Source organism: Typha angustifolia, chromosome 7 (assembly GCF_048772165.1).
Source record: "Typha angustifolia cultivar Huaian chromosome 7, ASM4877216v1, whole genome shotgun sequence".
Classification (NCBI taxonomy): Eukaryota; Viridiplantae; Streptophyta; class Magnoliopsida; order Poales; family Typhaceae; genus Typha; species Typha angustifolia.
The window spans coordinates 5,314,352-5,458,530 of record NC_133245.1 but is presented as its reverse complement, the minus strand read 5'-3'; the positions used below and the strand labels follow the sequence as shown (position 1 = coordinate 5,458,530).

At 37.1% G+C, this 144,179-nt stretch overlaps 12 protein-coding genes, 2 long non-coding RNA genes and 3 pseudogenes across 19 annotated transcripts; 4 read left to right on the top strand and 13 right to left on the bottom strand.

Annotated features, from left to right (window-relative positions):
* The first annotated feature begins 10,273 nt into the window (after positions 1-10,273).
* LOC140762836 (fatty acid amide hydrolase) lies at positions 10,274-37,614 on the top strand. Its single transcript, XM_073100793.1, has 20 exons — positions 10,274-10,460; positions 10,542-10,651; positions 10,734-10,794; positions 10,930-11,117; positions 11,203-11,332; positions 11,440-11,517; positions 11,603-11,750; positions 17,823-17,935; positions 18,014-18,089; positions 21,001-21,072; positions 21,377-21,428; positions 25,400-25,480; positions 25,552-25,635; positions 26,556-26,659; positions 26,897-26,989; positions 27,666-27,734; positions 28,953-29,017; positions 31,145-31,206; positions 31,826-31,921; positions 37,258-37,614. The coding sequence occupies exons 1-20, from the start codon at positions 10,379-10,381 to the stop codon at positions 37,318-37,320; spliced, it is 1,827 nt and encodes a 608-aa protein (XP_072956894.1). The 5' UTR covers positions 10,274-10,378; the 3' UTR covers positions 37,321-37,614.
* Positions 37,615-38,587: 973 nt separating this feature from the next.
* LOC140762823 (phosphoglycerate mutase-like protein 1) lies at positions 38,588-50,169 on the bottom strand. Its single transcript, XM_073100778.1, has 10 exons — positions 49,947-50,169; positions 45,882-45,943; positions 45,643-45,750; positions 44,425-44,504; positions 41,940-42,102; positions 41,443-41,517; positions 41,253-41,341; positions 39,701-39,820; positions 38,936-38,980; positions 38,588-38,852 (listed from the first exon to the last, which is right to left on the bottom strand). Exons 1-10 carry the CDS (start codon positions 50,071-50,073, stop codon positions 38,738-38,740), a joined length of 984 nt encoding a protein of 327 aa, XP_072956879.1. The 5' UTR covers positions 50,074-50,169; the 3' UTR covers positions 38,588-38,737.
* An 18,082-nt stretch (positions 50,170-68,251) lies between these two features.
* On the top strand, positions 68,252-71,368 carry LOC140763155 (E3 ubiquitin-protein ligase WAV3-like). Its single transcript, XM_073101220.1, has 2 exons — positions 68,252-68,839; positions 69,263-71,368. Exons 1-2 carry the CDS (start codon positions 68,456-68,458, stop codon positions 71,192-71,194), a joined length of 2,316 nt encoding a protein of 771 aa, XP_072957321.1. The 5' UTR covers positions 68,252-68,455; the 3' UTR covers positions 71,195-71,368.
* Positions 71,369-71,846: 478 nt separating this feature from the next.
* Positions 71,847-75,161, top strand: LOC140762861 (uncharacterized). Its single transcript, XM_073100833.1, has one exon. It carries the CDS (start codon positions 72,435-72,437, stop codon positions 74,943-74,945), a length of 2,511 nt encoding a protein of 836 aa, XP_072956934.1. The 5' UTR covers positions 71,847-72,434; the 3' UTR covers positions 74,946-75,161.
* A 5,800-nt stretch (positions 75,162-80,961) lies between these two features.
* Positions 80,962-82,431, top strand: LOC140763840 (putative F-box protein At5g55150). The gene has a single exon (XM_073102205.1). It carries the CDS (start codon positions 81,208-81,210, stop codon positions 82,291-82,293), a length of 1,086 nt encoding a protein of 361 aa, XP_072958306.1. The 5' UTR covers positions 80,962-81,207; the 3' UTR covers positions 82,294-82,431.
* A 3,095-nt stretch (positions 82,432-85,526) lies between these two features.
* Positions 85,527-86,554, bottom strand: LOC140763669 (protein GOS9-like). Its single transcript, XM_073101956.1, has 3 exons — positions 86,390-86,554; positions 86,088-86,279; positions 85,527-85,963 (listed from the first exon to the last, which is right to left on the bottom strand). The coding sequence occupies exons 1-3, from the start codon at positions 86,390-86,392 to the stop codon at positions 85,727-85,729; spliced, it is 432 nt and encodes a 143-aa protein (XP_072958057.1). The 5' UTR covers positions 86,393-86,554; the 3' UTR covers positions 85,527-85,726.
* A 1,321-nt stretch (positions 86,555-87,875) lies between these two features.
* Positions 87,876-88,962, bottom strand: LOC140763565 (protein GOS9-like). The gene is made up of 3 exons (XM_073101812.1): positions 88,901-88,962; positions 88,601-88,792; positions 87,876-88,302 (listed from the first exon to the last, which is right to left on the bottom strand). Exons 1-3 carry the CDS (start codon positions 88,901-88,903, stop codon positions 88,060-88,062), a joined length of 438 nt encoding a protein of 145 aa, XP_072957913.1. The 5' UTR covers positions 88,904-88,962; the 3' UTR covers positions 87,876-88,059.
* A 2,418-nt stretch (positions 88,963-91,380) lies between these two features.
* Positions 91,381-107,130, bottom strand: LOC140762177 (ferredoxin C 2, chloroplastic-like; annotated as a pseudogene).
* On the bottom strand, positions 96,671-97,853 carry LOC140763489 (protein GOS9-like). Of its 2 annotated transcripts, none has more exons than XM_073101698.1 (3): positions 97,699-97,853; positions 97,397-97,588; positions 96,671-97,101 (listed from the first exon to the last, which is right to left on the bottom strand). In XM_073101698.1, exons 1-3 carry the CDS (start codon positions 97,699-97,701, stop codon positions 96,859-96,861), a joined length of 438 nt encoding a protein of 145 aa, XP_072957799.1. In that variant the 5' UTR covers positions 97,702-97,853; the 3' UTR covers positions 96,671-96,858. The 2 variants fall into 2 exon arrangements, with proteins under 2 accessions (XP_072957799.1, XP_072957800.1); XM_073101699.1 differs by having other exon boundaries at positions 97,654-97,729.
* Positions 107,131-107,613: 483 nt separating the features above from the next.
* Positions 107,614-108,768, bottom strand: LOC140763557 (protein GOS9-like). Of its 2 annotated transcripts, none has more exons than XM_073101802.1 (3): positions 108,651-108,768; positions 108,343-108,534; positions 107,614-108,044 (listed from the first exon to the last, which is right to left on the bottom strand). In XM_073101802.1, the coding sequence occupies exons 1-3, from the start codon at positions 108,651-108,653 to the stop codon at positions 107,802-107,804; spliced, it is 438 nt and encodes a 145-aa protein (XP_072957903.1). In that variant the 5' UTR covers positions 108,654-108,768; the 3' UTR covers positions 107,614-107,801. The 2 variants fall into 2 exon arrangements, with proteins under 2 accessions (XP_072957903.1, XP_072957904.1); XM_073101803.1 differs by having other exon boundaries at positions 108,606-108,688.
* A 2,303-nt stretch (positions 108,769-111,071) lies between these two features.
* Positions 111,072-118,085, bottom strand: LOC140762176 (ferredoxin C 2, chloroplastic-like; annotated as a pseudogene).
* A 483-nt stretch (positions 118,086-118,568) lies between these two features.
* On the bottom strand, positions 118,569-119,723 carry LOC140763549 (protein GOS9-like). 2 transcript variants are annotated; one of them, XM_073101791.1, is made up of 3 exons: positions 119,606-119,723; positions 119,298-119,489; positions 118,569-118,999 (listed from the first exon to the last, which is right to left on the bottom strand). In XM_073101791.1, exons 1-3 carry the CDS (start codon positions 119,606-119,608, stop codon positions 118,757-118,759), a joined length of 438 nt encoding a protein of 145 aa, XP_072957892.1. In that variant the 5' UTR covers positions 119,609-119,723; the 3' UTR covers positions 118,569-118,756. The 2 variants fall into 2 exon arrangements, with proteins under 2 accessions (XP_072957892.1, XP_072957894.1); XM_073101793.1 differs by having other exon boundaries at positions 119,561-119,643.
* A 2,286-nt stretch (positions 119,724-122,009) lies between these two features.
* Positions 122,010-122,646, bottom strand: LOC140763606 (uncharacterized). The gene is made up of 2 exons (XR_012104851.1): positions 122,600-122,646; positions 122,010-122,220 (listed from the first exon to the last, which is right to left on the bottom strand). It is a non-coding gene; the product is annotated as an uncharacterized lncRNA (long non-coding RNA).
* Positions 122,647-124,943: 2,297 nt separating this feature from the next.
* On the bottom strand, positions 124,944-128,155 carry LOC140763607 (uncharacterized). Its single transcript, XR_012104852.1, has 4 exons — positions 127,869-128,155; positions 127,714-127,773; positions 127,052-127,140; positions 124,944-125,260 (listed from the first exon to the last, which is right to left on the bottom strand). It is a non-coding gene; the product is annotated as an uncharacterized lncRNA (long non-coding RNA).
* A 1,349-nt stretch (positions 128,156-129,504) lies between these two features.
* LOC140763545 (protein GOS9-like) lies at positions 129,505-130,659 on the bottom strand. 2 transcript variants are annotated; one of them, XM_073101775.1, is made up of 3 exons: positions 130,542-130,659; positions 130,234-130,425; positions 129,505-129,935 (listed from the first exon to the last, which is right to left on the bottom strand). In XM_073101775.1, exons 1-3 carry the CDS (start codon positions 130,542-130,544, stop codon positions 129,693-129,695), a joined length of 438 nt encoding a protein of 145 aa, XP_072957876.1. In that variant the 5' UTR covers positions 130,545-130,659; the 3' UTR covers positions 129,505-129,692. The 2 variants fall into 2 exon arrangements, with proteins under 2 accessions (XP_072957876.1, XP_072957877.1); XM_073101776.1 differs by having other exon boundaries at positions 130,497-130,579.
* A 2,303-nt stretch (positions 130,660-132,962) lies between these two features.
* On the bottom strand, positions 132,963-139,144 carry LOC140762175 (ferredoxin C 2, chloroplastic-like; annotated as a pseudogene).
* A 1,120-nt stretch (positions 139,145-140,264) lies between these two features.
* On the bottom strand, positions 140,265-141,427 carry LOC140762437 (protein GOS9-like). 2 transcript variants are annotated; one of them, XM_073100237.1, is made up of 3 exons: positions 141,310-141,427; positions 140,994-141,185; positions 140,265-140,695 (listed from the first exon to the last, which is right to left on the bottom strand). In XM_073100237.1, the coding sequence occupies exons 1-3, from the start codon at positions 141,310-141,312 to the stop codon at positions 140,453-140,455; spliced, it is 438 nt and encodes a 145-aa protein (XP_072956338.1). In that variant the 5' UTR covers positions 141,313-141,427; the 3' UTR covers positions 140,265-140,452. The 2 variants fall into 2 exon arrangements, with proteins under 2 accessions (XP_072956338.1, XP_072956339.1); XM_073100238.1 differs by having other exon boundaries at positions 141,265-141,347.
* Positions 141,428-144,179: the final 2,752 nt, after the last annotated feature.

Here is a 144,179-nt window from a genome sequence, read left to right as displayed (position 1 = left end):
TTAGTTTGGGATTTTTCCTGCACATGCCTATAAAACCCATGGGCCAAAACCCAAATGGGGCTTATTTTCAAAACGTAACGCCCCACAAGACCTTTGAAATCCCCGGGTTGCAGAATTGGGGATGCTCATACTTAGTAGTATAGGAGAACTATCGAGAAGTATTAAGTGAGCCAGCTTCGCAACCGAAGTGCCACTAGTTCAATGGTGTTCATTTTTCCCTCGATGGTTATCCTGCCCCTTTAAATTTCTTGTCATTGGCATGTCTTATAACTTCTTTTCCAATCAATAGAGAATCGCAAACTTGTTTGCCAAACTTTGTATTTTGCTTGTCTTTGCTTTGTCGCAATCCAAAAATAGGTGCATCGCTTGTGAAGTGAATGACTGACTTAACTTTGCTACTTAAAAGTTGAGTGCCGCGCGGTCTTTGTCTATCTCAAAGACTTAGTCTGTGACAAGTGGTATCAGAGCGGATCGATAAGAGAAATATCCTTGCGAAATGAGGCGCCACAAGTAAGGCGGAGAGACAAGTCAAGCAACAAATACAGCAGATTTGGGCAAAGGACCAGCAGTGCCAGTGCTGATTACAGAACCATATCTGAGCGATTCTAAAAGGCATCGAAGTAACAAGGAGCGGCTTGAGGACATGGAGGCACACATCTCGCAATTGAGTGCTAGTGTTGCTCAAATATACACTCTCGGCGATAGGGTGGATAGCTTGGAGGTGTATTAGCAACACGTCGACGATGAGGTCGAGACGTTGCGAGACAATACCAAGGAAGCTATCCAACATCTCAAAGAGCAGCTAGCGGACCTCTCCGCAAGGGTGACGGTACTCACGAGAGCCATGAGCACCGTGCAATCCGCCGCACAAGCAAAAGGACATTCTGGAAGGGTCAGAGTGCCGGAACCGCGCTGCTGCAAGGGCACAAGGGATGCCAAAGAGTTGGAGAACTTTCTTTTCGATGTTGAGCAATACTTTTGGGTGGTGCGACCGGATTCGGAAGAAACAAAAGTCACCTTCGCAATGATGTACCTCGATGGGGATGCCAAGCTATGGTGGCGGACTCGTTATGAGGACATCCAAGGTGGCCGCTGCAACATCAATACTTGGGAGGATTTGAAACGGGAGCTGAAGGTGTAGTTCCTTCCTGAAAATGTGGAGTTTATCGCAAGACGGAGTTTGCGGCATCTCACATAAACGGGGTCGATTCGAGAATATGTCAAGCAATTCTCGACACTCATGTTGGACAATCGGGACATGTCGGAGAAGGACAAACTTTTTCACTTCTTGGAAGGCTTGAAGCCTTGGGCACAAATAGAGTTGCAACGTCAGGACATTCCTAACTTAGCGACGACTCAAGCTGCGGCGGAGCGCTTGACGGATTATTCAGCCCCTGAAAACCCAAAGAAGAAACCTTCGATGAGCAATGCAAAGCCCCAAAGGCTGAAAGGCAAATAGGTGATGTAAAGCGAAAAGAAGGGATCTTGGCAAAAGGGTGCGAAACCGAGCAAGAGTCCCGAGGAGGGGTGTTTCATATGCGGAGGGCGACATTTTGTGAAGAATTTCCCTCAAAGGAAGTCGCTTAATGCAGTGCAAGCCCAAGAGCAAAGTTCGGAGAGCGACGATGAGAAGTCGACGGAGGGCCCTCGCATGGGGCCATTGCGGCTTCTAAATGCACTCAAGGCTCAAGTGGGGGAGAAGCGAAAGTCTTTGCCTACAAAGAACCGAAAGCCAAATGAGCTAATGTTCGTCGACATTGAGATCAATGGAAAGTCGACGAAGGCATTGGTTGACACTGGTGCCACTCATAACTTCATAGTGGACCATGAAGTACAACGACTTGGGTTGCTCATTTCAAAGGACTCAAGTCGAATGAAGACGGTGAATTCGAAGTCTCAACCAATCGCCGAGCAAGCGAAGGACATGCATGTTGCGGTTGGGTCTTGGAGGGGCAAGGCCAACTTCATGGCGGTTCCTTTGGATGACTTCCAAGTCATTCTTATGATGGAATTTCTGCAAACGGCGAGAGGAGTGCCAATGTCATTTTTTAATGCTCTTTGCATGATGGGGGATGAGTCCCCTTGTGTCGTCCCGGTGGCAAAGACGACGACAAAGGAGACAAAGTAACTTTCAGCACTTCAGCTGAAGAAGGGTGTGAAGAAGGGTGAGCAAACATTCTTGGCGGCCTTGAAGCTTGAGGCGGATCCTTTGGAGAATGGCCCAATTTCTCTTGGGGTCGCAAGGGTTTTGAAGGAGTTTGGGGATGTGATGCCGCCCGAATTGCCAAAGACCTTGCCTCCTCGATGAGCGATGGATCACAAGATCGAATTGGAGCCAGGGACAAAGCCTCCAGCCCATGCACCATACCGCATGTCTCCTCCGGAGTTGGTGGAACTTCGGAAGCAACTTGATGAGTTGCTTAAAGGTGGGTTGATCCGCAGCTCAAAGGCACTGTTTGGGACGCCGGTGCTATTTCAAAAGAAGCATGATGGAAATCTACGACTATGTGTAGACTATCGCGCCTTGAACAAAGTGACGATAAAAAACAAGTACCTAATCCCTCTCATTACGAATTTGTTTGATCAACTTGGAGGAGCACGATACTTCTCCAAATTGGACTTGCGGTCAGGGTATTGGCAAGTCAGAGTTGCGAAAGGCGATGAAGCAAAGACAACGTGTATGACACGTTATGACGCATTGGAATTCTTCGTGATGCCTTTTGCAACCTTTTGCACACTCATGAACTAGCTGTTCCAAGAATATCTTAACAAGTTCATGGTGGTCTAACTCGACGACATTGTGGTGTACAGCAAGACGTTGGGAGAGCACATCCAACATCTCAAAGCCATCTTCAAAGTGCTAAGAGAACACTCCCTCTTTGTGAAGAAGGAGAAGTGCTATTTTGCACAAGAGGAAATCGTGTTCCTTGGACACCAAGTTTGCGGAGGACACATTCGCATGGACAAGGAGAAAGTTCGTGCCATTAAGGATTGGCAAGCCCCTTCGAAGGTAATAGAACTTCGTTCATTTTTGGGGCTTGTCAACTATTATGGGCGGTTCATTGCAAGCTACTCGTGGAGGGCTGCGCCGCTGACTGATTTGCTGAAGAAGGACCGCTCATGGGAGTGATCTAGCAAATGTCAAGAGGCCTTTGCTGATTTGAAGAGAGTGGTGATGGAGGAACCTGTATTGCAGTTGTCAAACTACCTTCCGTTTGAAGTTCACACGGATGCTTCAGATTATGCCATCGGAGTTCTTGTGCAAGAAGGACATCCGGTTGCCTATGAAAGTCGCAAGTTGAATGATACGGAGCAGAGGTATACGGTGCATGAAAAGGAGATGACCGTGGTCGTACATTGCCTTCATGTTTGGAGGCATTATCTCCTTGGGTATCGCTTTATTGTGAAGACCGACAATGTTGCCTTGAGTTATTTCCAAACTCAAAAGAAGCTCTCTCCAAAGCAAGCAAATGGCATAACTTCTTGGCTGAATTTGACATGGTTTTGGAATACAAACCAGGTCGAACAAATCAAGTTGCGGATGCCTTAAGCCGTAAGGCGGAATTGGCTATTCTCAAAGCGGTGGCAAACGAGAGTATAAGCTAAGTGCAAGCGTCGCTTCTAAAGAAGATTTGCGAGGGGATGCAAAGTGATCCGATGGCCGAGACCCTCAAGAAGTTTGTAGATAGAAGCAAGACGCGACGATTTTAGGTCCAGGAGGGACTCATTATGACAAAAGGAAACCGCGTGTACGTGCCACGGGCGAACAACTTGCGAAGAGAACTGCTCAAGAAGTGTCATGACACCTTGTGGGCAGGTCATCCGGGCGTACATCGGACCTTGGCTCTTGTGGAAAGAGCTTATTATTGGCCAAAGATGGGGGAAGATGTCGAAGAGTACGTGCGTACTTGTCTCATTTGCCAACAAGACAAGGTGGAGTGCGCGAAGCCTTGTGGCTTGTTGGAACCGCTCCCCATTCCTGAGCAGCCATGGGAAAGTGTCTCTTTAGACTTCATTTCGAGCTTGCCAAAGGTCGGGGACATTGGCTCAGTGTTGGTTGTGGTGGATCGGTTCTCAAAGTACGTGACTTTCATACCGGCTCCGCTGCATTGCACAGTTGATGAAGCAGCTCGTTTGTTCCTAAGGTATATGGCTAAGTATTGGGGAGTTTCACAAAACATCGTGAGTGATAGGGATCCTCAGTTCTTGGGTCAGTTTTGGACGAAGTTGTTTAAACTCTTGGGGTCAAAACTCTTCTTCTCCACAAGCCTTCATCCCCAAACTGATGGCCAAACCGAAAGAATAAATGCTCTTTTTGAGCAATACTTGCGGCACTTTGTTAGTGTCAATCAGTGAGATTGGGTCAAGCTACTTGATGTTGCCCAATTCTCGTACAACTTGCAGCGGAGCTCTGCATCCACCAAAAGCCCCTTCGAAGTTATCATGGGACAACAACCTTCCACACCGCATACTCTGGTGGTGGGTTACACAGGCAACAGCCCTTCGGCATATCACCTTGCCAAAAAGTGGCATCGGAATGTGGAGATTGTCAAAGCCTATCTTGAGAAGGTAGCACAAAAGATGAAGAAGTGGGCAGACAAGAAAAGAAAGCCGCGAGACTTTAAGAAAGGTGATTTGGTGCTGCTCAAGCTTCAACCGGCATCGCTCAAGTTCTTTCGCAAGGTGTACAAAGGACTTGCTCGCAAATATGAAGGCCCCTTTCCTGTCATCAACAAAGTAGGCAATGTGTCCTACCGAGTGCAACTCCCCACTTGTCTTAAAATCCATCCGATTTTCCATGTGAGTTGCCTCAAACTGTATCATGCTGATCGCAAAGACCCTTCTCGTAATGTGTCAAGCCGGCCAAACCCCACAACGGCGTCGCTTGAAAGGCATGTTGACACCATCTTAGCGGACAGAGTGCAGACTCTACCCAATGGAGCTACAGAGACCGAATACTTGGTCAAATGGAAGAATCTTCCAATGTCAGAAGCTAGTTGGGAACTTGAACAAACTCTATGGCATGAAGAAGACAAAGTTCAAGCCTACCGGAAGAAGAACTTGGCGAGCATGTCAAGATGAAGTCAAGCATCACTTGGTAGCAGCCGAATCGACGAGGACGCTGAGAGTCTAAGTGGGGGAGTCTGTTAGGACCGTTTTGTTCGCAATGTCGGTCCTATTGTATTTTTTACTTTTTGAGTATATAAATGGGATGCCAACCCCATGTCTTTTGCATATTTTTTAGTGTCTTTTGGTTTCCTTCAAGAGCTTTTTGCGAAGCAGCCTTGGGATCGTAATATTAGTGTCGTCGCAACACTAGTTTGGGATTTTCCCCACACATGCCTATAAAACTCATGGGCCAAAATCCAAATGGGGCTTATTTTCAAAACGTAACGCCCCACAAGACCTTTGAACCCCCCGGGTTGCAGAATTGGGGATGCTCATACTTAGTAGTATAGGAGAACTATCGAGAAGCATTAAGTGAGCCAGCTTCGCAACCGAAGTGCCATTGGTTCAATGGTGTTCATTTTTCCCTCGATGACTATCTTGCCCCTTTAAATTTCTTATCGTTGGCATGTCTTGTAACTTCTTTTCCAATCAATAGAGAATCGCAAACTTGTTTGCCAAACTTTATATTTTGCTTGTCTTTGCTTTGTCGCAATTCAAAAACAGGTGCATCGCTTGTAAAGTGAACGACTGACTTAACTTTGCTACTTAAAAGTTGAGTGCCCCGCGGTCTTTGTTTATCTCAAAGACTTAGTCCATGATAGGGCGGCAATGGGCTAGACATGGCGAGATTTCCTCCACCAAGTTGCGAATCAATAATAGGTATGGAGATTATTGATGAACAATGTGGTTGAGGGAGAGTCTATCTCAATAATCACCGTAGAGAGATTCAAGTAGCTAATAGCAAGCGTATTCATGAGTCTCTAGTTGATGATGGGAGAAGGAATAACAGTTTTCATATCTAGATCTCACTTATAAGTCAAAAAAGAAGGGCTCGTAAGGCGCCTATGGTTTGACAGGCTCACAACTAAAAAAAATACTCATTAGTAGGCTTACTTTTTATTATGATTTCGATGTCAATTCAAGCTTCTTTGATTCTAGCCATAGAAACTACTCTTTCACCATCACATGCACCTACAAGACGACTATTGCTATTTGCCTAGTTACAACTTCTACTAGCACCTGACTTACTTAATCTAGCTATCGTTTTGATGGAGTTGTACCAGCTTTGGCCTAGGAGAAGATACTAGTGAAAGCTTAGTCTCTTTCCTCGATTCTCACTTGAAGGAGCATTTGACTAAAAAGCAAAGAGTATAGTCTTTTCTTCCCGTAACCGACTTGGCCCTAAAATGAACGAGATAAGTAATTTTTCATCTTCTTTCGTAAAATGAAACTCCTACATGAAAGATCAAATTTGACGCAAGATGAATGATGACTTTTCGACGACAATACTCCTATTTCATAGACAGCGCACCTTGCGGAAGATGATCGTCGGGGAAAGGGTATCCTATCAGAAGCAGCAACAAGTATGTCGACTTCGCTATATATGTCATGAAGAGTTGAAAATCAAGTAAAAAAATAAAATACTTTGCTCCTTAGGTGGTCATAAGGTGGTCATATGCTTCCTTATGCATGAGAAGCCCTCACTTATTGACAAGATAGATCACAGAGTCATAGTTATGGGATTAGGATCTGCAGGATTATCTGAGTCAACAAATGCCTAAACCAAACATTAATGCATCCTAAATCCAATGCCTATTAGAAATAAGGCGAGCCACTAATTTAGAACCAGACCTAATCTCCATATCAATAAAGATGGGCTTGCGGCACAATGAGAGGGTGAAGGTCCATGGATCATCAAGGATGGTAGTCTACTTACCTTCATTAATACACTTAGAGAGCTAGTCCTTAAGACCCACAAGCACAAGCACAGAGAATATATACTTATTAGTAAGAGAGGTCCAGCCCTTTTGGGCCTCCAAGGGTGAATTGGCCTATACTTTTCATTCATAAACTTAGCCCCTGGTCCCTATTAAGCAAGCTAAGAATCTTTGCATTACGATTTACGAGAGTATGTCTTGCTGGCCTCAGCTCCTTCAAGCCAAAACCTCAAAAAGCCTTATGCAGCATGGCCTTGTGCCAGCCAATTAGGTGTGGAGACCTTTAGACAAAAGAAAAAGAAAAGGCATCAATGGTTTACACAGAGAACGACATCAAGATTGCCCTACTTGCTTGCAAAACCATACACCACTTTCACCTAGCTATCTTAGCAGCAACCTACCAAGATAATATAGTGGTGCAATCCTTAATTATGAGCCTTAATTTTTAAGCAAATAATTCAATAAAAACTATTAATTTTTTTCTCATAATTGAACGATTGAGATTAAATAATACTAAATAAAATTCGAAAGTATTGGTCATATAAACTGAAAGTATTAATCACTTTTCTAAATTGTAAGAGTAAATTAGTCATAAAAATAATAATAAATTTTAAGAAATTAACAGTCTTATTATTAAGAAAATAGTTATAAGGATAAGTAACAAAAAAAAATACTTAAATTCTAATTGCTTTATTGATCAATCTAGTTACATAAGTAAAATATCTTATATACCCTTTAATTTATCAACAGATAAAAATTATTTTTAATAAATAATTTGTTAGTATCGAATCATTGCTCTCAATTTTAAGGGTTGTATGGGTTTAGAGCCATTAAACGGGGTCTAAAGAATATAATGAAATAATTCAAGAAGTATATGCCTCCATTTTTTTTTTTCTTAAGAAGTGAAAATAATATGGAGTGGTAGTTAAGGTTTCACAGAGTAATTAAAGTTGGAAGAAAAGATGAAATAACAAGTCTAATTACAAAGTTTTATCTACTGTCACAAAGGAACAATTTAGGCACCCCCTGTTTCCCCAAGACTTACCAACTGCAATCCCTCTGGCATATCCTAACTTGCAAAACATGGCAGATTAATGGGTTAGTGGCCAATCCAATCCACTAGCACTAAAATATGAAACATCATAACAAATGGGTGGTTGCCAAACCCAGCTCACTCTTTTAACTTCTCTCCAATTATTGTGTATGAATATGTCTAACAACCAGAAGATATAAGGGACCCCAAAAGTAATCACTCACTCATTTTAATGTTTTGGATGTAGTTTGTAGAGGAGAAGATTGTTAAATAGATGAATTAATGTGAAAGGACGATAATGAACGGTATTAAGCTTATATAGTTAGAAGAGGTAATGTTTTCGAGTTTAAATTTCAAAAGCATTAATTTAATTAAGATACTATTAAGTTCTCACTTCACATTGAACAAAGAATGATAGAAAGTATTGGTAAGCTATTTTGATACTGGGCTCACTTTTGAATAGGCTATGAGTTTATGATCTATAAATAAAATAATAAAAAATAAAAATGAGAGACAATTTGATATTTGTTTATCTAGAGAAGTAGGATTTTAGTGACTTCCAGTTTAATTAGTGCCGTTGAAATTCAAACCAAAAAAATACTCATATATATATATATATATAATGTATAGTCGTTCTCTAAAAGTTCTTTTTTTATAGTTAGTATAAGGACATCAAGATTAATTAGAGTGATGGATATGATTATTTGGAAGCAAGATTTGCTTGCTTGTACACTGCAGAGGTAATTAAAAATATGCATTTCTTTCTCTCTCTAAAAAAATATTTACTTGGAAACAAAAGGATAAATGGAAAAAAGACCATAAAGAGGAACTAATATCCATAAATATGAACAAAAAAATATGAATTATTTAAAAATATACGGGTAAAAAGATATTTGATATCCGTATCTGTATCCGAAATATTATAATCTATTCATATCTGTATATGTATTCAAGTTCTTTTTTATCCAAATTTAATCTGATTGAATTAGAGTTAAAGTTTGTTTTCACCCCTAATCTCTAGTCATATTAGCTATAATGCCTCACCTGAAACCATTAATCATCTTCTCCTTGGGTGCCACTTCACTGGTGCCTCTTGGTTTGCGTTGCTTACCCAAGTCTACTGCTGTTCTTCTGGGCATCAAGGAGCTCATGTCTGGTTATGGTTAGGAAATAGGTCAGGTTTCCAGTTACTGTTTGGATGTTGTGAGTACTGTGTGAACGAGACAACCGACCAAGTTAATTGGAGCATTTACTCTGTTGTGCAAGATTGTATTAGGTGGATGGCACTTTACCCCTCAATCAGGGTATCCTATGAACTAATCCACCGTCGGATTTGAATACTACTCTTTGTGATTACAATCAATGAACTGTCTACAGACATCTTTCCTCCCACACAAATACAAATAAATTTGGTAAATACTTCCGTACCCTCTAAAATTTATAATGATAATCTAACGGTTATAATAGTTAGTTTTCATACTCGAGTACTAATTCCAAAATTATGTTACATAAGTAAAAAAATATATATCAGTCAAGAAGACCATCGCGCCTAACTTTCGGATTATATGTCATTATTTTCATCAAATTAATTAAAAAATATATTAATATCCTTATTATGATATATATACACACGTATAATATTACTCTAAGTTAGTGACATATATGCCTTTTATTTGATATTATTAAGATAATATAATTATCAAAAAAAATATGTAGGGTAATATATTTTGAAAATAAATAGTTATCTATTGAACTGGAAATATTTTTAATTTTTTTTTACATTTTTATATTACCCTTAAGAATCTTAGATTCCTATTAAACATATTATTTAAGACTTGGCTCTACCGCAGGGAGGAAGAATTAGTTAAACAAGTACGCACTCGATCTCCCTTTCTTTATTGACTGGTTTGTTAACACACATCATACAACCTTCCAGAGAAGGCCAAAAAGGCCAAATTGAAGCATCGTCTGGTCCACCAGTATAAATCCCAGGACATTTTATTACGTATTCCTGATCGAAGTTTTTTTGTTCAGATGCAGTTGTCTAATTTGACGATCAATTCTTCTAGACAGCTCCTAGATCTCAACGATCTAAGCTGCGGCGCAGACAGTGTTAAAAGTCTCAATTATTGCTGGTCCGTATGTGATGTGTTTAAGAGTTTATATGGTAGGCCCCAGTCCAGCCATTCCGTTGCTGGCCGGTGTTCGCACGGCAGCTTTTCAACTTCCAAGCCGATTGATCTCCTTGTCAATTTGCCTTCACGTCGCTATCGCCAATTCGTCAAGGGAACAACGGAGTGGGTGTTGTTTGACTGACGTCTTTAGTAATTTATCCGAACCCGAAGAATTACTGCTATTCCCATCGTTTTATTTGCCTCTCCTCCCCACTCTTATCGAATTCGGGAAGACAAGTGAAAGGGAGAGAGAGAGAGAGAGAGAGAGAGAGAAAGAGAGAGAGATGGGAAAGATGAAGCGGGAGCTGCTGCCGGCCGAGTGCGTCGACCTGTCGACGGTCAAGTACCAGCCCAAGCATATCGAAGGTCTCTCCTCGTCTGGATATGTTAGTGAGATGAAGGGATCTCTGCTGATCTTGATTTGTTTTTTTGGTTTTTATCCGTCAGCGCCCCACCTGACTGGAATCTCGCTGAAGCTGTTCGTTTGGCTGATGGAGGCACCGGTCGTCGGCCCCGTCGTCACATCCCTTTTGAAGAAGAAGAATGGATTGAATCAGGTCTTGCTTTTACGATCCAAGACTTGATACTTTTTGTTTTTTTTTTTTTCTCTTGTCTTGGATCTCTTTTCTCCTTTAGCAGATTCTGCAGCATACGGTTATTCCGGAAAAGCCAATGTACCGCCCCGAATACCCGCCTCAAGGTACCATTTTTCTAGCAATTCCTTTTGAGTCTTCTTCCTAAATTGGGTTATCTTTGCTGGTCAGCGTAAGTAGTCAGCGTAATATTGATAATGGTTGTTGCTGGTGTATCTAACAACATGGAATGTAAATTGCAGAGGAAGAGCCAGGAGTAATTGAAGTAAATGAAGAGAGAGACCCTATAGATCGCCTTGAGACGGCTGTAGGGTGCCTACCTCCTTATGATCCCTCTCTACATTGGAATCAGGACTCTCCTCCATTTCTTTACTGGACAATCCGTGACTATGCACACGCTTATCGGTCTAAGATCACCACCCCATCAATTGTAAGATACTAGAGTTTTCTGAGATTTTGACTCTTTTATTGATGTATGGCTATGGATGAGAAGGGACTTAATTTGGAGAGTCTAGATTGTAGAGCATATTTTATCAGCTGTGGAAGAATGGAACAATAAGAAGCCTCCCATGCCAATGCTGATTACTTTTAGCAAAGATGAAGTAAGAAAGCAGGCTGAAGCTTCCACAAAAAGGTTTCAGGAAGGTATGGAAAGGAAAAAAAGAAGTTAATTTACATTATAATCTTACATTTATTGTCCATGATTTTGAAGTCATTATTTTTACTATTTTAGTCATCTTCTGCATTCACAGGAAAGCCGTTATCCATCTTGGATGGAATTTTTATTGCAGTTAAGGATGATATAGATTGCTATCCTTATCCAACAAAAGGTAGGACAATGCAATTTTTGTACACTTTCCTTCTAGATGATTTTGGCATTTATGCGTATTAAATGTCAAAATGCTGCGGTTTCAGGTGGGACTGCATGGCTCGATGGAATCAGTGGTGTGGAGGAGGATGCAGTTTGTGTAGCTAGATTGCGCAGATGTGGAGTAATTCTTGTTGGGAAAGCAAATATGCATGAACTAGGACTTGGGACGACTGGAAACAATCCAACTTACGGGTACGACGATTGCAATCTTTGTTCTAGAAATGTAATGATATATAACATTTCTCTGTTAACATTCTCATACTCAAATGTGGTCCAAACGCTCTTGCTCTTGCTCTTGCTCTTGCTAGTTTTATAAGAATAAGAGAGGATCTCTTATGCAAATTATGAGAACTTGCTCACTTGGGTTACTCTGGAACTAGGAAGTGAAAGTTGACTTGTGGATGTTCCAAAAATAACCAGATTTCTCTAATTATTTGATAGTGTCACAAATGTTAGTGACTAATAAAATAAGATACCTGCACATTATAGTTTCATGAATTCTTTCGAGCACATAACTTAGCAATAGAAATCCACTGATAAGAGATGTCATCAAAATTTGAAAGAGGCTATATGGTTCACTTTGTCTCTCCAGTACGCAAAGAGTATCGGTTTGCAAGGCCAAATCAACCAATTCTTCCATTTCAAGGCATGATTATTTATGTCCTGAATAAGAAAAAGACAAACCAATCACAATGCTAAATCAATCTGTATTTTTGTAAATATCATTTTATAGGACACTGAAGATGCACGTAAGCTAGATACTGTTACATATTAAGAGTAATGGATTGCCATGTCAGTAAACATGTTCGGGATTGGTTGACATATATTGCCCTATGCCGACCAATGCTGGCCCATGCAACTCCCCATGCCACCAGAAAGGCAATTCTTCGTTTGAGATGTTGATATCGTTCAAAACTCTTAATGTAATTCTTTTTGGTCCAAAATCGGTAATTGTTATCAAATCTCTTTTAAACATATTCAATGAATGATTCAAATATTTATCATTGGTTATTTTAATGATCTTTCAACTTGCTTCTTGTCCCTTAGGCTCATTTTACCATGTAAATTGAGCTTTATGCTGAGCTACTCTAGATTTATTTTGATAATAATTTATGCTTCTCCAAGTGCTCATCTCATCCCCTGTCCATACTCCTGTCCACTCCCAATTTACCAACCACCCCTTCTCTATTTCTTTCAAGTGCCGATCCATAGAACTCGAATGTGATTGTTTCTAGCAAGATGTTACTTTCAATCATGGATGGCCGTGCCGGCGGCGTATCGGCACATGGCTCGAGGGGTGCCGCACGGCACCCCTCCTAATAGTTCCGCTGCTCGTCGTCAAGCTACCCGTTGTCGATCATTGTCGTCGTCACCATCGCCGATCGCCGTTGCCTGAGCGCGTCGGTGCCCTAGCCCGAGGGAGAGATGAGATCGAGATCGAGAGAGAGAGAGAGAGAGAGAGAGACGACGCGTTGGTGCCATCGCCGATCTCATCTCTCCCTCAAGCTAGGGCATCGATGCGCTCGGGCGACGGCAAGTGAGCGACGAGCAGCGATTGGCGACGACGAAGGTGAGTTTCTCGTTTTTCTTTCTTCTCCTCTTACGGCACGGTCGGCAAGTGTCGCGGTATGTGTCGTGCAGTGCTGGCCATCGGCCGGCACGGTCCGTGCCTGTGGCATGGCCATCGTTGCTTTCAATTATATTCTTTAGACTTGCAAATTGTCAATATTTATGGTTTTAATAATTTATATCAATGATGGCTGTGCTAGTGGCATGTGCCATGCCACCATCAAGAGGGCACATGCCAGTTGGTATAGGGCGTGCCGAAAGGCACACTCTGCTGTGCTAGTGGCACACCCGAGCACGTCACTAGCACGTATTTATAATATTTTTAATAAACTTTTTAAGATATTTAAAAATATTTTTGGGTTTTTCATATGTCAATCATTGGTTTTTAGTTTAAACATATGTATTAAAAGTTTAAAACCTATTTATAATGCTTTATCTTTAGATTATATAAATGGCGTGCTAGTGGCATGCCCCTACGTGTCACTGGCACGCATTTATAATTTTTTTAATAAACTTTTTAGGATATTTAAAAATACTTTTGAGTTTTCCATATATCAATCTTTAGTTTTTGGTTTAAATATATGTATTAAAAGTATAAAACCTACATTATAATGCTTTATCTTTAGATTAATTTTGTAAATGACCTATTTTAGAAAAAAATCAGAGGTTATTTGTATTCCTCGGAAACCTCTGCCCGCGTCACTGTTCAATATTTTTTTATCTATTATTGGCCAAACTACCTGAGCACCAAATCCAATATGAGTAGGATCAGAGGTAGATCTTTGCCTACTAGGCAAGAGGATAACAAGTTACAAATTCTATCTTAGTAGGACATGTATTTTTATTACTATGAAATTAATAAATAAAAATGAACTAGTTAATGGTAGGGTTACCATATCCTTAAAGATAAGCAACAGTTAAATATAAATATTATTCAACACATATTATGATTGAAGATATTTATTAAAACTAATACTAATGATTGAACACTTCATAATATAATGGAAGACATAATATTAAATGATAATAGTTTAATAATTAAAAATAATATCTAGTTGAATGTAAAATGATGAAAATGATCAAATACTTCATTTGCTAGTATAAGAATAATACGAGAATGTTGCATTAAATACTGTTGATATTTTTCAAAACCCATTCACTAATAGTATTGTTTGTTGTAATGTCTTACATAGTCTTCATACAAATAAAAATTTTATAATTCTCCTATGAAATGATATGAATATTGAACATGCATGAAAATGAACGGCACCAAATATGCACAGACACATCATAAGTATATGTAGATTGTGGATATAAAATATAATAAGGGTGTTCTGGCTTTGATGGGTGTAATTGATATGACGACAATTATGATGAACTCATATTATTCTGTGAGTGCACCTCTCATAATGTTCTGCTACGTACATACTCAAGTCTTTTATAAAAATAATACTTCTCTGAGAAGGTTGTGTAACAGGAACGTATGTTTTGTCTCCATCATCACCACCACTAGACTGAGTTGTTATTATCATCATCACTATTTCCATCATAATTATCATCTCTAGTCTTATTATCATCAATTTTATATAAGTCTTCTAAATGATCAACTGATTAATTGATTTGATAATGATTGATGAAAATAAGTAAAATTAAAAAAAAGAGTTTCATATGGCACAATGATCGGCACACAACGGTGCCGGACCGGCATGGCTCGACACGGCTCGCATGGCAGTCAGTATGCACCATTGCTGATCGGCATGAGGCGACACGGAGGTGTGCCACTGACACACCTTGTGCCAAGTGCATTACTGCATGACCATTTTATGATTTATATTACCAATGTGGAACCATAAAAAATCCCTTCTCTTATTAACTATAATGCGCATACCGGGTCATTTCAATTGCTAATGGTTGAATCTTTGTTTCTTGTTTGGTTCTTTTGTCTTTTGAGTCATTAATTCCTTTTCCTATTGGACTAATTGTGTTTATACTTAAGGTTTCGAAACTAGGTATCGAGATCAGATTGGAATTGGTAGCTAAGAAACATAATACGTATCAGTTGTATCTATCATCAATATTGGATTAGACTATTTTCTAATTATGTAAAATTCTAAATATTATTTAAAAATACAAGAAAATTTCTAAAAATTTAGAAAAGTAGAAATTAGTCACATGTGAAGCTTAAAAACTAAATAAAAAACTCACCTAAAATCATAATAAATTCTGAACTAAAATTGGTAAATTTCTAATTTTCTATGCTCGTAAATTACTGTTACAGAAGTGAGGCAAAGAGAAAGAAAGAGAATGTTAAAGAGTGAGTGAGAAGAGAGAGAAAGAGTGTTAAAGAATGAGTGAGAAGAGAGAAGATAAATGAAAAAAAAACACACAAAGAGATAAAAATGCTCATCTGAGTTCACTAGAGTGCGGAGTAGTTAAAGGGGTTCACTGAATGAGCTCAGTAAAGTATGAGGTGAAAGGAGAGAGAGTGAGAGATAGAAGATAAAAATTAAAAATTTGAAAAGAATGCAGTTGAGAACATTAACTACTGATGTCTCATAGAGTCCTAGTTCAGATTCATTTTAGAAAAAAGTTAATTTTGATAGGTCCAACCAATTCTAGATGGATACTGGTCACTAGACTGATTTCAAGTCGGAATTAGCTGATTTTTGGAACCAAGCTCATATCGATCACTATGGGCTACACCTTTTATTCTTTTCGCTTGCCATTTTAAGGTAGTACTCTAATTATTTGGAAGCTAATAGAACTGTGGTTTGCCATTTGACTAAGGAGCTAGAGTGCGAGAACACATTGGTCATGTTAATTATCATCAAGTGCTTACATGATCAAAATCTTGAATATCGGGCTAAACCAGGTTGAGATCTGGTCAAAGTCTAGTTAGGAACCAGGAATGAGGCTTTATTAATCAAAGTTGAACCAGATCGTGTTTAATCTTTACCCAAAGTTGGTTAGTTTCCCGTGTCTCAGACCTGGAAGCTAAGGGGCTCTCAATTGCTACAAACAAGGTTGCAAGTTGGTGGGAGATGAGAGATGAGGGTGTTGAGGAGAGGCTGATCTTAGTTAATGAGAAGATGCGGGTCACAGTGATCCTGCAGTTCGCTGATATGAGGGAGAGTGAGAGAGAGCTACAGAATTGGACTGAGCTATTCATCTGCTCCGTGGTGGAGGGGAAAACAGGTATATGGGAGACATTAGGGATGGTAGCAATCTTCATCTCCTAACTAAAGAGATGAAGAATGGGGTTAAAGAGATGAGTTCCAGGACCGACTTTTATCTGGTTGGACAAAAGGCCAATGGCTATAATTATTCATGCTTTTGGGCCTGCAAGGTAACTGCAGTGAAGCTCGGGTCATACAATAAATCCAGAAAAATTATGGCTTAGCTTGTTAAACCTTGAAAATCTTCCAACGCAAACTCTAGTCTTGATGGTACAAATCTCAACCAGAGAGCTAGTCTTTGGAGGACCAAAGATGGCGGCTTGATCTTGACAAGATCCATGTAGTCAATTAGATGGAAATAAAGATTTTCATTCACTTTAGAGGTAGATTTTGATAGGAATGCCTTGATACATATCTTCAACTCAAAGCTAGTTCTTAGAAAAATGACACAGAACCCATGGAATCTGACCACCCTTCACACAAACATTGGTGTTTGAAGGCTAATCAAGGATTATATATGTCTGGCACTTTATCTGGTCGATATGTGTTTTATACTGTTAATGCATGATATGGTTGTATGACAACTGTTAAGTATAGCTGGAGCACTGGTAGTTATTGGCACATATTAGCATACTATGAAGCTTGTCCAAAAGACCAAAAGTACTCTTATGTTTTCAGGCTTTAAAGTTTATATTAGGTTGAAAGTTGATTAAGAATGTTTTTCTTAAGTACCTGTTAAATTGTCTGCTGTTTTCCCAGTTTTGATAGTATAACACAACAAGAAGCCATTAGCCGTGACTCCCATCTATTTGGAGCCTTGTGTAGTGTGCACTAGCCATCCTTTTCAATAGCATGAGGCTAGATAAATCAAGTGTTGAAACAGAATATTCGTGAAAGTATGATTTGAAGTTCATAATTTAGAAGTTTATTCCGAAGGACGATTAAAGTTGTGCACGAAAACTGAGGGGACTATTTCCACTTAGAGTACTTCTTTATTATATATAGTTTCTTTATTTGCTGTATTTTTGTATGAATATAATATATTATAAGTGTTTTACGGTAATATTACTGGAGTTAGTATGTGATTGATTAAAAGTATTCTCCTAACAACAGCAATTACCTTTACTTACTGCTCTTTTTTTTTCTTTTTCTTTTACCCTTGGATTTTTGAGTTAATGGCCTGATAAAACAGATTTCAACATATTAACTAGTTGGTTATGAGCATCTGAATGTTATAACATTGTAAATATATGCCCTTTTCAAGTCTTTATTCTTCAATTTGCGAAAACACTCCACATGATAGAGTAATTCTTTCCCTTGTTTTTTTGGATATTTGTGCTGTGCAGGACTTACTCTTTCTTATGGGACAGTTGGCCCCCTAGAACAATTTTGTTTGCATTTTTTTTTGTTTGCTGCTTCTGTTCAGATTGTCAAGGGTGTTTCTTCTTAATTGTCTGATTCTGTAACTTCTATCATTATGTCTAACCAGTACGCCCGTATTGTAATTCCTCACTTTCAGAACAACAAGAAATCCACATTCAATTGAAAGGTACACTGGTGGATCTTCCTCTGGTCCAGCAGCAGTTGTAGCATCTGGCTTATGTTCAGCAGCAATTGGAACAGATGGTGGAGGTTGGTAAACATGAAATTCCAATTTGACTGTCATCTTTATATGGAGTTCAATGATATCATGCTTTTAGTCAAAGGCAGGTTCAGTTAGGATCCCATCTTCGCTTTGTGGTGTTGTGGGTTTGAAGACAACATATGGACGAACTAACATGAAAGGGTAAAATACTCTGAAGTTCTTTTTATTCATTGTTTTCTCCAACTGTTTGTCTGTTCATTGTGTTGACGGCATATAAGATCCAGTTCTTATTGCCAATGTTATTCATTGACCATGAGTACCTTCTACCTCACTAGTCACTACAATCATCTTTACAATGTGTTACGAAAAGAGCTAGGCTTCATGTGGCAGAATGTAGCCAGCTGTGGTCAAATATTTATTATATCCAAAAGGAAAAACAAGCAGGAAGAGTGGGTGCTATTATTAGCATAGATTGAATGGCAAATTATTTTGGCCATGATAAGTTGGGAATAAAACTGAGAATAAGATATGAAAAAAATATAAAATTGTTTGGATCAACAATGGCCGTGCCAAAGACACATGTCATGCCATGCCACTATTGGCATGCCCTTGCATGCCAGTGGCATTCATTTAACTATTTTTAATAAAAACTTTATAATATTTAAAGAAATTTTTAGGGTTTAGGTATGTCAATCTTTGGGCTTTAGTTTGAATAAATATATTAAAATCTACATTATAGTCTTTTATCTTTAGAATATTTTTGTAAATGACCTATTTTATTAAAAATATAGCAATAATTAAATATAAATATTATCAACACATGATATAATTGAATACATTATTCAAAACTTATATTTTATTGTGTTCACTTCTAGAATAAGGCTAGAATAGACAATATTATTATAATTTTTTCATACCAAAAGAAGAGAGCTAATACTAATAATAAGTTATTCTAATTTTTAATACTAGAAGAAGAGAGCTAATACTAGTATAAGCTATTATAATATTTAATTCAATATTAGTAAAAAAGTAATATTTACATTTAATGTGATATAAAGTTGATATTAAAATATTAAAGAATAATAAAATTGTATTATGAATTGATGATGTTTTAAATCAAATTACGAAAATACTCTTGAGTATATGTTAAATAGTGGTAGTAAATAGTATTGTTTTTAAATGATATTATTTATTATCACAACTTTGGACTTAACAAACTCCATAAACCCGCATTATATTGTATTTAATGCATACTTCTTTGTATTGTCGGCATGAAATAATATTTATAAATTTTCTCACATTATGTGGGTTTGAGAGGGTTATAACCCCATGAGATGACGATACATAATTACTAGTCATATTAACTACAATTGTTATATTCTTTCTTTTCTCTCTTGAGGCGGGCTCATATATTCGCGTAATGAGAGGTATTACCCACACACTCAAGTGCGGGATTATAACCCTGTTTACCTGTGCTGCGGGGTATTACCCCGCATACCTGAGTACGGAGCTATAACCCTACACTATGCGAGTATGTAGGGTGATAACCCCGCACAAACTCTGCATCTTTCTACATCCTCGTGCAGTATAGTGTATTACCCTACATACTTGAGTGCGGGGTTATAGCCCCACATACCCGCTATAACCCTCTCATACCCATATAATGTGGGATTAAACCTGGTAAATTATTGTTTAGTTACTACACCAGGATAAGCATATTCCTACTCTACAAGTGAAGGGGGCTTAATGATTGGACACTTTATAATATGATTGAATACTCTATAATATAATTGAACACATAATAATATTCAACACATAATATTAATCAATAATAATTCAATAATTAAAACTAATATCTAGTTAAAGGGGAAGATCAAAGACTTAATTTCTCAGTATAAGAATAACACAAAAATGCTGGATTAAATATTATTGATAATCTTTAATCATATTGATAATGAATTCATTTGCCAGCACAAGAATAACACTAAAGCTATTTGATGATGATTGAAAATAAGAAAAAGTAAAAAAAATGGGCTCTACATCAGCACAGGTCGGCACACACTCGTGTCAGTCGGCACGGTTATCCTTGGTTTAGACATCACAATTCACAATTAAGACAATGTATAATTAATTTTAGTGACTCTCTCTCTCTCTCTCTCTCTCTCTCTCTCTCTCTCTCTGGAAAGAAGGCTAGTTAGTGGCTACAAGAGGGAGTAATTCTTCATCTATAATGGGCTACAAGCCTCAACTAAGTCAACAACCCAATTTTTTTTCATAATGAGGCAGAATTGTGATTTGATATTTTTCTAATTTGAACTTGGAGGATTCAATGTACATATCAAACAAGGGAAAGTAGTTACCAGTTCAGGTATCTTGACTGGTTATTAGTGAGTTGATTCAAGTTGGAGGTTATATGTGGGAAATAAGAGATAAATCTGAATGGCAGAAATGGATTTGTATAGATGGTCAGATAGTTGGTATACAAGTCTTTTCTCAATGGCTATTGCATGATCTGGAAGAATCAGAAGTTACATGTAATGAAGTACCAATCGTAATGGAGGACAGCCTTGGCTAGTTAGAAAACCAAAACTGCAAAGCGTCACCAAGGGAACATCAGGACTTCTCCGTAACGAGAGTCACTATGATCTTGTTACCATGGTTCTAAATAATATTAACCATTTAAATATGAAATAATAACTCAACTCAGAAATTAGTATCTGAAGAAAGAACAAAATAGTTACATGGTATCATCATATAAAACATATATGATACTCAATATATCTGGAGTTTCATGAAAGAGTAATAAGGATAGGGCATACTTTTCAGCAAAGACATCAAATATTCCTAAGGAAGTTAAATAATAAAGTAAAAGCAAGACCAAATGCACTTTTGGCATACTTGATTATTAACATCAATGATTACTTGGCAAGCGTGACAAATCAATCTTGAACTCACGCTTCAATCCTGAGGAGGTAGATGTTGTTTGTAAATAATTACTGTTTGGTTCTTTTTCACTGTAATTGTTTGTTGTTTTCCTATATTATTTTCATTTTATTTTAATTTGGGAATGCTCTATCTAAAAGTTATTTACCAATCTTGAGATTGGTTGTAGGTCAATATGTGAATGCGGGACTGTTGAAGTTGCTTCTCCACTTGCAGCCACAGTTGAGGATGCTATGCTAGTGTAAGAAGTTCTGCACACAAAATGATAGTTCAGTGTAATTGATTCCTTAAGTTATTTTCACCGGTCATAACTACTGCCGAACCAAATATTGAACTTTCTGAATGCAATTTCTTTGTCATATGTCTAGCTGTCGGGATGAACGTTTTGGAAACATTTCCTTTTAAAATATTAATCATGTTGATTGTACCTTGATTTTGCAATCTAAACTTCATTAATTGGGTAAAGACAATCTTTGAAGAAATTGTATGGTTTTTTTGTCTCAAATTGGTGAGTTGTCAGTTTGATATTGTTCATCTATTTTCAGCTATTCAGCACTGGCGGGCTCTTCTCAAGCTGATAAAATCAGCTTGAAGCCGGTAAGATGATTTAGTTTCTTGTTTGACTGCTTAATTAAATTGTTAATATTTTTTCTTAAATCTATCTTAAGTTCTATTTGGCATAGGTAGGTCACATATCCCTAGTGGGCAGAAACATCTTCTACACGACTATACTACTCTTTCCCGTTCTGCAAAGTCCTAAAGTGTTGTAGACATAAAGTTGATAAATAAATCAATTATACAACTCGATAATCCTGTGCAAGTACGGAAAGAAATTAGCTAAAAGTTAATGAGATAATTGTTCTGTAATAGTTCTGTTTGCAGAGTCACTTACTGCATAAATTGTTCCTAGGATGTGAAACAAATCATTTGTGTGGTAAAGACTGTTAACTCAGCATCTGCCTGTGAATATTTACTGGCGGTTAATCCCTAATACACTGAAAGGTGGATACAAGTTGATTGCCCTTGATGTTTTCCTATCTTTAGTATTTAATATTGGTAGATGGGGAAATTCAAAGGTAAATTCAAAATTACTAGAATAAGTGAATTCTAAATTTGGAACATTAGAATGTAAATTGATAAGAGCATCCTTTGCAATGACAAGCTAGTTCCTCACTGTTAAACATTTTGATGTTCATGGACTCCATTATTATTCTAACATGCAGATATGTGCGTTGCACTGTTGCATTTTGGATTTTATCAATTTTCATTATCTGGCACATATTACTGTACTTAAAAAGCTGTAAAGACAATAAGGATGTGGTAGAAACATGAAAATTAATGTTGTGAAGGACTTTAAACATTATTCACTCTTGTTTTGGGTGGCCCATGATATATTAGAAATTGTGTGACACCTTGAGACATGCAAGTATGATCTTGCACATAGAATCTCCTTGTAAGAAATGAGACATGGTGAGAAGATGAGGATACTTCTAGCGGACATGGTAGATTCTACATGACTCCATAAAGATTTGTGATCTTAATAACCAAGTTGCAATCTGTAGCTGAGAGATGCTTGGAGCTTTTCCAGCAGCATTTATACCTCTCCTGAATGATATGGGGTCTATCCCACCAGAACAAAACAAAATTGAAAAGGAACCATGAAATACATGAACAAAATAATGGTTGAGTGAATATTTAGGCTTTTGTAGTGGTTGCATTTTAGGTTTGTGCATCACCAAGAGGGATCTCCAAAAGTTTTCTTAGACATAAGTCTAGAAGAACAAAAAAATGATAATAATCTATAATTGGTTGTAGGGTAAAAATAAATATCTTTTGATAACTTGTAGTCTGCATAGGGAGAATCTCTAATGTCAGTTTTGCATAACGGCAATCCTAGCCTCCAACATCAGAAGAAACCATAATTAATTAGGGAATCTTTATGATTTCTATCATGAGAACCTCCAAAATGATGTTATTCAATGTTCTAAGAGAAATTCATGGGGGATGAAACTAAATGAGTTCTTTCGTTGTACCCCAAAAGAGGCATATATAGAAGAATCACTTGTTCAGTGTGATAGGTATACTACCTCAAATTAATCTTGAATACCAAGATGTACGGAAATTTTTGGATGCTGAAGTTCAGAAACAACAGGCCTTCTTTGCTGAACTCAGCTTTGAGTTGGTTATTTTGGTTTTTAGGAGTTGCTAACAAGCAATGCTATATATGGCACAGGTTTTTATATCTTGTGAATTTTGATTGGAACTGGGTCCAGATGAGGCAGTACTGCACCATTTTTTTTTTACTGGAACTGGGTCTCATAATTTAGGGAGCTAGTCTCTTATTTTTTATTGTAACTGTGAATTTTGATTGGAAGGGAGCTGGTCTCTTTAAAAGGGGAAAGCTATTTGTTTAGGGTATCTAATATAGGAATTGCTAGTATTAGCCATTAAGTACTGTGTTATTTCTTGAAAAACACATTGGATTTACTGATTTTTTGTTTTATTCTGTTATCACGGAGTTAGTCTTTCTGTTTCTCTTATGCTTTACCTTTGTATTTGGACAATGACACTCAGACGCTTTGAACTATCACTCATTTCCATATAGGCCTCCTTAATTTTTTTTACTACAAATTGACCTCCTCAACTATTAAAAACCTCCCAAACGCCCCTTTTGTTAATTATCCGTTTAGTTTTCTGTTAATAAAGTGTAATGTGTCTGTCATGTGACCAATTTTATTGATGATTATTACTGTTTATACCATTATTTTGAATAGAAGAAAGGGAGGAAATTTATGTCCAATATTGTCCTTACTTTCGCATCAAATTTAAATTTGTTGCCTCCTTCCCTTCTCTATAACCTAGCTTGTTGTAGCACCCACACTTCCTCCAAATCCCTTTCCTTTCTCTCCCTCACCTCAAAAATCCTCTCGATAGCCTCTCTACTTCCACACTCCCTCTCTTTCCCCAAAGACAAGATATCTTGGAATGGGAGTAAAAACAACAAAAGGATTAGCAGTGCAGCACAATTATCCTTCCTTTTCTCAATTTGATGCCCAATTGCACTCATGGGACACCAATTGCATTTGGAGTAGAGGAGAGCAAAGGATAGCAAGGTTCCAAAAGTCGATACCTAGATTGAGATCGACCATTAGAAAAAACGATATGTATCAACTATATCAGTTGTATTGATTGTATCGACTGTATCAGCTGTATCAATCGTATCAGCTGTATCAGTTGTATCGATCGTATCGACCACCTGTATCCGATCAGACTATTTTTCATTAGATTCTAAATATTATTTAAAATACAGAATTTTTTTTTAAAATTTATAAAAAATAACAGAAAAAGAAGAAATAAAAATTAGTCATAGATAAACTTTAGAAAAAACTCATTCAAAACTACAATGAATTTCGGCTTGAATTAGACAAATTTTTATACTCATAAATTATTACTACATAACAATACGAAGAGAGATATATTTTCACTGTTATTCTATAGCAGTAAGAAAATAGAAGTTAAAAAGTGGGCGAGAAAAAAAACTCATCTGAGTTCATCAAAGTGTGGACTAGCCAGAGGAGCTCATTGGAACGACCGCCAAATAAACTCGGTGAAGCATGAGAGTGAGAGGAGAATGTGCGTGAGAGATAGAGAGTAAAAACTAAAAATTTAAAAAAAAATTATGATGACATCAATTATTAATATCTCCTAGGTTAAATACATTTTAGATTCAATATAAATCTTAAAAAAAATTAAGTTTTTAGCTGATATGGCTGAAACTGGCCAAAACCAATTAACACTGGCCAAAACCGATCTAATTGGGATCAATTATGGCCGATCATGATCTAGATCAGCTGATCCGACTCAGGATCGACCGATTTTGGGATCCATGGAGGATAGAAGATGAGAGTAGAGAATATGAGAAAGAGAATTAGGGTTGTTTTGAGGAACTATGGCATAGAAAGGCAAAGATGTAACGAAAACAAAATGGAAGGTGGCTATTCCTTAAGAATTCTCACCTATCACTCCCACCTTTTTAAGCTTAGGTAAATTTGTCTTCTCACATTTTCTTGTTATACCATCAAGAGTTTGGAAGGTTTTACATAGTTAAGAGTGTCAATGTGTCATAAAAAATAAATAAAGGGGTCTCTATGAAAATAGACAATAGTTCAAGGGGTCTAAATGTAATTATCCCTTTGTATTTTCAGCATGTTTATCTCTTCTGTTCCATCTTTATCACAAAGGAATTATACTATCTATGCATATTGTCACGAAAATTTGGTTTCTTAGTTTTCTGTTGCTCTTTATCATTGTGATGTATCCACATTTTGCTAATACACAGAAAAGTAATCTCATTTCTGAAATCAAACAGTTGCATTTCTGTGTTTTCAGTGTCTCAACACATAGTTACATCACGTGTGATATGACTTCTTTACTTCTTCTATATGTCAATAAGCATATTTACCCCTTTAGAAATTTTATTTTCTATAATTTTGCTTTATTTGTTTGAAAAGAGGATATTTATTTGATATGCATATTGTACTTACTTTCCTTTCCTTTTTTCATTACAGTCTCCCCTTTGTTTGCCTAATTTGTCATCCTCCGATAATTTAAACATCTTGCGAAAAGTGAGACTCGGAAAATATTCACAGGTATGAAATGGTGCATTGTGAATTTTCAGTAACTATCTGTTAGAGTTGTACTGAAAACTTGTTCTTTGTAGTGGTTCCATGATGTTTCCAACAAGGATATCTCCAACAAGTGCGAGGATGCCCTTAATCTGCTTTCCAATACCTTTGGAAGTGAAGTGAGTAAATATCTTTTTATATGTATCCACAGGGATAACTGGATAGGGTCATCAGATTTCCAAAACACACACGAAGCGCACACACACACACATATAAAGACTATAAAGACTATATATATATATATACATTCACAGAAGGGTGCATCATAAGGAGTTTATGCCAACTGTTAATTTAGGAATTGATGTTATAATGTTAAGCCTTCACAACTGGATGCCATCTGCAAGGTTCGAATTGCTGCATGATAAAAGAAAAATTTGAGTCCTGCTGGTGCATAAAACACTGGAAATTAAACCTTTTTTTTTTAATATTATAGTGGTTTTGGAGATTTTAACCATTGTTCATGCAAAGTAGGGAATCATGTAAAAATGAAAGTATTGAGATATTCATTATACGACCTCTAATTTTTTAGTTCATTATATATCCATCCTCTGTACTATATCCACAAGCTATGCCCCTCTCTACACTTGTGTCTAATATTCATATATATGTATCCATGTTTACAACATTTTTTCAGTCAGACTTGATAACCTTTTACTAAATTAAAAGTTATTGCTTTTTCTTATAAAGGGAAGCTCTATATAGATAACAATATTTCAATTAAAATGTGATTAATTTCAAGCAAACTTCATCCAGTTTTATTTTCATACTTCCATAATTATTTAACTCCGCCTGTGCACATTTAGTTTGATATTACAGCCGGTCCCAAGCCCGAGTAGGGTAGGAGGGGTGGTTAGGTTGCTTGACAGCCAGCATAAAGCTTTCGTCAAGAAAACTATGAAAATGAACTCTAATCTTAAGTTCTTAACTGTGAACTTTTGATTAGAAGACCGTCAGTATAATCTTTACACTTGATTTATAACTAAAATGCATTTATACTTGTAATTTCTGTCTAACCTGCTCTGTTTTGTTTGCTTTTAAGATAATGGAGATAATATTGCCAGATCTGGAGGAAATGCAAGTTGCTCACGTTGTTTCAATTGGTTCTGAGTCCCTTTGTGATCTAAACCCTGATTATAAGGATGGGTACTGGAACTTATCTCATGAGTCCATTTTCTGAATTTTATAGCTATTAAGTTTCCATTTTTCTGATGCAGACTATAATAGATTGGCAATGTATTCTTTCTAAAAATTGAATCAACAACTTGGACTTGCTGCTCTGAGTGATTGATGCTGATTATTTGTGTGACTAGAAGTTGTGGTCTCCTTATTGGTCAAGAATAACTGATCAGTGTGAAGAATTTCATTTTCTTTGTTTTCTAGGAACTGTTCTGATTTGACACTTGATACACGAACTAGTTTGGCGCTCTTCAAATCATTTTCTGCAACTGATTATGTTGCCTCCCAACGCCTTAGGTGAGTAAATTTAATTACATGAACTATCTTGTAAATGAAGTTTATCTTATTTGGAGCAAAAACTACATTAGCTACCACAGGGATGTAATAATCCTATAACCAGGTGAAAAATTCGACATACAGAGTGGTACAAGTACATCTTTTCTTGCATTCAGTCTACTAGCATTTTGGAAATTTTGTTCTACTAAACCTCATCTTAAGCAACTATAAAGTCACAAGTTATTATTTAACATAATTGAACCTTCGTGATATACTAGTCTTACTCATAGTTTACTAGCCCAGTTACTTGTTCATCTCTAAGATGAAACACCAAATTCATTATGATTAACATTTTAGCATGCTTCTATTAGTGAGGGATTGTCCATAAAGCATAACTTGAAGCTGACAATACTCTGTCTTTTCCCATAGTTTGGTTTGTATTTTATCTTATTACTGCATTCTACCTTGTAAGAGAAGTATTTGTGAGCATTTTTCTGCTCTGATGAACAAGTAGACATTTCAAATAATAGTCACAGCTTCCTGCTGTTACTGATAATTGCTGATTTCAGCATATGGGGACATGCCTCGTATCCCTTTTTAATATCTTATTCAGAGTTTTTGATTTGTATGTGTTGATTACAACTATAGTAGAATTACTACATATTTACTCATAAGAGATGTTTACTTTGCCTGGCAGGAGAAGGATAATGTACTATCACATGGAAGCTTTTAAGAAGGTCGATATCATAGTAACGCCTACAACAGGGTAACTTCTCTGCTGATGATCATGTGATATCTTAATTATACCAATATATGTATATGTATACATATGCACATTTGTATATACATACATATAGGTGATACATATTTCTTAATTATCTAACAAAACTACAGATTTATTGTTTTAACAAGATATTACTCTTTTCTAGCCTTTCACTCATCAATGTATCTACAAACATGTGCACCTCAAAATATTATATAGTTGAAGTTCCAATAGTTATTTATTTATTTTGGAGCAATGAGCATGTTTACCAACAAGCCAACAAATTGCAGTAGCTATGGTCATTCAACTTGATAACAATGCCTAAAATGACAAGGTTAGCACAGAAAATTCAATGAGAAAAGAATGATTATATGAAACTTTTCACCAATCTGATATATACCTGTCATCTGTTATCTCTTGACTCTTTTCTTTTACTTTTCTTTTTCTTTTTCTTTTTCTTTTTTGCATTGCTTTCTCCAGATCAAATGATAGTGCAGTGAACATACACATATCTATCTCTTATATCTTTTTTGTTTTTAACTTAATCTAACAATGTTATTGTTTCCTTGTGAAGTGATCAGTACTTTTTGAAGGAGAAATCAAAATTGTGAATATCTTTCTTGCCATAGTAAAAAAGTATATCCCTTTTTTTGAAGTATGGTTAGAAGGTCCACAAACTTCACGAGAGAAGTATGAGCGTTAATAAAGAAATGAAGATACAATTATTAATTTGTTGATGAAGGCAATGAGGCATTTGATTGTCTTTCAATTTTGTTATTATCTTTAAATTAGTTCTTACAGCTTGATGTGTACTTCTTTTTGAATGATACTTCTTAGTTCTTATAGCTTGATGTATGTTTAACACTATTAGATTGCAAATTTTTATTTTAGATGTATCAATTTTTTATTTTATTTATTTATTTATTTATTTCGCCGTGTCCTATGTCGTGTCCGTGTCCTATATTTTCAAAATTTGCCGTGTCGCCGTGTCCGTATCGTGTCGTGTCCGTGTCCGTGCTTTATTGACAATTAATGATTAGCTATCTACCCTAGCTTATTCACAAGCATAAGAAAACTTATATACTGTTGGAGATCAGAGATTTCCAGTAACTTTAGTTGAATAACATCAATGGTTTTCATTTGTTTAACTATAAATTTAAACATTGTTTTGGTAAAGCTAATCTACCTTTTTTATTGACTATCATCTTTTTTCGTTTGCAGCATTACTGCACCAAAAATACCTCCAAGTGCTCTCAAATATGGAGAGTCCAATTATGAGGTGTCAAGTGAGTTTAGTGTCTCATAACTTTTCTGCTTTATATAGTTATATGCTAATGAAGTACTTTGTGATCCAGTTTTGTTAAATCCATATACGTTGGATAGTTTTCTTTTTGGGCATGTAAGTCAGTATGATCTTGCAATGTGCTTGAAATAAAAATCAGTATTAGTAGGGAAATATATTTTATTAGGGAAATATATTAGTAGGGAAATATACATGATGCTTTCCTTTGTACAGACAGATGAGACCTTCCTATAATATGTTAGTTGCTCTGTTCCTCTGCCACATTATACATGATGTTATCCCACACATTTCATGAGGTCTTTATTGTATGTGCTTTAGTGATTTCAAATACTGGATCAATATTCTAGTAGTCTAGAACTCTAGATAGTTTAATGCAGTTAATCGAGAGCTGAGATTGGGAAAGCTTCAGGAATAAGCAGTATAACTGAAAATTTTCTTGATGTGTAGGAATGTTGGACACCTTGAAATTAGGGACATTTCAAGATGCCTAGCTATTTCGATTCATCAAATTCATATTATACCATTGGTGTAGGCCTGTGCATAAATATAGGATTGAAACTATTTGAATTAACAGAATAACAAAATAGATACTTTCCATTGTTCAACGAGGTCCAGGCCTGCTTGTCATCAAATTTTTTATCCACAAGTTCATCTGAGGTCATGAACAATGAGTGTTCCCATTGACAGTCCACTCTCTTAATCACTAAAGATCGAAGGATGGCTAGACATGCTAGATATCTCAATGAATTTGGTTTAGAATTTCTAGTTATCTTTATAGTGATAACAGCAATCTTCCTCTTTTCCCTCCCAAGCCAGGTGGATATTTAGGTGTTCCCTTTCTTGTTTCTTTCTTCCTGCCACTTGCGACTGTTCTTATCACCTAATATATTAGGTCTCTTTCTGAAATCCTAATTTGATCCAAAAATATGATCAACAGACATGCTCCTATTTAGCTAGCCAAACTGTTCAGATCTTGGAAGCACACCAGTATAAACATCTTAGGTCTTTGCCAAAGCTTCTTGCTCTTACAATGAATTATTCTAGTTCCAATAACACAGAACAGTAAGGAACTATTTTGTCCTTTTCTTTATGCAGCTTCCTATTTTCAGAAATCTCATGAACCATCTCTGGAATTTTCCAAGTCAATTTCTTCCTGATATAGCATGAAGATTGAAGAGTATTATCAAAGTGGTCCTTATAAAATTTTGATCTTTTAAAATACACCTATGTGAACTTTCGTGTAAACATTACTAATGTCAGTTTAACATCTAATGAACTAGTGCCAAGTTCTTAGAAGGTCTACCAGTGGAAAATAATGATACAATCCGACCACATGGGTTGAGTCAGTTGAGTCGAGTCGAATTTAGTTAGTTGAATTTGTTTATTGTTTTCAATTTCAAATAAAGCGGATGTAAGTCCAATAGGGCGAATCGGATCCTACCCGCTATGACTCTATTTTTATAAATATGAGCGGTCATGGGTTAGTTATCATTGTGAAATAAAAATTGGTTTTCGTTATTTTTTATTTATGCATTTACCGTTTTATCGTAGCTAATAAATCACCTTTATTTTTTTAGAAGTGGATTTTAACTTTAGAACTTTTCCAAGTTCCGTACACTAACCACCACCTTCCTCCACGAGTCATCTTACCTTACAGCCGTCCCCTAACATCCTTGGAGCCACTTTCCGATGGCCGCTACAATATTGGATATTTAAAAATATGTCCAGTTTCGACCTTTCTTTACTATTTCAATTTTAATTTTTCACCTCGACCTTGCAATCAAATGAACTAGAGCCAAAAGATTCTTAACTCACTAAGCTATCACCAATAAAAATATCATAATTTTTCTACGAATAGATCAGTTCAAATCTAGTTCATATCAAATAATAAAAGCATACCAGAGATAAATTTGTTGAAAGAATTCTCCTATGAGTAATGAAAAATGTATATTCTCCATCATCTCAAAATATGCAGATTGAACTATGGAAGTTCTGTTTTAAATATTGTTCCAATATTAAGGTGAATCCACAAGGTTTCAGTACAAAGAATCAAACATTTTCAGGTTAACGGATTATTCTACATGTTCGTGATACATTTCTTTTATTGCAGGTTATCTCATGCGATTTATAATAGCAGGAAACCTTCTTGGTCTCCCAGCTATATCTGTTCCTGTGAGTAAAGAATGTATTTCTGCAGACAATTTTGCTTTCACTGACTTCATTGTGCTCTGTGATTTATTTGTATCCTCCATTGAAGATAAAGATGAATCTTTATTATGTAGAGCAGTTCCACAATTATCCTGTTATCGGATGGATATAGAGCACATGAAAAGCTGAACTGAAGAGAAGTCAAATAATCTATATGCTAGAAAATTCATGTCCTTTATAGCAAATACATGAGAAATATCTCAGAATTTGAATAAATGCTGTGAAGAAACCAAATAGTATGAAATTGAGATACCTTTAGAAGCTGCCATGTCTTGTGCTTTAGTTAGATCATCAAGAAAAAAAATAGAAAACCATCCAATAGTATTTTCTTTATTCACCGAATCTTATGAGTAAATACCATTAGTAGAAAAAGAAAATTAGGATAATTACTTATCCGAACTTAAATATATGTTATTCATAAACCTGAAATTGAGAAACTCTAGTAGTGTTCAAGGCTTAAGCCTTTATAGAATTGTTAACAAGCCTCTCCCATAGTCAAAATATAATGCTATACAGTCTAATTGTGCATGTGAATTACATAAACAAAACTCCATGTTCATGTTTAGCCTGTTCTTTTATCCAGATTGGTCATGATAATGAAGGACTTCCAATAGGCTTGCAGCTGATAGGCCGTCCATGGGGTGAGGCTACCTTGCTGAGGGTTGCTTCTGCAGTGGAGGTATTATTTGCTCTTACAAATTCTAAATATATTTTGTAACTTTACTAATTTATCTACCGGCTAAATAAACTACAATAGAGGCTTGTGACTTTGTGTTTTCCTTTGTCTTTACATGAAAGCGAATAGAAAAACCTGAATAAGATTCTCTCGTTCACTTGGAATAAAGCCAATATTAGTATAGTTATTTTAATTTTTTAAACTTGCATAAGAGAGCTTATACTAATATAAACTATTATAGTATTTAGTTGTATTCTAATATAGTGTGTAATAGTTACACTTGATGTGGCGTAAAATTGGAAAAATAGTTTGATAAATGACTATCATATCTTTTATAATGAATGAATGAGGAGAAGAGAGAGAAAAGAAAGAGGAAAGAGAATGAGTGACTGAAATAATAGTTGATTGATGTTTTTTCAAAGGTACATAGTGATTAGTAAATATAAAAATAAAGAAGAGGGAAGAGTAGGTATTATTATACTAGTATAGATCTAAGTGATTGTTTACTTGCTATACCATTATATAGAGGTTAGGATAAACTTGTTCTTATTCCACAAGTGAATTAGTGTTTTATAATATTCACCTAGTGCCTAATGCCTTCCAATTCAAATTTGGAGAGGCAAAAAATGAGTGGCATTATCATAATTACTAATGAATATATTTTTTATAACCCAAACCTACTTGGTGCATGAGGCTCATCTCATTTCATCTAGCCCTCTCTCACCCAGGCCCAACCCAACTATTAGCCCATCTAGGCGAATGGATAGTCGCCTAGGGCTTAATTCTATGAAACTTAGAACCATTAGATTTAGGGTGTCCAAATTTGTCAAGTTGGGGCCCTTAACTTTAGCTTGGTCGACTATTCACTGTATGCATATAGATAATTGTTATGCTTGTGGGCCCAAAGACCAAAAGGCCCAGATGTAGTACTGCTTGCTTGTTGGAAGAAAACAAAAACTAATTGACTGAAGTAAAGCTATGAACCTTGGCTAACCTCTATAAAAATGAGAATTTTACCATCTACACGACAGATAACTAATAACAAATTAATATATATACTATTATGTATATACAAATATGTTTGTTCATCAATATCTGAATTCGTGCCAGTAGCACGGGTCATGTCGTGCCATCATCGGCATGGGGTGTGCCAAGCGGCACACATCGGCACGCTCTATGTGTCACTAGCACACATTTATAATATTTTTAATAAACTTTTTAGAGTATTTAATGATATTTTTCGGTTTTTGATATATCAATTTTTTATTTTTAGTTTAAATATATATATTAAAAATTTAAAACCTGTATTATAATGTTCTATCTTTATATTATTTTTGTAAATGACATATTTTATTAAGGATAAAGCAATAGTTAAATATAAATATCATTCAACACATACTATGATTGAAGACATTCATTAAAACTAAGTATTAATGAGTGAATACTCAATATAATTGAACACATAATATTAATTAATTATAATTTAATAATTAAAATTAATATCTAGTTTGATGTAAAATAACGAGAAGGATCAAAGACTTTATTTGCTGGCACAAGAATAACACGAGAATATTGCATTAAATAGTATCGATATTCTTCAAAACTCATTTACTGATAGTATTACTCATTGTATCACTTCACATAGTTTTCATATAAATAAGAATTTTGTAATTCTCTTATGATATGATACGAATATTGAATATGCATGTGAATAAAGGTTACCGACATAGGCACAGGCACAAACACAGACACACCATAAGCATATGCAAATTATAATTATAAAATATAATACTTGTGTTCTGGCTCTGATAGGTGTGACTGATATGATAGTAATTACGATGAATTTATATTATTCTGTAGGTGCATCTCTCTTAATGTTTTGCTACTTATAGGCTCAAGTCCTTTGTAAAAAGAATACATCTCTGAGAATGTTGTGTAATAGGACGCATATTTTATCTCTATCATCATTACTACTAGATTGAGTCTTGTTAATATCACCATTACCATCATCATTATCATTTCTAATTTCATTATCATTAATTTTATTTAAGTCTTCTAAATACTTAATTGATCAGTTGATATGATAATGATTAATGAAAAAATAAAAAAATAAAAAAAATGGCTCCACATGGCACAATGACCGGGATGTGGCCATGTCGGACGGCACAACACGCGTGCCTCAGCACGAATCGGCACGGGGGTGTGCCACTGGCGCACCACCCCATGCCAAGTGCCATGCCATTACTGGCATAATAAGTGCCAGTCAGCATAGGGTGTGTCGACTTGCACGGCCATCCATGACCTTGATATAATATATATTAAATATTATTTTATTTTTTAGTTTTCAAAAAAGGCCCTTTTAGTTAAATATGCCTATTAGTGCTGAGAGAGCCTTGCTTTCACCTTTACTAGACAACTATCTTCCCTCCCTTGATCTCTGTCTCCATCAGCATCTTAGACATTCTTTCTCAACCATACCAACCACCTGGATACTTCCATAGTGCCCCTTTGTCCAGTGGTGGGGTGGACTACGGTGACTATAGGCATGCTTGCACAAGTCAAACAGGAGGGTTCGTGGAGGTGACAAAAGGGCACTCTTAGCTGCCTCTATTAACTCTAGCCACCTAAACAAACCATCTTCTCTATACCATCTCTATTTAAGTACGAAGGAGTGAAATGGTACAATCACCATTGTGCACTTTTCAGTGCATTACAGTACATTAGTAGAGCAAAATTTCTATTAGATGGTTGTCACGGTTGCTGAATAGTGTAAATAAATGAGCCAATAGGTAAGAGGATATCAGCTATTCTTCTGAAATCCTACAGAGACCACCCTCTATCTTTGTATTTTTTTTTTATACTAGTACATATTTGACACCATAAGACTATAGGGCTTTCTCTTTGCCTTTATTTGTAGTTTCCTTTGGTTTCATAACATTCCATAGATCAGTTTTAAATATCCACTAAACAAAAAAATGCCAATAAGATAAAGTTACATTTAACGTCTCTCTAATCTATATTACTACAATATGAGTGGATATTTCTAACTAATTAGCGAAACATCAACATAAAAGCATTATTAATAAGCTTGAAACAAAATGCTATATTATGTAAAATAATATTAACCTTAATTAAGATTTGCAAGTGGCTACTTGACTATATAGAGAATGCTGGGTTAGTCGGACTGGCTATCTCATAAACATAAGGTAGATAAACTGAATGCAGGAATCCTTTGAATAATTTGAGTTTTATTTGGTCCACATATTGCCACTATCTAGACAACTTCCCTCAACAAGTTATTATGTCTTTTATCAAATAAATATTGATGAATTCAATTTGGATTAGGACTATTGGAAAATTTTACATTTTTTGTTCCTATTATTATAATATTTTTATCTGCAGGTCTTATTCTCTTAAGAGATTTTCTAACAAACATGAAAGATAATCTAGAATATCGGAATTTATGTAGAATAAGATGGAAAGTTAACTAAAACTATTAAGAAAAATTTTGCAATTTACTACCCTTTCACCAACAAGAGCTCATTTTGTAATAGAGGACCAGATGTCGAATATCAGTATCTTGACAAGTCGAAAACATAAACTGGATCAGAATGCATTGTAGAATATTATTCATGATGCTGATTCAATAAGTCTACTTGGGGACATTTGTTAAGGAGCTGTGGTGCCGGCTACAGTGTGGTCAAAAATGTTGATAGGTAAAAAGTGTTACCTCAGCTGAAACAGCTCACAGTTATCTTCGAATATAATCAGTAATTCATATCCTTCCGCTATGATCATATTGAAATATGAAGTGTTTCTTTATCGACATATAGTAATTAAAATTAAGTTCTTTAAATGGAACTGCCTATAGGTATTGTTACATACTTGGATATCCATCTTACACCAATGCTGTGCCTGATACTTTGCTCCATGAGTTCTATGTATTCATATACAAGAGTGGCATGAACTGCAACAGATACTCTTGACTCTTGAGACACTCAAGTAGTTGGAGCTCACGTGTAGTATAAAGTATAAACGAGCTGAGCTTGAGATCTACTTGAATTGGTTTGCTTATATGGTTCTTGATAAATAGATATCCTTAGAAACTCAAGAGTTTAAAGCATAAAAACCACTTATATCTAACAGTCTAAGTTGTTAGAACAACTGGTGAGATGACATGGTATCAGAGTAGAAGTGCGAGTTCAAATCCTATCAAGTTCATCTGTTATTTAAAAATATAAAAACCTCTACTCATTTAGATCAAATCTATTTTTTGAGTCTATCAAAATGTCTAAGTCTAGAAATGAGGAATATTAGAACATAAAACATAAAAATCACTATTCTCTAACAACCAGTTGATAAAGATAACAATTTGATTACATATAACAGACATATTTATTGACCAGTTGTTAGCTCAAATGGTTGTGATATATTTCACTACTAGTTCTTGGTGGTTCAAACACCCATAGATAGATTAGTGAATCATTCTTTTTCTTTTTGATACTGAGCCAGCTCCTATGTCCTAACTAAGCTTGGGTTGGCCTTTATAAGTTCATCTCATGCTCAAGTTGAGCCCAGGTCGGTTCTAACAAATTCATAGCTTAGTTCCGCTCATTTACACCCATACTTTGATGAGACATTCTAAAAGCTTTCTACATATAAGGACTCAGCACTTCAACAACAATTGATAATGGATTTGTTCTAAGCAGGAGAAAATATGATTACATGCTATAATTACTAAATATAGATACTTGTTCAGAAGAACAAAAGAGTAAAAATTGTGTTACAAGCATAATTAAGGAAATTAATAGTGAAAGAAAATGAAAAAAAAAAAGATTTTGAGTATACATCAAAAATTAATCACATAATCTGAGTTTAAATGCAGATTATCATCAAGGTAGATAGACATGATCTTAAGACTTATTTTTTAAATGAACATCCTGATACATCCATGTCCACTAGCTTGCTATATATAGTATAAATATATAATGTCCATATGAATCAACTTTTGGATAATCAATGTAGTTAAGTATCCAATCTGCCCATTATTGGATTTGTGCTCCATCATAGAAAGACAATGATCTAGTTCATGTTATTTTATATTTGGAAAAAAATGTTACTGCTGGAGTATTTGTCCAAATAGTGTAATTATGAAAAAGATAGAAATCTAACAGCTTATATTAAACTTGAATATTTGTTGTGGATCTTTGTACCCATCTTAAGACTTCAGTATCACACTTTCAATTCCCATGGACATGGATTATTTGGTCAATACATTGCGTAGCTTTGGTTGCTTAAAGTGGCATGGCTTACAGTGACTTGTTTTATTATTCTTTCAGGAACTCCTTTTAAAATCTAGGAGGCGGCCTTCAACATTTTACGATATTCTCAAGGGCATATGATCATGTGGAATAAAGTTTTAGTTATTCAGAGGAAACCACTGACGAAGTCCAGGCCGTCCGCATTTTCTGCGGTCACAGAAATTGTATCGACAATTCCAGTTGATTTCTCGTTGGCATTAGTAAAAGTTAGTTATTGGACATACAGCAGAGTGGAATTCCTGTTCTATTGCAGATCACACCTTGTGAAATTTTATTGCTAATTAATTTTTTGACGAAAAATATGAACAACAGCTATAAGCTTGGTGCAAGTTTACACGAACTATCTTATTGTCTAAAATAGTTATCCTTCTTTCAGTTGATGTCTCAATTATATATATAACTTAATGGTTTTTTGGCACAATTTAGTTTTTCCTAGTAAGCAAACATATGATCAGACAGTAGCTGTAACCATTCTCACCGAGTTTACACCACTTCTTAAGAAAGAGATTATTCCAGTGGCCTGCACTAGTAGTTTTTCATCGATAACAGCAAAGATTTTAAAAAGAAACAAGAAGAAAAAAAAAAATCTCCCACTTTGCAGATTAACTTGAATCTTTATTTACAGTTGAATTGTTTTGCAAAATATTGAGAAATTGATGGATCCTAAATTTAGATGTTTCAGCATATGGTTTATCTGCTAGTAAGGATGTTGGTTCTCCTTAGGAGTAAGCCTAGTTTGTAGTATGTTGTCTATAAATCTGCAATTTTTATATTTACTCGTGTAATTTGTCCAACAACACTTTTGATAGGCGCAGCTTCACAAGAGTATGATATCATCAGCAAAATACCAAATAACAAATAATATGACTTTTATTAATAGGGATGTCCTTAATCCCTCCCTCTATATGCATATTCTCGTTGAGAGAAGCCCAGAGAATTTGCAGGCTAAAAAGATATGAGAGAGAGAGAGAGAGGTTGATCAGGAAGGCAAATTTAGGAGAGAAGATAACGAATCCAAATCCACCTACACTTGGACGGAAATTTCATATTCATATACTAAATGTCCAGAGAGTTGGCATTGACTTATATATAGCTGCACTGCATTGACAAGTGTATCCCAAGTAAGAAGTATTGACACGGAGTAAGAGCTAAAAAAAACTAAGATCGCAAAGCTCTGCTCCATAATCAAACTTAATGCTGCTCAATTTCCATTGGCAACGTTTTTCTGAGAAAATTTTCCATCGGCTAAGTTGCCATAACATCTTATATCATTCATTAGTGTAGCTCTTAGGTTTGGCTTGGCACAAGTTTCTGCAGATTGATGTATAACACCAGCTAGGGAAAGCAATTCTCAGCAGTAAGACATTGGAGATATATTTGAGATCAATTGATTCACTTGAAGAATGATCCTTAGATGTACTTATTGATGCTCTCTTTGAAGAAAATTGTTAACAAATACCCAACTTGCTAATGTCAATATAAATATTCTAGGATCTAATTAGGTGTGTAACTTTTTCTCCGGGTGCTTTTCATTTGCAACATCACTCGGACGATCAAGGCCTTGTGGAATCTTTCCAGGATAATTGCTACTTGAGGGATCCGAACCCAGCATACTGCAAAACAATCATTTGACATCCTTAGCAAAAGCATCATAAAACAGACAAAGGAACCCCTAATGAATCTAGAAAAGTGTCACCTTCTGTCAACCAACACCATAGATCGGAGCTCACAGTTGGCAAAGCTGCAGAGAACCATAAATATATAAATTTCTGGTACCAATAGCTCGAGAAAATACTCTATCTCTTTATTTCTTCAGAAAATAGATGCATGAGAAAAAGAATAAAGAAAATAAACTTCACTCTTTGCTGTAAAGCACTGTCACTCACTTGTTTTTGATGAAGTCGAAAAATTGTATTTAGTTTTTTTAGCTATTTGTAATTGCATTGGTGTTTACTTCATGATATATAGTATATGCCTCTCCTTGTCTAATTTATCTTAGTGAATGATCACTTCTCCAAGTATATTATCACTAAAAGGGAAGAATGTTAAGATGAACACACATATTATTGAAAAAAATGAGTGGGTTGCTGAAAAAGCAGCAGATAATTGTTGTGCCCCAGAAGATTTCCAACTGTAAGTCATCAGGTCTGCAGGGACTAACTCTACTAACAGAGTAATCAAATTAGATCTGAAAAAGTGGGCCAAAAGTTTAGATATAAAAATTCTTCTGTCAATGCATACAAGCTAAATTGAGTTGCTCGGTCTCAGAAAAACAACACAGAAAGTTAGGCTCTCTTTTGGTCATTTACTAAAATGAGTGAGCTCGCGTCATACGACTCGCAGCTTGCAATCAGTTGAGGTTATTTGACCACTCTACTTGCTCATAAATAAAATATCTCCTGAATTACAAGATTTATAATAATAGAAGGAAAGAGCTGACATCAAGTCTTGAGACACTTACTGCTTGCAGATTTCGTCCTTAATGGATGGATGACAATTCTTCCCGTACATGCTTAAGGTGTGATACAAAAATCCACTATGGGTGACAATAGCTATCTCTTTCTCTTTCCTTGTCCACAACCTGGAAATATATACAGCATATATGACCAATCAAGGTTGCCTTCGGAAGGTTCTCTTACTTTAGAAGTTCATTGGAGCATCAATAATTACTTGAGAATTGAGATGAATATATATTCCAAAGCAAACTCCAAAATTTGACTTCATATGGTTATGTTTGTCTTCACAAGTTGCAGAGTTGTATAGATATATTAAACTTCGCTCAAAACTTTTTTTGGAAATTAAAAATGGATATTGGATACAATTGAAAAGGTGCAAAAATGGACATATTAAACTCCTAAATTTGTGTATGTTCTACAATAACTTGAATAAATGATACTAGATAGAAAAAAAAGGAAGCAAGAAATACATATAATGGGTTCAAAGTTTGTCTCAATTACAACGTTTGCATAAGCTAACATGTAAACTAACTATTCACCAAATAAATTGCTAAAGAGAAAAGGAAAAAGAGTAGACTAGTTGTCAACTAATTAAAGTACCTGATTTTTCTCAAAACAAAAATAGTAAAAGTTAATACACTTATACTTATGGAGATTTCCTATTAGGTGGGAATGTTCTATTTGTAACCATACTTAACCTTAAATGTTATTCTATTGGAGCAAGCTATGACTTTGAAACAAATTCATATTAGGACTTTATGACACAATCAACTCATGAGGTATAGATAATTCATTATAATGGTAAGCTTGGTTGATGAATAAGCTAGAGATGTGCTAAATATATAATATCACATGTTATACCAATAACTTCTTAATAAATAAAAACACAAGTATGCACAAGTACATATTTAATTGTGGATGCTTATATATAACAGATACATACTGTCTATTTTATACATAGTACATATGCTTAGGATATCCTTATCCATTTTACCATACAGCAACTGAACAAGATATTGACATCAAACCAAGTTTCCATGAAGAAATAGTAAATCTAGCTTCTAGATGAATTCAGCACATATAAGAGAAATACAGTCCCAAACAAATAAGTATTAGTACTATCTTGATAAATGGGGTGAGGTCCTTGCAGAAATTAAAATATGCTTCTTGGTCAGGACAACTTAATATGCATAGGCAATGAGCCAAACTTGAAATAATATTATCAGATCATTATAGTATCCGCAAGTAAAAGAGGAGGATCAGGACTCTAAATAAGAAAAGATGATATAAAGTGAGGTTTGAGCTTTACAATATATAATATAATTGTCTACATAAAGAACATAAAAGGCAATTGTGAAAATGACTGCAAATGAAATACATCAATGTACGACAGATCAGAACGAAAGTATGAAACCGCTATTTTCTATTGGTGTCACAGTTCTAAAAGTACAAAGAAGTTTCTCTATGAGCAATGCCATAACTGATAAGGATCTCATAAAATTTCTCTTTGCTTACAACATATTGTTAACAGAACTACATTTAGGGAAAACCATTTACCAGTTGATAAACTTCATTCCCCTAGCTGCAAGATCTTCATTCCTCTCTCTTATGTCTGCTTCCCAGAGCACGTCTTCGTCATTTTCTATCTGAAAAGAAAGTCAAAGCTTATCCCTGATGCTTCAGTAGTAGTGAAATATATGGAAATAGTTATTTGATAAACTATCAGTTAACAGCTCAAGGTACTTGCCAAAGAAAAATCAATTGCAGGAAAAAGAGAACGGTATTCTGTTATACTTCTCCTCTTGTCACATGGATGAACTCCCTGCAGTTCACAATAAATTCTACATAAGAATATGAAAATATAACTTGAACAAGATACATATTGCTTTCAGTACAATATTACATTCTCTTGCCAAGTAGAAGATGCTCTACTTTTGTAAATGCCAAGTTAATTCGGAATAAGAAAAGTATATTAAACATAGAAATCTGTAGTCTGAACTTTCCAGTTCATAACTTCATATAGAAAGAAGATTTAGATTTAGAAAAAGATCCATCTACTTACTTAATAATTTACTGATACTCACATGTTTGAACAAAAGAACAAAGAATGACAAATAAGAAAGATACCAAACTAGCAAATGAACTGTTCTTGTAAAGTAATATTATAAGATGGTGATCTGCCTTGAGTGAAGAATTCTGTATTCAGTATGAGTTCTTACTCATGTGGAAAGAAACTAAGCATACCAAGTGTTCTCGACAATACTCCACCGCGATGAAAGGTGGGCAATTCAGACTTGAAATAGCAGGACGAAAACTATTCCCTGCATTTTCCACCATTAATGGTGGCACATTTATGCCATCAATGTAACTCTCACCACCAAACACCCCAACTGCAGTTTGCATTGTCCTGTAACATGAATCAACTATCATTAGATTGAGATTTAGAACAATTATTTAGATCATGCATCCTTGGAGATAATAAATCAGAACAACAGAGAAATCCAAGGTGATCTAATAATGCCAGCAAGTGCCAAAGTTTGTAGACCATATGAAGTTCATTTTTAATCAAGCTCATTCATAATGTACACTGTCTCCAACCTTCAAGAAAGGGCAAAAACCATATATAGATAATATTGGTGATGAAATCTGTGAAATAACTAGTTAACCCAAAAGCCAAAGTTGTTAGTAACGGGCCAACAATGCTAAATGATGATAGAGTTGGGGGGCCTCCACATTATACAAGAATAAATAATAGAAAATAGAAGATAAAATGGAGCACACTTAAACTTAAGACCTTGAAAAATCAAACCAACTATGTATATCAAACCTTCAAGAATATCTAGACAAATTCACCAACATATATATGAGCATGCAACCAGTTCAGTCATTTAAAATATACAAGTCATCCTCAAATGACCATCCAATCACCCTAATACCCTTATTTATACCTAGATGCCAAATCCTTAGTTAAGAGATTGGATGTGTTTAATTTTACAGAACAAGCTTCTTAAGATATAAATGTACTTGTGTTTATCATTATAAATTTTAGTCCACAAAATGAGTTGGTTGAATAGGTTTTGATGCCAAACTAAACCTAAGGTCAGAGGCACTAATTGATTTTATGTAAAAGCTAGATTTTGGAATCAAATGCTCGACCTCCTACCAATCCCCCAAAATGAAAAGCCAAGACAAAAGGTTAAGATCTAAAAAAGGAAATTTTGGATTTTCCCAAACTTTTTCTAAAATTGCAAAAAAAATCTGAAATTAATGTATCAATTTCATTCAAATTGAATCAAAATCGGTATAAGAACATGTTAGATTAACTCTATATGAGTTGATTTGAACTTAAGTTTTATAGTTTTTACCTAAAATTTCAGCATATAGAAATATTACTTTTCCCCAAAAATTCACTCACAAAATATGAAATTCATTTAACTATTAACTATTGCTTAGTCAATATTGACCATTTAAAATTCATTTAACTATTAACTATTCATTTAATAAAATAGATGACTCATAACATTATCTAAGGATAAAAGACTCTAATGTAGGCTTTAATATGTATATTCAAATTAAAAACTCGTATTAAAAATCTCTTTTTAGGGATAAAAGATCCTAAAACATATATTCGAGGCATGTCAGTGCATGCCTTAAACATAGCAACTGTTGGTCAATTTTAGCTTCTTGAAAGTTGTAACGACAGTAGGATTATATCATACAAGCTTCCCTTCCTCATGCAACCATCTTACTTTAAATATAAGCCATGCATACCTGTACAGATGGTCAATTGGAGTTCATACCTGGAGATGCGAGAGTTTTGTGGATAATCAGATTAACATCACAAAACAAAATACTTCAACTGAAAAACTGAACCCTAATATTAGATACACTTGTTTCAATAGCATGTAATTTGTCCTCTAAGATATTGTTTCATAAAGCATAACTGACCATATTAATAGTCGTGAAAAAAAGTTAATTAGACCATGACTAGCGATGCTTAATAGTGGCCCAAAGCAAAAATTTTAAAAAGGTAAGTAGCCATAGTATCATGTAGAAGTGCTCATAAACAATAGAAGAGCTATTATGGGATGCCACAAAGAAAAAAAAAACAGACTTGCATTATACTCTTGTGAAATAATTGTTCTAACAAATGTGCACCATATGATGAATTAAATAAATGAGGTAGACATGCAGTTCTTACATCCATATTAAATAGATGGTACTCCCGTCTAGTGTACAGAAGTAATCTGTTAAATAAATATAAATGTGTAGAATCAATATTTTCCCAATATGATTAAAACTCCTTAATGCAGTAGTATAACTAACTAAAATGGCCCAACTCAAATCACATATTCGCACTAGACCACATTTTAAGAAAGTAGTAAATACTAAAAAAAATCTAAAAAAATAGTTTCTAGCTCAGAGCATGCCTTCACAGCAAGTTCCTTAAACCTTCCAAATGTTAGATATATGAAGCTCAACTTGCTTTAATAAGCTTTCATCTCTTAGTCTTAAAGGACTTTATAAAAGCAGAACCAACAATTAAATGCAAAAAGAGTCAATCAAGTCTCCCATGATAATCATAGAAATCGTAGGAATCCTCTCAGCCAGACAAATATCTTTTAGCTGACCAGCAATGATTTATAGGAGTAAAAATTCCAAGAAGAATCTTTGCAGAGCAACAAGATAAAAATATACATGAGAAAGCATCTTAACATAAGATCAGCACCTTAGCAATGGGGAAGTAATAACCAAATCAATCTTCTTGGTAAGTCCACATCTATTAACGTGCTGCCGCAAATTGTTAACCTATAGCATGCCACATCATAATAACAAATTATATTGTATACCAGAAAAGAATTAGATAATTACACTTATAAGAATCTAATAATGTACTAAAAAAATAAAAATTAAGGAAGCAAAAAAAAAAAAAAAAAAGACTTGGTTTATGATTCACAAAGCATATGTTAGAATAAAGGGCTTTGAATGAAATTTTCCAGCTTATAACCATTACAACATATATTAATGATCCTCCAAATAATGATCCTGATGGATATAAGAGAAAAGAAATCCCCTGCCAAATGGAAGAGGATGATGATAAGGAAAAAAAGAAAAAAAATCCATGCATCAGATCTGGAAAGTGGAAAAATTGACTATTATGCCAATGACAAGGTCTTCTATTAGCTTCCAATGTGACACTAGCTTTAAATTGGAGGAAAAAAGTGATAAGCACAAAAAAGCAGCCTAGGCACAAAGTTCTGCAATTTGATGGCAACAATATATATTGGTTTTAGGTTAATAATGGAGTTATTAAGAAAGCCATCGAATAGGTTTTAAAATTTTAACTGTCGACCATTACATTTCTTCCCTCTTTGGTAGGTCAAGATGATGAGACTTCCAAGTTCCAATATCATTAAATTATCATTACTATGCTCCCAAACGATACCATGAAGCAGAAACTAGTTAGAAGGATCCAGCATATCTATATATTTTCCACTGTCCCACCATAAGCTTCAATTTGCATGTCTAGATATGGTTTGACATTTGAGAGTTGTATGCTTTCTTATTAGTTATAAATATGTAACTTTGGAATATCTATTAACTTGTAAAAGAAAAGTCTGTGTTGAGGAGGGATTTATCAGGTTTAAACTCTCATTAAGCAAAAACATTTTGGACTCTGAATAAACTCCATGCATGCCATGCAGGCAGTCAATTCCTTCACTTCCACCAGAAATGTTGTCAGGAAGGACAACTTAAACAAGCAATAAGAGCTGTAGAAAAAAGATCAAGAGGAGATTTTAGAACTTCGTAGTTCCTACACGTTGGCACTGAATTCTTAGAGTAGATACTGTCCTCAACAAGCAATAGAGCAATAGTAGGGAATAAAGTGCAACAAGAATAGTGCAGATGAAAATACACTTTTCAAGGAAAGGCAATGAAACAGTACCTGATCCCACCCAAGAGGCGTAAGGTGAGCATCAAACAGTTCCGGGGACATGTACGCTTTGAAGTCCTTCTCACCTTCCACATTATGAATTCCCTGAGCATGCCTAACCTGAACATATTGATGACACAAAAATGACATGAATATACTGTAAAGTCCTGCATTATTTTGATATGTGACCCAAGTGATGAATTCGGTCATCATGAATAAGATTACTATGTACATATTTGATCATCACGAACCAGGTGTACGGTTTTACAGCGATGCAAAGGATAAAGAGTTGAACCAGCACTAACATCCATATCTGCCGAGAAATTAAAAAAAACACAGTAACAGCATTAGTTATTACAAAATTACATTTCAGATCTTCTAATAAAACTAATTGTTACATGACAAATTGATCTTGTAGTTGAACTTAACTAGAGACACAATTAACTCATAATAAATTGCAGATAGATGAGTTGGCAGCCTCTTAATGTGTGACTATATCTGAAAAGGTTAATTATCCATGTCATAAGGGTAATCAAATTGCTTGTTTGGTAATAGTATTTTATATTCAATTTACAAATCATTTGTCTAGCTCTCCTTGCGAGAAAGGACCATCCGCACCTAGATTAGTCAATAGGAGGCTCTAGAAACTATAAAGTGGAACAACGACAGGTTAATACTTAATACCCCAACAATAGAAGAATCTATAGCTTTGACACTAGACCAATAAAAATCTTCTGGGCAATCCTGAGCCAAATCCTTATATTTTGAGAATAAGAGCACCTGGTCAATTCTTATAATCTGCATTGACCTATCAATGGTCTCTCCACTTGTCTCATGCATCCATTACCCATATGAAAAAAATTGGCTCCAAGGGAAATAAGCTTCATTATTGTACTAATTACTCTGTAATCTTAATCATTTGCGCATGCACATGTTAGGAAATATTGAAATATTCATTTGCAATTACTTATAAAAATAAAATGCAGTATTCTGATCAGAATTCATTAGGTAGAACCACAGAGGTAAAAAAAGAGAAGGATGTTAAAACACAAACTAACCACACCCTTGAAAAACTAATAAGAGAGGTCAAAATAAAAATTATAAGGAGAAATTTTTTAACAATTAACTTATGTAACAAGAATTTGGGATAAGATACAACAGGAATACCATGATACAGCAAATCCCCCAAAAAAAAAAGATATGACACACCTAGGATACAGTGATAAACAAATTAAATGAAAATTATTTGTATCATACTAAACTATAGCTAATCATATACTATTGTCTATGTTGTTAGCAGAGAAAAAGTAGCACTCTGCACTCTATGAAAATGAAGAAAAAAAGTGAAAAGAATATAGTGATAATGCAGAGTAAGTAAAAAAGGAAAAAAGAATGGTGCGAATTAGGTATATACCCGACTGTTTATAAGTTATAACTAACACCTACATAAGAGAGAGGGTGATTATTTTTTTTATTTTTATTTTGGTGAAACTTATCAAACTTATGATTACTAGAGAGTAGCGTGCCTTTTCTGGATAGGATATTATGGCAATGATTCTTTATCAATGTTCTACGAAATTGTAGGCAGTAGGTTGGCAGCCAGGGGATCATTGTTGTTGTTCCTCGCATAAAAGTAATGGTCATTATTGACACCGTAAGAGTAGTCCAGTGTATTAGCAATAGCCTTTTGGTAGTTGCTCTTCCCTATAATAGTTGTCGTTATTCATCCTTAACAAAAAAAGAAGAAAGAGGGAGAGAGGATGAGAATATTAAAAACTATGGCAAAAACAGACTTAATAGGAACTAGAAACCCCTTGAAATATGAATGGTATGTAGGTTTCGGGATCAAGTAGGAATAGTATTTTATGCTTAATAGTTAATACTTGTTATAGAGTTCACCTGTGTCGACTGACCACTCAGGCATCCATTTGATAGCCTTTTCAAGTGCCTAGACTCAAATAGCCTCAAGGACACGCGCCTTAACCTTTTCTTAAAACAATATTCTCCATATATTGCATTGCACCTTTTACCTATTTATTAGTTAATTATGCTAAAATATTTTAACACTTCAGATAGGTAAATTATATATGTTCTTTTTAATATTTTTATTGCTAGACCGCATATGCACCTACATATGCGTATGCACTATACGGTGGCTTGACCACCCACATGCTGCAGACACTTTTCACAAGATTGATATAAGCTTGTTGCTTCTAATTATGCTGGCCTTCAGCAAGCACAGAATATGGAATATTTTGCTACCAGACAAATGATTAAGAGGTATACCAAGGTAATCTTAATATTTGACAAAAATAACCTCTTATTTTCCATCGCTTTTTTTCATCAAGATATAAAATCACAGACTAGTTAAATTTATGTATGATCACTGAAAAGTTAAAAAATGTTTCTTTTTGTGTAAGTTTTAGTCATCATCACCTCAATTCACTCTCTCTCAATAAACTGATAAAGTACTTGTAATGTTAAACACAAATAAGAATCTCTCTTAAAGGATAAAGAAATCATGATCTACTTCACATATCTATTATAGATCACCAAAAAAGAGTCAATATAATGGATAGTGGCCATAATCTGAACAATGAAGTACAATTGTCTTCTCCTGTTCAACATTGATGACAGAAAGAATTGAGTCCCAACATATTAAGTAAAAGACATAAAGGTATGGTCTGGAATGACAAATAATCCTCGGCAAGTGCCAGTCCCGTTGTACCGACACAAATCACTTTGCTAACTACCAATCTAGGCTAGTAGGTCAGTTAAATGTCAGCAGAGATGAAAAGTTTAATGTATCACTCAAAATCGATGAGATTTCGCAATAAAAGTGATTAGTACAATGACTGAAAATATTTTATGTGTAATTGAAGCAATAAAGAGAAAAGTCAGAAAGGGAAAAGGAGTAAAAAGAAAGAATCAGAGAGAGATAAGTGAAAGGATAGAAAAGAATGGAGGGAAGGTAGAAAAGGAGGAAGGGAGCAAATTTCTAATGTACTGCATAACGTAGTTCCTCCTTGGATATCCTCCTTTTTGTTTGTGATGGAGCCAACATCAATTCATTAGGCTTAGTAGTGTTCAACAAAAGGTGAAAGCTAAAGTAGGTCCTTCAGTCAAGTCTCAATCAGTTTCTTTTGGCTTTAGACAGTTCTTACTTCTTAGTCAATCTCCACTCAGCTTTGGGTAATTAGAAACACTCCAGAACAGTTATGGCTAGTTATGTAATGCAACTTCCTAGTCAGCCAAAACTCAAATTAAGGTTGTTTCGATCACTTTCAACGAATAGTTAACATCATGTGTACACAGTAGCTGGAGAACAAGAACACTATTTAAATCTTGATGTAATCCTTAGTATTAACTAAGCTACTTGATTTTATATAACAAACCATGAGGTCAAGGAAATGACTTGAGGTCATGGGTTCTCAATACCTCCTTGTTGTTACCATGCGGAAAACTTTATGGCATGGCACATCATGCAGCGCTATAGCAGCCCATACCACATTTATCCGTCATAGAAGAAACTTGTGTCATCCATCATGTGGGCAAATTAGCAATGATTTGCACCTTACGAGCACGAGATTAGGTCTGTACCTATCCATACTACACTATATTTTAGCTGTGTGCCCAAACGAAATTCCCATTCCAGATTGTGTAATAACAAGCAAAAGAGATAGAAGAGAAAACTGAAAAAGGTTACTTTGCCTGGAAACCAAAATCCCATTTTAATTGTTGTAGAAAGTGAACAGATAAGAAGAAAAAGAAAACGAAAAGAGAGCATAAAAGCCTGAACTTTAGTGCCTCTGCACAATGATTATCTTCTGAGATACTCAAGCTAGATAGACATCCTTTCAATTAGTAAAAGCTCCTCCTCCCTTATTACCAATGCTGTCTAGAATATCCAAATTAACAATATAACAAACATCTTGCACATCATTACATATCAAACATATACAAAATAGAAACTTTTGGATTTCCTTTTCGCACAAGTCGAACCGTCAATTTAAACAAATTATAACGTCACAAAAAAAAACCCAATAGTTTCCACCAATCTGTCTGCCTGCAACTCAGCCTTCGGAAAAAGATGCTACGCTACTAAAGGGAGCACAGTTCCAAATCAGAAAAAAAAAACTCGTCAACGGCAATGTCGAAGACAAGGGTCAGATCCGAGAGCGCAATGCTCACGTAGACGCACGTCAAGAAGAGAAAGCATCACAGGGACAAATAACGAACCCATCGGTACAAAAATTCTAACAACAAAGAAAGAAATAAAGAAAGACGACATCAAGAAGAAGGAGCGAGTCTCTAACCTGAGAAGCCGGAGGCGCAGCGAAGGGTGGGGAGCGAGCGGCGAGGATGATTATGGGGGGAATTGGAGCGGGGAGGTGATCTGACGAAGGGAATGGATGGAGGAGAGGAAGGCGAACAAAGGGTCATGGTATATTTCCCGGATCTTTATGTTAACGGATCGTGGAGGAGTTTCCCCTTTCCCTCCCTCTGCCTGAATGACCTCGAAATTAGCGAACACCTAATTTACTAATAATAATAATTATTATTATTATTATTATTTATACTAGTGGGTGTGGTGCATGTCACATGTCACATGTGTGATGACTCTGGTTTGCTTTGACTCAGAATGAGAATGGCCGGTTGGATAAGCCGTGTGGAAGGTGTGAACGTTACGGACACCTAAAGTGATACAAAGTCGCCACCAGATGGGAACTTCACCGTACGACTGCCTGACATGTGGTAGGCGCCTCTACGAGTGATGACTACCACGCGGAGGTGTTCGGTTGGAGAGGATAAGATTTTTATTTTATTTTTTATTTTATTCTTTATTCTTTTTAATAATGGATGATACTTTCAAATAGTAGTAGTATTACGTGCAAAATTACAAATTTGCCCCCCTATGTTTTGCCTACAATTAAATCACCCCTTTTTTTATTTAATTTATATTTGTATTGTGAACTTTATCGGAGCAAGTATAAATATACACATCTTGAGGTACATCAAGACTCTACTCTTGCTTCGTATCAAGTGTAACTGAACTTGAACACTAATCATAAAAAAACTCTTTAAAATAATCAAACCATCAACTTTGGTATCACTTGCTATGATTCAACGTACTCTTACCCTTTTATGAGCATATTATAGGACATCTCATTAGTATTTTTGAGCTCATATTGCACCAACCATATAGTCCTCAGACTAGGAGACCTAATCCAACAAACCACTATAATGAATATTAAAGTGTCCTTCTCCTTCCGTTAAATTTACTCACTATAACCTATTTTTTAAATTTAACACACAATGCATTTTCAACATGTTCTGCTATCTAAAATTACAAAGCTCAAATTTTTTATTATCTAACTATCATAATGTACCTCCGTTTAAATATATGATTGTATCAAAATATGGGTAGAAGATTAATATTTACTCAAAAATAATAAGATTATTCATATCATACGAGTATTATGATAATATATACTTTCTGTATAAAATTTGGACAAAAGAGTTAACCAAAAAAGATTAAATCAATGACATCATAATCTATTCTTGTTCTATTTAAGTTTTTTTCATATAGACTCTACCTGGGACAGAAACGTAATATAATATGAAAGAAGTATAAAAACTAGTTTAGATAAACATTTCAGTTTTAGTTATCTCCAGACTCTTTAATTTAATTTTAATAAATAAAGACTTATGACTTGTATCTTGTGTATGCATTGATTTATTGAATAGATTATTTTTCTTTGGTCACTCTATCTTTCTCTTTGTGCCCTTATCTCTTTGGTCTCTATGGGTAAATAATAAACAAATAAGATAAATAACAACAATCTAAACAAAATATATGAATGCATTCTTGTTAAGAACTACAATTAGCTATTAGAATCCACTAATTCATTAATATGTACAATAGTTTTAATTTTTGCAGTCAATCTATATATCTAAATATGATATAAGATAAGATAGGAGCGTGGGTGTGCATGTGTGTTAACGCAAAAGTTTTTTAAAACAATGCTCCATGATGTCGATGCCCATGCCGAAATATAGTATGAGTGGCCGTGATGGACCTACATCCGAGGATTTTTCTCCTTTTTTTTCACTGTCTTTTAGGTAATCAGGGAATTGAGGTCCTTCGTATGTAGTGGCAAATGATCAATCAATCGGGCGTCAAAGTGATAAGCAAATAATTCTACCGCTAGAATTTGCACTCCCTATTAGGGCATTTATCTTTGGATGAAGACGGGTGACAACCAGTAGGACTAGTGTCCAGTGAGATGGGAAGACATGTGGGTGTCGAGAGAGTTGTATATGGTTAAACCATACTAGCTAATGAGAGATAATAAAGGAAACGAAAAGGATAAAGAGAGGTGAATTAAATATTTGAGAGGAGGAGATGGAGACCAGGAGTAAAATAAAATGTAAAAATTCTTGAAGTGGGTTTTAGCTATAGACCAAAGAAAAGTGAGAGGAGGGAAGGGTCATTCATAAAAAAAAATATCTAATGAATATAAACAAGCAAATTTGTGTTCAAGCTCAACTATAAAAGAATTTTGAGCCGGATATTTTATTTAGGCTCAGCTCATTACATTTGAGTCGAGCTTGAGCTAGCCTAAGTAAATTTGCATTCTAAAGGTAAAGTAAATTCTCAAGTATATTCATTTTCTGTAATGAATATTACAGATAAAAAGATGAAAGTATTCCACTCCTCAATTTATTCTAAGTTATCCTTGGTGATTTCCTTCATTTGACCAATCAAATGAATCCGCTCGGGATAAAACAATTTGGCTTCCAAACGCAACCTAAAGATACAGATACAAAAGAAAATGATTGATTGAAAACAAACTCTCTCTCTCTCTCTCTCTCTCTCTCTCTCTCGTGTGTGTGTAGGTTGGAAAGAGGAGGTAGAAGTTGATTAGGAAATAGCTTTAGCAAGAAAGCTAATTATAATTTGACCAACATCTAAGAATATGTTCTGGAATATATTCTGGTTCATCCCCCTCGATCCATAAAAGCAAGCCAAGTTGGTGGCAAACAAAGTCGGCAAAGCAGCAGCCCTTTAATAAAAGTTCATGCCTGTGGCCAAGTTGAGAGAGTTATATCATGTGTTAATCCCTACCGAGTTCTCTTTGTTAGTTATGTATATTTGTTTCCTTCTTCATGCTCTAATACAAATAAAAGTTGAGAGGATGTGTTCTATTTAAGTGAATATTAAGATGCTGTAGGTAAGTTTATCTCAACCAAAATGAGATTTATACATCCAAAAATTAAAAACTAACTTTTATATTATCTTTGTATATATACATACATATAGTATTTCTAAATACATAAAGCCAAACAGCACCTAAGTAAGTTCTTCTCTAAATCGAATTCATCTGATATAGAAATGCTTGACTTCTCAAACAATACAATTTCCCAGATACCTGAAGCATGCATGCAATCCAAATACTTGAAGAAATATGAAAGATATAAAGATATGAAGTGTATTGAATTACCTCCCAATGCTCTTCTTCTCCTCTCTTCTCTTCTCTCTTCTCCTCTCTTCTCCTCTCTCCCTCTCTCTCTGTCAGCTTTATGTTTCTTGATATGGTTTACTATATTCTCTAGTGGAGTTGGGATGCTTATTTTTTAGTTCAAGTGGAAGGTAGAGTGGGTTTCTTCTAAGGATTAATAAGATGATATTAGTGACTTGGCAAGTCTTTCTTTGCTATAAATGAGTGCCATATGATTCACAAGTTAGGAAAAGACATGGGCCAAAATTGCTACAAAATCTATCAAACCCACATATAACTGGCTATCTATTTGTGTCCCTAACTCCCTGTATATATATATGCAAGTTACTTGTTTTAGAACAAGAGTAGGTCACAACTTGGTTATAATGTTTACAACCTCTTTGCCCAAGGAATGAAGGCTATGTTCCAGTTGCTGACATTGAAATCACCTGATGTAAGTTATTATATTAAGATTGTTGAATATATCATGACCTATGATGCATATCAAACAATAGCTTTAATAACCTATCACTAATTCGAGGATTCTAATTGGCAGTCAGTTTTTAAGTTCAACACTAACCTTGATTTAGGTCTTGTAGGAAAGGTATAGTTTATTAAATATCAAATACTATGATGAAAGTTGACTCAACCTGATTACTTAATATATTAATCCAGCTTCTAAACTGTGTTTGAGTTTAGTCTAATTGGATTTGGGTTTTATAAAGAAATTATAATCGGATTAATGTGTCATTAATGTGTTAGCGGGTCGAGTTATAAATGGGTTGAGATAACTAGTAAACAAATCATAATCAGCTTTTGTATGGGTGAATGTTTTCTAGTGTGTGTTCGAAAGGCGAAAGGCAACGTAGACAATTAGATGTTGAGAGATAGCTTATGTGTCTTTGTGTATTTTTTTTCATACTATTTCAACTTTCATAACACCATTTGAACACTTCAATGATACTTTGACTTCAAAATTAATTTTTTATTTTAATATTATTTATCAAATATTTTATAACATGTGCATATAACTTATACATAAAATCTAGACATATTATAAAAATATAAATTATATTTTAAAATACAATTTGCCACTTACATAACTACAAATAAAACCTAACAACTTATAATATAAAAAGAAAGTCGTTTATAATACACACAAACCTGTTTATAATCTAAATAAATATATTTATAATCCGAATAATTTATATAAATTTATATAACTTGTGTCACTCAATAATCTATATATAACCCATATAACTTATTTAATAAAAGAGTCGTATATTAAAAAAAATTTGACCCGTTTATTAAATGGGTGGTGTTCATTGACCCAATCTGACCCAAGCCTAATAAACCCAAACCCATTTGCCACTCTACTTACAAAATCAGATATCAATCCAGTGGTTACAGTAGCACTGCTTAGAAAGCATATCTGAACTAGATTTTACCAGATTTAAAAGTTATGCTGATAGATCGATTAAACTAATGGAATTCAAGGGAAAATCATTTAAACCATTGGATTGGTTGAGATGAGAGGGTATGGAAGAAGAACTTTAATTATATATATATATATATTGGTCAAGATTAAATACTATATATCGAATATTAGGAGAGTACTTTAAAAGGCCGGTCATCCTGTTAAATGGGCTTGATCCAAAAAGCCCGCCCAATCTAATCTAGGTCAGATTTCATCCAAAATTTAATTAAAAAAACCCATCCAAATCATTCAATAAATTTAGCTTTTCACACTCAAATTGCATTTATATTGAACTTGTTGGCGTCTTGTTGTGTTTCTTATAAGAAGTGTGATCTTCATATTAGAAAAGAACGTTGAATTACTTAAGATTTGAAAATATTATGAATACCAAATTTTGGAAAGAATGTGCTATTGAATACAGTCCAGGCAATTCCTTCAACAGGCCTTAAATGGGCCATATATATATATATATATATATATATATATATATATATAGGGATTTAGATCTTGTTTGGTTTGAGGCTAAGCTCAGAACTCGATTAATTTGTCTCATTTCTTAGTTTTAATTTTTTTTTTAAAGTAAACTTGATTAGATATGAAAAGGATATTTAGTTACTAAATCAATTTAGGGGTTCCTAAACTCAAAGCAAACATGACCTTAAATACTGTTAGGAAGAAAATATTAAAGATGTTCTTGGAGGAGAAGAGAAAAAAAGCCTGGTATTAAATTCTAGTAGGTGTGTAATTGGATCAAGAAGAAATTATAATTTCTAAAACGGCACTAAGTCTTTTGCATATAGATCGTTTATTTACATATATATATCTTTTAAATTTCATATTTATATGTATGCCCTTCACATTATTTTTTGATAATTACATTATCTTAGTAATTTATCAAGTTATCAAGTAAAAGATATATATACTTTTAAGTGAAAGTAATGTATACATATTAGAAAATGGGTATTGATATCTTTTTATAGTTAACTTGATGAAAGTTTAATTAAATTCTATCTTTTCTATTATTTTTCAATTACTTACATATATCTCTTATTAGTTTAAGATTGATTCAAACTAAAATTTGATAACAAATAGGATAGTGAATCAAATTTAAATTAAAGTCTATCTCCTATAAAGGTAAATAATCAAATTCAAATTATATACTATTAAATAATATATTATTTAATTAAAGTATAATCATATCTAAGAGAAAAATATCTTAACTAAATAAAAAAAAACATGTAATAAAAATTAGACGCACATAATCTAATCTTATTGATTAATATACTCATTTTTTTACTTAATGTGGTGTTGGAACGAGTAAGTATAAAAATTGGTTATTATGGTCGTTAGATTAGGATTATAAATTTTAAAGGGGCATTGAAGAATTTGCTATATGAATTCTATTTATTGTCTAGTTTGGGTTTAGAATTTCAAAGTGATTTGATCATGATTCATGTATGGATCTTATGTTTTGTCAAGAAAATTAGATAAATGTTAACATATCTGACAGGAATCGATCAACTTAAATACTAAATATCAAGATGCTGCTAGATGACTTTTGAAATGTTGATCCTGTTGGTGTGATGAGTTATTAGGATTTCCATCAAGAACTCGTCGGTTACAACATTCAAATCAATCAACTTAGGTCCTAGCCCTACATTCCTTCTAAAACCTTTCGTTGTCTGAAGGAATAATCTTGAATGTGATTTACATTAAGATGATGATAGAGACGCGATAATAGCAATTAAGATGGTGAATGTGAGCATAGAGAGCTGGATAAGAATTACAAATATAATTAGAACAGTTGAGGAGACGCGAATCTAATGTGACAGGAGCTTTTTGGAATACCTTTGATAGTGAAAGAAGGAATATTAACAAAACTAATGATCCAGAGAGTTAAATGATGGATTGCCTTGCATGGAATAGGAGCAATGTATTATTATTCGATAGGATGATGTTGAAAGGACTTGGATTATTTATCTCTACAAAACTTATAAATCCTGGTCTTTCTAGACATTTAACTTGTGTTTTAAGTTTTCCAAGTGCTGCCTTTATCGAATGATTTGATAGTTAATCGAGATTGATTTAGTTTCACACTCAATTCAACTCCTCATGCTTTACAGGTTAAGAGAACTTTCTCCTAGTAAATTGTTCTTTAATTCTTTAAGCATAAACAAACTTTTCCTCAAGTTTCACAAAGATCTTTCTTGATTGCATGCATCTTCATTTATCAGCATTGGGAAAGTGCATGTCATTAAAATAAATACTTTGCCAGCACTTGCTAATTACTATCAGAAAATGTCAAAATTGTTCTCGATCACTAGCACATAAGCAGAAAATTTGTTTTGTTATAATGGGTACTAAGAAATATTCAGGAAATCAAAGTCCACTTGGGTTCTTATGTTTTCACTTACTTCGCCTTTATAGTTTTCTATCTAAGATTCGTCATTGTTAGATAATAAGTTGACCCAAAAAGTTAATTTTATAGAGGATGGACTAATATCATCTCTTTTAATATACCTTCTCACATGCTGCCTCTAATATTGCATGTGAATAGATAATACATAATAAGATTAAGTTATTAAAGTCGTGAACTCATGAATTTTAAAACAATAGTTTTGGTGTAATGTAAGATAATTCGACTCAAAATTTTAAGTTATTAGACGACATGCCAATTATATATATATATAGAGAGAGAGAGAGAGAGATTGTCTTTGAACAGTTTTGATATATTCACAGAATTAAACAATAAATTGTCATTGAACTACTACCAGTTTTTGTTTATCAGTAGATTGATCGCATATATACATTAGTTTTGTTCGTCTGATCCTAATTATAAGAATTTTGTGTTAGCAAATATGTGTAAAATATTATAAGTATTTTTATATATCTATATAAGCATATTGACAAGCTTGATAAGATTTAGTTTGAAGATTTTTGAGATTTGAAGCATTTAACAAATCAACGTGTTCGTAGCGCATTCACATCTTATTCATAAGCATTCACACATACACATATTTTTGTGGTGTGAACGCACTTAGAGGTCATTTAAACGTGATCGTGAAACTTTACAAAATTTGGGATTTCGTGAGACCTAATTTAAAGAGATATTTACTTTAACTCTAAGAGAAATCATGAAGAATCTTTAATGATAAAATAAATATCTGAGGTTTGGTGAGAATCGACAGGTGATCTGTAAGCTTCTTATTAACTGATGTATGTAGGTTAATTTAAGTTTGGATCTGTGATTTTTTTTTTTACCCATTTAGAGTTTTTCTACGTAAAAAGTTTTATATTTGAGATTAATTTTTTTACGTTTTATTTTTCACATATTATTATCGATAGTACATGATAAATCTAATCTATAATATGCATATTATATTTTTCAATTAATATTTTATCATACATAAGAATTCAGATAAATTCAATTTTTCCCCTAACCTTGTGCATACTTCACTCAAACGATTGCATGAGAACCCGGGGAATATGTGGGTACACCAGCAGCACGTCCACCCAAGAGCTATAATCCACACAAATCCATAACAAATAGTCTGAACGTACATCGTAGCACTATACAACTCTTCCAATATAACATTAATTGCCTCCATATGCATGCAGTCTCTCTCTCTCTCTCTCTCTATCTCTATCTTACTATATCTCTCTCTCTCTCTCTCTCTCATGATTGGGGTCGTTGTAACATTGATTAGCCCAAACAGTAGTTCAAGGGCTGCTCTTCGAATCATTGTGGTGGTCGTTGATGATATTAACAGTTAATAGTTGATTGGCATGTGACACAATAATAATGCACCATTTTGCATCTCAACCTCCTCCTTGAGACCCACTTCGTCTCTTCTCATGGGGATGATCCATGTGACCACACCTACTCTTAATAATGCCGCACTAAATTAACTCCATCTCATATGATTACTTTCTGTTTCCGACCTTAGTCTTATAAGAATGTCAATGCATATCCATTATTATTCTTCTTATTATTATTATTTTTACGATGGAGGGCAGAGCATGACATGGCATGCATGCATGCATGCAGATAGATAGATAGATAGATAGGTTGTTGTTTACGAATCTCAGTAAATAATTAGAGATGCCGAGGGATCTCCGTACCAAGTATTCAGCAGCAACAACGTGGTGGAAACGTGCATCTCACTAGATCTAATGATACAGTTTAGAGGGAAGGGGAGGGGGGTGGGGAAGGAGGTTAATTAGAGGATCAAAGAGGTAGCTAGAGATGCCTCTCAGATGGTCAAAGGAGGAGCAAACTTTAGTTTTGTCTCCCATGTATGCCATATGGGTGTTGTCTACTACTGCTTACTTATATAGTTTATATTCCATGTGCCTGCACTAGCAAGTGTTTCTCTTCTCAAGTGCACCTTGCTCTTGCTGTCCTTGAAAGTTACATCGATCACACGCTGGGTTTCTCCAACATTGGACAAGCCCTCGTGGCATCTAAATATTGCAGACGCCTTCAGTCTATCTCCCATGGTTTTTCGAGGAAGTACGACTCTTAATCTCAAGCTTTCAAATGGTTGCAAAGTGGGCCACAACGTACAACTGCACATGGTGGGGAATATTGTATTGCTGGATCTTAAACTAGTATCAGTTTGATTTCTGTAAGTGTGTGCCATTAAATTTGGTTTCTAGTCCACCCCCAACCCCAGCCGGGCACCAAATTGAGTTGCAGTAGAGACCTGACATTGGAGATTTCAACGTGTATAATTCACTACGTGCCTCTGGGATTTTACTGTTAGGTGGGGGTTTGGAGGCCCCGCGATAATTCTTAATTTTAGAAGCATCTGCTATCACCTTACTCTGGCCAATGTTACTTTTCTTTTAGAAATCAAGTGTGAGAATAATAATAAATCTCTTTGGATCATCTCATCTCTATTTCCCTCTCTCTCAAGAATCACTATGTGGCCAACTCCTGAGGCTTGGCGAGCATGCAACCATATAGGATGAGAGTACCAGATTTGAGATCTTGAGAGTGAGTCATTGGTTTGATCATTTGTATATATCCTTATCCATGGTAAACCTCCAATGATCGTGATTAGGTCATTAGGCGGTGCACCCCCACTATGATGATAACTCATTTCTTTGGTCATGTGTCTCCTTCTACACTAATAGTGCCTCGTCGGCCCCTTTATTGTATTGGAGATTTTAACTTCGTTTAATTGTTATATTGGCCGAGAAGGAGAGTAGCCTCTCATCTAGCCCCTACAGGATTAGAGTACATAGAGAATATTAACATGCTTGGTCATATAGATCTAGGGTTTGCAGCTGAAAAACCTAATACTTAGGTGAGGTCTTAGGTATACTATTATACTAATTGAAAAATGTAAGAAACACCCTACGAGATAGAGATCTATCACATGCTATCGATAATAATGTGCGAAAAATAAAGTATGAAAAAGATAATCACAAACACAAATTTTTTTACCTAGAAAAATTTTAAACTGGGTAAAAAAAACTACATATCTAAACTCAAATCAAAACAAATTATTAAATTTTGTAGCTAATTAACAAGAAGTTTACAAATCACCGATTCTCACGACTAAATTTACACCAACCTTGCTTGTTAAACTCCGAGGAACACTGCTTTTCGTGATAGGTTTGCAAACCTCAATAGTCCTCGAGATTGATCATTTCGTCTCATTAACCCTCAAACTTAGCGGGTACAAAAGGTCAGTATATCATTTAGGCCCCGTAAGAATATAGGTGCAAAAGAGCTCAACATCTAATGGCACCGGCATGGCCTCCATTGATTCAAGCACGAACAACCCTACAATACCATACTATAATAGAGTAGAACAACAAACGTGCCATGGAGAGAATAAATAGATAATAGCTAACCACAGAAGTATGATCATGAGGAGGAGACAAGTTCCCTAACCCTAACGAAACAATAAAAAAAAATGTCATGAAAGAAACCCCGAACCTTTTAAATATCTGAAAACCTAAGCTAGAGCCAACAAAAGAGGCAATAGAGCTTAAACACACCCTCTTACCTTTTCCATTGCTCTAGTTGAAGACTAGTATGGACTGAGAAAAGGTAGAGGTGGAGAATCCCAAAGCTTCTCCCGCACCTCATCACTGACGACATGTGACAATGAGGAAAGGCCAAGGACATGTTAGGTAAGGATGAGAAAGGAGAAGAAAAGGAAAAGAAAAAAAAAGATCGACAAGAAGGCTAAGGGGAGGTGTGCAAGCACCCACCCTAGCCGAAATTAATAGGCAACACATGGAAGAGGAAGACCTCTCCGTTCCTCCTAGCCAAATGGGCTAGGGTAGCGAAGAGGTAGATGTCAAATGAAAGCTCTCATAGGAGAGGAGAAAAGGAAATTCTAGCAATAGCTCGGTTGTGATGGTCTTAAAGAAAGGAAAAAAGAGTAAAAAAAAACTTAAATCTAGCTTTTATTAGTAATCGTTCTTGTTCTATTGATATTAGGAAAGAGGAAGATTTGAAATCTATACAGCGCCCTTATTATCAAGGGCTATTATATAGACAAACATATAAGCTCCTATTTTCATTGGTGACAGATAGTAGGTTGCTTCCAAGCTCAAACCATGATCAACTAAATTTCTTCACCACAATAGAAATGATCTAGGAGGAGGACTAAGCGGCTCACTTTGACGCTAATGTAGCTGAATGATAAAGCCTCTCTGTTAGGGCTCACTCGGACGAAAGATCGAACGAGAAGTAGTGTTCATGTGTTTTGTTGGGGGCTATCTATCTCCAAATTTAAAGATTTGCATTATTTACATAGATAAGATTTGCACGACAGATTTGATTTATGTATGTGCAAATGGATTTCTACTCAAAGATTCTATTTTTTTTTAAAAAAAAATTCTACTTTGCATACTTGCATTTAATTTAAGAGCAAGCTGCATATTTGATTATACTCTATTCTGTATTCAGAATTGGTCCTTCTGATTCCCTAATTTTTCCCTGTTTAAGGTTTCCAATATAAACTATGTCTCTTCTTATTTTAGTTTTAATCTCTTCTTCTGTAGTTCCAATCCATTGTGTTACATCCCACTACACACAAATCCCAATCACGTAGTACTAAAGAACTGATCCACTTTGTTGATAATTTGATTGAGAATCCTGGTTCCAATCATCACAGAGATTAGAAAAATAATAAGTTGTTATTGGAAATAACACGAAGCAAGTTCCACTCCAATGATCAAATAATTAGTATGCTAACTTCGACCTCTGGGCAGCTTCCTCTGTATCTCTACGTCCAATAATGTTTGCTACCTCAACTCTTCCATTGAGGCTCTCACGAAATGACGTTACTGAAGTGATCGATTCGCCATAGCATATAGAAATTCATTAATATCTAAAAAGAATCACTACTTCCATGCTGTGTTTTAAGAAATTATCACTCATGATATTATCACCGGAATATATTTTTCAATTCTAATTTATTTGTTTTCTCTAACGGTCAAAATTATAATTAATCGAAACCAAAACTTTATACAAAGCAATTGTTAATTTACACTATAAATTTTTATTATTTATAAATCGAGTCCTATAATTTAACGAATATATACAAAAAATATCCTGGGTTTTAAATAGAGATGTTTTATTTCTAAATGACTAAAATGCCCTTAGTTTAACTAACTGATCTAATAATAGAGTGTTTTCTATACATACTTCTTAAATTGTAGAGCTCGATTTTTTAACAGTAAAAATATAGTGTAAATTATAATTTCATTAAAAGACAAGGTGTTATATGGAAATTTTACTATAATTTTAAGAATCTAAGAGAACTCGTCTGTTATCCACTAGAGAAGTAATTAATTATTAATTAGCAATACACCTATAATTTAGCAAATATATGTGAAAAATATCCTGGGTTATAAGTAGAGATATTTTATTTCTAAATAACTAAAATACCCTTAGGATGACTTAGTTCAGAATATTTTTATAATTTTTTAGTATAGTTAACTTAACTCAGAGATTCTCTAAATTATTGTACTCGAATTTTAAATAGTAAAAATATAGAGTATAAATTATAATTTTATTAAAAGATAAGGTGTTATATATAAATTTCGCTGTAATTTTAAGAATCTAAGAGAACTCGTCTGTTATCCACTGGAGAAATAATTAATCATTAATTAGCAATACACCTATAAACAATTAAGGTTAATCTCCCAGCTTTACTTTGTTCAAACTCCTCGGCTGGAATTCCCAGTACTACTCCGGACACCAAAGTCAAAAGATTTTACTATTTGGAAGATTGGAGTGCGCATCCCAACAGAGGTTAGGTTTAATGGGACGTATAATATATCATTAACTCCGTCATTAGCTAATTAATTACCAATAAACGACGATGATTGATGTCAGATCGGGTCCATTTGTAGCTCGTCTTTCTATGCGCGGCTTATTTGGCAATCAACGGCTGCAAATTGATTAATAACAGTGTAATGATGATGATGATGATGATGATGATAGGAATAAAGAAAAAGAAAAATAATTGGATTGCATTATGGGAGGGTTGGGGTTGGGGGGGGGGGGGGGGGGGGGATTCGAGGAGGGGCAGGTGTGACGTTGGGCCCACCAGGGGCCGAAGTGAACAGTCATCATTTCCGTCGCCAACTGCCTCTTTAATACTCCCTTTAATCTAATTCATTATTTAATTAGTTATAGTTTCTTCCACGTCATCTGAAGTAATTAATTATGATTTCTTGTTCTATTTGGTGGACTTCTTTTAATAAAGTTTTGTTTGGTGAGCTACTTGCATAGACTGAAGACAACGTACATGGATGGATCTTTTAAAAAGATTTGTTGGACAATGTATATCTAGTTATCTACACACCTTACTCTTTTAATAAATATCACAAAACCCCCTAAACATTTCTATATTTTTTTTTAGGAATAAAAATCTTAACCTATAAATACCGTTCTAAAAAAACTATATGTAAGTTTGGCAGAGCTCCACGATAAGGACCGGATAATAATTTTTTCAATTAAGAAGGACCAAGACGGGCATTTGATTATTTCGAGAGGTGGGACCCGGAGAGCAAGCAATCACGAGCTCGGCTCCATAACGTTATAACTCTTATCAGGCGGTGGGGCTCACCCACCTATTCTCGTTTAGGAACCAAATTGGTCCAAAAATAGTCCATCTCATCCAGTTGTAGCTCATCACTTTTTTTAACGTTGGAATCCAAAAGCCATTAGATTTAGTTAGGCTTAATTTTTAATCCACGGGTTATCTGGATCCATTGGAACTCTAATCTCTTTTGTTCGAAGAAAGAATCTATTGTTTAATCACTACACGTACCTCCTCTGTTGAGAATTACGAGACTCGAACAGTATAAAGGAAGGAAAAAGAGAAAAGAGTAAGCTCGAATAACTTTTTTTTTTCTTTAAAATTATATATTATATTATATATTAATTTAATTAAATTAAAAAGTATTCATAATAATTTCATAAAAATTCCTTCATATTATATCACATAAAAAATAATTATTTTTAAAATAAATATCTCATTCGGTAATAATAAAGATGAAAACAATTCTAAAATCGGCACTATTCTTAAAACATAAATAATGGTCTTTTAACAAGGTAACAAGTTTTATTATTATTTATAATCAGATAATTCTCATTTGATATTAAAATCTAGTTTTTTTTTATTTCAAGAGTGTTAAAAGTAACTTTGCATCGTAGTTATGTTAACCAATCTATATGATATCAAGCTATTCTTTTTGAAGTGTTTAAAGTGAAATAATACATAAAAGTTAACTAATAAATATTCGTATGATAAGATACGAAGCGATAATAAATATAAAATATAGAGTGTTTTTTCTAATAAATTTCTATTCTTATAATCTCTTATCAGCTCTCATCTTCTCATACATACTTATTGCTGGGTACGTACGTGCATTTATTTTGTTCACAATTAATGCAAGGATAGAGGAGAGAATAACTGCTCGGATATCTGAATGGAATCAGATAAAAATGTGGAAAGTGTGCAGGATAAGGAAGTCGATAGAGTTTTTTAATCCGAATTTGGAACAAATTGGCATATATATATATGAGGATAGCGTTGGATAGTTATATCGGGCACGACGAGCCATGCATGCATGGCTCTGGGTATGGGAGGACGGTGGATTGCATTGAAAGCGAGGGAGATTGAGGTAGAGGTAACCGGCTTTGAGGTGCAAATGGGAAGGAGCAATTTGTCGGTGCTGACATCTGCCGGTTGCTTAGCTTGCTCTCCAACACAAAGTTATATAAATAATCTCGGTTCACTTCGGAAATAATATATATATATATTTATTTCAAATAATAATTTGTTATTTTAAAATAACAGATAAACACTATAATAACTCTATACTAGAATATAAATATTATTCATCAAAATTATATCCAGCACTACACACTAAATCAATTTTTAATTTACGTACTTTTAATATCTATCACATCAATCGACTTTATATCGTATCAAAAAATATTCATTATAATTTTATAAAAATAAAATATATTTTTAAAATATAATTATTACACTCTTATTTTAAATATAATATAATAATAATTATTTTTATAATAAGAATAATTAAAAATATATATATTTTAGAATTTATCTTATTTTTAAAGTAAACCAGGCATAAAGTTATTATTTTGGCTAGAGAATAGAAGATATTAAGATCTACTCCAAATCGTCTTGATTCATACTAATCCCATGGACGGAAAAATACAAGCGTCAATAATAGCGGCAAGCTGTAATTGAATCGGATTTGGTTGGATATGTATATGAACTCTACTTTTTATTTACCAAACATATATTAATTATTTTATTACATATTAAGCATAAAGTGAACAGAATGACTTCATATTATAATGTGGTAGAATTGGACAACATTCTAACTGATCAGCTTCTCACTCAACTCAAATGTTTGATGTTATCCTATTGTATGCGCTTATGTCTATAACGTTGTTGTAGTTGAGCATTTATTCTCGATAATTTTTGGTGTTATCTATCCCCCTATCTCTCTCCTCTATCTCTCTTTAAAAATTAACAATACCATCAGTCTACAGAAGACTGTCTAAAGAAAAAGAACGATAAACAGCAGAAAAAGTTAACGTTACCTCTGGATTGAGAAATTTGATTGATTTGATCCAAGATTGTCCTCATTGTCGTCTTACAACACTAAAAAAAAACCCAAATAAACTAGAAATAAACTACATCTCACCTACGTAGTTTGACTATAAAAAAAAAAACGATGGGAAAATGGAATAAAAATAGAGAAATAAATTATGTCAGCGATCGCAGCGCTAGTTCCGATGCAAGTGAGCAGTAGGGGGGTGTGTGTGGTGTGTGTATATATTGAGCGTGGTAGATGAGATCTGACAGCGCCTTTATTGTTGACGTGCGAGGGGTTGGGTGTTAATTGTTATCGTAAATAAATAATAATAATAATAATAAAAATAAAAAGGCATCCGTCGACAGAGATAGGGGATCTGGTACAAGCCCAAGGTGGTAGATCTCGGAATTGTTGATCAAACTAAGCCCCATATATATATATATATATAGCAGAAAACTTTATTTATTTACTTTAGTTTAGCTCGAAATATATTAATATCAAAAAGGTCGCTTTTGGTATACACTATTTGGGAAAAGAGGAAAGAAGATTTAAGTGCTGAATTTATTGGCGCCTTATCCTATGTATTTAATGGTAAAGTTATGTGCATTTTTATGGTTAGAAAAATAAATATTAAAGTATTATTTAAAATTATTATAATATAAGTCTTAATTATAATTTTACACTTTATTTCTTACATCATTTTATTTTATTCTATACTTATAAATATACTTTGCATAAGGTATAATAAATGAGAACATTTTAATTAAATTTAGAGGATATTATATATCCTCCTTATTTATTTCACCATTTATAGTTTCATTATATTTTTTATCATATTTAAATCTATATGTTAAATTTAAATTAATATTATTTTTAATATGTCTAATTTTAATTTAAATATAATGGTAAAAAAATGAAGTAACAATAAACAAAATTATAAAGAGATAAAATAGATTTAAATCTGACCCCCATGGGTAAAAATATACCTCCCTCTGATTTATATGTCAAAATCAAGGACAATTAAGTCCATTTTATTATTCATTTATATCTTATCTTTACTTTTTGTCATATCAAAATTATTTATTACACTATTCTCCTATATTATAAGTAACACATTAAGATACATTGCTCTACATGAGAAGTACAATTATAGGAGTAAGGAATCTAGAAGAGCTATTCTCTATTTTCTCATATCAAAACAAGCTAGGCCAATAGGTTGAGATAAACCTATATAGAGATTTATTATATTACAATCATGGCAAAACTAGATATACAAAAGAAATAAAACTTACTAGTTTTAGCACTATAATACCTATTTAAGATATTATAGTGCTATCTTTTAATTAGAAAATAAAGAATTATTTAGATGAGAAGAAGTTTTGGGAAGGAAATGAGTCAAATAAATAAATAAATAAATAAAAATAAATAAATAGGGAGGAGTAGTATGGTCAAATAATCGTCGAAGTCGCTCCTTTCCCGCTCCCAGAATAATACTAATAATCATCGGGCGGAGAGATCTTTTCGCGTCTTAAAAACCAAACAAGGGGAAAAGTAGGTGATGAGACGTTTGTGTGAAAGAGAGTGGAAAAAGATAAAGTGATAGGGGAGGGGGGAGATAGGGATAGAGTTAAGAGTTTGAGTGAAGGAGGAAGATGCCAAATCTTTTTATAAAGAGATAGGGAGGAGTAGGTGGGACTCCCAGACTCCGGACCTCCTCTTCTTTCTTCACCAATTTGAAACTTTCCTTTCTTTCTTTTCCCCTTCTTTGAAGGTAGTAAAACTGGCTTGTAATAACTAGTCAGTCTGATGTTGACCTTGAGATTCGTGACACAATAAGTAAATGGTTATATATATATATATATATATATGCCGTTGAGATCGAATCTCGAAGTCCGGCTACTCGCATTAATTGACTGGCATGGGTAAGAACGTAGAAACAGTGACATAATAGTTATTATATTTTGCTAATAATTGGGTATATGCTAGGAAATTACCAAAGGATCTCTATAATATAGGCTTTTTTATAGCTCAAAATTTCCAAGAAAAAAGACTTTGTATATTATATACCATGGTAAAAAAATTAAGTGACCATTACGGCCGTTGACGAGAATGATATAATTTTACTTAAAATTAATCAGAGGTGTTAGAGAACTCTTATAAAGAAAATTTGATCTGTATATGTTTTTAACTTTGCCGATAGACCCAAAAAGAGACTCGAAACTGTGACAACGTGAGTTCTCACGTACCGTGGGCCCCACGGTCTCAAGCGGAAGGGATGAGCACCGACGATGACATCATGGCTTTGCACGGGGGTTAAACAACTGAAGCATAAGTGCAAACAAGTAAATTTGGACGATGGCAATATGGCAGCAGTATATCTTTACTGTATCTCAGACAGCACTCCGTTCGTTCCCATGTGCAGCAACCTTTTGCGAAAAGGCCATCTTGCCCTTTTGTCTTGTGCTGCGGTTGACGGGAAGCAACAAAAGCGTTCACCCCTCCCCTCCCCCCCTATCTCTTGCCCCATGAGAAAAGAAAAGAAAAGAAAAGAAAAATATTTAGGACGAGAGAATTAAAACCCTCTCTCTTCCCGTCTATAGATAGATAGAGGCGTCGAGAGCGAGAAAGAGAAGAGAGCCTAAAGAAACACCCGGAGATTAAAAAGAAAAAGGACTCCAAGAGAGAAGAAGGAAGGAAGGAAGGAGAAGGAAAAGTGGAGTTTGAGTAAGAGAGAGAGATGGGAACGGGTTGGAGGAGAGCTTTCTGCACGTCGATCCGCCGAGATCCGCGCTCGGTGGTTGATGGGGAGAAGCCGCAGCGAAGCCCGAGCCCGAGCCCGAGCCCCAGTCCGAGGAGTTGCGCGAAATTGAGCTTCTTCTCTGGGAGTAACCCGGCGACGCCGAGGCAGACTTCTACGGCACCTGGCCTGCGGTGTCGGACGAAGTCGGCGGCGCCGGAGGCTCCGGCGGCAGCGCCAGCGCCTACCTCCCGTACGCCGCCGCCGGTGTCGTCGACTACCCCTAAGAAACTTCCCGCGCTGTTCCAGGCTTTGTCGACCCCGTCTTCGCCCAGATCCCCTTCTAGATTCGCACTACTGAAGGCTTCCCTTCTACTTTCTCGGGTAAGTCTTGGTCTTCCATCGGTCAATTGTGTTTCCAAGTCCTCCTTCGTTGATCCGTTCACGAGTTCTCTGAGAAATCTCAGGAGTTATTCCTTTCTTTTGTTTCCTTTATTGCTTTTTGGGTGTTCGTCAGAAGATTAGTTTCCTTTCCATGGTGGTTTGGTGGGAAAGTAGTATTAGGAGAGCTCGTGCGGGATTTGATTGGTGGAATGATTAAAAGAAAAAAAAAAAGGGGGATTTCAGTATCCATTTCTAGTCTCGTCAAAAAAGAGTAAAAATTACGACCTCTGGCCTTTCCGCTCTGCAATTATCCGCCTTTCTTTTCACCTTCTTCGCTCGTCCCAATAACCTAATTATGATTCTCTCTTCTTATTATTAGTATGGAATCCGAATTAAATTTGCTTGGCGTGGTCGTGAATGCAGAACAAATGCGGTATATGCGCGCAGAGCGTAAAGAATGGGCACGGAAGCAGCGCTGTGTTTACTGCCGAGTGCTCGCATACCTTCCACTTTCCCTGCATCGCCGTCCATGTGCGGACTCAGACCCACGGCCGCACTCTCACCTGCCCTGTCTGCTCCGCCGCGTGGCATCACGCCCCTTTGCTCGCCTCTCTCCACCTCCACCAACCCCCCTCCGACGAAACCCCAAGAAAGCAAGAAGAGAAAGTTATGGTGCTGGGCGAGCGCACGGACAACCGGAAGCCACGGAACGGCGGCGGTGGAGGCGGAGGCGGAGGTGGAGGCGGAAGCAGCAGGGATGAAGCCAAGGCAGAGAAGCGGAATTTTCCTAATTGCAAGGCTTACGACGACGATGAGCCGCTGGTGGTGTCCAAGACGAGCCAGGGCGTGCCGTTTAATCCCATACCGGAAGCGGACGAGGACGACTCCGAGAATCACGACGGCGCATACGACAAGATGGATATCTTCGCCAATCCCAAGTGTGTCACCACCAATTCCAGGACCACAGGCAGCGGCGTGGCGGTGAGCGTCATGCCCGAGGCAGCGCTGGTGTCGTCTGGTCGGCGGCACGGGAACTACGTTGTCGCGATCAAGGTGAAGGCTCCTCCTGTGCGGGCTCGCCGCGCGCCGATCGATCTGGTGACGGTGCTGGACGTGAGCCAGGGGGTGACGGGGGAGAAACTCCAGATGCTGCGGCGGGCGATGCGGCTTGTGATTGCGTCGCTGGGCCCGGACGATCGGCTCTCTATGGTGGCGTTCTCCGGCGCTGCCAAGCGCCTCCTCCCCCTAAGAAGAATGTCGAGGCCGGGACAGCGCGCTGCTCGCCAGATAATCGAGAGGATGGTGCTGGTGTCTCCTGGGCCGGGGCAGCGCACCTGCGTCGGTGATGCTCTCAGGAAGGCGACCAAGATCCTCGAGGACCGCCGCCACCGGAACCCCGTGGCTACCATCATGCTCCTGTCCGATAGCCAGCAACAGCAGCAGAACCAGAATCAGCAAGAAGACAATGCGATGAACAAGATGGACCCCCAGCCCCGTTACGCCACCAGCAATCTCCATCACCCTTCCTCCGCGACCACGCGCTTCGCCCACCTAGAAATACCCATCGGAGAGGACGCGCATCCCAAGGCGGTCCCCGTGGAGGACGCCTTCGCCAAGTGCATCGGCGGCCTCGTCAGCGTCGTAATGCAGGACGTCCATCTCCAATTGGCCTTCCCATTCGGGGAGATCTCCGCCGTCTACTCCTGCAGCGGCGGGCAACGGGCGGTGGTCGTAGGCGGAGGCGGTGGAAGGGGAATCACTTCCGTTCGGCTGGGGGACCTCTACTCCGAGGAGGAAAGAGAGCTTCTTGTGGAGCTGAGGGCGCCGTTACTCCATACTCCCCACCACGCCCATTCCATGTCCGTGCGATGTAGCTATAGAGATCCTGCTTCCCATGAAACCATGAGCGGCGACGAACATCCCTTGCTCTTGCCTCCTCTCCACAGCCAGAGCTCTTCGCTCCGCCTCCGGAACCTCTTCGTCACCACCCGCGCCGTGGCCGAGTCGCGCCGGCTCGTGGAGCTCAACGACTACGCCACGGCCCTCCACTTGCTCTCGTCCGCCCGGTCACTCCTGCTGCCGTCCGCCGGTGGTTCCCCGTCGGATCAGGACCTCATTTGCACAGTCGAAGCGGTGCTTGCGGACATCCAACGGCGGCGAAACCACCACCACCACCACCAGCCGTCCCTCTCCCCGTCACTAAGGAGGAGGGATGTCGTCGGAGGTGGAGGAGGTGAGGCGTTGACGCCTACCTCCGCTTGGCGCGCGGCGGAGCAGCTGGCCAAGGTGGCCATAATGAGGAAATCGATGAACCGAGTCAGCGATCTTCACGGCTTCGAGAACGCCCGGTTCTAGTCCGAGTCAGGACTCGATTCCCTGGGAAACGGACAGGATGATCAAATCGTCCTCCTATATAAATAAATGTTCTTCATTTTGTTTCTTCTCCTTTTTCTTTTTCTTTTTTCTTTTTCTTCTCTTACCTTTATTATCATTTTTGTTACATTCAATCAACAAACAACATTAGTAGAAGCATGGAATGTTTGTGTATGACCAATAACACTAAGTGCATGTTAATCCAATTCTAGATTCTGCAAGGTAATGCTGGGTTTTAATTTTAGATGCTTGATTCTTGGTGAACTCCTAAGCCATCTTTTTCACTGCTATATACTTTTACCAGTGGATTCTATTGCTATCGATATGCTACGCAATCTTCAAAGTTCACAAACTAGGGGATTCCTCTATCTGTATCCCGAGTTGCCACGAAGTCATGTACAGCAGTTTTAAAGTAAAAATTTCAATAAAAAACGAACTGCTCTGGCACTGACATGTTAACCAAATCTTAAAGATCGTGCTGCTGATATAGAGCTTTCTAAAGTAGATTGAGCTATATGATATGCTGCTATCCAAATAATTCCAATTGTTTGGGCTCGTGCGAGAGGGCCATATGCCTGTCGGCAGTGATGCCGAGTGCTTATGAGGGTGGGGCGGACAGCATTCCCGACAAAATTCTGGTCGACATCAAGATAGACACTGAGCCATGCCCGAGCAAGAAGCGAGAGAGGAAAAAGACTAGATGAGAGGTGAAAAGAGGATTGCTGGAACGAGAAAGAGGGGGTGGGCGAAAGGAGAAGCAGATGAAGACGAACACTGGAGTTAAATCTTGATCACCGAGGTCGATGGGTCCAAAACCCACGCTGTAGTCCTCCTAACTGTGGTTCCTCGTCTTGTGAATTACCACTGAGCATCTATAATATTCAGCCTACCAAGCCAACCATAGTAGGCCTTTTTCTTTTCTTCTTTGTTTTCTTTTTCTCGAGTTACCTCATCGTTCAGATGATCTCACTCAACGAAAGAATGACCATTAATTGTTTCTTACCTTCTCCTATTTTTTCCTATCTTTTCTTACTTATTTATCTCATTCAATTTATCTTCCTTTTGATTTCATGGATCGGATTGGGCCGGTTGGGTTTAGTCGAATCCATCGAATGGAATGCCTCTTCTACTTTTCCCTGAGTGGATGAATCCAATAAGGTTTCATACTACACCGTCGAGTCCAAATGCACCCACCCAAGTCTTATTAGACGCGTAATCCGCGATGCTCACTAAAAGCATCCTCGATCGTCCTGCGCACTCCTGCTTCCTCCTGCGCTTCCTTACCACCACCAGCACCACTAACCCATTCCAGCTGACCCATCTCCTGCCGCCCCAGTTGGAAGAGGAGAAGGAAGATGAGGGAGGAGGAGATAGCATCAGCAACCGTTCCTACTGGTCGAGTCGGATCCACGCCCTCTGCTCCGACGACGACCCCGACGAAGCCCTTCGCCTCCTCGACCGCCTCCGCCTCCGCGGCTACTCCCCTAACCCCGTCGACATTGCCGCCGTCGTCCGCGCTCTCTGTTCCGCCGGTCGCTCAGACGAGGCCCACACACGCGTCCTCCTCCTCCTACTCCTGTCCTCCTCCGTCTACGACGAGCACAACTTTAACGCTCTCCTCTCCCTCCTCCTCGATGCCCGTACTCCCCTCCTTACCCTCCGCCTCCTCCGTCGCCTACCCTGTTGTTCCTCCTTCGTTCCCTCCGTCTCCAACTACAACCGTCTCATCCACCTCCTCTGCTCCCTGCCCCACCCACCACTCGCCGTCCTCCATGCCCACCGCCTCCTCCTCCTCGACATGCCCAGCAAGGGCCGCCATCCCAATGCCGCCTCCTACACCGCCCTCCTCGCTGGTTACGCTCGCCTCGGAGAATCGCGGGCCGCACGCCAGCTACTCGACGAAATGTCTCAAAACAACGTCGCCCCCAATTCCCTCACCCGCAGCGTCTTGATCAAGGCCGTCCTCAGAAATCGCGATGTTGAAGAGTGTAAGCGGTTGATGCGCCAGTTCTGGCCGGCGATGGAGCTTGAACACGACGAAGACCCATTTGTCAAAAGTGCGGCCTTTGCCAATCTCATTGACTGCTTGTGCCATGAAGGGATGTTCCACGAGGTCTTCCGGATCGCTGAGGAGATGCCGCAGGGGAAGAGCGTCGATGAGGAGTTTGCATACGGGCAGATGATGGATTCACTCTGCCGCGCTGGGCGGCATCACGGGGCTTCGAGGATAGTATATATAATGAGGAAGAGGAGCTTTGTACCTAGCTTAGTCTCGTACAATTGCATAATCCATGGCCTGAGCAAGGGAAGGGGTTGCATGAGGGCTTATCAGCTGTTAAAGGAAGGGCTCAAGTTTGGCTATTCTCTTCCTGAGCCTACCTACAAGGTGCTTGTTGAGGGACTCTGCCGTGAGAGGGATCTTAACAAGGCCAAGGATGTCCTAGAACTCATGTTGTCGCAAAAGGACAACAATGATGAAGTTGAAGACAGGACTAGGATATACAACATATTTCTAAGCGCGCTGCGTGTCGTAGACAATCCGAGTGAGCAGCTGAACGTCCTCGTCTCAATGCTTCAGAAACAATGTCGGCCAGATGTAATCACTCTGAACACTGTCATCCATGGTTTCTGCAAGATTGGCCGAGTTGCAGAAGCGAAAAAGATCATGAACGACATGCTGAAGGGGACATTCTGTGCTCCTGATGTAGTGACCTTTACTACTATTATTTGCGGATTGTTGGACGTTGGAGAAACAGAGGAAGCTATCGAGATATTGCGTGGTACCATGCTGAAACATCATTGTCTCCCAAATGTTGTCACTTTTAATGCAGTTCTGAAAGGACTATTTAAGCTCCAGAAGTTTGACAAAGCTATGGAGATCTTCGAAGACATGAATGTTGCTGCAGACAGTGCTACACATGCAGTCGTGATAGAAGGATTATGTGAGGCAGGCCGGATGGAGGAGGCAAAGAGATTTTGGGATGAAGTTGTTTGGCCTTCGAAGATGCATGATGATTACGTTTATGCAGCCATCTTTGGAGGTCTCTGTCGTCTGGGGAAATTGGATCAGGCTTGTGATTTCCTGTATGAGCTTATAGATTGTGGGGTTTCTCCGGGCATAATTTGCTACAATATACTCATAAACAGCGCCTGCAAGTTGGGCTTGAAGAAACAAGCATACTGGATAGTGCGTGAGATGAGAAAAAATGGACTAAATCCAGATGCTGTTACTTGGAGGATTTTGGAAAATTTGCATGAGAAAGATCGAAGAGAGCATGCTAGCAATGAGCAGAGCTCCGAATCCTCAGTAACTTTAGAGAAGAAAGTAGAGCTTGAGGATGATATTCCTGATGCTGTTACTTGGAGGATTTTGGATAATTTGCACGAGAAAGACCAAAGAGAGCATGTTGGCAATGATCAGAGCTCCGAATCCTCGTTAATTTTAGAGAAGGTAGAGCTTAAGGATGATATTTCTATAAGCACATATGAAGGCAAGGAATATGACACTGAGACTGGAAGTCATGGTGACCTATTAGAAGGTCTTATTGATCCATCAATTTCCAGTTTGCCAATTGATGAGGATGTAAAAGATGTAGGGCATAGAGTTAGAAGCAGGATAAATCTAACTGGAAACTTCAAAGAGAGACACTGGCATAAGGAAGAAAGAGAACCACTATCAAGGATTGCTAGAAGGGTGTTTGGGCTGTACCAGCTTTGCCAGGAACATTGCTGAACTGAAGGTCAAAATATATGTAAATGTACTCCAACGAAAATAACCTTTCTCATCAATAATTAGGGCATGATAGTCTCATAATGTTCCTTATTGTAAGATATGGATGGTAAAAAGGATAAGAACATAACATGGAAATTATTGGAATATTCTATACAACATTCTAAGATGTTTTCATAATATTCCTTATTGTAACACTATTCCTCATGATAGATGGTTCACCAATTTTGATATACCCAGCTTATCAAAGGAATATAAAATTCTCTTCTTCTACCTGACCTTTATTATCTGCATGCTTCAGTTCAGTTACTGAGGAATGCAAGATGTTTGGTTCTATTGTAATGGGGAAAATAATTCACATCATTTTATCCCAAAATTTCATAAACATCATATACATAAAGATGCACCATCTCATCACACATGAGAAGCCTACCCTTCAGGATTTCTACAGATGCAGCATTTATAGAATTAAATAAAAAGTCCATGTAAGTAATAGTCTTGTATAGCTCCTTTTTCTTTTCATTGAAGGTTTAGAGTTTAGAGTGTACTGAAGTTATGAGTCCGCCAAAAAGTAAACAGTTAAAGTTTAGCCACTAAAAAATAAGATTTAAAACTATATCTCTAAGATTTTGTTTGTGTTGAGTTTAAGTAATTAAGTTTATTTTTAATATCTAATCAAGTTTACTCTTGGAAAAAAGTAAGACTAAAAAATGTGACTAACTAATCAAGTTCGAGGCTTAGCCTCAAAACAAATAAAACCTAAAAATTTATGTACATTGATACACACCATCATATCGTCCTCAGAGTTGAATTTGAATATAAAAAATCTGAAAGTCTTGTCAATGTCTTGGAGTAGATAAAGGCATAGGCCTTCCTAAGAATTTTAAAGCTAAATTGACACTTGGCCCTACTTCTTTTCAGCCTCTCCAAGTCAAGGTCCATAGAATACAATTGGAGGAGGAAAACTGAAGATGCTACAAATAAAACTAGAGTTTATACCATCAATTATTTCTTTTCTTAAGAGAAAGCCCGTAGGCAGGTTAATTTATTAATTTTTAAGAGTTCTATCAATACAGTCTGATACACAATGGAGAGGGGGAATAGAGTGACAACTCTTTGACATAAATCCCACACTTAGTCTATGAAAACTACTTCAGTAATTTGAAACAGACATTAAGCCCAAGATACAATACAAAATGAAAATGAAGAATAGCCCCAAAAATTTCTAAGAGCGAAGAGCCTCGAGTTAGCTTGCAGGTTTTGTCATTCTAGCAGTCTAAGACACGACCATGAGAATTCTCAAAAACAGGAAGATCGAAGATCATCCACAAAGAAAAACAAGTTTAAAAAAAATTAGACATACAACACCATAAATCAGCAGCGGGGAAAAATAAAATAACACCGTTATAGACCCTAAAAAAGCATGATATCTACGACTATCAAGCTGCAAATAGAGTCTAGGAAGTAGCTTATTTGGTTCTAACGCCACAAATAGAGCTAGAGTTTTAACCTAAATTCATTACAATTTTCAAAACTTTAAGACAACTTTCTTCTATAGTCTTGAATTAAAAATAAAAAGTGCTTAGTGTCTGGTTCTGAGATAGAGAACATTTGTATGAGCATTTTATTAAAACAATCCTATAAAGCGTGACACAAATTAACAAAATATAACGTACTTTTATAAGCTACAAGCAAACAATCTAACAATGTCAATCAAACAAAGTAAGCAAATTCGATAGGCTAACCATTACATTTGTAATTTCTGAGGGCTAGCTAAATCATTAAAACTTTTAAAAGAGAAAACAAGGGTTATCTTTCTAATATGCAATGTTAATTTTTATGAAACAATATCATTTATTAGTAATATTCCTCCAATATTAATATTGCCTCTATGAGTCTATCATTATGTGTAATATTACGCCAATACATTAAGTCAAACACTCCTAAAATGCTATGAAGATGGCAACCCAACAAACTCAAGCAAACATCTTTTCCTATTTTTTTTCTCAGTGACATAACTACTATATATGTTTATATGCCACAGATTTTCTTTCCATCGATGTAATTCATCCTTCGGAGAACCTAAAGGAGTTAAACTATCAATAATATATATATATATATATTATTTGATAGTATGAAAACGTTTCCAAATTTATGAAATATATTTTGTATAATAATAAATAAATAATTATACCTTTTTTTAGGATAGGAGCTGTTAGCAACTTAGATTAAGACACTTCAGCTAATTGAGGCCGTCGAAGTGTCAAATAGGAGGAGATTACATAGGTCAGGGAGCTCCTCAACATGTCCCCAACAAAATAGAGTGGGAGGTGATTTTACCTTAGCGCCCTATTCACTTTAAGAATAACAAAAGATTTTATTTCAGAATAATACCTCTTATTCTAAAATAATAGCTAAATATCATAATAAATATATTTCAGAATATAAACACTATTTATCATAATTACATCTTATACCAAACACTAAACCAATTTCTAATTTACCCTTTATTTGACTACAACATCTTATAAAAATCTTATTATAATTTATTACTCATTTTTTATCTCTTGCAAAATTTTATCATAATTTATTACTCATCTCTTCTATCTCTCAAACATATTATCATAGTTTATCACTTGTTTCTACTCTCCCTCATCTCTTATCATTTTCTTATTTTATACTAAATAAATAAATTTCAACTTAAACAACATAAATATCAATAATTTAATATTTCATAAAAATAAGAACATTTATTATTATTATAAAATATATTGTAATTGTATATACTTAAATATAAATATTATAAAATTCTTAATAATATAGTATTTAATTGATATAATATTTTTTTATAAATTATCTTATTATTATAGTAATTTTTATATGAACTAATAACATCAAAAATATAATATTCATAAACCAATATTTTATCAAAATAAATATTTACTCATAAATAAAATAATATATTTACTATTTAAACTATGTATTAAAACTTAATTAACTCTTTCTTTCTTTAAATAATAAAATAAGAAATTTGAGAAATAGTTAATATAATATTATTAATATCTCATGTTTTAAGCTAAAATAAAAACTATATTTTCCATCTAGAATAAAATTTTATTATTTTTTACTATAAATAATATTTATCAAAATATTTGTACGGCATGAAAAATATATGTATACCTAGCACCCTTGCATTACATACTTAGTTAGCTAGCACACCTACCTTAGTATGATAGCATTGCAACTCTATTAGTATTGCATACTTATTTTAGCATTGCATATTTAGTTGTTAATAATTGCATACTTAGTATCATTACATTGCATACCAGCATACTCAGTTGTTTTTCATTTATCCCATCAATCTATTTTATATCAAATCGAACGATATTTTAATAATATTTTCTTCTTACTTTCATTTTATATCACATCAAAAATAATTATTATACCCTTATTTTAGAATATAAGTAAACATAAGAATAATTATTCCTACAATAAAATTTATATTTTAATAATAACAAATTAACTTTTACTATTCATGCTCCTTCCTATTCTGGATGTGAACAAGACCTTAGTTTGAAACCCAATCAGTTACCTCATTACCTTCCTTGTAAATATGGCCAACTTGACCCTATCAAAGCTCCTCGGCATATTAAAATATTCCAAAACTATCCCTTGGATTTAGACTAGGACCTTATAAAACATTCCAAAACTATCTCCTTAACTCTCAATGGCCTTTCATGTTTTTTTACAAAGAATTTGGACTAGGATCTTAGAGTCTAGATCCTGTCTGCAGCAATGGTCATTAGCACAGATCCACCTGGAGTCGGTTTTAAGCAATGGCCACCATTTCGCTCTCATTCGACTGCAATACGACACCTGCTCCCCCCTCATAACCGTCCTCCGACCAAGCACCATTTATGTTGTGCTTACCCTAACCCCCCTGGGGCCAGCCACCACCAGTTGATTTGAAGAGAAGTCCATTGTGGGGGCCTTTTGTCGACCAGCCTACCATATTCTTTCGCAAGCTCGAGTGCCCGACACGCCAATAGCTGTGGCTGAGCAGCCACCATACCAAATGTAACCTTATTGTGCTGCTTCCATATGCCCCCACAATGTAGAAGCAATCACTACCTTAGCCTATAGGTCCAGCTGCCTCTCCCAATGCCAATTCACATCTAGCCAATTCCAACTGACCTTCTCAGCTAGGCTTATGGAGTGTTGGATCTCCTCATCCACCTTCTTCCATACATCTCTATGATTGGCTATTTTACTAAACATCCCACAAAGATTTCAATAATCTTTCACACTTAAGTTAATGTTACTAAAATAGGCCTGCATCAGGATGCGGTTCCAAACCACCTTCGTGTAGAATAAACGCACCCTAGAAGCCACCAGATCCAATAGTTAAAACTTGTGGCATCTCCGAAAGTAAGAGGCCACTTCAAAGGCTAAATCTATTCCTCCCTCCAAGAGCAGCTTCTCACTCTGCTAGTGCCTCCCATTCACTAGCTCTGCAACTAATAATTGGCTATCAAGAAGAGAGGAGTGCATTATCTTTGACTGTTTGCTCCATAGGATAAATGAGACCCACGGTCTAGTCGCCACCTACATCATCCAACCGTTACCCACCCATTTATGACATCCCAACTTCATACAGTTGGGTATACAGCATAGAGTCCCTAGACCCACGACAAATAGATAATTACACTTGATATATAATATATTTTTCTATAATATATATTAATATTTATTAGTTTACAGTAAGATATTATACTTATTATTGACAAGGACATATTATTATTTTGGATAGTATAAAGTGATAATTTGTATATTGTATGGGGTATAACTTTATCATCCTGGATAGAATTTTGTTCATAAATTATTATGATGTCTATCTACTTCATGGTTTGACCGAACTCAATGTTAAAATATTGAGATTAAATCAGGTGAACCACGTGATGATCATTTTTATAGGATGAGTGGATACTTGATAACTATGAATATTAATAAAGTCTTACCCAAAATTTGCATTTAGTATTCTTCACCTTTTGTCTTGTAATTGCGTTACAATCTACCATTTTAATCTTTACAAAACACACCCAATATTTTATCATATAATTGTAAACACACTTTGTCATTAGGATAAGTTAACTAGAGACATAACCAAAGACAATGGTTAATTTATAAAACCTAAAAATTAATGCACGTGCTTTATCCGGCAAACCAATTTGAAAAACTAAACTATGATTTTCAAACATTTGAACTAAGGCATAATTTTTTAAAATTTGGAATGAGATATAACAAACAAGGAAGGAGAAAGAATGGTTGATAGTGCTCTCTAGGAGATCAAAACTTGTACTAGTTTATAAGATAACTCCGTTCTTAAGTACAACTAAAATTTAGGCATCTTTTTCTTTTGATACTTTACGTTTGAGAGTTCGTACAGGATGATACCGTTGGTATGCAATAACATTAGACTATACTAAATTATATGTAAGCAATGAGATAGGTACACTTGCTCGGTTTGACCGTATGCTTAGCACGACGCATTAAAAATATCACCCCTTTGCAGCTTTCCAGGTTGTCAGAACTTATTCGTGGGTTTCTGAACGCCGCCAACTGTCTGAGTCGGCCAATAGTTTCTGAATCTTTCTGTCTGACCCCTTCGTACTGTAATTGTATTTGTGTTACTTTTTTATTTATATTTATATTTTTTATAGTTAATATTCAAACTAACTCTTATAGTTTTTTTTTTAATTATATCTTAATTTAAATCATAAGAAGCTACAGTAATACAGATAGATTTTTTACGAGATGGAGTGAATTTAGGTTTAACTGGTGGCGGCGTAAAATATAATTTCCATCGGGTCGTAGTATCGTACAACTCAGACAACACAAGCCGGTCGTATCGAGAAAACATGGGCCGAATCGGCTGAAATATCTCGTCCAGAATCTACTGCGCACACTGTTGGTGGCGTCGAAGCAGCCAAGCGAACGCGTTATATAAGGCGAGAAAGACTGATGCCAAGAAAGTACCCGATCTCCTCGCGTGCTGACCTTTAATTAATTCATTACCTCTCCTCCGCTTTCGTCCAGTAAATTCCTATCCACGACGGCTTGGTCCGACCTTCCCGTGGAGCTCCTCGGCTCCGTGTTGGAGCGGCTCCCTCTTCCCGACCACCTCCGCTTCGTCGCCGTCTGCTCCTCCTGGCGATCCGCTGCCAAGGCCAGCCTCTGCTCGCCCGCCCCGCAATCCCCATGGCTGATGCTCCCTTCCAATTCGTCAACTCCCATGGCCTCCGCCCGCTTCTTCAACCTATCGGAGAAAAACTCCTACTCCATCCCCCAGCCTGACCCGCCCTTCGGTGACCGCCTCTGCGTGGGGTCCTCCCACGGCTGGCTGATCACCGCCGATGACAACTCAGAGCTCTGTCTCCTGAACCCGATCACGGGCGACCAGATCGACCTCCCGCCCGTCACCACCTTTCCCTTCGTCGACGCCGTCCGAGACCACGAAGGCCGCATCACGAGCTACGACCTTCAGTTCTGCGATGAGATCCCTCCCGAGTCATTCGATCCGGATCGGTTGAGGTACTTCCTCTACGAGAAGGCTATCCTCTCATCCAAGCCCGTTCTTAAATCACCTCCCTCTTCTTCTTCTTCTTCCGATTCGCCTTCGTGGGAGGACTACACGGTTATGCTAATCCATAACCCCTTGTACGGCCTGGCCTTCGCCAGAGCCGGAGACAAGAAGTGGACCCTAATCGACACGCCGTCGTCCTACTGGGTCGATGCCATTTTCTCCTCCAATGGGCAATTCTTCACTCTGGAATCCAAGGGAAGAGTCGAGGCGTGGGATCTCGGTCCACCTCTTCCCTCTTCGACAGTCGTCGCCCCTAGTTTGGGCTACCACGATTGCAACAAGTACCTCGTCGAGCTCTCGCCGGGCCACCTGTTGCAGGTCAGGAGGATGAGGCACGCGGCTCATCCCAAGTCCAATTGGGATCCTCGACCCGTCTACGCGGAGTACACGACGACGAGAATCGAGCTCTTCGAGTGGAGGTTCGGGATGGAAGGATGGGTCGGAGTGGAGTGGAAGTGCACGAAGGACTTAGCATTGTTCCTGGGCAAGAACGCCTCCCTCTGCGTCTCGCTGCGGGACTGCCCTGATCTGAGAGGCAACTCTGTCTATTTCACCGACGATTGCTTGTGGTCGTTCGAGAAGTGCCATGAAGTCGCTCCGGATGTAGGGATATTTGACTTGGAGGATGGAAGTTTCAAGTCTTGCTGTTCTTGCGATCTTCTCTGGAAATGGCCGCCTCCAATCTGGATCACGCCCTGTGTAAGTTGAAAATTGTGCTTCTTTTCGCCGGCGAAATGTTCGATGAAGATTGTGTTGTTTTGATTTCGAGTTGTAGATATATGTACGCTTGTACATGTTTATCATCTGATGAAGGTCAATTAATAAAAATTAGACAAGTTTTTATTATACAGATTCCAGGTACATTTGTTTAGCCATCTCCCTCCATTCAAATACCAAATAGCTCGCAGATATATTCTCATCTACCTCCCCCTTCCCCTATAAAGGAAATTGCATCAAATCTGCCGCTAACTTAGTGATTGCCGTGCCTAATCATGACAGCTGATATATTCCCTCTTTGCATGACAGCTTGTATGCTTTATATATATTCCTTGTATGGAATAGGAATGTTACCTTATCTCCTTCAATAAATTGTAAATTGTAAATTATAAATTGTAATATGTAAATATATATAGATGATCAATGGAAAGAACAGAGTGAAATTTTATTCAACCAGTGAGTGCATACTTCCATTTTATGGTATCAGAGCCATTCTTATCGGACGAGAATTCAATAGCATTGAGTATCGACAAATAATTGGTGGTCTCCAATATCTCTCTCTAACAAGACCAGACATTGCCTTTCCAGCCAACAAGTTGGCTCAATTTATGCACTCACCGAGCACCGTTCATTGGATACTGGCCAAGCGTTTCCTATGATATCTCAAAAGCACTATACATCTTGGAATCCTTCTTCGTTGTACTTCACCAATTCTTCTTGCTTACATAGACGTAGATTGGACCAGCTAGGATGATCGGACCTCCACGTCTGCCTACATTGTCTTCCTAGTAGGAAATCTAATTTCATGGCATACTAGAAAATAACACGCAGTTGCTCGTTCCCCGACTAGGGCAGAATACAGATCTCTTGCGGTTTGTAGCAATTGAAATTGTATGGCTTCAATCACTCTTTGTTGAACTTGGTATTCAAATATCTAATCACCCACTACTAATGTGTGATCATATTGGTGCTACACATCTCAGTCTCAATCAGGTTCAACATTCCAGGATGATGCATATAGCAATTGATCTTCATTTTGTTCAGGAATTAGTTAATAAAGGTCATCTTCAAGTCTCGCATGTTAATTTTATTGATCAACTAGCAGATCTACTCACTAAACCTCTATCTAGGCAACGATTTCAGCTTCTACGTTCCAAGATAGGAGTTGCTAGTGGCACCACCATCTTGCGAGCATATAAAGGAAATTGCATATAATCTGTCATTAACGTGGTCATTGCCATGCCTAATCATGACAGCTAGTACATTCCCTCTTTATATGACAGCCGGTATAGTAATTTCAAGCATGATTCTGCTTTATATATATTCCTTGTATGGAATAGGAACGTTACCTTATCTCCTTCTATAAATTATAAATTGTAATATATAAATATAAATAGATGATCAATGGAAAGAATAGAGTGAAATCTCATTCAACTAGTGAGTGCATACTTCCACTTTATCCTGTCCTCCCTTCCTAGATTTGTCATTTATGAGGTAGGGTTAAACTGGGTTAGCGGGGCGGGTTGAGTTGGACAGGATTGGATTGGATTTAACCTATATAGAATCAGATAGGGTCAAAATAATCTGACACGTTTATAATCAATTATTATCATCCCTAGGACCGGTCTCAGGAAACGGTGGATTCAACTAGTGCACCTAGGGTGAAGCAATCCAGTGGATGCAACTACTCTCCGATCCTATGGATGAACAACTAGGGCGGCGCAATCCAGTGGATGCAACTAGTGCAAGAGCAAGGAATAAAGCCACAATGTAGCACAAAATGACATGCAACGCCCTGATTTGAGAAGCATATGGAGTACACCAGTCCATTATGCAATATACATTTATTTATGCTTTCCTTCATGTTGATATTGCTGTCCATTATTTACAATGCATAGAGCACAAGCCCATTTTAGACACCGGTTGCCTTATTTAGTTGATAGGATAGGGATTTCTGTTCAGGCTCGGCTTGCCTCAGACCTATGAACGAGTTTATTTTCTTTAGTCGAGCAAGTGGCCCTTCATCGCCGTAGGGATCGATGGAGAGCACCCATAGTAAGGGTGTTCAAGCTGTAAATTATTATTTGGAGAACAGAGATAGAAGAAGATAACACAAAGCCTAAGTTGAGCTCGGTGGTGGTACTGTGAGTTTGATGTTGGAGATCATGGTGGAGGAAGAAGTCAAGGGGAGGGATTGGGAAGGGAAACGAGGGAGGAGGAAGAAAAAGGTTGAAGTAGTTTTGATGGATAGAGTGGGTAGAGTCGTGGATTTTGGAAAAAAGAAATCCAATCATTTCGAACATAGAAATAGAGGAATATAGGAGAGAGAGATGACAATGGAGTAGAAAAACAGAGGAGAGAGATGACAATGGAGTAGAGAGACAGAGGAGAGAGATAACAGAAGTCTGATCATGCCATCTTGCATTAATTGTTTGTATTATTTTAATTGCTAAAAAAATTTAATCTTGTTGTCTTGCATTAACTGTTGGGGGAGGAGTGTTGACTCTAATTTTTCTCCATCTGTGGTAAACTAGACTCATGTAAACTTAAAAGGGCTTAAGGTTTTCGATTGGATAACTATTTCTAGCTTCTCAAACATTGCAATTAGGGGGTGAAAACGGGTCGGATTAACTCCGATTGGACCCGCTATCTGATCCGATTCAGATCGGATTCGGATAGAAAATTTCTATCATACTGATAGAGTTTTTAAAAAAAATTCAGATACGGATTCGGATACGGGTCGAATATATTTTTCTAATTCGGATTGTGATATTGGATATCCGTTTACCCGCATATTATTTTAAATGATTTATAGTTTTTAGTTTACTTATTTAAATAGTAAATATTAATATTATTACTAATAATACATTATATATTATTTATAGAGATTACTTTTTCTAATTTTATATATTTGACATATAAAAAATTTATTTGTTGTAAAACTCTTAATATTTTTGTATTAATTATATTTAAATAAAATATTATAATTCTTTTAAATTCAACCAATATCTATTTAAGATCCGTTTAGTTATGATTTAAATTTTGCTATCCGTCCAATATCCATATCCGAATCTATATTCGGATTAAAAAATATGGATCTTAATATGGGTTGAGCACTATCCGATCCGTATCCGATCCGTTTTCACCCCTAATCGCAATTCATAGTATTATTAATGATTGATAAAGTTAAGCATAAAAAAAGATAAGCATGAGATCTCCTTATTTATTACAATACAGAAACGAAAACACGACTGTTTCTCTTTTCTTTATTTTACACTATTTTATTGAACACAACTATCTTCAACCACACAGTATACACGTATAGGATATCATGCATCTACTATGATAATATCCCATTTATTATAGGAGCCATTCAAGTGGAGACCTCTCCAAATTGAGGAACAAAGCATGATGCTCAAGCTAATTATTTTGGGCCCACGTAAACTCCAACTGCATCAAGAAGTCTACCATATCGCCCGAAGAAGCCTTCGATCTTGCCGTCCTCCAGTGGAATAGAGAAAGTAGTCCCCTCTTGCTCACCGTAGGGTCCGTAAGTGCTTAAATTGGTGGCAAAAGTAAGTGATCGGACTAAATGCATGTCCTGAAAATTACCATAGTAGCCTGATATTGATCTAAGGAACTCCCCTTCCTGGAGAGTTATCTGTGAGAACAAACAAAAGGTATTACAAACACGGTGCCTTGTTATTCAAATAACCGTTTAGAGCTTAGTGAAATTTCGTTAGAGATAAAGCTATCCGGAATGCATTGGAGATCGAGTAAATCACCTCAGTGAGATCTCCACCATTGCCACCGTACTGAGGAGTCCATTGGATCTTCCCGTCCTTCACGTACATAATCTGGATGGCATCAATGGCACCTCCATGGCGTATTCTGATATCCAGCAGCCTTGTGGCAGCCCCCATATCAAACGGATTCCCACCATCTCCTCCCCACTTACCCACCTTCACAACTCCGGCCTGCATCGATATATAACATATGGGTAATAAGCCTTGAGACATCATCGAACCAAGATGGATAACTAGTAGAAAATATCGTTTAAAAGTGTAGTGGCAAATTATATATTCACCATGGCTTGTGAGCTGTAGTGTAATTTGCTGAGAGGTACGAGCTCTTCACGTACGTGATGGGATTAATTATGGATGGTGGTGTATTTATACGAAGCGAGACGAATAGCATCTCGGGCTATTCCTACTCTTGCTTGGATCGTAAGGTCTTGTGCAGGAGGATGAGGGTTATTGTGGAAAACTATGTCCTTTTTCAGTAGTATTGGACGAGTGAGCTTCCTACCTAACTCGCCCTCCATTAACAAGTGGATCATACTTCAATTACGAGCAACTCCTAATGCGGAGGGATGCTGCTCATCTGGTGTCAAAGTGGGTGTCACTCGACCGGTCTACGTGGAGTACACGTTGATGAGAGTGGAGGTTTGGAGTGGAAGGATTAGTTCGAGTGGGGTGGAGGTTGGGGCCTGGGCCTCCCTTTGCTTCTCGCTGCGGGATTGGAAACTAGATCTATCTATTTCACAGATGAGCTCAAACGTGGAACCACGAAATTATTAATTGTATGTGGTTAGAAGGCAAGTAATGATTTACAACACTTTTCCTAGTAGGGAATCCAATGAGCATCCTTGCCTTTGCGCTCTTGCAATGGACATGAGCTTGCGCATGGGGTATCTGACAAGGTGGTGTGGATGGGTGCAAGCTTGTATCTCGTCCCCTCGCTTTGCTTTTCTTATTAACGGCAGCCTTTTGAAGTGGATCATCCTGCCCTAGAGTCTTCGTCGGGGCGACCCACTATCGTCCTACTTATTCATCCTGATCTCCCAAGGATTATCCGGGCAGCTGAACGACAAGGTGGACAAGAGAGAGTTTAAGAGGATTCAAGGTTGGAGATGTTCACCTATCCCATTTACTCTATGTGGACATCCTGTTTATCATAGCCGAGACTGCGACCAACAATGCTCGCGCGATCTTGGATTGCCTAGACCACTATGGTAAGATCACCAACCAGAAGGTAATGTTCAGTAAGTCAGAACTTTATTTTCCTAACAGTTGCTAGGAGGAGATTAGAGTGCAGCTCAGCAAGGTGTTAGGATTAAAGGTGGTTGTTATACCTTTTTCGCTACTTTGGTGTGCTCATCTCAGACAAGAGGGTGAAAGTCAGAGAGGACCAATATATGGTAGAGCACACTAAGAGAAAGCTCACTAGTTGGAAGAAAAGTTTGCTGTCCCAAGCAAGGAGGCTCATGCTTGTCAACTCCATCTTGATGGGGAAAGAGGAGGAAGTCTGCTCTCAACTATAATTATGATATCTTCTAAAATGCAGTGGCAATTATGATATCTTTGAAAGCTTTTAGTGGTATTTATGTAACAATTTTAACTTTTTCTTTGCATAAATAGTTAAAGGGCTCGTGTTGTATCAGAGTTCTCAAGCGAGATCCACGATTTAATTAGAGCATTATTTAGTACTCATTGATGATTAATTATCATTAATATTGATATTCGAGAACAAAACATCCATGCCACAAACTCAATAATAGAACACGCCATTAATTTCTTAAACATCACACTCCATAATTTTATTGATAAGGACAACAACAAACAAGTATGAGGTCTCCTTATTTAGTTATTGCAGACACACCAAAGGATATAATCTATGATGACAATATCCCAATTTATTATAGAAGCCAGACAAGTGGAGACCCTCCTAAGAAGCTACATATGATACTGAAGCTAATTAGTAATTTGGGCCCAAGTAAACTCCAATTGCATCAAGAAGTGCACCAGATCGCCCAAAGAAGCCTACAATCTTACCCTCTTCCAGAGGAACAGAGAAATGAGTACCCTCTTCTACACCATAGGGTCCATAAGTACTGCTAAAATTGGTGCCAAAAGTAAGCGATCGAACCACATTTATGCTCTGTAAATCACCATAGTAGCCTGATATTGATGTAAGAAACTCCCCTTCTTGCAGAGCTATCTGTTAAAAGAGACAAGCAGTGAAACGAAAGCAATATTAGAAACAAAAGGGATTAAAAGTAAGGTGCTTAATTATTGTAAAAACGATTTAGATCTCATTGACAATTTATTACAGATGAAGATATCTGGGTTCCATAAGAACTTTCGCTGAATAAGACGAAGTGAAGGAATAGCACTGCATTTCATGTTACGTTGTAGGAAAATAAAGCATTATTTCGTCCAAAGCTCAAGAAACAACATATACAGACGAACTGATGAGTAGAGCTAGCAAATATGACAGTTGATAGATATGCACGTACCTCAGTGAGCTCTCCTCCATTGCCACCATACTGAGGAGTCCATTTAGTGCTCCCGTCGCTCTCGTACAAGATCTGGATGGCATCAATAGCAGCTCCATGGCGTACTCTGATAGCCACCACCCTTGTGGCAGCTCCCATATCAAACAGATAACCACCATCTCCTCCCCACTTTCCCACCTTCACGATTCCAGCCTGCATGAATAATCAAGCATTGAGATATATATATATGATCATGAAAACAAGATGGATAAGTACTGGGAAGGTATCGATTTAAGTAGCTAGATGGCATATTTTATTCACCATATCTTCTGAAGCGTAGTTTGTTAAGACACTTGCTCTCTAATTACGTGATTGAACGAATGGTGCATGGTGGTGTATTTATATGAACCGAGAGGAATAGCAGATCGGATAGTCCCACTTGGTGAGAAGTTTATGAGCACGAGGGTTATTATGGAAAACTATGTCCTTTTGAACGTAGTGTTGGACGAGTGGGTTATTCCAGTGAGGTCTGGCCCTAAACAAACGGCTATGTTTAGCATACGAGTTAACTATAATACATGGTTTCTGAAAAGTAAAGCTAATGCATGGTTTCGTTCATCAACAGGGGACGTTTGGTGAAGATTATCCAACGAGCATCCCACGTTATCCATTCCGCCCTCTGTTAACATGCGGATAATACTTATCTATAAAAAAAGTGGATATTACTTTAGATTACCAACAACTCCCAACTTGTGACAATCGACATGTGACAGTATCCATTATCGACATAATTCACACTGTTATGTGGCCCATTTTCTCAAACCAAACGCCTGTTTGAGCTTCTTCTTTCTTTCTTTTTCAGTAGAAGCATATCTTAAAAATTAGTTTTAAACTTAAGGAAACTTTATTGGCGTCCGAATTGGACAAGTGGAATTTGGATAGCATGCACAAGGCAACGAAGAAATGTTCAGAATCAGGAATGGTTTTGAGAATTCTTTTGATGGCTTATTCTAGCGCGGATTAAGAATGTTCCTAATATCTATTTAAGGAGCTAAAAGTCAGAAGTTGAATAAGATCTATTCCTATTGGAAGAAAGATGCTTAGTCTAATAAGGAGGACAAAGATATTGTGAATTAATCACATGCCTTTGGATGCCTTGGAAGCCTTTTAGAAAACCATTTGAGATATCTTTCCACATAAATCATATGAGCTTTACTCAGGAAGAGGGGAGATTACTTTTAGCCGAGATCTACTTCTTCACTAGATCTACAGTGTGATGATCTTGGAGGTTTCACAACTGTTCATCTACGTCAACGTCTTAAGAGAGTATTAAGATGCAAGCTTTTTTACTATACGAGTTTGAGCGGAGTTAAACAATCTAGTGCAAGGAGAGTAGTTTATCACTAAGTCCAGTGATCGAAAATAAGTTCAATCATTAGCTGTAGGTGTCGAACGGTCGGACAGACTATAAGTGTATATTGTATCTATATTTGTTGGTATATTAGTTTTAATCCTTTTATTAGAGGATTCGGAGTTTTTTTTTTATTTTTACTTTTGATTTATAGGAGTTCTCTACCTAAAATAATCTTGTGGGTGTTTGCGTAATTTATTTGATTATTCTATCAGCTGATTAATAGCTCTTCCACTGAATTTAATTATGTTGACTTAAGAAGTCCTCTTATCGTAATTCCATCTGTCCCTAAATTTTTTCACTCTCAATTATTGGTATTTGACCAAATCAGTCCTAATTCTATCTCTCTCTCTCTACATTATCTACCTGCAATATATCTTTTTAATTTATCCAGTTGCAAATGATACTTTTTAAGCGTTGACATTATTCTCAGGATAAAATTCTAACTCATGATTGTGATAATGATTCACATCTAATGTAACACGCCAACTGCGTCAATGTGTTCTTTTCGAGTCAACGAGGTGGTGATGTGTTTTTAACAAAAGAGATCCATTTAGAAATTAAATTAGAGGGGCATTGGCTTGGTCTAGTATTTTAATTTCTAAGGAGACCTAGTTTGATCAAAACTCTATCAATCATAATACCACTAACTGTTTATATGAGAGAACAACTAGAGTCTATTTATATAAAGAAATTGATTCTAGTTAGTAGGAAGAAAATAATATTTACAGAGCAAGGAATTCTCTTTAGTTATGATATTTAAAAAGATTTGAATGATGATTGTGTAAAAGCCCATATATTTAGTACTTATTGATATTTAGTGATCATTAAAACTACGCAATAGCCATCGAAGGCAAAATAAATACTATTAAATATTCGACACTTTGATTGCGAAGAAGGCTCACTTAATCTCTTTCAATAATTCTTCCTATATAATTAAATATGAGCACCCAAAGATCTGCCACCCAGTCAGTCTTCAGGGGCATAGGATATCATCTTTGATGACAACATCCCCAATTGTAAAGAAACTAGACATGTTGAGACCCACAGAAGAAACTATGTATGATGCTGAAGCTAATTTATTTGGGTCCAAAGTAAACTCTATTGTAATATAATTTCTTTTAACGGTCAGTTAGCATATCAAAATGTTAAATTAACTATAAACGCAAAATAAACTTGATACTCTCAAGAAAATAAGAGATTTTTTATGCAGACTTCATGAGTTCACAGAATAATCATGCTTCTGAAGAAAGCCAGGAGATGATAAGATTATGAGATATCATGTTCAGTATATGCATCTTTGAACATATTGTTTCCAGTTCCGTTGATATGACAAAAAGTACAGCATTCCATGTATGAAATTGGATACAGAAAGACAAAAAGAAAAGAGGGCTCTGAACATATCCTATTTGTCTTCAATTACACAGATGGGCGGTTTGATACGCAAATCATTCATCACCCATGGCTAGCTCCAGTGCATAATCATCCCTTTCCTGCAGATTAGATAGATCATGGCTCAATTATGACTTTTAAAAATATGCTTCTGAAAAAATAAGTAATGCTGCAACTATCACAGTAATGTTCATATCTTTATGCATGATATGCAAAAGAATCTCACAAGCAGCTATCTGGAATGACACAACTTGTGGCCACATGAGTAAAATATGATCGACTCTAAACATAATAACACTGATGAAATCAACGGAAGATAAGTTACTCATTCAAAAAGTTAGATTTTCAGATTGTGAGGGAATTTTGAGATACCACAACCTCAAGATGTTTCGAGCATTTAGCAGCATAAGAAATTTATTGCCCTTTTTTAATCTAATATCATCTCATATTTTCACATATGAAACACAAAGACTCACAATCGGTCCTCGTGCAAAATATCTTCCAAATTGGAGCCAATATACCTGCAGAAAGTGAAAATATCATGTTATAAGTGGTACACTGGTGTTGGCATAGCATAGTGAGCTGTTCTTAGTTCAAGTATATCTAGGGAATTTCTCTAATTGCATGATTGCCTCTTAAAGTGTGCTACCTCATCCTCATCTTGAGTTTCAACTTCAATATCAGAAGATGGGAAGCCAACACATAACAATGCATAACCCTGAAAAGAATGTCAAAGCAATTTTGTCTTAATCTTTAAGATGTTTCAATCTTCTGAGACATACTATAGGTGCGGAAAAATGTTTATAATACCATAAAAAAAGGATAATGAAGAGCATAACCTAATAGAAAAGATCAAAGTTAATGTCCTGCACACTTCAATAACTCTAGCAATGCGGATTATAATAGAGGAAAACTACAGAAAAGGTAATGAAGTTGAAATAGTGAGAATATTAACTAAAATGACATTCTATAGGTAGGTACCTGGATAGGGCCTTATGTATTAGCATAAGCATAAATCAGTAAATTCTCGTTTTTAAAATCAACGCCTAAAATCTCAATGTGTCATGTCAGCTGTCAGGAACTTGTTTCAATCTTAGGATCAAGTCCAAGTCTCCATATCGCGAGTTATGGATTCCCAACAAGGTGAAAAACTGAAAACTAACCTAGATCAATATACTGATACAGGTAATTACATATCTTCCTTTTTCTTGGAATTTTCATAACTAAAAGTGAAAGATTTGTGGTCCTCTAAAATAATATCCCAATAATACCTGGAGTAATAGACATACGTGATGGGATTAATTGTGGATGGTGGTGTATTTATACGAAGCGAGATGACGGGCTATTCTTACTCTTGCTTGGATCGTAAGGTCTTGTGCAGTAGGATGAGAGTTATTGTGGAAAACTATGCCCTTTTGCAGTAGTATTGGACGAGTGAGCTTCCTACCTAACTCGCCCTCCATTAACAAGTGGATCATACTTCAATTACGAGCAACTCCTAATGCGGAGGGATGCTGCTCATCTGGTGTCCAAGTGGGTGCCAGTCGACCGGTCTACATGGAGTACACGTCGACAAGAGTGGAGGTTTGGAGTGGAAGGATTAGTTCGAGTGGGGTGGAGGTTGGGGACTGGGCCTCCCTTTGCTTCTCGCTGCAGGATTGGAAACTTTATCTATCTATTTCACGGATGAGCTCAAACATGGAACCACAAAATTATTAATTTTTGCCAGACCGCTACGGGTGGATGAAATAATTTTGGACCACTCCAGAAGCAGATTTGCCCGGGTGTGCATTGAGGTGGACCTCAGCAAGCCTTTGAAAACAGCGGTCTGGCTAGGGCCAAAGAAAGAGAGAGTTGACCAGAGAGTTATGTATGAAAGCATCCCAAAATTCTGTTTCAAGTGTGGAAGGATAGGGCATAAGGTGGAAGAGTGTGAGTTCAAGCCAAAAGACAGATCGGATGAGCCACCGGCGACCAAAGATGGTGAAGGATGTGGAGACCACCAAAGGCCAAACCCTAATCCGCCAGAGGAGGAAGACAACTCGTACTATGGTCCATGGTGCACTGTTCAAAGGAAGCCTAGGTGGCAGGTTACCCAGAGAGGAAAAGGAACTAGTGACTTCAATCGAAATATTGCAGGAGCGAGGAAAGGCCAGGTTCCAATAGCACCAGAGAAAGAACAGACAAAAAATCAGAGAGATAGGAAACAATATCAGAGGGTCAACACTGCTCAGGACAAGGAGAAGATCGCAAGCCAATATGGCAAAGATCACTAGCAGGCCAGCACCAGCAGGAGGGCAGATGGAGGAGTTAGCATGGAAATGTCCAGCCTACGTTGGGCGCATGCTCCCCATGCAGAACGTGAGCACGTTGAGAAGCTCAAGAAGGTCGTAGAGGTGAACCTAGGAGAGGAAACAACGAAGAGGGATACCTCGAAACTAAAGCCAATCAGGCTAGGAGGAGTGATGATTGCAGATCGGGCTGATGGTCCCGCGCATAAGAGGCAATCCAACGGTGAGATGCAGAAGGATGTACGGATGGAGGAACGAGATGCCGACATAGAAGGGGACCAATTAATGCAGGATGAGACGGAGCATTACTAGTGAATACCCGGCGCATATTTTACAAGATGGGATAGTCACGGCAGGCTATACACCCTCCTAAGTGCAAAAGACGAACCGACCGGACAAGCATGGGGAAACGGCGGAGAGGGTTAAGCGGTGCTTACTGCTGGCTGAGCGGGAGGAGGAAGACAAGGAAGGGGATGAGAGATAGTTACAGCTGGCCCTGGTGGCAAGCAACGGAACTACTGCTCCCGGTGCGGATGCCATGGACCTGGAGGATCCAAATGAAGATATCAATGGAGGAAGTAAGGGCATACCTACCTCCAAGAGAGGACGGACTCACTGACAGCCCGTCTTCTCGCCAAACCAAGGGTTTCTTAATGTTAAAAACCTTAGTGTGGAATTGCAGAGGTGCCCGCAAGAAAGAGGCACTAGACCGCTGTAGAGTAATGATCCGGGACCTCAAGTTGGACATGTTAGCCTTGCTAGAGACGCATAATAGCTGGGACGAAGCTGAGTAGGTGACAAAGAAGCTCGGAAGAGGATGGGCGTAGTTTGCCATTCCGGCTCAAGGCAGATCAGGAGGAATCCTGGTTCTCTGGAAGAAGGAGATCGGGTGGGTGGATGTGGCAGCTGTATCTAGATATGCTGTGCACCTCACCATCACCCTCACGTCAGGGCAAACCTGGATCTGGACGATGGTTTATGCTAGCACTCACATAGAAGCTCATAAAGAGCTATGGGAAGAACTTATGCACATGGCCACAATCAACACGTCGTGGGCACTAATAGGGGATTTCAATGCCTTCCTTTCCCCTCAGGAGAAGCGGTGCAGTGGAGCGGTAACCCTAGGGCCTAAGTGCAAAGCCTTTGCGAAGTTCGTGGATGAAGCTGGGCTGTGCGACCTGGGGTATGAAGGCATCCCCTACACATGGTGCAACAATCAAATGGGTGATCGGCGCATGTGGATTCGTCTAGATAGGGCACTGGGTAACACGGAGTGGGTGAGTGATCACCCGGCATGCAAAGTCCAGCATCTGGACCGGGGTGCCTCGGATCACGCGCCGCTCCTTCTCAGTGTGCGTTAGAAACGTCAAAGGTGAGGAGACCTTTCCGGTTCGAACTCTACTGGATGGAATATGAGGAATGTCAAAGTATTGTGGAAGACACATGGGCGCGGCACGCCGGAGGCAATCCAATGCGCGCGTTCACGCACCACATCAGTGAACTTCGGAGGAGCTTGAACAGGTGGAGTCGCGAGACGGTAGGGTGCGTAGAACGTCGACTGAAGGACACCAACACCCAATTGGCAGACCTAGAAGAGTTGGATGCTAATGGCCAACTATCGGAGGAAGGATTGAAGAGTCTGAGAAGCTACTACAATCGTAAAGCTGTCCTCAATAGACAGCTAAACATGAAGTGGCTGCAGCGGTCCCGTCTCAGGTGGACGGCAGAAGGAGACCAAAATACCAAATTCTTCCATATCTCGGCTACCATGTGAAGACAACGAAACAAGATACCAGGTATAATGGGTGACGGTGAGAGATGGGTGCAGGAACCCGTCGAAGTGTGCCAAATTTTCACCTCCTTCTACCAAGGTCTCTCGGGTGTAGTGGAAGATCATGGTTATGGGAGAAACAAGTGGCCCACGCTACTGTGTATCTCGGCCGATGAAGCGATCGCGCTAGAGAGGCCTATTACGAAGTTGTTACATAGCTAGGAACAGCTCCTTGACAGTCAAAAAAAAAAAAGCTTGCGCATGGGGTATCCGACAAGGTGGTGTGGATGGGTGAAAGCTTGTATCTCGTCCCCTCGCTTCGCTTTTCTTATCAACAACAGCCCTTTGAAGTGGATCATCCTGCCCTAAAGTCTTTGTCAGGGCGACCCACTATCGTCCTACTTATTCATCCTGATCTCCCAAGTATTATCCGGGCTGCTGAACGACAAGGTGGACAAGAGAGAGTTTAAGAGGATTCAAGGTTGGAGATGTTCACCTATCCTATTTACTCTATGTGGACATCCTGTTTATCATAGCCGAGACTGCGACCAACAATGCTCGCGCGATCTTGGATTGACTAGACCACTATGGTAAGATCACCAACCAGAAGGTAATGTTCAGTAAGTCAGAACTTTATTTTCCTAACAGTTGCTAGGAGGAGATTAGAGTGCAGCTCAGCAAGGTGTTAGGATTAAAGGTGGTTGTTATACCTTTTCACTACCTTGGTGTGCTCATCTCAGACAAGAGGGTGAAAGTCAGAGAGGACCAATATATGGTAGAGCACACTAAGAGAAAGCTCACTAGTTGGAAGAAAAGTTTGCTATCCCAAGCAAGGAGGCTCATGCTTGTGAACTCCACCTTGATGGGGAAAAGCCTTAGGACGTAGAGGAGGTGAATAAGATGGTGTGGGCTATATTGGGATGCTACGCAAGGCAGAGAAGATGGCGGAGGAGGAAGTCAGCTTTCAACCGTAATTATGATATCTTCTGAAATGCAGTAGCAATTATGATATCTTGAAAGCTTTTAGTGGTATTTGTGTAACAATTTTAACTTTTTTTTTTTGCATAAATAGTTAAAGGGGCTCGTGTTGTATCAAAGTTCTCAAGCAAGATCCACAATTTAATTAGAGCATTATTTAGGACTCATTGATGATTAATTATCATCAATATTGATATTCTAGAACAAAAAATCCATGTCACAAACTCAATAATAGAAAACGCCATTAATTTCTTAAACATCACACTCCATAATTTTATTGATAAGGACAACAACAAACAAGTATGAGGTCTCCTTATTTATTTACTGCACACACACCAAAGGATATAATCTATGATGACAATATCCCAATTTATTATAGAAGCCAGACAAGTGGAGACCCTCCCTCTTAAGAAGCTACATATGATACTGAAGCTAATTAGTAATTTGGGCCCAAGTAAACTCCAATTGCATCAAGAAGTGCACCAGATCGCCCAAAGAAGCCTACAATCTTACCCTCTTCCAGAGGAACAGAGAAATGAGTACCCTCTTCTACACCATAGGGTCCATAAGTACTGCTAAAATTGGTGCCAAAAGTAAGCGATCGAACCACATTTATGCTCTGTAAATCACCATAGTAGCCTGATATTGATGTAAGAAACTCCCCTTCTTGCAGAGTTATCTGTTAAAAGAGACAAGCAATGAAACGAAAGCAATATTAGAAACAAAAGGGATTAAAAGGAAGGTGATTAATTATTGTAAAAACCATTTAGATCTCAGTGACAATTTATTATAGATGAAGATATCAGGGTTCCCTAAGAACTTTCGCTGAATAAGACGAAGTGAAGGAATAGCACTGCATTTCATGTTACGTTGTAGGAAAATAAAGCACTATTTCGTCCAAAGCTCAAACAACATATATAGACGAACTGAAGAGTAGAGCTAGCAAATATGACAGTTGATAGATATGCACGTACCTCAGTGAGCTCTCCTCCATTGCCACCATACTGAGGAGTCCATTTAGTGCTCCCGTCGCTCTCGTACAAGATCTGGATGGCATCAATAGCAGCTCCATGGCGTACTCTGATAGCCACCACCCTCGTGGCAGCTCCCATATCAAACAGATAACCACCATCTCCTCCCCACTTGCCCACCTTCACGATTCCAGCCTGCATGAATAATCAAGCTTTGAGATATATATATATATGATCATGAAAACAAGATGGATAACTACTGGAAAGGTATCGATTTAAGTAGCTAGATGGCATATTTTATTCACCATATCTTCCGAAGCGTAGTTTGTTAAGACACTTGCTCTCTAATTACGTGATTGAACGAATGGTGCATGGTGGTGTATTAATATGAACCGAGAGGAATAGCAGATCGGATACTCCCACTTGGTGAGAAATTTCTGAGCACGAGGGTTATTATGGAAAACTATGTCCTTTTGAACGTAGTGTTGGACGAGTGGGTTATTCCAGTGAGATCTGGCCCTAAACAAACGGCTATGTTTAGGATACGAGTTAACTATAATACATGGTTTCTGAAAAGTAAAGCTAATGCTTGGTTTCGTTCATTAACAGGGGATGTTTGGTGAACTGCTTGAGTTAATTAGATTATCCAACGAGCATCCCACGTTATCCATTCCGCCCTCTGTTAACATGCGGATAATACTTATCTATAAAAAAAGTGGATATTACTTTAGATTACCAACAACTCCCACCTTGTGACAATCGACATGTGACAGTATCCATTATCGACATAATTTACACTGTTATGTGGCCCATTTTCTCAAACCAAACGCCTGTTTGAGCTTCTTCTTTCTTTCTTTCTTTCTCAGTAGAAGCATATCTTAAAAATTAGTTTTAAACTTAAGGAAACTTTATTGGCGTCCGAATAGGACAAGTGGAATTTGGATAGCATGCACAAGGCAACGAAGAAATGTTCAGGATCAGGAATGGTTTTGAGAATTCTTTTGATGACTTATTCTAGCGCGGATTAAGAATGTTCCTAATATCTATTTAAGGAGCTAAAAGTCAGAAGTTGAATAAGATCTATTCCTATTGGAAGAAAGATGCTTAGTCTAATAAGGAGGACAAAGATATTGTGAATTAATCACATGCCTTTGGATGCCTTGGAAGCCTTTTAGAAAACCATTTGAGATATCTTTCCACATAAATCATATGAGCTTCACTCAGGAAGAGGGGAGATTACTTTTGGCCGAGATCTACTACTTCACTAGATCTACAGTGTGATGATCTTGGAAGTTTCACAACTGTTCATCTACGTCATCGTCTTAAGAGAGTATTAAGATGCAAGCTTTTTTACTATACGAGTTCGAGCGGAGTTAAACAATCTAGTGCAAGGAGAGTAGTTTATCACTAAGTCCAGTGATGGAAAATAACTTCAATCATTAGCTGTAGGTGTCGAGCGGTCGGACAGACTATAAGTGTATATTGTATCTATATTTGTTTGTATATTAGTTTTAATCCTTTTATTAGAGGATTCGGAGTTTTTTTTTTATTTTTACTTTTGATTTATAGGAGTTCTCTACCTAAAATAATCTTGTGGGTGTTTGCGTAATTTATTTGATTTTCTATCAGCTGATTAATATTGCTCTTCCACTGAATTTAATTATGTTGACTTAAGAAGTCCCTTATCCTAATTCCATCTGTCCCTAAATTTTTTCAGTCTCAATTATTGGTATTTGACCAAAGCAGTCCTAATTCTATCTCTCTCTCTCTCTACATTATCTACCAGCAATATATCTTTTTAATTTATCCGGTTGCAAATGATACTTTTTAAGCGTTGACATTATTCCTAGGATAAAATTCTAACTCATGATTGTGATAATGATTCACATCTAATGTAACACGCCAACTGCGTCAATGTGTTCTTTTCGAGTCAACGAGGTGGTGATGTGTTTTTAACAAAAGAGATCCATTTAGATATTAAATTAGAGGGGCATTGACTTGGTCTAGTATTTTAATTTCTAAGGAGACCTAATTTGATCAAAACTCTTATCAATCATAATCGTATGTTTGGTTGTACTAATGATACCACTAACTGTTTATATGAGAGAACAACTAGAGTCTATTTATATAAAGAAATTGATTCTAGTTAGTAGGAAGAAAATAATATTTACAGAGCAAGGAATTCTCTTTAGTTATAATATTTAAAAAGAGTTGAATGATGATTGTGTAAAAGCCCATATATTTAGTACTTATTGATATTTAGTGACCATTAAAACTATGCAATAGCCATCGAAGGCAAAATAAATACTATTAAATATGCAACACTTTGATTGCGAAGAAGGCTCACTTAATCTCTTTCAATAATTCTTCCTATATAACTAAATATGAGCACCCATAGATCTGCCACCCAGTCACAGTCTTCAGGGGCATAGGATATCATCTTTGATGACAACATCCCCAATTGTAAAGAAACTAGACATGTTGAGACCCATAGAAGAAACTATGTATGATGCTGAAGCTAATTTATTTGGGTCCAAAGTAAACTCTATTGTAATATAATTTCTTTTAACGGTCAGTTAGCATATCAAAAAGTTAAATTAACTATAAACACAAAATGAACTTGATACTCTCAAGAAAATAAGAGGTTTTTAATGCAGACTTCATCAGTTCACAGAATAATCATGCTTCTGAAGAAAGCCAGGAGATGATAATTATGAGATATGATGTTCAGTATATGCATCTTTGAACATATTGTTTCCAGTTCCGTTGATATGACAAAAAGTACAGCATTCCATGTATGAAATTGGATACAGAAAGACAAAAAGAAAAGAGACGGCTCTGAACATATCCTATTTGTCTTCAATTACACAGACGGGCGGTTTGATATGCAAATCATTCATCACCCATGGCCAGCTCCAGTTTATAATCATCCCTTTCCTGCAGATTAGATAGATCATGGCTCAATTATGACTTTTAAAAATATGCTTCTGAAAAAATAAGTAATGCTGCAACTATCACAGTAATGTTCATATCTTTATGCATGATATGCAAAAGAATCTCACAAGCAGCTATCTGGAATGACACAAAACTTGTGGCCACACGAGTAAAATATGATCGACTCTAAACATAATAACACTGATGAAATCAACGGAAGATAAGTTACTCATTCAAAAAGTTAGATTTTCATATTGTGAGGGAATTTTGAGGTACCACAATCTCAAGATGTTTTGAGCATTTAGCAGCATAAGAAATTTATTGCCCTTTTTTAATCTAGTATCATCTCATATTTTTCACATATGAAACACAAAATACTCACAATCGGTCCTCGTGCAAAATATCTTCCAAATTGGAGCCAATATACCTGCAGAAAGTGAAAATATCATGTCATAAGTGGTACACTGGTGTTGGCATAGCATAGTGAGCTGTTCTTAGTTCAAGTATATCTAGGGAATTTCTCTAATTCCATGATTGCCTCTTAAAGTGTGCTACCTCATCCTCATCTTGAGTTTCAACTTCAGTATCAGAAGATGGGAAGCCAACACATAACAATGCATAACCCTGAAAAGAATGTCAAAGCAATTTTGTCTTAATCTTTAAGATGTTTCAATCTTCTGAGACATACTACAGGTGCGGAAAAATGTTTATAATACCATAAAAAAAGGATAATGAAGAGCATAACCTAATAGAAAAGATCAAAGTTAATGTCCTGCACACTTCAATAACTCTAGCAATGCGGATTATAACAGAGGAAAACTACAGAAAAGGTAATGAAGTTGAAATAGTGAGAATATTAACTAAAATGACATTCTATAGGTACCTGGATAGGGCCTTATGTATTAGCATAAGCATAAATCAGTAAATTCTCGTTTTTAAAATCAACGCCTAAAATCTCAATGTGTCATGTCAGCTGTCAGGAAACTTGTTTCAATCTTAGGATCAAGTCCAGGTCTCCATATCGCGAGTTATGGATTCCCAACAAGGTGAAAAACTGAAAACTAACCTAGATCAATATACTGATACAGGTAATTACATATCTTCCTTTTTCTTGGAATTTTCATAACTAAAAATGAAAGATTTGTGGTCCTCTAAAATAATATCCCAATAATACCTGGGGTAATAGACATACAATGGAAAGAGAAAACGAATTGCTTACATATTCTTCTATGGCAAATGTAATAAATGAAGTGAATTTTCTGATTTTCTGGATAAGAAACCAAGATAAAACTTAGAAGACTATACTTTCCTCATAACTTTAAGATTTTACAATGGGGTAGTAGGTAACAACTAACAACTTTCGGGGGGAGCTTTTAATTTTTCAAATGCTCATGCTATTATAATTTTAAGACAACATCCACATTAAAGCTTTAATGTTGCACCTATACTTCTATTTTAAGCACGAAAATATCATCCAAGACACAGGATTGTTAGTGAATTTGGTATGTGAACTTCAAAAATGTCGAAGCCTAATTTCTCTACCTCTTATGAAAGGCTAAACAGGTAATTTGCTACATGTTTACTTGCAGTTCTTCATGTATTCATCACCTCATACAGTTTCATCCATTGGCCTAAGGTATAACTAAGAGGGTCATGAGTCAAAATGAATCTCAAATAACAATTTTCTTTTTTTTTCCTTAAGCAGCGGCCCATTTATATATGAAACATCCACTTCCAAAAATTCAAGTGTTCTTCACGTGGAGCATGTCCACGTGATTCCCACGTGATTTGTCAGTGAAATAATATCACCAAGTATCTGAATAAGTCAAGAAATACCATAATAATCCAACAAATAATCCAGAATTATAATATCACAGGCCTCAGCAAGCCTCTAGGAATACAAGTCCATCACAAATTTATTAACATAAATACCCTCGCAGGGGCTAAGTCCAACTGAAATAATAGAATAAACAAATGCTAAAAATAAGGAATGAATCTGCTAATCCTCGATGTCCGCATCTTCTATAATCATCTTTGAAATATTTCCACCAAAAATGACGATGAGCACGGGGCCCAGAAAGTAAAATCTGATAATAATCTAAGAATATTACATGATAAATAAAAATGCAACTTATAACATGTCAGGGAAAAATATACATTATGACTTTTAATAGCTTTCATCATTATAGCTCATTTTACATAGAAATCCACACAGGAGTCGAGTCACAATAATATATCTCACAAAGCACCATAAAAATCGAGGGGGACTAGTCAACTAGCGGTATTATCGCCCATACATGCCTGGTGACGCTGCATATGATCGGTTGTCTGTAGCCATCAGACTAAGGACCCCAGTTGTAGGCCCATCAACATCGTTCTAGTAATCATCGCACAGAGCGAAATCATCACATACGGCTGATAAGAGCACACAGCTCAATAGACGCCCTGACCCTACGTCCACGGGTACCTCTAGAACTACAATCCCTACCTCTCAATCATCTTTTCTAATATCATACTAGTCAAGTCTCCAACTAGGGCAGTGTAATCACTTGAATGCTCCACTAGCTACCGACCTCAAGTGTGGGCCGCTAATATACTCAAGTGTGGGCCGCTAATATAATACTATATAATATACACTCTACCCCTAACCCCGGGGTTGAGTGGGTAAAAGGGCACTACCTAATTGGGACTTGACTAATAGTGATACGTGCACGTGGTGCCATGAACTCTAATATTTATTTAACATAATCATCACAAATAACAGATATTATAAACAAGCATAGAGTCTATCATACATGTGCATTAAGTGATAAATAATACAAGTAAGAATTGACATGTAATTAAATGCAAATATGAAATGTCATATAAGTTTCACAAGTAAGAAAACGACATTTAATTATCACAGGTAAGAAATGACATAAACATGCATTTTTTAAAGACTATAATAGAATTCTACTCGCCTGAGTTATTTCTGGAATCAGTCTTACTCTCCTAATCAGTCGGCTCTTCTTGATTTTCGCGATCCTTCCCGCACAATAATGGATCTAATAATTTATAAATAAAATAAACATAAGATTAATGGACTTATAGACTAACTATCTGGTTGTATGAATTTAAGTTTGATTTTCTAGGTCCGAAATATTATTTGTCTTAATTTAAAAAAATAACGGTCATTTAGAGTCGTTTACAATGTAAGTGTCGAAGATAAATGAAAAGACTAATGAATTCAAATATCTAATTTAATTATGTATAAATCCTAATTTTATAAATAACATGGTTAAGAAAGTTTAATTAATTACAATTTATGTAGCTAACAGAATTTTTTTTAAAAATAACAGACTAAATAAATAAATTAGTCTTAGGGTTATAAGGCCCAAGAAATTAGGTGAGAGAGAGAGAGAGAGTGGGCTGCAGACCTACCTGCAGCCCACTGGACTAGAGACAGTGGACTGGGCTTAAGAGCCCAGTCCAACAGAATGAGGAGGTGGGCTGCGGGCCTACCGCAGCCCACCAGGTTCTAATGTGTTCTGGACTGGCTCAAGGGCCCAGTCTAGCAGGGTGATATGGTGGACTGGGCTCTGGAGCCAGTCCAATAGAGTGATATGGTGGACTGGGCTCTGGAGCCTAGTCCAATAGAGTGAAGAGGTGGGCTGCGGTAGGGTGGACTGGGCTTTAGAGCCCAGTCCACCTAGGCCTTAGAGAAACTGAGGACCTGGGCTGCAGCGCAGCCCACGCCACAGCCCAGAGAGAGAGAGAGAGAGCAGTGGGGGTGGGGTTGGCCCAACCCCAACTTCTCCTCGATTCCTTGCCAGAGAAGAAGAAATAGAGGAGAGGGGTGTTGCTGCCGGTGATCCTCGTCACCGGTAGCCCCCGGCTCCGGCAACTCCTCCCTAAGTTGACTAGGTCGACTTGGGCGTAGGAGTGGTCAGAACCTCCAGCTAGTGCGACCGGAGGGTGAGAGTTGAGGAACTCCATGGCCGATGGCCATGGAGTTTTCAACTCAGTGCTAGGTGGGCTCGAAGCCCTCTTCTCGGGTATCTACCTCTTCTAAGTGAAGAAGTGGGTCAGCCGAGGTTGACGAGTGAGGCCACCACCACCGGTGGTGGCCGTTTGTGTCAAAGAAACCCGGCGGTGGGAGGCGACATGGCATTGCCTCCCTCGTGTCCCGTGGGTACCCAATTTGGGTACCCACAGCAAGGGGGTGAAGCGGGGAAACTTCCCGGACCAGTGGGTGGTCGACCCGAGGTCGTCGGTCGGCGAATTTCTCCAGCAAAAGCAAACGAAAATAAAATCCTAATTACGCATGATTAACTAGGCTATTTTCAAATTGAACTAAAGAGAGGATGAAGGCTAACCTGAGGATCGAGGTGAGGGGGTTTTAGTTGATTGCCGGTGCTCTGGTGACTTGCTACCCACAACGAGGACTTCGGCGGCTCGGGAGAGAAAAGAGAGAAGAGAAGAGCGAAGAAGAGGAAGTTGCGAAAGAAAAGAAACTCGAGGGGAAGGAGTGGGGATTAAATAGAGAACAGGTGGAGAGGGCAACGGAGTGGAGTTAACTCCACTCCGGCGCACTCCTCTCCCACCTCTCGCAACTGACTGTGAGAGGTGGGGGAAGGGGGAAGAAAGAGTCAGCGCACGCGCAAATTTTTTTTTTTTTTTAACAGGTGTTACAATATATTTATGTCCATGTTGATAACGAACACATAATTGAGATAAACTTGGAGGTCAGAATATAGGTCTTAAGGCATAGAATGAGAATGCCAAGAGAGCCTAATTGTTATTATTAAGGACAATCTTTAGAGCAACTAACACAATGAAATAAGTGAAATGAACCTTGGATCTTAGTTCCGCAGATATTCCAAGAGCCTTAGGTTGTCTAATTTGTCCAGATTTAATTCGGACTGAACAGCTGGTACAGCAACCTGATCAGGAAAAGATAACTGATAGTAATGCATCTAGTTGTAATTACAGATAAGAGGAAAAAAAATAAGTGGATCAAAACTTAAAGAGATGCAAATTACGAAGCACATACAATAGTATGCATGATGCATCATCTTGTTTTTCCTAGTGCATTAGTAGGAACTTCTGACCCCTCACTAGGTTACATCAAACAAGGATGAATTTTAGCTAAACAGACACTAAGAGAGTCACACCTATTTTAAATTGAATTTCTTAGGTAAATTAGAAAAGATTAAGCATAACTGCTTACGATGATAATATACTGATACTATCATGGCATCATGAAGATGGACTTGTTTCTTTAAAAAGGTGGAACACTTGCTAAATTTCTATGATTATGCTCTGAGGCAAGCTCCACAAATTGTGAGTAATTTGATCTGAGGTATCCATATTGGACAGAATGCAAAAGCAAGAAAGGAGTGAAGACAATAGGGAAGGAATGCTCATTGAAAGCAGGCATTGAGCATAGGGGAAATCACAGAGCTACTTGTTTAGAAGTGGATGACATCCAAACACGATTCACAGAGGAGTAGTACCATGGCGGCAGGCAAAGGGAAGGGATATGTTCTCGGATTCGTTTATAGGATGTATTGATCCTGCGGATCGACAAGCAGAAGCAGTAGTAGGTGAAAGAGAATATGAAAAGGAAATGATTGTGTTACTTCATTGCTATAAATATACATAAATATACCTCAGGTACGATGAATTGATGAATGACTCCACGTTGACGGCCGTGGACAGTGACCCGGTGAACAGGGACTAAGCATAATGTGGCAGTGGGTTGGGCGACCTGCTGCACCTCTGACGACGCATTGACCTCCAAATTCCTCCTGCCGCTTGATTAACGTCCATGACGGCAGAAAGGTGATGCGGGAAAGGAGTGATAGTAGTTGCATATAGGGAGGATTTGGAGACCCATGGTCATTTTTACACACTGTTTCAATTTTCACAGCTGACAGTCAAATGCTATCCTCTCCTGGCTCTTCAGAATAACAGGGAAAAAGAAGTAATGCAAGCAGCTACATTAAACCATCTCCGAGAACATAGAAAAGGTAAAGAAATAAATGATTCAATACTTCCTCTAAGAAAAAAAATTAGAAACAACAGACAGAGAATGTCAAGACAGGAGTTTAAGAAAATAGTAATAGCCAATAAGGCAATAAGAGATATCAACAACAACAACAAAGAAATGAGACAACAGTATATGAGCGACATATATAAACAGCCATCCAAGTACTAACAGGTAGATAGGTGCATGCGAAAAATAAACTCATAACAAATGCAATAAAACCCTCGTCTAATAGGAAGTCAACACAGCACCAGACTCTGACTAGTCGACTTGTACATACTACAGACTACTCTAGCTATCTAACAACTCAAATAAATATTGGATCCACATGTAGTGATACAAAACCATAATCACAGCAACACCATTAACTATAATCAACAAATAGCCAACATAAAATCATAACAGTTGAAAAGGGCGACCCACTATCGTCCTACTTATTCATCCTGATCTCCCAAGTATTATCCGGGCTGCTGAACGACAAGGTGGACAAGAGAGAGTTTAAGAGGATTCAAGGTTGGAGATGTTCACCTATCCTATTTACTCTATGGGGGCATCCTGTTTATCATAGCCGAGACTGCGACCAACAATGCTCGCCCGATCTTGATTGCTTAGACCACTATGGTAAGATCACCAACCAGAATGTAATGTTCAATAAGTTAGAACTTTACCTTCCTAACAGCTGCTAGGAGGAGATTAGAGTGTAGCTCAGCAAGGTGTTAGGATTAAAGGTGGTTGTTATACCTTTTCGCTACCTTAGTGTGCTCATCTCAGACATGTGGGTGAAAGTCAGAGAGGACCAACATATGGTAGAGCAAACTAAGAGAAAGCTCACTAGTTGGAAGAAAAGTTTGCTGTCCCAAGCAAGGAGGCTCATGCTTGTGAACTCCACCTTGATGGGGGAAAACCTTAGGACGTAGAGAAGTGAATGAGATGGTGTGGGCTATATTGGGATGCTGCGCAAGACAAAGAAGATGGCGGAGGAGGAAGTCGGCTCTCAACCATAATTATGATATCTTCTAAAATGCAGTGGCAATTATGATATATTGAAAGCTTTTAGTGGTATTTATGTAACAATTTTAACTCTCTTTTTTTGCATAAATAGTTAAAGAGGCTCGTGTTGTATCCGAGTTCTCAAGCGAGATCCATAATTTAATTAGAGCATTATTTAGTACTCATTGATGATTAATTATCATCAATATTGATATTCGAGAACAAAAAAAATCCATGTCACAAACTCAATAATAGAAAACGCCATTAATTTCTTAAACATCACACTCCATAATTTTATTGATAAGGACAACAACAAACAAGTATGAGGTCTCCTTATTTAGTTATTGCATACACACCAAAGGATGTAATCTATGATGACAATATCCCAATTTATTATAGAAGCCAGACAAGTGGAGACCCTCCCTCTTATGAAGCAACATATGATAGTGAAGCTAATTAGTAATTTGGGCCCAAGTAAACTCCAATTGCATCAAGAAGTGCACCAGATCGCCCAAAGAAGCCTACAATCTTACCCTCTTCCAGAGGAACAGAGAAATGAGTACCCTCTTCTACACCATAGGGTCCATAAGTACTGCTAAAATTGGTGCCAAAAGTAAGCGATCGAACCACATTTATGCTCTGTAAATCACCATAGTAGCCTGATATTGATGTAAGAAACTCCCCTTCTTGCAGAGCTATCTGTTAAAAGAGACAAGCAGTGAAACGAAAGCAATATTAGAAACAAAAGGGATTAAAAGTAAGGTGCTTAATTATTGTAAAAACCATTTAGATCTCAGTGACAATTTATTATAGATGAAGATATCTGGGTTCCATAAGAACTTTCGCTGAATAAGACGAAGTGAAGGAATAGCACTGCATTTCATGTTACGTTGTAGGAAAATAAAGCATTATTTCGTCCAAAGTTCAAGAAACAACATATACAGACGAACTGAAGAGTAGAGCTAGCAAATATGACAGTTGATAGATATGCACGTACCTCAGTGAGCCCTCCTCCATTGCCACCATACTGAGGAGTCCATTTAGTGCTCCCGTCGCTCTCGTACAAGATCTGGATGGCATCAATAGCAGCTCCATGGCGTACTCTGATAGCCACCACCCTCGTGGCAGCTCCCATATCAAACAGATAACCACCATCTCCTCCCCACTTGCCCACCTTCACGATTCCAGCCTGCATGAATAATCAAGCTTTGAGATATATATATATATATATATGATCATGAAAACAAGATGGATAACTACTGGAAAGGTATCGATTTAAGTAGCTAGATGGCATATTTTATTCACCATATCTTCAGAAGCGTAGTTTGTTAAGACACTTGCTCTCTAATTACGTGATTGAACGAATGGTGCATGGTGGTGTATTTATATGAACCGAGAGGAATAGCAGATCGGATAGTCCCACTTGGTGAGAAGTTTATGAGCACGAGGGTTATTATGGAAAACTATGTCCTTTTGAACGTAGTGTTGGACGAGTGGGTTATTCCAGTGAGATCTGGCCCTAAACAAACGGCTATGTTTAGCATACGAGTTAACTATAAAACATGGTTTCTGAAAAGTAAAGCTAATGCTTGGTTTCGTTCATTAACAGGGGATGTTTGGTGAACTGCTTGAGTTAATTAGATTATCCAACGAGCATCCCACGTTATCCATTCCGCCCTCTGTTAACATGCGGATAATACTTATCTATAAAAAAAGTGGATATTACTTTAGATTACCAACAACTCCCACCTTGTGACAATCGACATGTGACAGTATTCATTATCGACATAATTTACACTGTTATGTGGCCCATTTTCTCAAACCAAACGCCTGTTTGAGCTTCTTCTTTCTTTCTTTCTTTCTCAGTAGAAGCATATCTTAAAAATTAGTTTTAAACTTAAGGAAACTTTATTGGCGTCCGAATAGGACAAGTGGAATTTGGATAGCATGCACAAGGCAACGAAGAAATGTTCAGGATCAGGAATGGTTTTGAGAATTCTTTTGATGACTTATTCTAGCGCGGATTAAGAATGTTCCTAATATCTATTTAAGGAGCTAAAAGTCAGAAGTTGAATAAGATCTATTCCTATTGGAAGAAAGATGCTTAGTCTAATAAGGAGGACAAAGATATTGTGAATTAATCACATGCCTTTGGATGCCTTGGAAGCCTTTTAGAAAACCATTTGAGATATCTTTCCACATAAATCATATGAGCTTCACTCAGGAAGAGGGGAGATTACTTTTGGCCGAGATCTACTACTTCACTAGATCTACAGTGTGATGATCTTGGAAGTTTCACAACTGTTCATCTACGTCATCGTCTTAAGAGAGTATTAAGATGCAAGCTTTTTTACTATACGAGTTCGAGCGGAGTTAAACAATCTAGTGCAAGGAGAGTAGTTTATCACTAAGTCCAGTGATGGAAAATAACTTCAATCATTAGCTGTAGGTGTCGAGCGGTCGGACAGACTATAAGTGTATATTGTATCTATATTTGTTTGTATATTAGTTTTAATCCTTTTATTAGAGGATTCGGAGTTTTTTTTTTATTTTTACTTTTGATTTATAGGAGTTCTCTACCTAAAATAATCTTGTGGGTGTTTGCGTAATTTATTTGATTTTCTATCAGCTGATTAATATTGCTCTTCCACTGAATTTAATTATGTTGACTTAAGAAGTCCCTTATCCTAATTCCATCTGTCCCTAAATTTTTTCAGTCTCAATTATTGGTATTTGACCAAAGCAGTCCTAATTCTATCTCTCTCTCTCTCTACATTATCTACCAGCAATATATCTTTTTAATTTATCCGGTTGCAAATGATACTTTTTAAGCGTTGACATTATTCCTAGGATAAAATTCTAACTCATGATTGTGATAATGATTCACATCTAATGTAACACGCCAACTGCGTCAATGTGTTCTTTTCGAGTCAACGAGGTGGTGATGTGTTTTTAACAAAAGAGATCCATTTAGATATTAAATTAGAGGGGCATTGACTTGGTCTAGTATTTTAATTTCTAAGGAGACCTAATTTGATCAAAACTCTTATCAATCATAATCGTATGTTTGGTTGTACTAATGATACCACTAACTGTTTATATGAGAGAACAACTAGAGTCTATTTATATAAAGAAATTGATTCTAGTTAGTAGGAAGAAAATAATATTTACAGAGCAAGGAATTCTCTTTAGTTATAATATTTAAAAAGAGTTGAATGATGATTGTGTAAAAGCCCATATATTTAGTACTTATTGATATTTAGTGACCATTAAAACTATGCAATAGCCATCGAAGGCAAAATAAATACTATTAAATATGCAACACTTTGATTGCGAAGAAGGCTCACTTAATCTCTTTCAATAATTCTTCCTATATAACTAAATATGAGCACCCATAGATCTGCCACCCAGTCACAGTCTTCAGGGGCATAGGATATCATCTTTGATGACAACATCCCCAATTGTAAAGAAACTAGACATGTTGAGACCCATAGAAGAAACTATGTATGATGCTGAAGCTAATTTATTTGGGTCCAAAGTAAACTCTATTGTAATATAATTTCTTTTAACGGTCAGTTAGCATATCAAAAAGTTAAATTAACTATAAACACAAAATGAACTTGATACTCTCAAGAAAATAAGAGGTTTTTAATGCAGACTTCATCAGTTCACAGAATAATCATGCTTCTGAAGAAAGCCAGGAGATGATAATTATGAGATATGATGTTCAGTATATGCATCTTTGAACATATTGTTTCCAGTTCCGTTGATATGACAAAAAGTACAGCATTCCATGTATGAAATTGGATACAGAAAGACAAAAAGAAAAGAGACGGCTCTGAACATATCCTATTTGTCTTCAATTACACAGACGGGCGGTTTGATATGCAAATCATTCATCACCCATGGCCAGCTCCAGTTTATAATCATCCCTTTCCTGCAGATTAGATAGATCATGGCTCAATTATGACTTTTAAAAATATGCTTCTGAAAAAATAAGTAATGCTACAACAATCACAGTAATGTTCATATCTTTATGCATGATATGCAAAAGAATCTCACAAGCAGCTATCTGGAATGACACAAAACTTGTGACCACATGAGTAAAATATGATCGACTCTAAACATAATAACACTGATGAAATCAACGGAAGATAAGTTACTCATTCAAAAAGTTAGATTTTCAGATTGTGAGGGAATTTTGAGGTACCACAATCTCAAGATGTTTTGAGCATTTAGCAGCATAAGAAATTTATTGCCCTTTTTTAATCTAGTATCATCTCATATTTTTCACATATGAAACACAAAATACTCACAATCGGTCCTCGTGCAAAATATCTTCCAAATTGGAGCCAATATACCTGCAGAAAGTGAAAATATCATGTCATAAGTGGTACACTGGTGTTGGCATAGCATAGTGAGCTATTCTTAGTTCAAGTATATCTAGGGAATTTCTCTAATTCCATGATTGCCTCTTAAAGTGTGCTACCTCATCCTCATCTTGAGTTTCAACTTCAGTATCAGAAGATGGGAAGCCAACACATAACAATGCATAACCCTGAAAAGAATGTCAAAGCAATTTTGTCTTAATCTTTAAGATGTTTCAATCTTCTGAGACATACTACAGGTGCGGAAAAATGTTTATAATACCATAAAAAAAGGATAATGAAGAGCATAACCTAATAGAAAAGATCAAAGTTAATGTCCTGCACACTTCAATAACTCTAGCAATGCGGATTATAACAGAGGAAAACTACAGAAAAGGTAATGAAGTTGAAATAGTGAGAATATTAACTAAAATGACATTCTATAGGTACCTGGATAGGGCCTTATGTATTAGCGTAAGCGTAAATCAGTAAATTCTCGTTTTTAAAATCAACACCTAAAATCTCAATGTGTCATGTCAGCTGTCAGGAAACTTGTTTCAATCGTAGGATCAAGTCCAGGTCTTCATATCGCTTGTTATGGATTCCCAACAAGGTGAAAAACTGAAAAATAACCTAGAACAATAATACTGATACAGGTAATTACATATCTTCCTTTTTCTTGGAATTTTCATAACTAAAAATGAAAGATTTGTGGTCCTCTAAAATAATATCCCAATAATACCTGGGGTAATAGACATACAATGGAAAGAGAAAACGAATTGCTTACATATTCTTCTATGGCAAATGTAATAAATGAAGTGAATTTTCTGATTTTCTGGATAAGAAACCAAGATAAAACTTAGAAGACTATACTTTCCTCATAACTTTAAGATTTTACAATGGGGTAGTAGGTAACAACTAACAACTTTCGGGGGGAGCTTTTAATTTTTCAAATGCTCATGCTATTATAATTTTAAGACAACATCCACATTAAAGCTTTAATGTTGCACCTATACTTCTATTTTAAGCACGAAAATATCATCCAAGACACAGGATTGTTAGTGAATTTGGTATGTGAACTTCAAAAATGTCGAAGCCTAATTTCTCTACCTCTTATGAAAGGCTAAACAGGTAATTTGCTACATGTTTACTTGCAGTTCTTCATGTATTCATCACCTCATACAGTTTCATCCATTGGCCTAAGGTATAACTAAGAGGGTCATGAGTCAAAATGAATCTCAAATAACAATTTTCTTTTTTTTTCCTTAAGCAGCGGCCCATTTATATATGAAACATCCACTTCCAAAAATTCAAGTGTTCTTCACGTGGAGCATGTCCACGTGATTCCCACGTGATTTGTCAGTGAAATAATATCACCAAGTATCTGAATAAGTCAAGAAATACCATAATAATCCAACAAATAATCCAGAATTATAATATCACAGGCCTCAGCAAGCCTCTAGGAATACAAGTCCATCACAAATTTATTAACATAAATACCCTCGCAGGGGCTAAGTCCAACTGAAATAATAGAATAAACAAATGCTAAAAATAAGGAATGAATCTGCTAATCCTCGATGTCCGCATCTTCTATAATCATCTTTGAAATATTTCCACCAAAAATGACGATGAGCACGGGGCCCAGAAAGTAAAATCTGATAATAATCTAAGAATATTACATGATAAATAAAAATGCAACTTATAACATGTCAGGGAAAAATATACATTATGACTTTTAATAGCTTTCATCATTATAGCTCATTTTACATAGAAATCCACACAGGAGTCGAGTCACAATAATATATCTCACAAAGCACCATAAAAATCGAGGGGGACTAGTCAACTAGCGGTATTATCGCCCATACATGCCTGGTGACGCTGCATATGATCGGTTGTCTGTAGCCATCAGACTAAGGACCCCAGTTGTAGGCCCATCAACATCGTTCTAGTAATCATCGCACAGAGCGAAATCATCACATACGGCTGATAAGAGCACACAGCTCAATAGACGCCCTGACCCTACGTCCACGGGTACCTCTAGAACTACAATCCCTACCTCTCAATCATCTTTTCTAATATCATACTAGTCAAGTCTCCAACTAGGGCAGTGTAATCACTTGAATGCTCCACTAGCTACCGACCTCAAGTGTGGGCCGCTAATATACTCAAGTGTGGGCCGCTAATATAATACTATATAATATACACTCTACCCCTAACCCCGGGGTTGAGTGGGTAAAAGGGCACTACCTAATTGGGACTTGACTAATAGTGATACGTGCACGTGGTGCCATGAACTCTAATATTTATTTAACATAATCATCACAAATAACAGATATTATAAACAAGCATAGAGTCTATCATACATGTGCATTAAGTGATAAATAATACAAGTAAGAATTGACATGTAATTAAATGCAAATATGAAATGTCATATAAGTTTCACAAGTAAGAAAACGACATTTAATTATCACAGGTAAGAAATGACATAAACATGCATTTTTCAAAGACTATAATAGAATTCTACTCGCCTGAGTTATTTCTGGAATCAGTCTTACTCTCCTAATCAGTCGGCTCTTCTTGATTTTCGCGATCCTTCCCGCACAATAATGGATCTAATAATTTATAAATAAAATAAACATAAGATTAATGGACTTATAGACTAACTATCTGGTTGTATGAATTTAAGTTTGATTTTCTAGGTCCGAAATATTATTTGTCTTAATTTAAAAAAATAACGGTCATTTAGAGTCGTTTACAATGTAAGTGTCGAAGATAAATGAAAAGACTAATGAATTCAAATATCTAATTTAATTATGTATAAATCCTAATTTTATAAATAACATGGTTAAGAAAGTTTAATTAATTACAATTTATGTAGCTAACAGAATTTTTTTTAAAAATAACAGACTAAATAAATAAATTAGTCTTAGGGTTATAAGGCCCAAGAAATTAGGTGAGAGAGAGAGAGAGAGTGGGCTGCAGACCTACCTGCAGCCCACTGGACTAGAGACAGTGGACTGGGCTTAAGAGCCCAGTCCAACAGAATGAGGAGGTGGGCTGCGGGCCTACCGCAGCCCACCAGGTTCTAATGTGTTCTGGACTGGCTCAAGGGCCCAGTCTAGCAGGGTGATATGGTGGACTGGGCTCTGGAGCCAGTCCAATAGAGTGATATGGTGGACTGGGCTCTGGAGCCTAGTCCAATAGAGTGAAGAGGTGGGCTGCGGTAGGGTGGACTGGGCTTTAGAGCCCAGTCCACCTAGGCCTTAGAGAAACTGAGGACCTGGGCTGCAGCGCAGCCCACGCCACAGCCCAGAGAGAGAGAGAGAGAGAGCAGTGGGGGTGGGGTTGGCCCAACCCCAACTTCTCCTCGATTCCTTGCCAGAGAAGAAGAAATAGAGGAGAGGGGTGTTGCTGCCGGTGATCCTCGTCACCGGTAGCCCCCGGCTCCGGCAACTCCTCCCTAAGTTGACTAGGTCGACTTGGGCGTAGGAGTGGTCAGAACCTCCAGCTAGTGCGACCGGAGGGTGAGAGTTGAGGAACTCCATGGCCGATGGCCATGGAGTTTTCAACTCAGTGCTAGGTGGGCTCGAAGCCCTCTTCTCGGGTATCTACCTCTTCTAAGTGAAGAAGTGGGTCAGCCGAGGTTGACGAGTGAGGCCACCACCACCGGTGGTGGCCGTTTGTGTCAAAGAAACCCGGCGGTGGGAGGCGACATGGCATTGCCTCCCTCGTGTCCCGTGGGTACCCAATTTGGGTACCCACAGCAAGGGGGTGAAGCGGGGAAACTTCCCGGACCAGTGGGTGGTCGACCCGAGGTCGTCGGTCGGCGAATTTCTCCAGCAAAAGCAAACGAAAATAAAATCCTAATTACGCATGATTAACTAGGCTATTTTCAAATTGAACTAAAGAGAGGATGAAGGCTAACCTGAGGATCGAGGTGAGGGGGTTTTAGTTGATTGCCGGTGCTCTGGTGACTTGCTACCCACAACGAGGACTTCGGCGGCTCGGGAGAGAAAAGAGAGAAGAGAAGAGCGAAGAAGAGGAAGTTGCGAAAGAAAAGAAACTCGAGGGGAAGGAGTGGGGATTAAATAGAGAACAGGTGGAGAGGGCAACGGAGTGGAGTTAACTCCACTCCGGCGCACTCCTCTCCCACCTCTCGCAACTGACTGTGAGAGGTGGGGGAAGGGGGAAGAAAGAGTCAGCGCACGCGCAAATTTTTTTTTTTTTTTAACAGGTGTTACAATATATTTATGTCCATGTTGATAACGAACACATAATTGAGATAAACTTGGAGGTCAGAATATAGGTCTTAAGGCATAGAATGAGAATGCCAAGAGAGCCTAATTGTTATTATTAAGGACAATCTTTAGAGCAACTAACACAATGAAATAAGTGAAATGAACCTTGGATCTTAGTTCCGCAGATATTCCAAGAGCCTTAGGTTGTCTAATTTGTCCAGATTTAATTCGGACTGAACAGCTGGTACAGCAACCTGATCAGGAAAAGATAACTGATAGTAATGCATCTAGTTGTAATTACAGATAAGAGGAAAAAAAATAAGTGGATCAAAACTTAAAGAGATGCAAATTACGAAGCACATACAATAGTATGCATGATGCATCATCTTGTTTTTCCTAGTGCATTAGTAGGAACTTCTGACCCCTCACTAGGTTACATCAAACAAGGATGAATTTTAGCTAAACAGACACTAAGAGAGTCACACCTATTTTAAATTGAATTTCTTAGGTAAATTAGAAAAGATTAAGCATAACTGCTTACGATGATAATATACTGATACTATCATGGCATCATGAAGATGGACTTGTTTCTTTAAAAAGGTGGAACACTTGCTAAATTTCTATGATTATGCTCTGAGGCAAGCTCCACAAATTGTGAGTAATTTGATCTGAGGTATCCATATTGGACAGAATGCAAAAGCAAGAAAGGAGTGAAGACAATAGGGAAGGAATGCTCATTGAAAGCAGGCATTGAGCATAGGGGAAATCACAGAGCTACTTGTTTAGAAGTGGATGACATCCAAACACGATTCACAGAGGAGTAGTACCATGGCGGCAGGCAAAGGGAAGGGATATGTTCTCGGATTCGTTTATAGGATGTATTGATCCTGCGGATCGACAAGCAGAAGCAGTAGTAGGTGAAAGAGAATATGAAAAGGAAATGATTGTGTTACTTCATTGCTATAAATATACATAAATATACCTCAGGTACGATGAATTGATGAATGACTCCACGTTGACGGCCGTGGACAGTGACCCGGTGAACAGGGACTAAGCATAATGTGGCAGTGGGTTGGGCGACCTGCTGCACCTCTGACGACGCATTGACCTCCAAATTCCTCCTGCCGCTTGATTAACGTCCATGACGGCAGAAAGGTGATGCGGGAAAGGAGTGATAGTAGTTGCATATAGGGAGGATTTGGAGACCCATGGTCATTTTTACACACTGTTTCAATTTTCACAGCTGACAGTCAAATGCTATCCTCTCCTGGCTCTTCAGAATAACAGGGAAAAAGAAGTAATGCAAGCAGCTACATTAAACCATCTCCGAGAACATAGAAAAGGTAAAGAAATAAATGATTCAATACTTCCTCTAAGAAAAAAAATTAGAAACAACAGACAGAGAATGTCAAGACAGGAGTTTAAGAAAATAGTAATAGCCAATAAGGCAATAAGAGATATCAACAACAACAACAAAGAAATGAGACAACAGTATATGAGCGACATATATAAACAGCCATCCAAGTACTAACAGGTAGATAGGTGCATGCGAAAAATAAACTCATAACAAATGCAATAAAACCCTCGTCTAATAGGAAGTCAACACAGCACCAGACTCTGACTAGTCGACTTGTACATACTACAGACTACTCTAGCTATCTAACAACTCAAATAAATATTGGATCCACATGTAGTGATACAAAACCATAATCACAGCAACACCATTAACTATAATCAACAAATAGCCAACATAAAATCATAACAGTTGAAAAGGGCGACCCACTATCGTCCTACTTATTCATCCTGATCTCCCAAGTATTATCCGGGCTGCTGAACGACAAGGTGGACAAGAGAGAGTTTAAGAGGATTCAAGGTTGGAGATGTTCACCTATCCTATTTACTCTATGGGGGCATCCTGTTTATCATAGCCGAGACTGCGACCAACAATGCTCGCCCGATCTTGATTGCTTAGACCACTATGGTAAGATCACCAACCAGAATGTAATGTTCAATAAGTTAGAACTTTACCTTCCTAACAGCTGCTAGGAGGAGATTAGAGTGTAGCTCAGCAAGGTGTTAGGATTAAAGGTGGTTGTTATACCTTTTCGCTACCTTAGTGTGCTCATCTCAGACATGTGGGTGAAAGTCAGAGAGGACCAACATATGGTAGAGCAAACTAAGAGAAAGCTCACTAGTTGGAAGAAAAGTTTGCTGTCCCAAGCAAGGAGGCTCATGCTTGTGAACTCCACCTTGATGGGGGAAAACCTTAGGACGTAGAGAAGTGAATGAGATGGTGTGGGCTATATTGGGATGCTGCGCAAGACAAAGAAGATGGCGGAGGAGGAAGTCGGCTCTCAACCATAATTATGATATCTTCTAAAATGCAGTGGCAATTATGATATATTGAAAGCTTTTAGTGGTATTTATGTAACAATTTTAACTCTCTTTTTTTGCATAAATAGTTAAAGAGGCTCGTGTTGTATCCGAGTTCTCAAGCGAGATCCATAATTTAATTAGAGCATTATTTAGTACTCATTGATGATTAATTATCATCAATATTGATATTCGAGAACAAAAAAAATCCATGTCACAAACTCAATAATAGAAAACGCCATTAATTTCTTAAACATCACACTCCATAATTTTATTGATAAGGACAACAACAAACAAGTATGAGGTCTCCTTATTTAGTTATTGCATACACACCAAAGGATGTAATCTATGATGACAATATCCCAATTTATTATAGAAGCCAGACAAGTGGAGACCCTCCCTCTTATGAAGCAACATATGATAGTGAAGCTAATTAGTAATTTGGGCCCAAGTAAACTCCAATTGCATCAAGAAGTGCACCAGATCGCCCAAAGAAGCCTACAATCTTACCCTCTTCCAGAGGAACAGAGAAATGAGTACCCTCTTCTACACCATAGGGTCCATAAGTACTGCTAAAATTGGTGCCAAAAGTAAGCGATCGAACCACATTTATGCTCTGTAAATCACCATAGTAGCCTGATATTGATGTAAGAAACTCCCCTTCTTGCAGAGCTATCTGTTAAAAGAGACAAGCAGTGAAACGAAAGCAATATTAGAAACAAAAGGGATTAAAAGTAAGGTGCTTAATTATTGTAAAAACCATTTAGATCTCAGTGACAATTTATTATAGATGAAGATATCTGGGTTCCATAAGAACTTTCGCTGAATAAGACGAAGTGAAGGAATAGCACTGCATTTCATGTTACGTTGTAGGAAAATAAAGCATTATTTCGTCCAAAGTTCAAGAAACAACATATACAGACGAACTGAAGAGTAGAGCTAGCAAATATGACAGTTGATAGATATGCACGTACCTCAGTGAGCTCTCCTCCATTGCCACCATACTGAGGAGTCCATTTAGTGCTCCCGTCGCTCTCGTACAAGATCTGGATGGCATCAATAGCAGCTCCATGGCGTACTCTGATAGCCACCACCCTCGTGGCAGCTCCCATATCAAACAGATAACCACCATCTCCTCCCCACTTGCCCACCTTCACGATTCCAGCCTGCATGAATAATCAAGCTTTGAGATATATATATATATATATATGATCATGAAAACAAGATGGATAACTACTGGAAAGGTATCGATTTAAGTAGCTAGATGGCATATTTTATTCACCATATCTTCAGAAGCGTAGTTTGTTAAGACACTTGCTCTCTAATTACGTGATTGAACGAATGGTGCATGGTGGTGTATTTATATGAACCGAGAGGAATAGCAGATCGGATAGTCCCACTTGGTGAGAAGTTTATGAGCACGAGGGTTATTATGGAAAACTATGTCCTTTTGAACGTAGTGTTGGACGAGTGGGTTATTCCAGTGAGATCTGGCCCTAAACAAACGGCTATGTTTAGCATACGAGTTAACTATAAAACATGGTTTCTGAAAAGTAAAGCTAATGCTTGGTTTCGTTCATTAACAGGGGATGTTTGGTGAACTGCTTGAGTTAATTAGATTATCCAACGAGCATCCCACGTTATCCATTCCGCCCTCTGTTAACATGCGGATAATACTTATCTATAAAAAAAGTGGATATTACTTTAGATTACCAACAACTCCCACCTTGTGACAATCGACATGTGACAGTATTCATTATCGACATAATTTACACTGTTATGTGGCCCATTTTCTCAAACCAAACGCCTGTTTGAGCTTCTTCTTTCTTTCTTTCTTTCTCAGTAGAAGCATATCTTAAAAATTAGTTTTAAACTTAAGGAAACTTTATTGGCGTCCGAATAGGACAAGTGGAATTTGGATAGCATGCACAAGGCAACGAAGAAATGTTCAGGATCAGGAATGGTTTTGAGAATTCTTTTGATGACTTATTCTAGCGCGGATTAAGAATGTTCCTAATATCTATTTAAGGAGCTAAAAGTCAGAAGTTGAATAAGATCTATTCCTATTGGAAGAAAGATGCTTAGTCTAATAAGGAGGACAAAGATATTGTGAATTAATCACATGCCTTTGGATGCCTTGGAAGCCTTTTAGAAAACCATTTGAGATATCTTTCCACATAAATCATATGAGCTTCACTCAGGAAGAGGGGAGATTACTTTTGGCCGAGATCTACAGTGTGATGATCTTGGAAGTTTCACAACTGTTCATCTACGTCATCGTCTTAAGAGAGTATTAAGATGCAAGCTTTTTTACTATACGAGTTCGAGCGGAGTTAAACAATCTAGTGCAAGGAGAGTAGTTTATCACTAAGTCCAGTGATGGAAAATAACTTCAATCATTAGCTGTAGGTGTCGAGCGGTCGGACAGACTATAAGTGTATATTGTATCTATATTTGTTTGTATATTAGTTTTAATCCTTTTATTAGAGGATTCGGAGTTTTTTTTTTATTTTTACTTTTGATTTATAGGAGTTCTCTACCTAAAATAATCTTGTGGGTGTTTGCGTAATTTATTTGATTTTCTATCAGCTGATTAATATTGCTCTTCCACTGAATTTAATTATGTTGACTTAAGAAGTCCCTTATCCTAATTCCATCTGTCCCTAAATTTTTTCAGTCTCAATTATTGGTATTTGACCAAAGCAGTCCTAATTCTATCTCTCTCTCTCTCTACATTATCTACCAGCAATATATCTTTTTAATTTATCCGGTTGCAAATGATACTTTTTAAGCGTTGACATTATTCCTAGGATAAAATTCTAACTCATGATTGTGATAATGATTCACATCTAATGTAACACGCCAACTGCGTCAATGTGTTCTTTTCGAGTCAACGAGGTGGTGATGTGTTTTTAACAAAAGAGATCCATTTAGATATTAAATTAGAGGGGCATTGACTTGGTCTAGTATTTTAATTTCTAAGGAGACCTAATTTGATCAAAACTCTTATCAATCATAATCGTATGTTTGGTTGTACTAATGATACCACTAACTGTTTATATGAGAGAACAACTAGAGTCTATTTATATAAAGAAATTGATTCTAGTTAGTAGGAAGAAAATAATATTTACAGAGCAAGGAATTCTCTTTAGTTATAATATTTAAAAAGAGTTGAATGATGATTGTGTAAAAGCCCATATATTTAGTACTTATTGATATTTAGTGACCATTAAAACTATGCAATAGCCATCGAAGGCAAAATAAATACTATTAAATATGCAACACTTTGATTGCGAAGAAGGCTCACTTAATCTCTTTCAATAATTCTTCCTATATAACTAAATATGAGCACCCATAGATCTGCCACCCAGTCACAGTCTTCAGGGGCATAGGATATCATCTTTGATGACAACATCCCAAATTGTAAAGAAACTAGACATGTTGAGACCCATAGAAGAAACTATGTATGATGCTGAAGCTAATTTATTTGGGTCCAAAGTAAACTCTATTGTAATATAATTTCTTTTAACGGTCAGTTAGCATATCAAAAAGTTAAATTAACTATAAACACAAAATGAACTTGATACTCTCAAGAAAATAAGAGGTTTTTAATGCAGACTTCATCAGTTCACAGAATAATCATGCTTCTGAAGAAAGCCAGGAGATGATAATTATGAGATATGATGTTCAGTATATGCATCTTTGAACATATTGTTTCCAGTTCCGTTGATATGACAAAAAGTACAGCATTCCATGTATGAAATTGGATACAGAAAGACAAAAAGAAAAGAGACGGCTCTGAACATATCCTATTTGTCTTCAATTACACAGACGGGCGGTTTGATATGCAAATCATTCATCACCCATGGCCAGCTCCAGTTTATAATCATCCCTTTCCTGCAGATTAGATAGATCATGGCTCAATTATGACTTTTAAAAATATGCTTCTGAAAAAATAAGTAATGCTGCAACTATCACAGTAATGTTCATATCTTTATGCATGATATGCAAAAGAATCTCACAAGCAGCTATCTGGAATGACACAAAACTTGTGGCCACACGAGTAAAATATGATCGACTCTAAACATAATAACACTGATGAAATCAACGGAAGATAAGTTACTCATTCAAAAAGTTAGATTTTCATATTGTGAGGGAATTTTGAGGTACCACAATCTCAAGATGTTTTGAGCATTTAGCAGCATAAGAAATTTATTGCCCTTTTTTAATCTAGTATCATCTCATATTTTTCACATATGAAACACAAAATACTCACAATCGGTCCTCGTGCAAAATATCTTCCAAATTGGAGCCAATATACCTGCAGAAAGTGAAAATATCATGTCATAAGTGGTACACTGGTGTTGGCATAGCATAGTGAGCTGTTCTTAGTTCAAGTATATCTAGGGAATTTCTCTAATTCCATGATTGCCTCTTAAAGTGTGCTACCTCATCCTCATCTTGAGTTTCAACTTCAGTATCAGAAGATGGAAGCCAACACATAACAATGCATAACCCTGAAAAGAATGTCAAAGCAATTTTGTCTTAATCTTTAAGATGTTTCAATCTTCTGAGACATACTACAGGTGCGGAAAAATGTTTATAATACCATAAAAAAAGGATAATGAAGAGCATAACCTAATAGAAAAGATCAAAGTTAATGTCCTGCACACTTCAATAACTCTAGCAATGCGGATTATAACAGAGGAAAACTACAGAAAAGGTAATGAAGTTGAAATAGTGAGAATATTAACTAAAATGACATTCTATAGGTACCTGGATAGGGCCTTATGTATTAGCATAAGCATAAATCAGTAAATTCTCGTTTTTAAAATCAACGCCTAAAATCTCAATGTGTCATGTCAGCTGTCAGGAAACTTGTTTCAATCTTAGGATCAAGTCCAGGTCTCCATATCGCGAGTTATGGATTCCCAACAAGGTGAAAAACTGAAAACTAACCTAGATCAATATACTGATACAGGTAATTACATATCTTCCTTTTTCTTGGAATTTTCATAACTAAAAATGAAAGATTTGTGGTCCTCTAAAATAATATCCCAATAATACCTGGGGTAATAGACATACAATGGAAAGAGAAAACGAATTGCTTACATATTCTTCTATGGCAAATGTAATAAATGAAGTGAATTTTCTGATTTTCTGGATAAGAAACCAAGATAAAACTTAGAAGACTATACTTTCCTCATAACTTTAAGATTTTACAATGGGGTAGTAGGTAACAACTAACAACTTTCGGGGGGAGCTTTTAATTTTTCAAATGCTCATGCTATTATAATTTTAAGACAACATCCACATTAAAGCTTTAATGTTGCACCTATACTTCTATTTTAAGCACGAAAATATCATCCAAGACACAGGATTGTTAGTGAATTTGGTATGTGAACTTCAAAAATGTCGAAGCCTAATTTCTCTACCTCTTATGAAAGGCTAAACAGGTAATTTGCTACATGTTTACTTGCAGTTCTTCATGTATTCATCACCTCATACAGTTTCATCCATTGGCCTAAGGTATAACTAAGAGGGTCATGAGTCAAAATGAATCTCAAATAACAATTTTCTTTTTTTTTCCTTAAGCAGCGGCCCATTTATATATGAAACATCCACTTCCAAAAATTCAAGTGTTCTTCACGTGGAGCATGTCCACGTGATTCCCACGTGATTTGTCAGTGAAATAATATCACCAAGTATCTGAATAAGTCAAGAAATACCATAATAATCCAACAAATAATCCAGAATTATAATATCACAGGCCTCAGCAAGCCTCTAGGAATACAAGTCCATCACAAATTTATTAACATAAATACCCTCGCAGGGGCTAAGTCCAACTGAAATAATAGAATAAACAAATGCTAAAAATAAGGAATGAATCTGCTAATCCTCGATGTCCGCATCTTCTATAATCATCTTTGAAATATTTCCACCAAAAATGACGATGAGCACGGGGCCCAGAAAGTAAAATCTGATAATAATCTAAGAATATTACATGATAAATAAAAATGCAACTTATAACATGTCAGGGAAAAATATACATTATGACTTTTAATAGCTTTCATCATTATAGCTCATTTTACATAGAAATCCACACAGGAGTCGAGTCACAATAATATATCTCACAAAGCACCATAAAAATCGAGGGGGACTAGTCAACTAGCGGTATTATCGCCCATACATGCCTGGTGACGCTGCATATGATCGGTTGTCTGTAGCCATCAGACTAAGGACCCCAGTTGTAGGCCCATCAACATCGTTCTAGTAATCATCGCACAGAGCGAAATCATCACATACGGCTGATAAGAGCACACAGCTCAATAGACGCCCTGACCCTACGTCCACGGGTACCTCTAGAACTACAATCCCTACCTCTCAATCATCTTTTCTAATATCATACTAGTCAAGTCTCCAACTAGGGCAGTGTAATCACTTGAATGCTCCACTAGCTACCGACCTCAAGTGTGGGCCGCTAATATACTCAAGTGTGGGCCGCTAATATAATACTATATAATATACACTCTACCCCTAACCCCGGGGTTGAGTGGGTAAAAGGGCACTACCTAATTGGGACTTGACTAATAGTGATACGTGCACGTGGTGCCATGAACTCTAATATTTATTTAACATAATCATCACAAATAACAGATATTATAAACAAGCATAGAGTCTATCATACATGTGCATTAAGTGATAAATAATACAAGTAAGAATTGACATGTAATTAAATGCAAATATGAAATGTCATATAAGTTTCACAAGTAAGAAAACGACATTTAATTATCACAGGTAAGAAATGACATAAACATGCATTTTTCAAAGACTATAATAGAATTCTACTCGCCTGAGTTATTTCTGGAATCAGTCTTACTCTCCTAATCAGTCGGCTCTTCTTGATTTTCGCGATCCTTCCCGCACAATAATGGATCTAATAATTTATAAATAAAATAAACATAAGATTAATGGACTTATAGACTAACTATCTGGTTGTATGAATTTAAGTTTGATTTTCTAGGTCCGAAATATTATTTGTCTTAATTTAAAAAAATAACGGTCATTTAGAGTCGTTTACAATGTAAGTGTCGAAGATAAATGAAAAGACTAATGAATTCAAATATCTAATTTAATTATGTATAAATCCTAATTTTATAAATAACATGGTTAAGAAAGTTTAATTAATTACAATTTATGTAGCTAACAGAATTTTTTTTAAAAATAACAGACTAAATAAATAAATTAGTCTTAGGGTTATAAGGCCCAAGAAATTAGGTGAGAGAGAGAGAGAGAGTGGGCTGCAGACCTACCTGCAGCCCACTGGACTAGAGACAGTGGACTGGGCTTAAGAGCCCAGTCCAACAGAATGAGGAGGTGGGCTGCGGGCCTACCGCAGCCCACCAGGTTCTAATGTGTTCTGGACTGGCTCAAGGGCCCAGTCTAGCAGGGTGATATGGTGGACTGGGCTCTGGAGCCAGTCCAATAGAGTGATATGGTGGACTGGGCTCTGGAGCCTAGTCCAATAGAGTGAAGAGGTGGGCTGCGGTAGGGTGGACTGGGCTTTAGAGCCCAGTCCACCTAGGCCTTAGAGAAACTGAGGACCTGGGCTGCAGCGCAGCCCACGCCACAGCCCAGAGAGAGAGAGAGAGAGAGCAGTGGGGGTGGGGTTGGCCCAACCCCAACTTCTCCTCGATTCCTTGCCAGAGAAGAAGAAATAGAGGAGAGGGGTGTTGCTGCCGGTGATCCTCGTCACCGGTAGCCCCCGGCTCCGGCAACTCCTCCCTAAGTTGACTAGGTCGACTTGGGCGTAGGAGTGGTCAGAACCTCCAGCTAGTGCGACCGGAGGGTGAGAGTTGAGGAACTCCATGGCCGATGGCCATGGAGTTTTCAACTCAGTGCTAGGTGGGCTCGAAGCCCTCTTCTCGGGTATCTACCTCTTCTAAGTGAAGAAGTGGGTCAGCCGAGGTTGACGAGTGAGGCCACCACCACCGGTGGTGGCCGTTTGTGTCAAAGAAACCCGGCGGTGGGAGGCGACATGGCATTGCCTCCCTCGTGTCCCGTGGGTACCCAATTTGGGTACCCACAGCAAGGGGGTGAAGCGGGGAAACTTCCCGGACCAGTGGGTGGTCGACCCGAGGTCGTCGGTCGGCGAATTTCTCCAGCAAAAGCAAACGAAAATAAAATCCTAATTACGCATGATTAACTAGGCTATTTTCAAATTGAACTAAAGAGAGGATGAAGGCTAACCTGAGGATCGAGGTGAGGGGGTTTTAGTTGATTGCCGGTGCTCTGGTGACTTGCTACCCACAACGAGGACTTCGGCGGCTCGGGAGAGAAAAGAGAGAAGAGAAGAGCGAAGAAGAGGAAGTTGCGAAAGAAAAGAAACTCGAGGGGAAGGAGTGGGGATTAAATAGAGAACAGGTGGAGAGGGCAACGGAGTGGAGTTAACTCCACTCCGGCGCACTCCTCTCCCACCTCTCGCAACTGACTGTGAGAGGTGGGGGAAGGGGGAAGAAAGAGTCAGCGCACGCGCAAATTTTTTTTTTTTTTTAACAGGTGTTACAATATATTTATGTCCATGTTGATAACGAACACATAATTGAGATAAACTTGGAGGTCAGAATATAGGTCTTAAGGCATAGAATGAGAATGCCAAGAGAGCCTAATTGTTATTATTAAGGACAATCTTTAGAGCAACTAACACAATGAAATAAGTGAAATGAACCTTGGATCTTAGTTCCGCAGATATTCCAAGAGCCTTAGGTTGTCTAATTTGTCCAGATTTAATTCGGACTGAACAGCTGGTACAGCAACCTGATCAGGAAAAGATAACTGATAGTAATGCATCTAGTTGTAATTACAGATAAGAGGAAAAAAAATAAGTGGATCAAAACTTAAAGAGATGCAAATTACGAAGCACATACAATAGTATGCATGATGCATCATCTTGTTTTTCCTAGTGCATTAGTAGGAACTTCTGACCCCTCACTAGGTTACATCAAACAAGGATGAATTTTAGCTAAACAGACACTAAGAGAGTCACACCTATTTTAAATTGAATTTCTTAGGTAAATTAGAAAAGATTAAGCATAACTGCTTACGATGATAATATACTGATACTATCATGGCATCATGAAGATGGACTTGTTTCTTTAAAAAGGTGGAACACTTGCTAAATTTCTATGATTATGCTCTGAGGCAAGCTCCACAAATTGTGAGTAATTTGATCTGAGGTATCCATATTGGACAGAATGCAAAAGCAAGAAAGGAGTGAAGACAATAGGGAAGGAATGCTCATTGAAAGCAGGCATTGAGCATAGGGGAAATCACAGAGCTACTTGTTTAGAAGTGGATGACATCCAAACACGATTCACAGAGGAGTAGTACCATGGCGGCAGGCAAAGGGAAGGGATATGTTCTCGGATTCGTTTATAGGATGTATTGATCCTGCGGATCGACAAGCAGAAGCAGTAGTAGGTGAAAGAGAATATGAAAAGGAAATGATTGTGTTACTTCATTGCTATAAATATACATAAATATACCTCAGGTACGATGAATTGATGAATGACTCCACGTTGACGGCCGTGGACAGTGACCCGGTGAACAGGGACTAAGCATAATGTGGCAGTGGGTTGGGCGACCTGCTGCACCTCTGACGACGCATTGACCTCCAAATTCCTCCTGCCGCTTGATTAACGTCCATGACGGCAGAAAGGTGATGCGGGAAAGGAGTGATAGTAGTTGCATATAGGGAGGATTTGGAGACCCATGGTCATTTTTACACACTGTTTCAATTTTCACAGCTGACAGTCAAATGCTATCCTCTCCTGGCTCTTCAGAATAACAGGGAAAAAGAAGTAATGCAAGCAGCTACATTAAACCATCTCCGAGAACATAGAAAAGGTAAAGAAATAAATGATTCAATACTTCCTCTAAGAAAAAAAATTAGAAACAACAGACAGAGAATGTCAAGACAGGAGTTTAAGAAAATAGTAATAGCCAATAAGGCAATAAGAGATATCAACAACAACAACAAAGAAATGAGACAACAGTATATGAGCGACATATATAAACAGCCATCCAAGTACTAACAGGTAGATAGGTGCATGCGAAAAATAAACTCATAACAAATGCAATAAAACCCTCGTCTAATAGGAAGTCAACACAGCACCAGACTCTGACTAGTCGACTTGTACATACTACAGACTACTCTAGCTATCTAACAACTCAAATAAATATTGGATCCACATGTAGTGATACAAAACCATAATCACAGCAACACCATTAACTATAATCAACAAATAGCCAACATAAAATCATAACAGTTGAAAAGGGCGACCCACTATCGTCCTACTTATTCATCCTGATCTCCCAAGTATTATCCGGGCTGCTGAACGACAAGGTGGACAAGAGAGAGTTTAAGAGGATTCAAGGTTGGAGATGTTCACCTATCCTATTTACTCTATGGGGGCATCCTGTTTATCATAGCCGAGACTGCGACCAACAATGCTCGCCCGATCTTGATTGCTTAGACCACTATGGTAAGATCACCAACCAGAATGTAATGTTCAATAAGTTAGAACTTTACCTTCCTAACAGCTGCTAGGAGGAGATTAGAGTGTAGCTCAGCAAGGTGTTAGGATTAAAGGTGGTTGTTATACCTTTTCGCTACCTTAGTGTGCTCATCTCAGACATGTGGGTGAAAGTCAGAGAGGACCAACATATGGTAGAGCAAACTAAGAGAAAGCTCACTAGTTGGAAGAAAAGTTTGCTGTCCCAAGCAAGGAGGCTCATGCTTGTGAACTCCACCTTGATGGGGGAAAACCTTAGGACGTAGAGAAGTGAATGAGATGGTGTGGGCTATATTGGGATGCTGCGCAAGACAAAGAAGATGGCGGAGGAGGAAGTCGGCTCTCAACCATAATTATGATATCTTCTAAAATGCAGTGGCAATTATGATATATTGAAAGCTTTTAGTGGTATTTATGTAACAATTTTAACTCTCTTTTTTTGCATAAATAGTTAAAGAGGCTCGTGTTGTATCCGAGTTCTCAAGCGAGATCCATAATTTAATTAGAGCATTATTTAGTACTCATTGATGATTAATTATCATCAATATTGATATTCGAGAACAAAAAAAATCCATGTCACAAACTCAATAATAGAAAACGCCATTAATTTCTTAAACATCACACTCCATAATTTTATTGATAAGGACAACAACAAACAAGTATGAGGTCTCCTTATTTAGTTATTGCATACACACCAAAGGATGTAATCTATGATGACAATATCCCAATTTATTATAGAAGCCAGACAAGTGGAGACCCTCCCTCTTATGAAGCAACATATGATAGTGAAGCTAATTAGTAATTTGGGCCCAAGTAAACTCCAATTGCATCAAGAAGTGCACCAGATCGCCCAAAGAAGCCTACAATCTTACCCTCTTCCAGAGGAACAGAGAAATGAGTACCCTCTTCTACACCATAGGGTCCATAAGTACTGCTAAAATTGGTGCCAAAAGTAAGCGATCGAACCACATTTATGCTCTGTAAATCACCATAGTAGCCTGATATTGATGTAAGAAACTCCCCTTCTTGCAGAGCTATCTGTTAAAAGAGACAAGCAGTGAAACGAAAGCAATATTAGAAACAAAAGGGATTAAAAGTAAGGTGCTTAATTATTGTAAAAACCATTTAGATCTCAGTGACAATTTATTATAGATGAAGATATCTGGGTTCCATAAGAACTTTCGCTGAATAAGACGAAGTGAAGGAATAGCACTGCATTTCATGTTACGTTGTAGGAAAATAAAGCATTATTTCGTCCAAAGTTCAAGAAACAACATATACAGACGAACTGAAGAGTAGAGCTAGCAAATATGACAGTTGATAGATATGCACGTACCTCAGTGAGCTCTCCTCCATTGCCACCATACTGAGGAGTCCATTTAGTGCTCCCGTCGCTCTCGTACAAGATCTGGATGGCATCAATAGCAGCTCCATGGCGTACTCTGATAGCCACCACCCTCGTGGCAGCTCCCATATCAAACAGATAACCACCATCTCCTCCCCACTTGCCCACCTTCACGATTCCAGCCTGCATGAATAATCAAGCTTTGAGATATATATATATATATATATGATCATGAAAACAAGATGGATAACTACTGGAAAGGTATCGATTTAAGTAGCTAGATGGCATATTTTATTCACCATATCTTCAGAAGCGTAGTTTGTTAAGACACTTGCTCTCTAATTACGTGATTGAACGAATGGTGCATGGTGGTGTATTTATATGAACCGAGAGGAATAGCAGATCGGATAGTCCCACTTGGTGAGAAGTTTATGAGCACGAGGGTTATTATGGAAAACTATGTCCTTTTGAACGTAGTGTTGGACGAGTGGGTTATTCCAGTGAGATCTGGCCCTAAACAAACGGCTATGTTTAGCATACGAGTTAACTATAAAACATGGTTTCTGAAAAGTAAAGCTAATGCTTGGTTTCGTTCATTAACAGGGGATGTTTGGTGAACTGCTTGAGTTAATTAGATTATCCAACGAGCATCCCACGTTATCCATTCCGCCCTCTGTTAACATGCGGATAATACTTATCTATAAAAAAAGTGGATATTACTTTAGATTACCAACAACTCCCACCTTGTGACAATCGACATGTGACAGTATTCATTATCGACATAATTTACACTGTTATGTGGCCCATTTTCTCAAACCAAACGCCTGTTTGAGCTTCTTCTTTCTTTCTTTCTTTCTCAGTAGAAGCATATCTTAAAAATTAGTTTTAAACTTAAGGAAACTTTATTGGCGTCCGAATAGGACAAGTGGAATTTGGATAGCATGCACAAGGCAACGAAGAAATGTTCAGGATCAGGAATGGTTTTGAGAATTCTTTTGATGACTTATTCTAGCGCGGATTAAGAATGTTCCTAATATCTATTTAAGGAGCTAAAAGTCAGAAGTTGAATAAGATCTATTCCTATTGGAAGAAAGATGCTTAGTCTAATAAGGAGGACAAAGATATTGTGAATTAATCACATGCCTTTGGATGCCTTGGAAGCCTTTTAGAAAACCATTTGAGATATCTTTCCACATAAATCATATGAGCTTCACTCAGGAAGAGGGGAGATTACTTTTGGCCGAGATCTACTACTTCACTAGATCTACAGTGTGATGATCTTGGAAGTTTCACAACTGTTCATCTACGTCATCGTCTTAAGAGAGTATTAAGATGCAAGCTTTTTTACTATACGAGTTCGAGCGGAGTTAAACAATCTAGTGCAAGGAGAGTAGTTTATCACTAAGTCCAGTGATGGAAAATAACTTCAATCATTAGCTGTAGGTGTCGAGCGGTCGGACAGACTATAAGTGTATATTGTATCTATATTTGTTTGTATATTAGTTTTAATCCTTTTATTAGAGGATTCGGAGTTTTTTTTTTATTTTTACTTTTGATTTATAGGAGTTCTCTACCTAAAATAATCTTGTGGGTGTTTGCGTAATTTATTTGATTTTCTATCAGCTGATTAATATTGCTCTTCCACTGAATTTAATTATGTTGACTTAAGAAGTCCCTTATCCTAATTCCATCTGTCCCTAAATTTTTTCAGTCTCAATTATTGGTATTTGACCAAAGCAGTCCTAATTCTATCTCTCTCTCTCTCTACATTATCTACCAGCAATATATCTTTTTAATTTATCCGGTTGCAAATGATACTTTTTAAGCGTTGACATTATTCCTAGGATAAAATTCTAACTCATGATTGTGATAATGATTCACATCTAATGTAACACGCCAACTCCGTCAATGTGTTCTTTTCGAGTCAACGAGGTGGTGATGTGTTTTTAACAAAAGAGATCCATTTAGATATTAAATTAGAGGGGCATTGACTTGGTCTAGTATTTTAATTTCTAAGGAGACCTAATTTGATCAAAACTCTTATCAATCATAATCGTATGTTTGGTTGTACTAATGATACCACTAACTGTTTATATGAGAGAACAACTAGAGTCTATTTATATAAAGAAATTGATTCTAGTTAGTAGGAAGAAAATAATATTTACAGAGCAAGGAATTCTCTTTAGTTATAATATTTAAAAAGAGTTGAATGATGATTGTGTAAAAGCCCATATATTTAGTACTTATTGATATTTAATGACCATTAAAACTATGCAATAGCCATCGAAGGCAAAATAAATACTATTAAATATGCAACACTTTGATTGCGAAGAAGGCTCACTTAATCTCTTTCAATAATTCTTCCTATATAACTAAATATGAGCACCCATAGATCTGCCACCCAGTCACAGTCTTCAGGGGCATAGGATATCATCTTTGATGACAACATCCCCAATTGTAAAGAAACTAGACATGTTGAGACCCATAGAAGAAACTATGTATGATGCTGAAGCTAATTTATTTGGGTCCAAAGTAAACTCTATTGTAATATAATTTCTTTTAACGGTCAGTTAGCATATCAAAAAGTTAAATTAACTATAAACACAAAATGAACTTGATACTCTCAAGAAAATAAGAGGTTTTTAATGCAGACTTCATCAGTTCACAGAATAATCATGCTTCTGAAGAAAGCCAGGAGATGATAATTATGAGATATGATGTTCAGTATATGCATCTTTGAACATATTGTTTCCAGTTCCGTTGATATGACAAAAAGTACAGCATTCCATGTATGAAATTGGATACAGAAAGACAAAAAGAAAAGAGACGGCTCTGAACATATCCTATTTGTCTTCAATTACACAGACGGGCGGTTTGATATGCAAATCATTCATCACCCATGGCCAGCTCCAGTTTATAATCATCCCTTTCCTGCAGATTAGATAGATCATGGCTCAATTATGACTTTTAAAAATATGCTTCTGAAAAAATAAGTAATGCTACAACAATCACAGTAATGTTCATATCTTTATGCATGATATGCAAAAGAATCTCACAAGCAGCTATCTGGAATGACACAAAACTTGTGGCCACACGAGTAAAATATGATCGACTCTAAACATAATAACACTGATGAAATCAACGGAAGATAAGTTACTCATTCAAAAAGTTAGATTTTCATATTGTGAGGGAATTTTGAGGTACCACAATCTCAAGATGTTTTGAGCATTTAGCAGCATAAGAAATTTATTGCCCTTTTTTAATCTAGTATCATCTCATATTTTTCACATATGAAACACAAAATACTCACAATCGGTCCTCGTGCAAAATATCTTCCAAATTGGAGCCAATATACCTGCAGAAAGTGAAAATATCATGTCATAAGTGGTACACTGGTGTTGGCATAGCATAGTGAGCTGTTCTTAGTTCAAGTATATCTAGGGAATTTCTCTAATTCCATGATTGCCTCTTAAAGTGTGCTACCTCATCCTCATCTTGAGTTTCAACTTCAGTATCAGAAGATGGGAAGCCAACACATAACAATGCATAACCCTGAAAAGAATGTCAAAGCAATTTTGTCTTAATCTTTAAGATGTTTCAATCTTCTGAGACATACTACAGGTGCGGAAAAATGTTTATAATACCATAAAAAAAGGATAATGAAGAGCATAACCTAATAGAAAAGATCAAAGTTAATGTCCTGCACACTTCAATAACTCTAGCAATGCGGATTATAACAGAGGAAAACTACAGAAAAGGTAATGAAGTTGAAATAGTGAGAATATTAACTAAAATGACATTCTATAGGTACCTGGATAGGGCCTTATGTATTAGCGTAAGCGTAAATCAGTAAATTCTCGTTTTTAAAATCAACACCTAAAATCTCAATGTGTCATGTCAGCTGTCAGGAAACTTGTTTCAATCGTAGGATCAAGTCCAGGTCTTCATATCGCTTGTTATGGATTCCCAACAAGGTGAAAAACTGAAAAATAACCTAGAACAATAATACTGATACAGGTAATTACATATCTTCCTTTTTCTTGGAATTTTCATAACTAAAAATGAAAGATTTGTGGTCCTCTAAAATAATATCCCAATAATACCTGGGGTAATAGACATACAATGGAAAGAGAAAACGAATTGCTTACATATTCTTCTATGGCAAATGTAATAAATGAAGTGAATTTTCTGATTTTCTGGATAAGAAACCAAGATAAAACTTAGAAGACTATACTTTCCTCATAACTTTAAGATTTTACAATGGGGTAGTAGGTAACAACTAACAACTTTCGGGGGGAGCTTTTAATTTTTCAAATGCTCATGCTATTATAATTTTAAGACAACATCCACATTAAAGCTTTAATGTTGCACCTATACTTCTATTTTAAGCACGAAAATATCATCCAAGACACAGGATTGTTAGTGAATTTGGTATGTGAACTTCAAAAATGTCGAAGCCTAATTTCTCTACCTCTTATGAAAGGCTAAACAGGTAATTTGCTACATGTTTACTTGCAGTTCTTCATGTATTCATCACCTCATACAGTTTCATCCATTGGCCTAAGGTATAACTAAGAGGGTCATGAGTCAAAATGAATCTCAAATAACAATTTTCTTTTTTTTTCCTTAAGCAACGGCCCATTTATATATGAAACATCTACTTCCAAAAATTCACGTGTTCTTCACGTGCAGCATGTCTACGTGATTCCCACGTGATTTGTCAGTGAAATAATCTCACCAAGTATCTGAATAAGTCAAGAAATACCATAATAATCCAACAAATAATCCAGAATTATAATATCACAGGCCTCAGCAAGCCTCTAGGAATACAAGTCCATCACAAATTTATTAACATAAATACCCTCGCAGGGGCTAAGTCCAACTGAAATAATAGAATAAACAAATGCTAAAAATAAGGAATGAATCTGCTAATCCTCGATGTCTGCATCTTCTATAATCATCTTTGAAATATTTCCATCAAAAATGACGATGAGCACGGAGCCCAGAAAGTAAAATCTGATAATAATCTAAGAATATTACATGATAAATAAAAATGCAACTCATAACATGTCAGGGAAAAATATACATTATGACTTTTAATAGCTTTCATCATTATAGCTCATTTTACATAGAAATCCACACAGGAGTCGAGTCACAATAATATATCTCACAAAGCACCATAAAAATCGAGGGGGACTAGTCAACTAGCGGTATTATCGCCCATACATGCCTGGTGACGCTGCATATGATCAGTTGTCTGTAGCCATCAGACTAAGGACCCTAGTTGTAGGCCCATTAGCATCGTTCTAGTAATCATCGCACAGAGCGAAATCATCACATACGGCTGATAAGAGCACACAGCTCAATAGACGCCTTGACCCTACGTCCACGGGTACCGCTAGAACTACAATCCCTACCTCTCAATCATCTTTTCTAATATCATACTAGTCAAGTCTCCAACTAGGGCAGTGTAATCACTTGAATGCTCCACTAGCTACCGACCTCAAGTGTGGACCGCTAATATAATACTATATAATATACACTCTACCCCTAACCCCGGGTTGAGTGGGTAAAAGGGCACTACCTAATTGGGACTTGACTAGTAGTGATACGTGCACGTGGTGCCATGAACTCTAATATTTATTTAACATAATCATCACAAATAACAGATATTATAAACAAGCATAGAGTCTATCATACATGTGCATTAAGTGATAAATAATACAAGTAAGAATTGACATGTAATTAAATGCAAATATGAAATGTCATATAAGTTTCACAAGTAAGAAAACGACATTTAATTATCACAGGTAAGAAATGACATAAACATGCATTTTTCAAAGACTATAATAGAATTCTACTCGCCTGAGTTATTTCTGGAATCAGTCTTACTCTCCTAATCAGTCGGCTCTTCTTGATTTTCGCGATCCTTCCCGCACAATAATGGATCTAATAATTTATAAATAAAATAAACATAAAATTAATGGACTTATAGACTAACTATCTGGTTGTATGAATTTAAGTTTGATTTTCTAGGTCCGAAATATTATTTGTCTTAATTTAAAAAAATAACGATCATTTAGAGTCGTTTACAATGTAAGTGTCGAAGATAAATGAAAAGACTAATGAATTCAAATATCTAATTTAATTATGTATAAATCCTAATTTTATAAATAACATGGTTAAGAAAATTTAATTAATTACAATTTATGTAGCTAACAGAATTTTTTTTAAAAAATAACAGACTAAATAAATAAATTAGTCTTAGGGTTATAAGGCCCAAGAAATTAGGTGAGAGAGAGAGAGAGTGGGCTGCAGACCTACCTGCAGCCCACTGGACTAGAGATAGTGGACTGAGCTTAAGAGCCCAGTCCAACAGAATGAAGAGGTGGGCTGCGGGCCTACCGCAGCCCACTAGGTTCTAATGTGTTCTGGACTGGCTCAAGGGCCCAGTCTAGCAGGGTGATATGGTGGACTGGGCTCTGGAGCCAGTCCAATAGAGTGATATGGTGGACTGGGCTCTGGAGCCTAGTCCAATAGAGTGAAGAGGTGGGCTGCGGTAGGGTGGACTGGGCTTTAGAGCCCAGTCCACCTAGGCCTTAGAGAAACTAAGGACCTGGGCTGCAGCGCAGCCCACGCCATAGCCCAGAGAGAGAGAGAGAGAGAGCAGTGGGGGTGGGGTTGGCCCAACCCCAACTTCTCCTCGATTCCTTGCCAGAGAAGAAGAAATAGAGGAGAGGGGTGTTGCTGCCGGTGATCCTCGTCACCGGTAGCCCCCGGCTCCGGCAACTCCTCCCTAAGTTGACTAGGTCGACTTGGGCGTAGGAGTGGTCAGAACCTCCAGCTAGTGCGACCGGAGGGTGAGAGTTGAGGAACTCCATGGCCGATGGCCATGGAGTTTTCAACTCAGTGCTAGGTGGGCTCGAAGCCCTCTTCTCGGGTACCTACCTCTTCCAAGTGAAGAAGTGGGTCAGCCGAGGTTGACGAGTGAGGCCACCACCACCGGTGGTGGCCGTTTGTGCCAAAGAAACCCGGCGGTGGGAGGCGACATGGCATCGCCTCCCTCGTGTCCCGTGGGTACCCAATTTGGGTATCCACAGCAAGGGGGTGAAGCGGGGAAACTTTCCAGACCGGTGGGTGGTCGACCCGAGGTCGTCGGTCGACGAATTTCTCCAGCAAAAGCAAACGAAAATAAAATCCTAATTACGCATGATTAACTAGGCTATTTTCAAATTGAACTAAATAGAGGATGAAGGCTAGCCTGAGGATCGAGGTGAGGGGGTTTTAGTTGATTGCCGGTGCTCTGGTGACTTGCTACCCGCAACGAGGACTTCGGCGGCTCGGGAGAGAAAAGAGAGAAGAGAAGAGCGAAGAAGAGGAAGTTGCGAAAGAAAAGAAACTCGAGGGGAAGGAGTGAGGATTAAATAGAGAAAAGGTGGAGAGGGCAATGGAGTGGAGTTAACTCCACTCCGGCGCACTCCTCTCCCACCTCTCGCAACTGACTGCGAGAGGTGGGGGAAGGGGGAAGAAGGAGTCAGCGCACGCGCAAATTTTTTTTTTTTTTTTTTAACAGGTGTTACAATATATTTATGTCCATGTTGATAACGAACACATAATTGAGATAAACTTGGAGGTCAGAATATAGGTCTTAAGGCATAGAATGAGAATGCCAAGAGAGCCTAATTGTTATTATTAAGGACAATCTTTAGAGCAACTAACACAATGAAATAAGTGAAATGAACCTTGGATCTTAGTTCCGCAGATATTCCAAGAGCCTTAGGTTGTCTAATTTGTCCAGATTTAATTCGGACTGCACAGCTGGTACAGCAACCTGATCAGGAAAAGATAACTGATAGTAATGCATCTAGTTGTAATTACAGATAAGAGGAAAAAAAATAAGTGGATCAAAACTTAAAGAGATGCAAATTACGAAGCACATACAATAGTATGCATGATGCATCATCTTGTTTTTCCTAGTGCATTAGTAGGAACTTCTGACCCCTCACTAGGTTACATCAAACAAGGATGAATTTTAGCTAAACAGACACTAAGAGAGTCACACCTATTTTAAATTGAATTTCTTAGGTAAATTAGAAAAGATTAAGCATAACTGCTTACGATGATAATATACTGATACTATCATGGCATCATGAAGATGGACTTGTTTCTTTAAAAAGGTGGAACACTTGCTAAATTTCTATGATTATGCTCTGAGGCAAGCTCCACAAATTGTGAGTAATTTGATCTGAGGTATCCATATTGGACAGAATGCAAAAGAAAGAAATGAGTGAAGACAATAGGGAAGGAATGCTCATTGAAAGCAGGCATTGAGCATAAGGAAATCACAGAGCTACTTGTTTAGAAGTGGATGACATCCAAACACGATTCACAGAGGAGTAGTACCATGGCGGCAGGCAAAGGGAAGGGATATGTTCTAGGATTCGGCGGTGTATAGGATGTATTGATCCTGCGGATCGACAAGCAGAAGCAGTAGTAGGTGAAAGAGAATATGAAAAGGAAATGATTGTGTTACTTCATTGCTATAAATATACATAAATATACCTCAGGTACGATGAATTGATGAACGACTCCACGTTGACGGCCGTGGACAGTGACCCGGTGAACAGGGACTAAGCATAATGTGGCAGTGGGCTGGGCGACCTGCTGCACCTCTGACGACGCATTGACCTCCAAATTCCTCCTGCCGCTTGATTAACGTCCATGACGGCAGAAAGGTGATGCGGGAAAGGAGTGATAGTAGTTGCATATAGGGAGGATTTGGAGGCCCATGGTCATTTTTACACACTTTCAATTTTCACAGCTGACAGTCAAATGCTATCCTCTCCTGGCTCTTCAGAATAACAGGGAAAAAGAAGTAATGCAAGCAGCTACATAAAACCATCTCCGAGAACATAGAAAAGGTAAAGAAATAAATGATTCAATACTTCCTCTAAGAAAAAAAATTAGAAACAACAGACAGAGAATGTCAAGACAGGAGTTTAAGAAAATAGTAATAGCCAATAAGGCAATAAGAGATATCAACAACAACAACAAAGAAATGAGACAACAGTATATGAGCGACATATATAAACAGCCATCCAAGTACTAACAGGTACACAGCAACACCATTAACTATAATCAACAGATAGCCAACATAAAATCATAATAGTTGAAAAGGGCGACCCACTATCGTCCTACTTATTCATCCTGATCTCCCAAGTATTATCCGGGCTGCTGAACGACAAGGTGGACAAGAGAGAGTTCAAGAGGATTTAAGGTTGGAGATGTTCACCTATCCTATTTACTCTATGGGGGCATCCTGTTTATCATAGCCGAGACTGCGACCAACAATGCTCGCCCGATCTTGATTGCTTAGACCACTATGGTAAGATCACCAACCAGAATGTAATGTTCAATAAGTTAGAACTTTACCTTCCTAACAGCTGCTAGGAGGAGATTAGAGTGTAGCTCAGCAAGGTGTTAGGATTAAAGGTGGTTGTTATACCTTTTCGCTACCTTAGTGTGCTCATCTCAGACAAGAGGGTGAAAGTCAGAGACGACCAACATATGGTAGAGCAAACTAAGAGAAAGCTCACTAGTTGGAAGAAAAGTTTGCTGTCCCAAGCAAGGAGGCTCATGCTTGTGAACTCCACCTTGATGGGGAAAAGCCTTAGGAAGTAGAGAAGGTGAATGAGAGGTGTGGGCTATATTGGGATGCTGCGCAAGACAGAGAAGATGGCGGAGGAGGAAGTCGGCTCTCAACCGTAATTATGATATCTTCTAAAATGCAGTGGCAATTATGATATATTGAAAGCTTTTAGTGGTATTTATGTAACAATTTTAACTCTTTTTTTTTGCATAAATAGTTAAAGAGGCTCGTGTTGTATCCGAGTTCTCAAGCGAGATCCACAATTTAATTAGAGCATTATTTAGTACTCATTGATGATTAATTATCATCAATATTGATATTCCAGAACAAAAAAAATCCATGTCACAAACTCAATAATAGAAAACGCCATTAATTTCTTAAACATCACACTCCATAATTTTATTGATAAGGACAACAACAAACAAGTATGAGGTCTCCTTATTTAGTTATTGCATACACACCAAAGGATATAATCTATGATGACAATATCCCAATTTATTATAGAAGCCAGACAAGTGGAGACCCTCCCTCTTATGAAGCAACATATGATAGTGAAGCTAATTAGTAATTTGGGCCCAAGTAAACTCCAATTGCATCAAGAAGTGCACCAGATCGCCCAAAGAAGCCTACAATCTTACCCTCTTCCAGAGGAACAGAGAAATGAGTACCCTCTTCTACACCATAGGGTCCATAAGTACTGCTAAAATTGGTGCCAAAAGTAAGCGATCGAACCACATTTATGCTCTGTAAATCACCATAGTAGCCTGATATTGATGTAAGAAACTCCCCTTCTTGCAGAGCTATCTGTTAAAAGAGACAAGCAGTGAAACGAAAGCAATATTAGAAACAAAAGGGATTAAAAGTAAGGTGCTTAATTATTGTAAAAACCATTTAGATCTCAGTGACAATTTATTATAGATGAAGATATCTGGGTTCCATAAGAACTTTCGCTGAATAAGACGAAGTGAAGGAATAGCACTGCATTTCATGTTACGTTGTAGGAAAATAAAGCATTATTTCGTCCAAAGTTCAAGAAACAACATATACAGACGAACTGAAGAGTAGAGCTAGCAAATATGACAGTTGATAGATATGCACGTACCTCAGTGAGCTCTCCTCCATTGCCACCATACTGAGGAGTCCATTTAGTGCTCCCGTCGCTCTCGTACAAGATCTGGATGGCATCAATAGCAGCTCCATGGCGTACTCTGATAGCCACCACCCTCGTGGCAGCTCCCATATCAAACAGATAACCACCATCTCCTCCCCACTTGCCCACCTTCACGATTCCAGCCTGCATGAATAATCAAGCTTTGAGATATATATATATATATATATATATATATGATCATGAAAACAAGATGGATAACTACTGGAAAGGTATCGATTTAAGTAGCTAGATGGCATATTTTATTCACCATATCTTCAGAAGCGTAGTTTGTTAAGACACTTGCTCTCTAATTACGTGATTGAACGAATGGTGCATGGTGGTGTATTTATATGAACCGAGAGGAATAGCAGATCGGATAGTCCCACTTGGTGAGAAGTTTATGAGCACGAGGGTTATAATGGAAAACTATGTCCTTTTGAACGTAGTGTTGGACGAGTGGGTTATTCCAGTGAGGTCTGGCCCTAAACAAACGGCTATGTTTAGCATACGAGTTAACTATAATACATGGTTTCTGAAAAGTAAAGCTAATGCATTGTTTCGTTCATCAACAGAGGACGTTTGGTGAAGATTATCCAACGAGCATCCCACGTTATCCATTCCGCCCTCTGTTAACATGCGGATAATACTTATCTATAAAAGAAGTGGATATTACTTTAGATTACCAACAACTCCCACCCTTGTGACAATCGACATGTGACAGTATTCATTATCGACATAATTCACACTGTTATGTGGCCCATTTTCTCAAACCAAACGCCGGTTTGAGCTTCTTCTTTCTTTCCTTTTCAGTAGAAGCATTTCTTAAAAATTAGTTTTAAACTTAAGGAAGCTTTATTGGCGTCCGAATAGGACAAGTGGAATTTGGATAGCATGCACAAGGCAACGAAGAAATGTTCAGAATCAGGAATGGTTTGAGAATTCTTTTGATGGCTTATTCTAGCGCGGATTAAGAATGTTCCTAATATCTATTTAAGGAGCTAAAAGTCGAACTATTAATTTTACTCTCATCTTAGAAGAGGATTATAATTTTCCACATTAAGCTGTGTCATCGTGTGTTAGCCATGTTTATTTTTCTTATTTATATTCGACTTGTTTGTTTTCTACTCTTATCTAATTATCCTCACACCTATTAGAGATCACTTTTCTTTGTTAGAGTAGGATTCAGATATCTTAATTAATTTCAATTTTTAAAATTTAATTCTTATTCGATCTTTTAATATGTACTTTGTAAGAAAGACTCTCATAGTCTCCCATGTATAAAGTGTCTTTCTTGGATTGATATATCTGAAGTATTTTAAAGTATATATACTTTGTATCTTGCATAGTGAATTTGGTGTTGCATTGTAATTTTTTCTTAGTCAATTGTGAGAATTTTTTTATGTATATATTTGTATCTAATTTTTATTATAATTTTTAATATTTTATAAGATTGGATCACACAAGGAGCGTGCGTGAAAAATACTTTTGACAATCAATGTTAGATTGCACATAATAAGGGATATCAAAGCTAATAGAGAGAAATCCCAACAACTAGTTTACAATATCTGTAGAGAGGATAATGATGAGGCTGTTACTTATAAATCTCTTTGTGCATTTTTTTAGTTGGTAATTGATGAACAAAACACAATTTTTGTAGTATCTAAATCGAGGAAAAAGTGTTGGGCAAGACACAAGCTATTCTAAAAGTTCTGCCTTAGATTGAATGCATATTGAACATATTTCACTGGAGAGCAAATTTGCATAACATTCAGAGTCTTGTTTGGCTTTACCCGTTAATAGAAGATTTGATGGCAGCTTGTTTAAAGTCTCGATGGAGATTTTCCTTTGAGGCGAGAAAGATTTGGATCGATTTATGGATAGCTCTAAAGGACATTATTTGGAAAACGAAAGAAGGAGGAGACTTTTAGTAAGACCTGTTCCTATTGGAGGAAAGATGCTTAGTCTAATAAGGAGGACAAAGATACTTTGGATGCCTTGGAAGCCTTTTAGAAAACCATTTGAGATATCTTTCCACATAAATCATATGAGCTTCACTCAGGAAGAGGGAAGATTACTTTTGGCTGAGATCTACTACTTCACTAGATCTACAGTGTGATGATCTTGGAGGTTTCACAACTGTTCATCTACATCAACGTCTTAAGAGAGTATTAAGATGCAAGCTTTTTTACTATACGAGTTCGAGCAGAGTTAAACAATCTAGTGCAAGGAGAGTAGTTTATCACTAAGTCCAGTGATGAAAAATAACTTCAATCATTAGCTGTAGGTGTCGAGCGGTCGGACAGACTATAAGTGTATATTGTATCTATATTTGTTTGTATATTAGTTTTAATCCTTTTATTAGAGGATTCGGAGTTTTTTTTTTATTTTTACTTTTGATTTATAGGAGTTCTCTACCTAAAATAATCGTTTGCGTAATTTATTTGATTATTCTATTAGCTGATTAATAGCTCTTCCACTGAATTTAATTATGTTGACTTAAGAAGTCCTCTTATCGTAATTCCATCTGTCCCTAAATTTTTTTCACTCTCAATTATTGGTATTTGACCAAAGCAGTCCTAATTCTATCTCTCTCTCTCTCTACATTATCTACCTGCAATATATCTTTTTAATTTATCCGGTTGCAAATGATACTTTTTAAGCGTTGACATTATTCCTAGGATAAAATTCTAACTCATGATTGTGATAATGATTCACATCTAATGTAACACGCCAACTGCGTCAATGTGTTCTTTTCGAGTCAACGAGGTGGTGATGTGTTTTTAACAAAAGAGATCCATTTAGATATTAAATTAGAGGGGCATTGACTTGGTCTAGTATTTTAATTTCTAAGGAGACCTAATTTGATCAAAACTCTTATCAATCATAATCGTATGTTTGGTTGTACTAATGATACCACTAACTGTTTATATGAGAGAACAACTAGAGTCTATTTATATAAAGAAATTGATTCTAGTTAGTAGGAAGAAAATAATATTTACAGAGCAAGGAATTCTCTTTAGTTATAATATTTAAAAAGATTTGAATGATTATTGTGTAAAAGCCCATATATTTAGTACTTATTGATAATTAGTGATCATTAAAACTACGCAATAGCCATCGAAGGCAAAATAAATACTA

What these genes read in the sequence shown, in the direction of transcription:
- LOC140762836 (XM_073100793.1), top strand. Translation starts at nt 10,379, where the DNA reads ATGGGAAAGATGAAGCGGGAGCTGCTGCCGGCCGAGTGCGTCGACCTG. An exon ending in GACTCGGAAAATATTCACAG is followed by an intron (nt 25,481 to 25,551) that starts GTATGAAATGGT and finishes TGTTCTTTGTAG; the next exon opens with TGGTTCCATGATGTTTCCAA. An exon ending in AACCCTGATTATAAGGATGG is followed by an intron (nt 26,660 to 26,896) that starts GTACTGGAACTT and finishes TTTGTTTTCTAG; the next exon opens with GAACTGTTCTGATTTGACAC.
- LOC140762823 (XM_073100778.1), bottom strand. Translation starts at nt 50,073, where the DNA reads ATGACCCTTTGTTCGCCTTCCTCTCCTCCATCCATTCCCTTCGTCAGA. An exon ending in CTGCAATTGATTTTTCTTTG is followed by an intron (nt 41,342 to 41,442) that starts GCAAGTACCTTG and finishes CTTTCTTTTCAG; the next exon opens with ATAGAAAATGACGAAGACGT. An exon ending in GGAATGAAGTTTATCAACTG is followed by an intron (nt 39,821 to 41,252) that starts GTAAATGGTTTT and finishes ATATATTTCCAG; the next exon opens with GTTGTGGACAAGGAAAGAGA.
- LOC140763155 (XM_073101220.1), top strand. Translation starts at nt 68,456, where the DNA reads ATGGGAACGGGTTGGAGGAGAGCTTTCTGCACGTCGATCCGCCGAGAT. An exon ending in CTTCCCTTCTACTTTCTCGG is followed by an intron (nt 68,840 to 69,262) that starts GTAAGTCTTGGT and finishes TCGTGAATGCAG; the next exon opens with AACAAATGCGGTATATGCGC.
- LOC140762861 (XM_073100833.1), top strand. Translation starts at nt 72,435, where the DNA reads ATGCTCACTAAAAGCATCCTCGATCGTCCTGCGCACTCCTGCTTCCTC.
- LOC140763840 (XM_073102205.1), top strand. Translation starts at nt 81,208, where the DNA reads ATGCTCCCTTCCAATTCGTCAACTCCCATGGCCTCCGCCCGCTTCTTC.
- LOC140763669 (XM_073101956.1), bottom strand. An exon ending in ATGGTGGAGATCTCACTGAG is followed by an intron (nt 85,964 to 86,087) that starts GTGATTTACTCG and finishes TTGTTCTCACAG; the next exon opens with ATAACTCTCCAGGAAGGGGA.
- LOC140763565 (XM_073101812.1), bottom strand. An exon ending in ATGGAGGAGAGCTCACTGAG is followed by an intron (nt 88,303 to 88,600) that starts GTACGTGCATAT and finishes CTCTTTTAACAG; the next exon opens with ATAGCTCTGCAAGAAGGGGA.
- LOC140763489 (XM_073101698.1), bottom strand. An exon ending in ATGGAGGAGAGCTCACTGAG is followed by an intron (nt 97,102 to 97,396) that starts GTACGTGCATAT and finishes CTCTTTTAACAG; the next exon opens with ATAACTCTGCAAGAAGGGGA.
- LOC140763557 (XM_073101802.1), bottom strand. An exon ending in ATGGAGGAGGGCTCACTGAG is followed by an intron (nt 108,045 to 108,342) that starts GTACGTGCATAT and finishes CTCTTTTAACAG; the next exon opens with ATAGCTCTGCAAGAAGGGGA.
- LOC140763549 (XM_073101791.1), bottom strand. An exon ending in ATGGAGGAGAGCTCACTGAG is followed by an intron (nt 119,000 to 119,297) that starts GTACGTGCATAT and finishes CTCTTTTAACAG; the next exon opens with ATAGCTCTGCAAGAAGGGGA.
- LOC140763545 (XM_073101775.1), bottom strand. An exon ending in ATGGAGGAGAGCTCACTGAG is followed by an intron (nt 129,936 to 130,233) that starts GTACGTGCATAT and finishes CTCTTTTAACAG; the next exon opens with ATAGCTCTGCAAGAAGGGGA.
- LOC140762437 (XM_073100237.1), bottom strand. An exon ending in ATGGAGGAGAGCTCACTGAG is followed by an intron (nt 140,696 to 140,993) that starts GTACGTGCATAT and finishes CTCTTTTAACAG; the next exon opens with ATAGCTCTGCAAGAAGGGGA.